The sequence below is a fragment of the Nansenia antarctica genome (genome assembly GCF_963989245.1).
Source record: "Nansenia antarctica genome assembly, chromosome: 3".
Classification (NCBI taxonomy): Eukaryota; Metazoa; Chordata; class Actinopteri; order Argentiniformes; family Microstomatidae; genus Nansenia; species Nansenia antarctica.
In genome coordinates, this window is record NC_137688.1 from 17,447,421 (window position 1) to 17,550,842 (window position 103,422).

Genomic DNA, 103,422 nt, shown 5'->3' on the forward strand with positions numbered 1-103,422 from the left:
ACGCAGCCCTGCGGGGAACCGGTGCTGATGGTCCTCAGCTCGGAGATGGACTTCCCGAGCTTCACCCGCTGGGTCCTGTTGGACAGAAAGTTCGTGATCCACCTGCAGGTGTAGTCAGGCACCTGCAGTGCAGAGAGCCTTCACTCCAGTATGGGTGGCAAGATGGTGTTGAACGCCGAACTGAAGTCCACGAACAGGATTCTGGCGTAGGTCCCGGCCGTGTCCAGATGTTCCAGGACATGGTGTAGAGCCATGATGACCGCGTCTTCCACGGACCTGTTGGCTCTATACGCGAACTGCAGGGGGTCTAGGAGAGGGTCTGTGATGGACTTCAGGTGGGCAAGGACGAGGCGTTCAAAGACCTTCATGACTACAGAGGTCAGGGCAACGGGTCTGTAGTCATTCAGGCCTGTGATCCTCGACTTTTTGGGGACAGGGATAATGGTGGAGGTCTTGAAGCAGGCTGGTACCTGACAGCACTCCAGGGAGGAGTTGAAGATGTTGCTGAACACAGGGGACAGCTGGTCAGCGCAGAACTTCAACATGGAGGGTGAGACAGCATCCGGACCGGCCGCCTTCCGGGGGTTCTGTCTCTCTGAGACAGAGAGGTATGGGCGGGCAAAGGGGGAGGGGCTCAGGGAAGGCAAGGGAGGAGGAGGGGAGGTTGGGGAGAGGGGGGGGGCAGTAGCAGAGGGGGCAGACTGTAGTTCGAATCTGCAGTAAAACTTGTTCAGTTCATTTGCAAGGAGAGTGCTTTCTGTGGTCTGAGGGGGTTTTGGTTTATAGTTGGTGATTTGTTTTAGACCCTTCCAGACAGAGGCAGCATTGCCATCTGAAAATTGTTGTTGCAGTTTCTCAGAGTAGCAATGTTTTGCTTGCTTAACAGCTGCCTGGAACTTGTACCTGGCGTCTCTAAACCTGTTCTTGTCACCCCTCCGCCAGGCATCCTCCTTCTCTAACCTCAGCCTTCTGAGCTGGGCTGTGAACCAGGGTTTGTCATTATTATAACTGACCCTGGTCCGAGTTGGAACACACGCTTCCTCGCAGTAGCTGACGAATGACGACACAGTGTCAGTGTACGCATCCAAGTCATTACCAGCCTCTGCCCCCGCCCACTCCATATAGCCCTCGTCACAGCCAGCCCGCTCTAACCAGAAGATATGCTTATTTGAATGTTGGTATCCCTCAAACCAAATACCGGAGAAGAACACTCTGAATCGTGTTTGCTACCATCACGTTGGTAGCTAGGTAGGAGCTAAGACATAACATCACGTTGGTAGCTAGGTAGGAGCTAAGACATAACATCGCTATGAACATCTAACTGCATTTTTAGCACATCACAACATGCTGAGAGAACATCAACATGCTAAAAACATAATTAGATGATCACACAGTCTTGCGTTTGACCTAAAATGTAAGTTTGTTTACAAGCCATGTATCACTCATCCAGTAGCGTAAGACACAGCGAATTCAATTCACAAATTAAAAGTATTTTGTGATCCTAAAACTGTTGTTTGTTATATTAAGTGGGCTCTTCAACACTTCAACTTTCATAATATGCCATAAAAAATAAAAAATAATTCTTTAAAAAAAATAAGCTTTTTGGTCATTTGCGCGACTTGAGAATTGCCATCATGTGGACCTTTTCACCAGACGCCTTATTCCAAAGCGACTTACAATCAATACATTTGACTAAGCAAGTAAATCAATCCACCAGTCGTAGCAGGAAGAATAATCCAGCTCAGGCCCGGGGCCATTGGCAGTCTCTGTGATAGAAGGAAAAACCTTCTTCTATCACCTTCATCTAAACCTAGACTTTTTTTATTATTTATTTTTTATTGACACTGGAGAAACAGAGAAACAGTACAAGGGGGGGCAATAGACGTTTTAGGGGACACAGTAAAGGGGAAAAGCGGGTGTCTTCAGGAGACGTAGTGCTGGGAGGCAGTAGATGTCTCAGGAGGAGCAGTTAAGGTGTAACCTGAAGAGATGGGTCTTCAGTCTCTGACGGAAGATGGGTAGTGACTCTGCAGTTCTGACAGCCGTGGGAAGCTCATTCCACCAGTGGGGAGCCAGTGTTGTGAAGAGATGTGATCGGGCAGCATGACTGCCGTGTTGGTGTAGAGGTGGTGGGGCCAGTCAGCCAGCAGAGGTGGAGGAGCGGAGTGAACGGGCTGGAGTTTGGGGGGTGACCATTTCCTTCAGGTAGGCAGGAGTTGTCCCTTTAGCTGCCTGGTATGCAAGCACCAGGGTCTTGAATCTGATGCGAGCAGCTATCGGGAGCCAGTGCAGGGTGCGAAGGAGTGGGGTGACATGAGAGAATTTGGGGAGATTGAACACCAGACGGGCAGCAGCATTCTGGATGAGCTGCAGAGGTCTGATGGCGGAGGCGGGGAGCCCAGCCAGGAGTATGTTGCAGTAATCAAGGCAGGATATTACCAGTGACTGGGTCAAGAGTCTCTGGTGAGGAATGGTCGTATCCTTCTGATGTTGTAAAAGGAAGAATCTGCAGGAGCGTGCCGTTGCTGCAATGTTCTCTGCACAGGATAGTCGGTTGTCCAGGATCACTCCAAGGTTCAAATTAACACCTATTTAGGCCACTGAAACTAGTGGTTTCACTAGAATTACTCAGTAGGCTTCTTTTTTTGTTTTTAACAAGACAGCTATCACACTATCAGTAACCCAAGCTTAAACTAGATCATCTTTAACTTACTCAGACTGGAGAGAGGTGAGTTCACTGCTAAGTCCACAAATGTATGAGCCAAGTGGCCCCTGGTCTAGGCAATATATAGCTGGAGAGATAAGTCTCCTCCCACTTGCACCTACACCTACATGCCACAGAAACTAGTGGTTTCACTAGAATTACTCAGTAGGCTTCTTTAAAAAAGTAACCCAAGCTTAAAGGTGAATGAATGGTCTTTATTGTCATTGCTACAGTACAGGTACCAAACAACGAAATTTAGGAGGGGTGGCTCCCCTGGTGCTAGGAAATAAAAACAAATAAAAATAAATAAATAATAATAATAATAATAAATAAATAAAAAACACAAGAAGGGAAGGAGCTGGTTTGCATAAATAAAGGCTATGTACACTATCCACTATACTATACTGTACAGATAGACGACTAGGGTTGTCATATTGCACATAGTGTTATTGCACATTCATTTGAAGTGTCGCAGTTTGCAGGCTAGAAATGTACATATTTGTGCCTCAGCACTACACCTGATTTTTTCAGTCCAGCAGCTGCCATCAATCCGTCCAGACTGTCCAGGGCCCAGAACCTAGGTCTTTGCTGTGTTCAGGGCCTGGATGGCCCTGGGGTAGAAGCTGTGCTTCAGTCTGTTTGTCCCTGTTTGTCCTTGCGGCCCTGGTCAAGGTGAGTTCACTGCTAAGTCCACAAATGGATGAGCTTAGATGTATGAGTTTAGATAACCTAGATAATCTCATAGATAATCAATGATAAGTTGTCAATCTTAAATGAACACCCATGCAACATTACTATTCCTGCCCATTATCCAAGGTGCAAGCCAACCTTGATTCTAACCTGACTCTACCTCGACCCACCCTCTCTCCTGGTTCCAGTCCCTTGGGGACCTGTTTTGACAAGCCAAGCTGGGCCTGATGGCCATCCAGTCCCAAAACCCTGGCTTCTACTACCAACAGGCAGCCTACTACGCCAAGGAGCACAAGCAGCAGGCAGCCCATCTGTGTAGCCGTGAGGTACTGCAATGCAATGCATTGTACTGTGTCGAGAGGGAGCCTATGAGATTAACTGTTGTAGCCATTGATATATATATATACGTTTTTAACACAGGGTATATCATGGTGTTTATCATGATGATATTTATCATCAATACAGCACCAATTTATTTCCTCTATGATTGTTATCACCATGTAATGATTATCATTGTCATCTTAATGAATCAACCAATCCTAATGAATGAATCAACTAATCCTATCAACCAATCAAAGAAAAAGGTTGATTTAAATGTATTTTTAATTAGGATACCACTTGTATTCTCTGTTCAGAAGTCTTGATGAAACTAAATTAATCCTGTATGTTTGGCCTCTGTCTGGTTGCGTCAACAACTCTGTAAAAATGAATGAATGAATGGTCTTTATTGTCATTGATATAGTACAGGTACCAAACAACGAAATTTGGGAGGGGGGGGCTCCCCTGGTGCTAGGAAAAAAAAAACTAAAAACAAGAAGGGAAAAGAGCTGGTTTACATAAATAAAGGCTATGTACACTATCCACTATACTATACTATACAAATAAAACACTGTGCTGTACTCTATGCTATGCTATACCTATTCTAACATTTCCTATCTCTGAACCTTATGTACCCGAGGGTTGTCATATTGCACATAGTGTTATTGCACATTCATTTAAAGTGTCGCAGTTTGCAGGTTTGAAATGTTCACAGTTGTGTTTCAGTGTTGCACTTGATTTCAATCTAGTAGCTGCCATCAAATTGTCTAGATTGTCCAGGGCCTAGAACCTAGGTCTTTCCTGTGTTCAGGGCCTGAATGGCCCTGGGGTAGAAGCTGAGCTTCAGTCTGTTTGTCCTTGCGAACATGGTCCTGAACCGCCTGTCCGAGGGCAGCCGAGCAAAGTGTTCGTACCCAGGGTGGGATGGGTCTCTGGAGATCTTGGAGGCCTTCCTGAGGCAGCGTGTGTTGTACAGCTCTTCCAGAGAGGGGAGGGGGGCGCCGGTGATCTTCTGGGCCGATCTCATGACTCTCTGTAGCGCATTCCTCTCTGCGGCTGTGCAGCTGGAGAACCACACGCAGATGCAGTAGGTGAGGATGCTCTCCACTGCGCAGCGGTAGAAGGTCACCAGCATCTCCTGTCCGATGTGGTCTTTCCTGAGGACTCTCAGGAAGTAGAGCCGCTGTTGTGCCTTCTTGATGATGGCTGCTGTGTTGATCTTCCAGGACAGGTCATCCTGTATGTGCACCCCCAGGAATCGGAGGGTTGAGACTCTCTCCACGCTCCCTCCATCATCATCGACGAGCAGGGGCTGGACCTCAGATTTTTTCCTCCTGAAGTCCACGATGATTTCCTGGGTCTTTGACTGGTTCAGCAGCAGGTTGTTAACCTTGCACAGCTTGCCCAGCTGCTCCACCTCATCCCTGTACGCCGCCTCGTCCCCCCCCGAGATGCAGCCCACCACGGTGGTGTCGTCTGCAAACTTTATGATGGAGTTGCTGGGGTGGACGGGGGTGAAGTCGTAGGTGTAGAGGTTGTAGAGGATGGGGCTTAGCACGCAGCCCTGGGGGGACCCAGTGCTGAGTCTGAGGGCTGTGGAGGTGTGGGAGCCCACCCGCACCCTCTGGGGACGGTCAGACAGGAAGTCCTTGATCCATGCACATATAGAGTGTGATAGTCCCAGGTCTAGTAGTTTGGTCACTAGCCTGTCTGGAAGGATGGTGTTGAAGGCAGAGCTGAAGTCCACAAAGAGCAGTCTCGCGTAGCTGTTTCCCCTCTCCAGGTGGGATAGAGTGGAGTGGAGAGTCGTCGCGATGGAGTCCTCTGTGGACCTGTGGGCTCTGTAGGCGAACTGGTATGGATCCAGGTTGGGCGGGAGGCGTGTGACTATGTGGGCCCGGACTAGTTTCTCGAAGCACTTCATGATGATTGGTGTGAGTGCCACCGGGCGGTAGTCGTTTAGGCAGCTCACCGTGCTTTTCTTCGGGACTGGGATGATAGTTGAGGTTTTCAGGCAGGGTGGGATGGTGGCCTGGGACAGGGACTGGTTGAAGATGTTGGTGAAAACCCCGGCCAGCTGGTAAGACAAGACACTCTGTGCATGTCAATCAGACGGACAGAAACGACCACTTAAAGAGCCAGTTTCGTTTTTTTCCCCCTATGAAAGCATTTATAGACATGCTTTTATGTTATTTATGTGTTATTATGCTTTGGGCCTCCGCGTTACCGAGGAGAGGTGCGTGCAGCGGCCGGGGAGAGTGCACTTTTTCCGGATAGACATTTATGCATGCTCTCGGGGTTCGAAACATAACTTCCCGGGGTGCCAACGGGGTGGTTGACGGCTTAAAATGACCGCATAGCGATGTTGGAGTGAGCTAAGTAGGCCTAGTATTGTGTTTTTACCACCTTCCTAGCCGGTGTTATTAACGGACAAAGACGGTGCCTGGGGCACACTCTTTGCGGGTTAATAACGTCGCTTTACCGGGGCTTACGGTGAAAATTAAAATGTGTCCGGACAGGGGAGAGGGGCGGAATCGTAAATCACTTTGAATGGAGTCGATTGGAGACCCCCATCGATGTCGGCACTGCTCGGAGTGAATTTAAGCACTTGACGCATGTTGAACTCCCGGTTCATTGAGTTTACGGTTTCCACTACCGACCCCTATATCAGCGGGGGAAAATGCGATAAGAATTATGTCAAAATGCAGCACTATCGTGCACAGATCAGCCTTACAACATGTAACGTTAAGTGCCTGTTACTTGCCGCTTTCAGTTCTAGTAGACTAGTTTAGATCTCGCAACCAGGGAAATGCCGACATGAAATGCCGACACGATTCTATTTTTATTTCTCCTGACACTTTGAGCACTGTGCTTTTTTTTGTTGGTGAACTACCGTAATAAGCCTAAAAAAGTTAAACTGTTCAAAAAGTGCAACTTCTCTGCTTTCAGAAACTGTTTGAATTTTTTAGATTGGGCATATAGTTCATGAATTACGATAGTTTGAAGGAACGCTGTAGAATCTGCTGTAGACAGCTCCGGTTTCGGAGCAAGACGCGAATCTATCGGCATTAGTCAAATACATGCTCACAACCAGTCATCCGCTCACTGCTCTCCATCAAAAATGGCACATCCATCAATAATATGACATAATAACAACTGCTTTGATTAGATTGCTTAGATTGTTTAATAAATCAACGGGGGGGAAAGCGAGATGAACTCGCAAGTATCATGCTTCCTCCATTGAACGGAAAGTCCTATCTATTCCATTCAAAGTGTTTTAGCCATCCCCCTTTCCACTGGTAATAAGGAATTGGCAAGAATAGATCGCATTTGACTGCCGCTGGACTGAGGAACAGCATAAGCACAGGACATCGCCATAATAGCGATTTTTTTTGTTATGCTTGTTGTAAATAAAAGTTCTATGATGCATTGAAATTACATTAAACTAAGATAATACGATGGTTATCATAATTTTTCTAATCTTTATTAATACGTTATTACAGAAACAGTAAGTGACATTTTCCGAGAGCGAAATCTGTTGAGAAATCTATGAACATGGGATGACGATTTCCATTAACCAATCAACGGTGTGCAGCGTCACACGTCACACGCAGCCTGGCCAAAAAGTACCTTTCGGCCATGTAGTTCCTGCTCGTGAAGGGTAGCTAAAGAACCGTGCCGTGCTGACCCGGGCCGACAAATGGAAAAGCGCCAAAGAACAGGGCCAGCCCGGGCTTCCTCCCCTTTAATAATACTGTAGCGAACGGAGTTAACTCCCTTGGTGGAGCTGTTAACGGGCCTCATACAGGATCGTTACACTATCCTCACCGTTCGGGAGAGCGTGCCCTCACGCTTCACTATGTCAAGTCCCTCACGTGGACACGCCTCTCCGATGGCCTTCCTTCCATCCCAACTTTCTGACACCAGTGTAGCGAACGGAGACTTGGTAGTGTAACTCGCCCCATGCGGGAGTCGAACCCCGACCTCCCACATAACCGCCGGCCGCGCTAACCATTAGACCAAGAGAGTTAACTCCCTTGGTGGAGCTATTAACGGGCCTCATACAGGATCGTTACAATACCAATTGGTATTGTATTTTATATCGTTGGAAAGCTGATTAGTCACCTTTACAACGAGGTACAACTTGAATACCAACAGAAGAATATTGCAGGGGACATTTTTTGGGCCGCTACCCACACGTTTAGCTGTGTTACTCATTCCACGAATTGTACCTCGTTGTAAAGGTGACTAATCAGGCTTTCCAACGATATAAAATACAATACCAATTGGTATTATTAAAGGGGAGGAAGAATCGACTGAAATAACGTTTCCAAACTTTTTTTGAGGAGTTTATATATATAGGGTTAGGTATATATACATACACAGATACATATACTACATACCTATGTATATACACAAACATACATACATACATACTTACATACATACATACATACATACATACATACATACATACATACATACATACATACATACACACGTTTACGTGTTGACAAATCATTCCCTTCGAGCATAAAGCTGTCTCCCATTCTAGTGAATCTGTGCTCCATACAGGTAAACTCTCAACAGTTCAACAAACTGTAATCCTAAATGAAGCAGGTCATCAGTAACCTAGCTGTGGGCTGGCAGACAAGAGAGAACTGCTTTGGTTGACACGTTTTGTAATGAAAGATGAGGGATGAAATTCGAGCAAAAAACTGATTTTGAACATGTAGGGTCTGTGGGTATCTCTGGGTAAGAGAGAACATAGAGAACATTAGTTATGAATGGATGAGTGAGTGTAAATGTTCAGCTTCCTACCCCCACCCACATTAGTTGTACAACAACAACATATCTGTTTACACCCACATGGATGTAAAGCTTTTGTCTCTGCTGCTGTGATCAGTTGCTTTGTAGAAAGCAGTTGTAAGGCTTGAATGCAGGCGGAGTGAAGGTACATTACATGGATAGTTATGATGTAATGTACCTGCCCATTTATGGCATCGTTTCTATCCTGTGTTTCGGAATCCCTGGATCAATGAAGAAGAAAAAGAGAGGATATGATGCCACTGGGTACTAGGCTCTATGCCAAAACACCCCCCCTCCCTCCTTCTCCTGCGCAAATATCTCGCAGTTTGAACCGCGTGAACAAGGCAGGAACAGTCACCATGAACAAACCAGTTTTTTTTTGTTTTTTTTAAATACAGACAGGAAATAATTTGGCGATAAATATTGTGGTCCGTGTTTTTAACAGAGCCAGTCTGGTCATGGTGACAGACGTTTTCGGGAGGAAAAGGAGACTGCTCACTCGCTAGCTAGTGCGAGGTAACATCATTTACCTAACATTAATCTAAGCTAATAGTAAATTAGCTAGCTACTTTTCCCCCCAAACGACAGAAAACACCCCCTTTGCAACGTTGATACGCTCCCCAACTTTCACACTTCTTTAGATGTTTCTTCCAGAAAAGGTGAGTCGTTAATCTATGGCGAATGAAGACATTGTTACCAAAGCTAGACATGATTATGTTCATAAAGGGTCAGCAAAATGTGCCCTAGCTTAGCTTGTCTGTAGAGGAGGTGCCACGATGTGCCTTTGGTTTGGGATGTTCTGGAAGGGATTAGCCTGTGGAAAGTTAGCCGGATCGAAATGTCCCCTTCCAAATCATTTAGTAGCTATCTTTAGACTCTCTCTCTCGTTTACCAGTCTGTTTCTGTACCGTTCTCTATCTAATATGTATTATTATTAGTAGTATTATTATCCTTCTGGCTTCACTCTGTCTCAGTGGCTGTTGTGTGAGGACTGTCTGTCTCCCACTTGTTGCGACACAGGTGATGGTCAGAGTGGCTTAGTTTGGCATGGATCTTCTCCTAGCCTCCTTCTACTTCTTCTTCTCTGTCACTAACCTGAGCTTTTGGGAACTAACTACTAGGTTTGTTGTTGGGAATCATTTAGATGAAGGTGTGTGATACTGATACATACAGAATACATGTATTCTTGTTAAGTAGGTTGAATATGTGGGCAGGCTTTCCTACATTGTGTGTGTGTGTGTGTGTGTGTGTGTGTGTGTGTGTGTGTGTGTGTGTGTGTGTGTGTGTGTGTGTGACGCATTTACAGTGAATCCACTGCACTGGGATCTTTTGACGACTATTTGAGTTGAATATGTTTTGTCTTTCCTTTGCTTCTACCAGTCCATGTCAATTCAGGAAGTGAAATGCCATCCTTGTTCTGCTCTGATTGATACTGTTCCCTTTGTTTGTTTGTTTACTTTCTGAACTGCAACATGCTTTCCTTGTTTGTTTGAGCATCTCCTTTTCTCTTGGTGTGTTAGACTGAAGAAAGATGACGCTGAAAGCCAAACTGTGCTCAGTGTTGCTGGGTGTGGAGGGCATGACTTGTGGCTCTTGCGTCCAGTCCATAGAACAGCGCATCGGGGGTCTGCCAGGAGTCATTCACATTAAGGTGAGTCAGATAAGAACACAACACAGGTGATCATATTGATTCTATTATCACTAGGCCTTACCTGGCTGTGTTTTGATCTTCAATTTCTTCAGTCAAATTGTAATATTTGTACTACAGCAAACTTCATATCAGATTTTAGGAAGTGGAATCAGTCGTCTAGCCTATGCCAGCATTTTGAAAACTAGATGTGAAACTAACGGAACATTGGAAGAATAGCCTAATAAAACTGGTCATGACATGTGTGACTTCACATGCATATGTCCTTTACAAAAGGCACTCAATGTCTCCTAGCTGTAAGGTTTGATTTGTCCCTGCCACTTCTTCCCTCAGGGGTAGTGGGTGTAATTGAGGGTAAACAGCTGTGAGACTCCTACTGCATCAGCCTAAATATGGCCTGCCCTTTGCCTTATTGTGTGTTTACCCCGCAGGCCAATGAGGAGATAATGTAATAGTGTGTAGTCCTGACAGAACAGTGGCCATTACCGGACTGTCACTGGAGGTCCATGACCAGCTTGCAGACATAGGAAATGTCATTAGTGTCTTAAAGGGCATTCAGTATCTGATACTAGTGAAGATTCAAGTGATTTTTGTTGTAAGGGTTGTCTTCTGCCCCTCCCTTATCTATCTCTCTCTCTCTCTCTCGCTCAACAAACTTAAGTATATACTCCCTCTCTCGCTCTCTCCCACATGTGAACGCAATTCCCTCCTGTGGTTTTAACTCGTGGCGGGGTCAGTGCTGAGTGGTCACGTGACACCATCAGGGAATCACAAGTTTGTTCTGTGTAAAAGAGCAGTGAGTTCATTGTGTTGCTGGGACAGGATTTAAGCCTCAAAGGGCAATGGGCTCATCTTCTACTGTATTGTGTTGTAAAATGTCATTGATGTCAGACAGTAAAGGTATTGTGCAAGCACAGGAATGTATGTCACTGCATGTCACCATAACAGCTTCCTGGTCATGTGCCATTGTATGAGGTTTATCTTTCCACTGGCAGTGTGATTATGTAGCCCAGCGGTTCCCAACCTTTTATGACTCACGGCCCACTTTACAGATATGTCCAGTATTCGCGGCCCACTCAGCAGCGCGCAACTTTTTTCCCGCATGCACGCGCATGAAACGCGCACGAGCGCTCAAAACAACGACGTAATTTGACCAAAAACTAGAGGGAGCGTGGCTAAAAAATAAAAGCGAGTCCCGCGAGTCCGGGATGGAATGTAGCCAATCAAGAAGCGAGCTGACTTCTTCTTTTCGGATGGAAATATCGGTGCACACCACACACAATACGATCAAGGCTGTTCAATCCAAGATTTTTTATCTTTTTAAAATTAAAACATTTTTGTAACAAAAAAACGTCAAAAAAAATGTTGCCCATGATTTGGCGGCCCACTTGCAGTACTCTCACGGACCACCAGTGGGCCGCGGCCCATAGGTTGGGAACCGCTGATGTAGCCTATATATTTGTCTATGTATCTAGTGCTCTACAAAAGCAATCACAGCAGTTTTATGACTGGGCATGACTCGGTATGGGAATTTTTATCACATCTACAGTGCCCTCCACAATTATGTATTAAGTAAAGATGAGTAAAAAGGGATATAAAATGTTAACCTTTTGGTGAATAAGCTTAATGTCACACAAATGAGAAACATCCATCCTTAAATTTAAGTACATTTTAAAAAATCTGTCATCAAGAAATAATTATTTCTAACAAAATCATGTGTGCCACAATTATTGGCATTTAATACTTTGTACAAACTCCCTTTGCCAATAAAACAGGACCTGTAACATCTAATAAGGTTGGAGAATAAGAGCAAGGCATCTGAGACCATTCCTCTTTCCAGAATCTTTCCAGATCATCCAGGGTCCTAGGTCCTCTCTTGTGCACTCTTCTCTTCAGCTCAGCCCACAAGTTTCAATGGGGTTGAGGTCAGGGGACTGACATGGCCATGGCAGAAGCTTAATTTTGTGTTCAGTGAACCATGTTTGTGTTCATTTGCATGTAGCCTATGTTTTTGATCATTGTCCTGCTGGAAGATCCAATGACGACCCAGTTTTAGTTTCTTGGCAGAGGCAGCCAGATTAGATTAAACATGTCTTGGTATTTCATGCTTGATGCCATGCACCCTAACAAGGTTCCCAGGGCCTTTGGAGGAAAAACAGCCCCACAACATCACAGAACTTCCACCATACTTAACAGTGGAGATCAGGTTATTTTCGGTATAGCCATCCTTCTTTTTACGCCAAACCCACCTTGAGTGTTTGTTGCCAAAAAGCACAATTTTAGTTTAATCTGATCATAGAACACGGGTCCAGTCAAAGTTCCAGTAGCGTTTATCATATTCCAGGCTCTTACGTTTGTGGTGAAATGAAAGGAAAGTTTTTTTTCTGGCATGCCTTCCAAATTATTTGTTGGCATGGAGGTGGTGTCTAATGGTAGTTTTGGAGACTTGAGCCGCTTTTCCATATGTCGGCCCGGGTCGGGTCAGGTCGGATCGGGTCGGGTCAGGTCGGGTCACTTTTGATCTGTTCTGGTTTCCATTATACACAAACCGACCCGGACTAGTAGGAGGAGTAGAGGATAGTAGGCGGAGTTACGCGTCACACGCAGCCTGGCAAAAAGCTTCCGGGTGTACACAGCAACAGCAGTGATTTTTTTGGAGAGAAAGAGAAAGAGAGAGAGGAAGCTATGTACACATAATAAAGTCATGTTTTTTGAACCCTTAAAACCACTGCCTTCACTTGTCTGCTTTATGAACTGTAGTATCATCATCGGGAAACAGCGACAAGACGCGAATCTACCGGAATTTGACACAGCCGGTGTTATTCACAGACAAACACGGTGCCGTTTGCGGGTTAATAACTTCGGTTTACCGGGGGTTAGGATAACAATTCAAACGTGTCCGGAAAGAGGAGAAGCCAGGGAATTCAAACGTTTTTGAATGGAGTCGATCCTCCACTCCTATCACCGTGGACACAGCGCGGAGCGAATTCCCTGTTAAAACCGGCATTTGACTCATGAGTGAATGGTGAAAATGGCTGGACGGCTGCGGGCGAACTCCCGGTTCATCGAGTTTACGGTTAAAGGCATAACTTCTCGGGGTGTCAGCGCGGTGGTTAAGGGCTCAAAATGACCGTAGACAGATGGTGAAGTTAGCAAAGGAGTATTGTGTTTTTTTACCACCTCCACAGCCGGTGTTATTCACGGACAAACACGGTGCATAATAGCGATTTTTGTGTTGTGCTTGTTGTAAATAAAAGTTATATGATTCATTGAAATGACATTAAACTAAGATAATACGATGGTCAGAATAATTTTCCGAATCTTTATTAATAAGCTATTACAGAAAATGTAGTGACATTTTCCTAGTGAATGTGGTATTTTCAAGATGGCGGTTGTGAAGAAATAATATGGGATGGGACATGGGATGACGATTGTCCATTGACCAATCAACGGTGTGCAGCGTCACACGTCACTGCGTGCGTCCCAGGTCCCAGGTCCCAGGTCCCTGCTCGGATGTGGTACCTGGGACCTAGGACTGAAGCGACCCGGACCGACGAATGGAAAAGGGGACCGAAGCGGGCTGACCTAGGTCAGCACCAGGTCTGCAACGTAGTGGAAAAGCACCACCCCAAGACGCTACTCTCCTCTATAATTCTCCAACAGTGATCCTTGGGGATTTTTTTTGCCTCTTTTGCCTCCTCACTGGGCGTGGGGGCAAAATAAACTTGGGTCCTCTTCCAGGCAAGTTTGTAACAGTTCCAGTTGCTTTGAACTTTTAAAGTATTGGCCTAACGATACTAGATATGGGCATTTTCATGTGAGTAGCTATTTCTTTTATAGCCATTCCCTGACTTATGAAGCTCAACACAATTTATACCCCAGTGAAACAGAAAGTCATGGATTACTGCTTGAAAGTTCCTAAACACTCTAATTAACTTTAAAACTTTTCACACAGCTTGTGTGGCGTTGATGAGGCGACTGGTTGGCTCGGGCTGGGGCGCCGGCGCAAGGACCTTGCGCACAGCAGCCCTAGCCCTCGTTTATTCAACTAGTGAATACTGCGCCCCAGTATGGTGTCGCAGTGCCCACACCCGCCTCATCGACTCGCCTATAAACGAAGCCTTGCGCATTGTGACAGGATGCCTGCGTCCTACCCCCATGGACAACCTTCCCATCCTAGCAGGCATCCAGCCCGCAGGCCTCCGCCGCATGGGAGCCACAGCACGTCTCGCCTGCCGGGCCATGGAGCTTAATAACCATCTGCTCCATGATAGGCTCACTATAACAGCGGAGCCCTCCCGGCGTCTCAAGTCGAGACACCCACTTGTGCCTGCCGCACAGGATCTCAGGCAGCAATGCAGAGATCTTAACATCAGTGCGGCAGGATGGGCGGATTATATGTGGCGCGTGGAGTGGGAGGCAAACACTAATTAAAACTCACCACTTTTATAGCATTACCCACTTTTAAACACTCACTTTCAGATGTTGTCTCGGATCACTGCACTTGCTTTTAAGATAACTTCCCCCTGCTGTAATGTATAGATATTTTTGATACTTGTGTATTGCACTCATGTTTTATATTGTATATATCGTGTTTTGTATCGTATATACTGTGTTGTGTTCTGTGTACTGACTTGCCTCTGTTCTGCCAATTGGCCAGATCGTCGTTGCAAATGAGAATTGGTTCTCAACCGACATATCTGGTTAAATAAAGGTTAAATAAAATAAAAAATAAATAAATAAAAACACCTCCAAACTCCGCGACCACATCCCAGTCGCCGGCCCTGAGCCCCTCGGGATGGACTTGCCAAGGCTATCCTGGGTGAGGCTCAATCGTCTCCGGACCGGCGTCGGGCGTTTCCGCTCATCAATGCACAGATGGGGCTTGGCCCCAAATGCGTCGTGCGAGTGTGGTGCAGAGGACCAAACCGCAGACCATGTTATCCTGGATTGCCCGGTGTACCACCCACCCAACGGGATGCATGGTCTGTCGGTATTAGATGACGAGACGATGACGTGGCTTCTGGAGGGGTGTCCAGAAATATAGCCCGGGTGAGCCCCTCAACCAGGTCTCGGGGTGGTAAAAGGGTAGCCCCTCGGCCCCGAGCCTGGTGGAGTGGAGAGGAAAACAACAACCCATACGCCGAAGAAGAACTTTAAAAAGTAAAATATAAATGTAAAAAATGCTTCAGTTACATTTTGTTCATCACAATTTCTAATAATTGAAAACCAATAATTGAATATAATAAATATATCATCTTGATGACAGTTTATTTTTTCTCTGAATAAATTTACTTCAATTAAAGGTTGGATGTTTCTCTTTTCTTTGACATTAAGCTAATTCACGAAAAGGTTCATTTTTTATAACCCTTTTTACTCATCTTTACCAGGTGTGCCAATAATTGTGGAGGGCACTGTATGTAGCCTACTACTGTTCAGTTTGTACAGACATTGATCTTGATGAAAGTTTTTTTTTTTTTTTTTAAGAATATATTTTAGTTTGAACTTTGTTTGTCTCCTCCCTCAGGTGTCCTTGGAGCTGAAGAATGCCACGGTCATATTTGACCACAGCTTTCAGAGCCCGGAGTCTCTGGCGGAATCCATCGAGGACATGGGCTTTGAGTCCCTCCTCTCCGAGTCCAGCACGGCCACGGCTGTCCCCACAGACACTCAGCTAGTCCTAACCTCGGGCCTGAGCCCTGGAGCCCAGCAGGAGGCACGGACCAGACTGTCCCAGGTCCAGGGGGTCCTGGAGGTCCAGGAGAGCCAGGACCAAAAGGGTCTCTCGGTCACCTTCATCCCCTCCCTGACTAGTGCCTTGCTGCTGGGGGAGGTGGTGAGCAGCCTGGCCCCTCTGGAGGTCCCCACACCCAACAGCCCTACAGAAAAGGCCCCACCCCCCCCAGGCTCAGCTCGCAGCCCAGGGGGAGGGGTGGAGCTGGTGAAGATGCGGGTGGAGGGGATGTCCTGCCTCTCCTGTACCACCACCATTGAAGGGAAGATCGGGAAACTCAAAGGGATTGAGAAGATCAAAGGTGAGTTTTTGAGTCACCCCAGGTTTTATGGAAAATGAATAGTGATGCAACAGATAGGGCTTTGTGTTACCATCTGCTGATGAATATGCTCTCTTTGATTATGACTCTGACCTAGTTAACTAACATGACATACTAGTGTAGAGATATGAGTGCGGTTGTAGTACTCACTGGATGGCATCTGGATAGAGTCCAGTATCAGGCTAAATAGTAAATAGACTGCTAAACATTTTGTATGTTTCCGTTGAAACGCTGAAATGAATCACAAGAATATCCCCCTTTCCTGACATGAGTGACCTAGATTTTTGTCTTCCTATTTGAAATGTATCTCCAGGGTCCAGTTGTTCAAACTTTTAATCTGGATTAGAATGATCCCGATTCTTTTCTTTGATCCAGGATCAGATCGAGCTGTCTGATTTCCCCTATACGACTCAAAATCAGCCAGATAGATCTGGTTCTGGATAGCAAAAAAGAATCGTGATCATTCTGATCCAGATGAAAAGTTTTTAACAACTGGACCCAGAACTTAGTGCCCCCCTCCTCTGTGTATGTCCCTGGCTGGCCTGTCCTGACTGCTGGTTGTGTTTGATTCCCTCCCAGTACTTTTAGACTCTCAGGAAGCCACAGTGGTCTACCTGCCTTACCTCATCACGCTCGACGACATCATCAGCCAAATTGCAGTGGCAGGCTTTAAGGCCTTTGTCAAGTCCAAGCCCCGCCCCTTACAGCTGTCCATCAGTGAGGTCGAGCGATTACTAGGCACCCCCACCAGGTCGACGCTCTTGCCCCCGGCGGATCCAGGAGAGACCAAGACATCACCAGTCTCAGCCCAGACCACCCTCAGGGTGACGGGCATGCACTGCCGCTCCTGTGTGGTGAACATCCAGGACAATGTGGCCAAGCTGCCCGGAGTGTCCTCGGTGGAAGTCTTCCTGGAAAAGGAGAGCGCGTCCATCCGTTACGACCCCCACAAGGTCACGGTCCCCCAGCTGCAGCAGGCCATCGAGGCCCTGCCACCGGGGACCTTCAAGACCCAGCCCTGGGGCTCTACTGGAGCCCATAGTCCAACATCCACAGCACCCAACCCCCCTCCTTTACTGTCACCACCACCGTCACAACCGGCAGCACCACCTCAGGCCCAGCTCACGGCCCCCCAGCCCTGCGTCAGCCAGCCCCTGTCGGCCGTAGCTCACATCCACATCGAGGGCATGACGTGCGGGTCCTGTGTGCAGTCCATCGAAGGGATGTTGTCTCAGAGGAAGGGGGTGAGGTCAGCCAAGGTGTCTCTGGCCAATCACAGAGGGGCGTTTGAGTACGACCCTCTACTAACCGCACCAGAGGAGTTGAGGGAAGCTATAGAGGACATGGGCTTTGATGCCTTCTTGCCTGGTGAGTCTAGACACATGTTCTCTTCTTGCCTGGTCAGTCTATACACATGTTCTCTCCTTGCCTGGTGAGTCTATACGCATGTTCTCTCCTTGCCTGGTGAGTCTATACACATGTTCTCTCCTTGCCTGGTCAGTCTATACGCATGTTCTCTCCATGAAGCAGGAAAACTGTATTTAATGAATGACTCGAGTTGCATAATCAAAACAGTCATAGAAAAATGATTGACCGCATTTGTTTACCATAGGTCTTAGTTCCCACAGATTGTAATTAATATCGATTAAACTTTTATCTTGTCTCTAACTTTTTATGTTTTTTTATATATACTTTATATATACTTTTACTGTAGCCGGGTATATTGACATAACATATTTTCTAATAAGCTGTTGTTGTCTTCAGAAACCAACTCCCTGGTGCCAGGTCTCAGCGCTCCCGCGTCCCCGAGCGTCCCCCCGGTGTCTGTCAGGGAGAAGGAGTCGGACAGCGACCCAGAGAGAGGCCCAGTGCCGGGGGCCAAAGGTGCCACCAACAGCCACGCCAAATGCTTCATCCAGATAGGGGGGATGACCTGCGCCTCCTGTGTGGCCAACATCGAGAGGAACCTGAAAACTGAACACGGTGAGACTAGAATCGCTAGCACTAATGGAGGTTGTTAGGATCCGCTTGGACTTGAATTTGATTACATTAGATTAGATTAGATTAGTCTTTATTGTCATTCCAGAGTACAAGTACCAGACAACAAAATGCAGTTTAGCATCTAACTAGAAGTGCAAATAGTGATATAAAACATGATAGTGATAGGTACAGTATGGCAAGCATGGTAGTTAGAGGTATATACAGGAGAGGATAGTAGTAAGCTATGTACAGTTAAGGAATTGAATACATAGAGCGTACCTTTCACAATAGCTTTTACGGTGTCAATGTAAGGTTCACAATGCAATAAAATACTCAGTGAACATTGTTTTACAACGTCATGGTTTTGGTCTGTAGGTATCTACTCTGTGCTGGTGGCTCTAATGGCTAGCAAAGCGGAGGTGCGCTATAACCCTGACGCCATCGACCCCCTGAAGGTGGCAGAGTGTGTGAGAGAGCTGGGGTTCACCGCCACCGTCATGGAGAACTATGAAGGCTCGGACGGAAGCCTGGAACTAGTGGTGAGCATTCTGATTCTGATCACCAGACCATGTGGTCCTGTTCATGTGGAGGACATTCGGTCTTCTATATAGAATATATATAAAGGCATATATATATATATTATTTATCTTGTCTTTTTTCTTGACGAGACAAATACACGACAGAAACACTACTGTTGTGCTACTGTAAATGCGTTGAGATGGTAAAACTCACTCCTCAAATTCAAATACCCGCACTGTTGAATTGCTAGTGCAGCAGGTTGTACAAAGGGTATTGTTGAGTTGGCAAGTCAGAGGTCACGAATTTGAGACTTGGTCGGAGCAATGAATAGCGGGGCTACTGTTTGCATCAACATGCCGTCTGTTTCACTACCGCACCGTTTGTGTTTGTCCTCCTCCACATCCCCTCCAGGTCAGAGGAATGACGTGTGCCTCCTGCGTTCACAAAATCGAATCAAGTCTCATGAAAGAGAAAGGCATCGTCTATGCCTCTGTCGCCCTGGCAACCAACAAAGCCCACATCAAGTATGATCCGGAGGTAACGGGACCGCGAGATGTCCTCAAGCTGATCAAGGTAGTCATCCATTCCCTCTTATGTCATGTGTTTGTTTGTTTGAGAGCAAGGTGATTCTATGCAGACACCACATTAAACACACATTGTCAAATATGCCAATTAAACACACATTGCCGAAGAGCAAGACCCCCTTACTTGTGATGTCTCTATCATCGACAGAATCTGGGGTTCGAAGCGTCTCTTGTAAAGAGGGACCGCTCTGGCAGTCACCTGGACCACAGCAGAGAGATACAACAGTAAGTCTGTCTGTCTGTGCATCTGTCCTGTTCTCACATATGTGTGTGCGCCTCAAGCCGACGCCCGCCCTCTTCTCTTTTCCAGATGGAGGAAGTCGTTCCTGGTCAGCCTGTTCTTCTGCGTGCCCGTGATGGGCATGATGATGTACATGATCGTGGTGGACCACCAGATCAGCATGTCCCACCACCACAACGCCACGGCGGAGGACCGGGAACACTACCACTCCACCATGTTCCTGGAGAGACAGCTGCTCCCAGGCCTCTCCATCATGAACCTGCTCTCCTTCCTCTTCTGTGTCCCCGTGCAGGTACAGAGGATCTGGTCATGTGGTTTAGTACAGTGCCTTCGGAAAGTATTCAGACCACTTTTCCCATAAGTTGTTGTTATAGACTCAATTTAAAATGGAATAAATTCATGGATTAAATGATGGTATTTCTGTATTTCAATTTCAATACATTTACTGAAACAGTTTGTGCTGTGTCATTCTGAGGTATTGTGTGTGGATTGATGGTAAAATTGTTTTAATTGAATCCATTTTAAATTGAGTCTACAACACAACAAGATGTGGAAAAAGTGAAGGAGTCTGAATACTTTCTGAAGGCACTGTATATGGAATATACGATACTGATGGTTGAGTCATGTGGCTTAACTCATTCAGTGCTGAGGGTGAATAAGTAAGTAGCCTTGAGAGCCAATGGTTCTCTCAAGCCTAACAGCCCTTAGGGCAGGAGCCTATCTCCTGTTTACATAGCGTGTGGCAGCTTTGATGTACAAGTACACCCCCTGGACATGACGCTGATATGTCGCAGGGTCTTACCCCCAATCCAACCCTTAATGCTGAGTGCCAAGCAGGGAGGCATCGGGTACCATTTTTATAATCTTTGGTATGACTCGGCCGGGGATCGAACCCACGACCTCCCAATCCCAGGGCGGACACTCTAACCGCAAGGCCAATGAGCTGGTAAGGGTGAATAAGGTCACCCAAATTGTCAACATTCTAGAGTGCAGTGTTTCCTCCAGGATTTTTCACATTAGTGGCGGAGCGCTCATTCTTCGCGCGCAGAACGTGCACGCGCATAAAACGCGCACTGGCGCTCAAAACAAAGACGTAAATTCACCAAAAACTAGAGGGTGGCAACAATTATAATTTCTTAAATAGCGGTTAAGTCATTATAGCCGAGCAGGTGATTTTATATAGAAGGTGATCAAATACCAATATATCCTACAGCTGCAGCGGAACATGCGGAACGCGCATTACACACACACACACACACACAGAAAGATTAATACGAAGTAGGCCTACATGAGAGTACACGCACAAAACCGGCTAACGTTACTCATTAACTGTTTACACAAGTAAAATCACAGTGTGACAGTCAGATGGAGCATTCGGTAAACAACAACAGCAAGGTAATGCTATCAGTTGAGTTAAAGAAAACCAACTCTTACCTTTGAGGACACCAACATGAGCCCTGCTTACCCGTACCTCCGCCGTTCTGTTCGTGGTGATTTTAGAGGCAATAGATTATTTTTGCCCCGCGCATATTGCTATGAATAGTTCGAAGCTAGGTGCTTGCACGTTAGGTGCGAGAATGCTCGGTTAACCCATTAGCGGGAACATTATTTGTTTCACAAAATAGGCTGATTTAATTGACCATGAACATCAGAGACATACATTACGAAAGTTCATTTAAAATACTCTATACTGAGCACTGGTATAAGAACATGAACCAGAGAACAGCAGTAAATGCAATAACCCACAGTCGTCGCTGATGATGTTGCATTTTCGATTAGGATACGTTTACGGGATTAAACCCACTAAATTCGGACCAATCACAAAACTGTTTTGAAAGCGTGTCGCCGCGCGCCTGTTGAGAGCGATTCAGTCTCGATTGCAGTGCGAACACAAACGACGAGGTTAATTGCAACATTGTAACATATTGTAACTAACTACGCCCTAAATCGTAACGAAATGTTGGTCTGGAAGCGGCCTAAATCTAGCTTCAATCTGCTTTTTTTCTGTTCTCCGGTCATAATAACTCGCTGCCTTTCTGGGCAGCCTGAATCAAAGTGGACTGTCTGAATCAATTAGTGGCGGAGGAAATTCATTCGTGGCGGCCCGCCTCGAATAAATGCATATAGAGGAAACACTGAGAGTGCCATGGGGTGACTTTATTCACCAAAAATGCATAAATGATGATACTTCATTTTGTAGCCAATCACAGTATTGTTGCTAGGTAAATACCAAATAAAACACTCTGCATTCCAGAGCAGTGAGTGTTCTGGAATTCTTTGGCAGTTATTGACTTAACAATCCTTATCGATATGATGATTATATCGTCGCCCACAACGATACCATAAACTCTCTTGGCCCAGATATGAATGCCAAGCTCAAATCAAATGAGAGAAGCATCTTGTGGGGGAGCATGCGGCATATGGCCTGTAGAGGGAGCTAAAGGACTGTGGTGGAGAGTGGATGATTGGGATGATTGAAGACCGGCTGGCTTGAAAGACCGGCCAGACAGCGCATGCTCCCGACACACCTATTCCCCCCTGTCATAACATTGAACAGTCTGTTGTTCCTCTCCTCAGTTCATCGGAGGTCGCTACTTCTACGTCCAGGCCTACAAGGCCGTCAAGCATCGCACGGCGAACATGGACGTGCTGATCGTGCTGGCCACCTCCATCGCCTTCACCTACTCCGTGGTGGTCCTCCTGGTGGGGATGTTGGAGAAGGCCAAGGTCAACCCCATCACTTTCTTCGACACGCCACCCATGCTCTTTGTCTTCATCTCCCTGGGGAGGTGGCTGGAGCAGATCGCTAAGGTACGTCAACCCCAGGCTCTAGAACCGGTGGCTATGTCCCTGTCGCTAAGGGAAATGTGTGTTACCCCAAGAGGTCTGTCTGTCGCTAAGTGAAATAGAGGTCGGGTTGTTGAAAAACAGTTCAAGTCGCTCCGAACATGACCCGCGGTCTCCTCCAATACCCGATGTTAATCAGCGACTCTCTCGGAAAAAAAGCTAGAAATTCAACAGTGCTGATGGGTGGGGGTATTTGAACTGAGTTTATCCGGAGTGACTTTACCATCTCAACTCTGTGATATAAGGTATGACACTGTTGTGTAGAAACAGTGCAGAGATGTGGAGATGTTGCTAAAAATAGGCCATCATCACTGAATCTTGAATGCCTCGGTTGCAGCCATTTGAATGTCTTTCCTTGTGTGTCTTCCGTCCAGAGTAAGACCTCGGAGGCCCTGTCGAAGCTGATGTCCCTGCAGGCCACGGAGGCCACAGTGGTCACTCTGAACAGCGACATGTCTGTGCTCAGGTACTCCTCAGATACAACAGGCTCTCCTGTGGAGGTTGGAAGTACCCGACTGTGGGGAGCACGCAGCGTCTGGCCTGTAGATGGAGCTACAGGACTGTGGTGGAGCATGGGTGGTGGGATTAATTGGACACCGGGCTCCCTCACGCTGCATGCTCTCCACACCGACATACGACAGACTCTGGTGTAGATGTTTGTCAGTCAACAATATTGACTCAAAACTGACCTCAAGCCTGATCTTGAACAACTGATACTACATGAAATAAACACAATAGAAAACCTTATTCCACACAAGAACTTCTATGTCAATCAAGACCAGTGACATTGAAATCGAATGTGTGTGTGTGGATAGTGTGACGGAGCTAGGTATGAAAAATCATCTCTGAAAGAAATAGGAAAGAGGAGACACTGGTAACTAACAACGTTTGCAGGAAAAGTGCTATACAAATAAAGGTTATTATTATTATTATTATTATTATTAACTGTGTATCGGTCCCCCCCCCCCCCACTAGTGAGGAGCAGGTGGACGTAGAACTGGTCCAGAGGGGGGACGTGGTCCGTGTGGTCCCCGGGGGGAAGTTCCCTGTGGACGGGAGGGTCATCGAGGGACACTCCATGGCTGACGAGTCACTGATCACAGGTGGGGGGTCACAGTGGAACAACAGTCAGGGCCCAGTTGGATCAGATCTATCTGGCTGATTTTGAGTCTTATAAGGGAAAATCAGCCAGCTTGATCTGATCCTGGATCAGAGAAAATAATCCAGATTCAAAGTTTTGAGCAACTGGGTCCAGGGCTCACTCAGACTTGACCAGTCTGAAATCCAACAGCGAGCTCTGTTCGTGTACACAGTTCTGAAAGGATTGCTATTAGGCGATATGCTATGAACATCATAAATTGCAGCATGTAAACATAACCGTAGCAACACTCGTCATTTTTCTTGCTTAATGTGTGTGTTAACCTAGGGGGTGAAACAGCCACCGTCCTGTTTTACGGTTTCCAATGATTTACCGATCTCCAAAATAGTGCTTCTCCAGTTATGTTTACATGCTGGCAATTTATGAGGTATGGACTTAAGCGTATTGGTAACAGTAAAGTGGGGTTTCCACCATATTAAGTCATAACCGTTGAGCTGTTTCCGTATTCCATACATCATCCACCCGTTCCTGTGTCCCAGGCGAGGCCATGCCCGTGACGAAGAAGACGGGCAGCATCGTCATCGCCGGCTCCATCAACCAGAACGGCTCCCTGCTGGTCAGCGCCACCCACGTGGGCCTGGACACCACCCTGTCGCAGATCGTCAAACTGGTGGAGGAGGCGCAGACGTCCAAGGTGAGGGTGGAGGAGGTGACGATGACGACGATGACGACGATGATGATGATGATGATGATGATGATGATGATGATTCATTGAAAAATAAGAGAACACACACCGCAGAAAACGTAGGCGAGGTGCTGGCGACGGAGCAGCATACTATTGAATGAAGTAGAAGCCTCTGGAACTAGAGTGTGCAGCTTCTACTTCATTCAATGATGATGATGATAACATGTTTCCTTTCCTGTTCCCTGGAGGAGAAACGGGTTTAACCTGGGCTGACATTTGCTGTGAATAATGGTTAATCCAATTCAGATCTAAGACTTGACTTTTTTAAAAGACAGGTAAGGTGATCCTTGCATGTCAAGAAAGAACCACAGTATGAGTAAGTCTGTGGGAGGTTGTGTGTGAATGCCATCTGTGTTTTATGTAAACAGCCCCACATAATAGGCCTACCTTCTGACCACGGTAGTGTTGCATTTGTTTCCAATGTTGAGGAACCAAAGCCAAAGAATCTTACTCTTGTGTACTTGTAAGTAAGATGTAATAAAAAGCGATTCTGATTCTCTGACCTCTCTTGACCTTTCACCCCCTCCTGCAGGCCCCCATCCAGCAGTTTGCTGATCAGATCAGTGGCTACTTTGTCCCCTTCATCGTGGGCATCTCCCTCCTCACCCTGTTCGCCTGGATCCTGATTGGCTTCATGGACTTCCCTCTGGTGGAGAAGTACTTCCCAGTGAGTGTCCTCTCTCCCATACCATTTAACTTACACATCCTTCTCAATCATTCATCTGCACTGCCCTTAAAACACCAGGCAGGTGTGAGATAAGACCAGTACAGAAGGAGCCTACACAGGAGTTTTCTTTCATCGTTTTCATGTCAATTGGAAATCAGAGGAGATGGACGAACTGAAGGATGCAGGATAATTAAATCGTGTTTAATTAACGTCTCTTGTCTTTCCGTGCCAGGGCTATGATAAGAGCATCTCCAAGGCGGAGGCCGTGGTCCGCTTCGCCTTCCAGGCCTCCATCACAGTGCTGTGTATCGCCTGCCCCTGCTCCCTGGGCCTGGCCACCCCGACAGCTGTCATGGTGGGCACAGGGGTGGGCGCTCAGAACGGCATCCTCATCAAGGGAGGGGAGCCTCTGGAGATGGCACACAAGGTGAGGGGAGACTGGAGTGAATGGTTTATATGGTTTCACCGTTAACTAGTCATCTGTAAGCCCTCATCATCCATTTAGCCTAAGTAATGTCAGTCATGACAATAGGTACTGTAGATTTAGCAGATTTACAATATGTACTGTAGATTTAGCTGTAGATTGACCCTGTCCCTGTGTAGATCCAGACTGTGTTGTCATGGTGACCCTGTCCCTGTGTCGATCCAGACTGTGTTGTCATGGTAACACTGTCCCTGTGTAGATCCAGACTGTGTTGTCATGGTGACCCTGTCCCTGTGTAGATCCAGACGGTGGTGTTCGACAAGACGGGCACCATCACGTACGGGGCCCCCGAGGTGGTCCAGGTGAAGATCGTGGTGGAGGGGAACAGGATGCCTCGCTCCCGCCTGCTGGCCATCGTGGGAACTGCGGAGAACAACAGCGAACACCCTCTGGGCGCCGCCATCACCAAGTACTGCAAACAGGTCAGTCACTTCCTACTAGCACTTAAAAACTGTCCTCAACTGACTCGCAATTGTCTGTTTGAAATGAACGTTGCAATCCCAGATGAAATATGTGTGTGTGTGTCGTGTGTGTCGTGTGTGTGTGTGTGTGTGTGTGTGTGTGTGTGTGTGTGTGTATAGGAGCTGGGCACGGAGTCTTTGGGTGCGTGTGCAGACTTCCAGGCCGTACCGGGCTGCGGCCTACGCTGCCAGGTCAGTAACACAGAGAACCTCCCGAGGCAGCAGGAGGACAGCGACGGAGAGGACCCCCACCAGCAACACAACGGCCTCCTGGTCCAGATCGGAGACTCCAGGACCTCGGCAGGCTCCCATCCCCTCCTCATGGACCCACAGCCTCTCAGTACGTATGGAAATGTAGTCCACTTAGAGTTTAGCGTTCCCTGTGAGTCCATAAAACCCAGAAATATACAGATACAGGATCCTACGGAACATCAGGAACTTGGATCCGAAAGGAACCGATAGACATTTTTTCCCCAGATCTTCAGGGTTTTTTGCTGACTGTTTTTCTAGAGGACACTCTCACTGGGAGTAAAGTTGTGTGTGTGTGTGTGTGTGTGTGCAGCCCTGGTGCAGTCAGCGTCGTACACCGTGCTGATCGGGAACAGGGAGTGGATGAGGAGGAACGGGCTGCAGATCGAAGCGGACGTGGATGAGGCCATGACGGAGCACGAACGCAGGGGGCGCACCGCCGTGCTGGTGGCCGTGGACAGTGAGTACCAGGGGGGGGGTCTTGGGGGGGGCACACAAGGATATACAATCCAGCTGTTCAGTCCTTCTCTTTTTTTACTATGTACGAGAAGAAGTGAAAACCCATGTGTGTGTTTTGAATGAATGAATGAATGAATGAATGAATGGTCCCGCCGTTCACTTCTTGAGTGGGAAACACTGAGCTAAAATCAGTCAACTGAAAAAACATTGCTCCTCATCTCACTCATGTTGACTGATTTTAGCTCAATGTTTCCCACAGGATTTTGTGAGACTGTGGTGGGTGGACCACGGACCCTCTAAAGGGGGAGGTGGGGGATGCTAGCGGGGAATGTTTTCAGCACTAAATCGTATGGCGATTATCGATAGCACTACATTATATGGACCTGGATCAGTGCGAATCCCAAAAACCGAGTCGCTCACATGTAAAAACATTTTCTTATGACACTATGGCGGGACTAATTACACTATGGGAAACACTTCAACAAACACTGCGTCTGTCTACACAACACTGTGTAGACAGATGCAGGCAGGCAGGTAGATAGATCACTGGTCTCATAGGTCTCACCTGTGTGTGTGTGTGTGTGCGTGCGTGTGCGTGTGCATAGGTCTGCTGTGTGCCATGATCGCCATAGCAGACACGGTGAAGCCAGAGGCGGAGCTGGCGGTCGCCACACTGCAGGCCATGGGGCTGGAGGTGGTGCTGATGACAGGGGACAACAGCAAGACGGCGCGGGCCATCGCTGCTCAGGTACGGACACGGATCGGACTCCACAGCCATGCTAGAAGAGACCATCATACACTATCAAACACAAGTTTAATGGTCATTTACACAATATACATGAATGTAATGAATGACATGCTTTAGGGTAAGCAACTCCTCAACAACTCAATGATCAAGTAATATCAATATCAATTTGCAGTGCAATGTAATCATAATAATAACAAAAGGTAGCAATATATAATGGAACAATGTTCTCTGAGTGGTGTGTCCACACACGTATAGCTGATTCCCTCACAGTGGCTCCTGGGCCATATTCCACTAAAGGTGGCTTAATATAGCGGCGCTATAATTAAATGCGGCGCTCAGGGACCTCGAGATTGGTATTCAAGCCTCAGGTGATTCCTCGAATGAGGATCAGCCTTGTGTCATCAGTGTTCACAGAAGACAGGCTTACAAATCTTCGATATGGGCGCGTGCACGCAGACATACGCAGCCCAGAAGAGTCGATCTGTCGAAATGAAGATACTCTGCAGGGGTACTCTGCAGGGGTACTACATTTGCGCAGCATTCCGAATTATTGATTTTTTATGAAAACGGAAAAATAAGATGTAAAATAGTGCAATACTGCCGCAATTAACAAGGCGAGGGAAATGGTTTGGCAAGAAATTGCTGACCGATTAAATGCGTAGGTCATACTAGCCCCAGTTATTGTTATATGTTCATATTTTAATAAATGAATATTTACTACTGTGGTGATATCAGCAGCAGGCTACAAACCGTCATATCGCCACAATGGCCTAGTGGTATCAACCGCTGCCATAGGATTTATTCGTCATTTTATATCGGTGGTTCAAATCCCTCTTCAGGCGCACTTTTTACTGCATTTCGTTGTCTGAATCTAATCTAAAATCTCATCTAAAAAAGTATGTAGGCTATAAAATTATGGTGCAGGCTAATTTACAAGAACTGACACGATTACAATGGTGTTTGAAACCTTTGCATGAAATCTTCGGTTAAATGTAAAAAAAAAAAAAAATGAATGACTTAGTCAAGTCTCGAACTCGCAACCTTTGGAACTCGAGTCCGCAGCCTTAACCACTACGCCAGCTAGACCGCTGTGATGACGGCAATGCAAGTTGAGACAATCACTTCTTTTCTTTTTTTTACCGATCTATCTATCACACTTTCAAAATATCAAGTTATCTATCACACAATCAAACTATCGATCGATCACACTTTCAAAATATCAAATTATCTATCTATCACACAGTCAAACTATCTAATCAAACTATCTAATCTATCTATCTCATGTGAAGTGGGAACTAATATTTCCTAAAAGACACATGAGGAACTTTCGTTCAGGGTTTAGTTTCCGCCTGTGAGCCTTTTTTGACGCACGGATGACTATAGCCTGTGTTTTAGCCTGGTCGGGACCAGGCTAATTATATCTGACTCAGAAGGAGCTCAACCAAGCAGCGAATTATTTGAGCCACATTGATGGCACCGAACGCAAGCTAACATTTTCGAGGCTTAGAACTTTATCGAGGCTTAGAACTTTATCGAGCTTTGTGGAATAGGGCCCTGGTCTGTCCTAGTACCCTCTGGCGCTACTACTGTTTACAAATACTACCTTTGCACATACCATATTTTTGATATAGCCTCTATTTATACATCTGTATAGACAATGCTGTACATAGCTACCTTAACTGTACATATCTTACTACTATCCTCTCCTGTACATACCTGTGTATACTTGCCATACTGTACCTATCACTATCATGTTTTTATATCACTATTTGCACTTCTGGTTAGATGCTAAACTGAATTTTGTTGTCTGGTACTCAATAAAGGTTTAACAATAAAGTTTAATCTAATCTCTCTCTCTCTCTCTCTCTGCCAGGTGGGCATCAGGAAGGTGTTTGCGGAGGTGCTGCCCTCCCACAAGGTGGCCAAGGTGGAGCAGCTGCAGGCGTCGGGGAGGCGGGTGGCCATGGTGGGGGACGGGGTCAACGACTCGCCTGCCCTGGCCATGGCAGACGTGGGCATCGCCATCGGGACGGGCACGGACGTTGCCATAGAGGCAGCCGACGTGGTGCTGATCAGGGTGAGAGGAGCTGAGAGGGCCGGCGTGTCTGGCTGCCTGTGTCTGTCCGTGTGTCCGTCCGCCTGTCTGGTTTGTGTGGTCTGGTTTGTCTGTTTGTCCGTCCAGCCGTCCATGGCTTTTAACAGTCCCCCCCCCACTGTCCTCAGAATGATCTCATGGATGTGGTGGCGAGCATCGACCTGTCCAAGAAGACTGTGAGAAGGATCAGGATTAACTTTGTCTTTGCCCTCATCTATAACATCGTTGGGATTCCCATCGCTGCTGGTAGGTGTCACCCCAAAATGGCAACGGATTATGCAGAGAGGGGTGTGGTGTAGGTGACATGTCTCCTTTCTGATGATGATGGGTGGTGGTGGTGGTGGTGGTGGTGGTGGTGATGGTGATGGTGGTGATGGTGATGGTGGTGATGGTGATGGTGGTGGTGGTGGTGGTGATGGTGATGATGGTGGTGGTGGTGGTGGTGATGATGATGATGGTGGTGGTGATGATGATGATGATGATGATGGTGGTGGTGATGATGATGATGATGATGATAGTGATGATGGTGGTGGTTGTGATGATGATGATGATGATGATAATGATGGTGGTGGTGGTGCTTGTTTCCAGGTGTCTTCCTCCCGGTGGGTCTGGTGCTCCAGCCGTGGATGGGCTCTGCTGCTATGGCCCTGTCTTCAGTCTCCGTGGTGCTGTCCTCCCTCCTGCTCAAATGGTGAGTCTTCCCTCAGGAGAAGGTGGAGCTCCAGGGCCCAGTTGTTCAAAATTATTAATCTGGATCAGAATGATGATCCTGATAGTTTTTTTGCTATCCAGGATCAGATCGAGCTGGCTGATTTCCCCTCCTATAAGACTCAAAATCAGCTAGATAAGATCTGATCCTGGATAGCGAAAAAAAGAATCAGGATCATCATTCTGATCCAGATTAAAGGTTTTGAACAACTGGGAATCTCCCAGAATGCAGAGCGTGGTGCAGTATCAGAGTCCTATGTCTAAGTGAGGCGTGATGATGAAACACGATGACCACAGTTTGTGGTTTCAGGGCCCGGCTTGTGTGTATGTGGCTTCACTCTCCTCCTCTCCCTCCCTCCCAGTTACACTAAGCCCAGCGCAGAGAAGCTAGAGGCGAAGCTGGGCGACTACAAGAGGCCGTCCGGCAGCCTGTCTGACGTCAGCGTCCACATCGGCATGGGAGACCTGCGGCGGCCCTCCCCCAAACTCAGCCTCCTCGACCGCATCGTCAACTACAGCCGTGCCTCCATCAACTCCCTCCGCTCCGACAAGCACTCCCTCAACAGCATGGCCCTCAGCGAGCCCGACAAACACTCCCTGTTGGTGGGAGAGTCCCTGTGCGAGGAGGAGTTTGTGTGAAGCCTTGTGTGACCCTATGCTAACACTAGGCTAGCTTTTAGCTCTTTGATGCCCTTTGATGAATGAACCAGAGAGGCTAACCCATGCCAAGCTAAAGGCGGGCTGCGTGGGTGTGAATGGTCCAACCGTTAGACTCTAGGTGTCCCCAGGGTGTCTCACCATTGTGGTGAAAAGTAGGGGTGGGCATCGACGATCGATAATTGATCGATAAGGATCTTGGTCGATCACAAAATAAAACATTTGGTCGATCACAAAAAAATAAAAAATAATTTTTTTGGGTGATCGACCAAATGTTTTCTTTTGTGATCGACCAAGATCCTTATCGATCAATTATCGATCGTCGATGCCCACCCCTAAAAGCCTGCACTTCCTCCTCTCTGTTGTCCCTCCGACTGACAACTCCACTTCAAAGACTGTGTTCGGGGAGCGTCCACTCTCAAACCGCCCACAGTGTCTAGTCTCTGGCCAGTCCTATTCTCAGGAGGACAGTAGAGCTTAGGAGCCTCACACTCCTTGCCCCAGGGGTGTGAGAGTCTGCAGAGTGATGAAGCCGGTGTCCGTCATTAGGAATAATCAGTGTTCAATGTGCACATGGAGGTTGCAGAGACAATCTTTGACATCTATCCAAAGACATTTTAAAATTGTGCCCCCCGTGCAAAAGTGGACATGTGTGAAGTTTTTATCATTATTCTTTTTCTTTCAAAAGATGATATTGCTGTTGTATATTATGATTATATTACAAAGAGTATTTATATTAGCCTTATTTAAAGATATAATCACAGCGTGAAGTACTTCATCATATATTTTCTTTGGAAAATGAAGGAATGTTGAGGAATAATGTCATTGTTCTTCTGTGTTTCCAACATAAACAACTCATTCCCAAATCAGGAAGAGAACAACTCGTTCCCAAATCAGGAAGGGATCTATAAATGAAAACTCTCATCTAAGAGCTTTGAGCCCTTTTCCCCTACAGACCACTCATGGGGGCAATTTGTTCCTATTAATGTTACTGAAGTGCCAATTCCAAATAAACCCAGAAAAGTCCAACACATTCCAAAGATAGCCCTGTGCTGAGAAGGGGGCGGTTACTTTGAACAGAATGTGCTGAGTAATGGTGAAGAGGTCAGTGATTCACAGATGAGATGTTACTATATCAAAGTGGACAAGATGTAGCTAAGCCAAGCCTCCTATACCAGAATCCACTGACTCCCCCGTTGGTTTAGGCCTCACTAACAATGGTGGGAGCAGAAACACTATGGTTACAATACCCATGACAACAGACGTTCGATCTGTACTCTTATCACTAAGTTCTATTATTAATTTCTTACATGAACAGACATGTTTTACAGGTCATGGACTAGTTATTCAAGACTATTAGGTAACCACACACAGTCAAAGCCAATAGACGGTTATTGATGTGAATGTTATTCACTGAATTAAACTACACATGTTACATGATAATGAAATAAACTGTGATGGTGTTTGTGTCTTGGTCAAATGATGTCTTCTTGTGGTAAGTAAGAATGTGTGTTGTCATAAAAAAAAATGTGTGCTATTGAAAAGTGAAGTTGAAGATGTCAATGTTTGCAACTGGGTAAGGTGGAAAGTAAAGATATTTTCTGTAACATAACTTTTTTTTTTTTTTTTCTCTTCATTTCTATGTATGGTTCATATCTTTGATGTCATTGCACTTTAGTGAATTGTGGTCCCTGGGAGACTATGCTTAGTCTAGAAGTTAGGCAGATGCCACCAAACAAGGATTACTGAAATAATATGGAAGGTAATGAGCACGTACAAATACCTTGTAGAATTGTGTAGGTTTGGCATATAGTTACATACGATTTGAAGTGGAAGTGGAACCTCAGAGGTCTAAATTGAGATGATGGACTTTCTGTTTCACTTTGAGTTGTCCAGATATTGCTGGAGCGTTGCTCTTGTGCTCTTTTCCCAAAAATCTAAACCCATTTATAAAAAAATAATAAAAAAGCCAGGTTTCATCTTATGCATAACCCGAAAGACCTCCCGATGTACACCTTCATACAGTTGTTTGTCTGATCATGTCAAGTATTTGGACTTCATGTTTTCTCTCATTTGTCTTTGTGCTCATGAAATACAACTGTCATCTTGGTTATTGTGAGTACTGAGGTTCAAACACTGCATACAGGTGAGATGCCAGTTCTGCTGCATGAGTACTCTACCATGCTGTGTCAACTTGAATGTACCTATCAGGTCAGGTATCAGACTGTTTGTTTCATAAGTGCTGTACCTTGGAATAAACCGCTTCTGCATCGCTCCTTTGTGTGTTCTCCATTGGGAATTACAAAGTAGTAGACCTTTTTGTGATCGAATTATGTTGTTAATTATGGAAATGAAAAAAAACGAATAAAAGTCCTAGCAATGGTAATTTCAGATTCCACAACCTCTTTAAAAAGACTTATTGAGACTATATCAATGGTACATTTGATATATTGAAGAATAGCATTACTGGATCATTCCCCACCACACAATATTTCAACAGGCAGGATCAATCCGATGCTATTAAGGAACAGCTTTGATTAATAAATGATGAGCATTATTCTTATTAGGGTAAAATTAAATGTGAGTAAAAGCTATTATGAAAGCACAAGGAGTGGACATGGCCATGTTGTGACCAACTCTAACCAGGAGATGGCGGTAGACAACTGTCTGTCTATGTTTGAAGGAGACCAACGAAAACAACTCTTTCCAAGGACTCATGTATTATTTCGTTTCTGATCATTTTGTATACATCTGCTCCATCCCCAGTGGATAACTTTATCAGCACGTTCACAGAAACAACAGACCCTCCTTGGAGACTTCATTATCTTTATTTCATCCAGTTAAGTCTAGACATTACAACATCCCAATGTACTGCAAAACAATTAAATACCATTTTCATAATACCTTTCTGAAAAATACCCATTTAATTTCAATTAATGTAAATTGCAATGACTTATTCCTCTTGAGTAGATTTGTATCACTTTGGCTAGAATGACGTTGTGGTTGATTTGGCAGATTGAAGGCCAGGGAAACATTTGTTGTTTAACTCAGTTTTACTAGTTTTACTCAATAATTCAGCTTTGTTCAGGCAGGTTTATGTAGCATTTATTTGGGTTAGATGGGTTGGAGACTACGGATAAGAGACATGTATACATAGGTCTACTGGGTACCAACGGGTCAGTCAGAAGAATCCATTGTGCTTTTCTCTCACTAGGTGCTGCTTTTCAAAGTTACATCTTTTTTATGTATATGCATACATACATAATGTAATGGATTTGAAGTTTGAAATATTGAGATTAAGAAATATGCAGCAAGTCATGTCACAATATTGTCACAATATTGTGCTTTCATTGGTGTACACAGTCTCAAATACATTGTAGTACTTTCAATCATAGCATTTTCACAGTTGTATGTCAGAATAACAATTTACAAATGTTCATTTTAATCCTGATTGCAAATGCTACATTCAATCACCAAATAGACTGGAATAACATTAGTTGATCAAATCCTCATTTTATGCCGACTGTAAGGAACAGCTCCAACAGACAGATTCTCTCTGAAGACATAGACCTGAAAACATAATTACTTATACAACAATATAAGTAAATAGATATATTTTCATACTTAAACACTAAACACCTTACAAAAATCACATCATGTGATGAGAAAGATACTATCATCAACCAAACAGAATGTTCACGATTAAAACATTTGAAAAATTATACTTTGATTTTACTTACATAAACTTTGAATAAACAGTAATGAAACTTTTATATTTCTATCATCTCTTGGAATAAGTCACTTTTAAGGTAATTGTGATGCAAATATGCAAAGTTAGTTTTGTCTGATAATACTAACAGAGTACTTTTCACACATTGATGTTTCTTGGCCTCTAGTTTAACACTGACCATGAATTTGAGTGAATCTCTCATGTCAGAATGATTCTGATAGGCTGGCCATGATCAAAGCAAAGAGTAGTCTTCAAGCTGTTTAGGATAAAATATCACCAATTGATCCACCTGCAATAATGACCTACATGTAAATAAAGCATTAGTATTGGCTGGTTCTATGTAGCTTTAGAACCATCCGGAAATTCATTCACTAATCCTCAAATTCATTGTCAGATTTTAAATTAGGGATCCACAAAACCATGTAGGAGATTCTCTCTAACTAAACCCCAAAACGTGTTTATGTCTAGCCTGAGAGCGAAATAACTGAGCACATCAGCTCTTTGGCACACGGCCCTAAAGGTCTGTAAGAGTAGTGACAGGGTCAATGATCTCTCTGAAGAGTACAGTACTGGACATAACACTTTCAAACAAAATATTTACTTTTACTTCAAGGCAAGGAGGTATGGTGGTGTCTGGTGTGAATGGAGATGAGGTGACCTCAAAGTCAATCCGTCCTAGTAAAAGGATTACTGACTTTGAAACATACCTGTAACCATTATGCCATATTAAGACAATTATGAGGTGTAGTTTGTTCATGCATGTTTGGCAAGCAGAATAAATAGTATGGATAAACATCAATTATATCAATTATATATAAGATATTGCATCAAAAGCACCAATATAATACCAATGGTTGTCACCATTATAAGATCACATTATTCGAGGGAGAAACCCTAGACGTTAAACCAATTTCATTCTCAATCTAATTAGACAAAAATAGACAAAGAAATATTATCAGTAGTCAAGAAGTGGTTCAAGTGAGCTTCACTCGTTTGGCAAAATGAACTAATTGAAGACACAAGTCATTATTTTGTATGGCACAACCGTTGGAATTGTGGAGAGGTCTCAAATCACTGTTGAGATTTGACATTTTCGAGTAGGCATTGCTTATAGTTTAATAGTGATTACTGTACTTCTATACAGGAATAGAACATCTGACAGCTTGATCCCCATTGAACACAACATTGTGTTGAATATGAAAATGTTTGGCAGCAAAACACAAGTCACTTACTGAAATAAAATACTGCATCGGAATAAAAACACAGCTCACCTCTGGGCCACTACAACCATCATCATCACAAGTCAGGAATGAGAAAAGATTTTCGCGATTAAAATTAAATCAATAATCACAGCGATGAATCAAAGTGAACATCTCATTACAAAATGACTGAGGGAGGGGGATGGAGGGATGTCCGCCTGAGGAGGGGGTTAGGGGGAAGAGAAGCAAACTTAACTTTGGCACACTGAATGAGGAGGAGGTGGGCTGGGCGCTGGGTGGTGCTGCCGCTGTGTGGCTATAATGGCAGTGCAGGAGACGAGGGAGGAGGAGGAGGAGGAGGAGGGCTGGACTCTCATAGTCCTTTGTTGAAGTAGACCCTCTCCACTCCCGGGTGGCTCGCACGGATCATCTCCTGCAGCTCCGGCTCCAAGCGGCTGACTGACATGGAGCTGATCCGTCCATGGAGAGAGGGAGACAGGGATGGGGGGGGGGGGGGGGGGGGGGGGAAGGGAGGGATGGAGAGAGACAGATAGAGAGAGAAAGATTTGAAAGGGGGGGGGGGGTTAAGAAAAATAGGTTACATTTAGGTATTGCACCATTCCAACTCAGTCAGAGAAATCCAAACTGCATTCAAACATTGTTATATTCACAATGGTAAAAGGAAGGGTTCGGTTTCGCAGGAAGGCCTCAACTTTCGGTTCTTGGAGGCTGATTGTCATTGGTACAGTTGACCAATGGCACTGTCAGGAAACAGGTCAGTAGGAGCTTCCCCTTGCCTGCACAGACAGGGCCAATGGAGATGTCTCTCTCTCTGTGACTCACCTCTTTTGTGGGAACAACGCACAGCACAGTGGAGTGGCGAACACCAAGCTAAGAGAAAACAACCACACAGTGAGTCAGTCAGCAGCCCATCCATAGGTTGCAGGCAGCACATCCCTATCTGACAGTCGTCCCTCCCTGCTGCTGTCTTGGACCAGGTCTCTCTTGTAAAAGAGACGTTATCTCATAAAATAAATTAAACGAAAAGATATCATGTGAATGATTCATGTATTATAGTGTGGCTGTTTTTACATGATGTGTCATAGGTGGTTCATAGGAATTTAATAAACGCAATATATGACTTGGCTTGTCAGCAGTCCATCTTTGGCGCCACTCACCAGAATCCCACTAAGCCCACTTGAATGGGTGCACTCATCCATGGGAACTTCTGAAAAGACCAGAAAGCAATGAGGAACACAAAAGCAGGGGATACATTCTGACACTGTGAAGTGGCCTCCTCTCCTCTGTCCTCTGACTTCCTCTCCTCCTCGTCAGAGATCACCGGAATGAATGGAGAGGTACAAACAGTACAGCTGCAGGGTACTGCTTTTAAGTGTCCACCATTTTGTTTTCACCAATCCAGTTCTTATTTCAGATAAGTGAGGATGAGGACATAGGACGTAGGAAAGGAGGCAACGGTAGAGTACTTGTACTGTGTCATTTCATCTACAAGAAGAACAGTGTGAATATTGAAGCCTCTACCACAATGGATGTGTGTGAGCGTGAGTAATGTGAGTAAGTGAAAATACACACATCATAAACAAATTCATTTCCAGGATATTTGAATACTACCTTCAGAAAAGCTTTCTTTTCCAAGGCGTTCATCAAGAATGGTGGGATAGCTGAAATAAAAGACATTGAAATAGAATCGGTATACGTTTTAGTCTTCATAGTAATGGTCACATAAATAGCACTATATCTCATAAGAGGAATGATTTTAAGCATACATCATTCTAACATTTAAATCAAATCAGCACCTTTTTGTTTTGTTGTTGTTTTCGCTACAAATCAAATCTAATTGACAAAGCAGGTTGCCAGATTGGCAGGTTGCCAGATTGGAGCGATGAAAGTCAGCAACATACCCATTCCAGGAGAGGCCATGAGGATTCTAGAGACCACCACCTGAGTGATCGCCTGCTGGGCGGCATTTGTGGACTCCCCTAACCTGTTGTCATTCTCGTCTGTTATGGGAATGCCTTGTTTCAGCTCCCTGAAAAGGTTTCAAAAGTAAACCTGCAGTGAAGTTACAACATTGAGGACTTGAGAAATGCTATACGCACATACAGTTCATCCAAGTCATGCTCTTTAACGACAGGACAGTATAATTATGTCCATCTTACCTCTGCCTCATCAGTGGGATGTTGATACAGTTGGCAGCAGCAACAGCAGCGAATGGCACCAAGCGCCCTATCAGTGGTGAGACATGCTAAGCAAAGAAAACAAAGACTTTAAAAAAGTGAAGAAACTGAATAGACACATTAGGGGTGAAGCCATGTATGATGATATGTTAGACATTAGGGCTGCACAATATTGGGAAAAACTGACAATGAAATATAGGAATTTTCACCAGATTACTTGAATATCGTCCTGCCCTATTAGACATAATACACATTTGAGTACCCTTTCACTTCCGAGTGGTTATGATTGACATTATGAAAAAGTCCTGCTTTCCACAACTGAATACTGTGCCTCAAACTATGTCTCTTGTATCAGACTCTGGGTCACTATCAGAGCTGGCAGGCAAACTATGGACAGAGGTTTACCTCTACATGACTCTCTCCCTAGATCAGGAGACCACATTCAGGACAATGACATTACTCGTGCGTGGCTAAGTTTGTGTCAAGTATGTGGATCATGTCAATAGATTAATAAGAAGGACAAGGAGGTTACATTCGACCAATACCTTTGTTAGTGCGTTTAGTCCGAGAGCAGTGGCGACTGCCCCTGTGGTAGCAGACACATAGGCTGTGCCAAGCTGACTGCAACACAAAAATAATTAATCAATTAGCACATCCACACAAAACATATTCATTAAAGGGTTAATAAGTACCATATATATTAATTATTCTTTTTATTTATATATTTTTTTCAATGACAACGAAGCGAACACCCTCTTACCCGACTGTGATGGGAGCGTCCCCACTCCTGTTGGTGTAGTTGACTATTGCATTGAAGGACTGATTGATCCACTGCCATAACACGACTGCTGGAGTTGTCCTACAGAGAAAGCATCATTCATTTGCTCTACATTCATTGACTCTGTTATACCCCAGGAAACCCCCAGGAAACCTCACAGTTGTTTTCTCTGAAAAAAAGGAAGCCACAGATGTCTGCATTCCTCGTGACCAGAGATGGTTCTCCGTTTAGGCCAACTTGCCAGGCCAGTGACACATGTGTCTCAACTGAACAGTCAAAGTTTTGTAGCTGTACATTAATGCAACAATAATAATTGTGTAGTATAAATAGTCATATTTTCAATATCCAAATGTTCAGACTTTTGTTCAGAAACATTTAAATACATTTCAAAGTTATTGAAAATCAATGATACACTCGATAGTCAAGCCAAAATATTGCATATATCTCCACTACTACTACTACAATGTAAAGTAGTGCCATAGCTAACTAGGTAGTAGTGGGGATTATTCACAGAATCCATTGCATTGCAATATTTTGGCTTGATTACCACGTGTGTCATTGATTTTCAACAACGTTGACATTTATTAACATTTTTCAGAATAAAAGTCCGAACATTTTCATTGGTTGCCAACTTGTTCCCTATTCACAAGCTGCCATCACATATCAAAGCACCGGGAAACAGCGGTGGCACACAACCCTAGATCTGCATATCACCTCAGTGAACTAACACACTGATGATACGTTCTGATTCTCCTGAATCAGTGGATCTATGCCGTGCCGACGTGACTTCTGTTCCAAAGCTGTCAGTGACATGTCCTAACCTGCTTTCCTGTGTCACACCCTGGGAACTAGAATGCCACGGTTTCTATCTATGAGAACAGAAACAGGTTTCTTACTTGTAGAACGTCATCATGCACCCGGTGATGGTCATGTTCATGGGCACCTGCGCCGACATGCGCCCTATCAGGATCATCTTCTCCCCGGTGTCCGGGTGGAACGCAGAGTCAAAGACGTACTTGGCTTTCCATAGCTCGTCCTCCGTCAGGCCTGGGGACACCACACCTTGCCTGGAGGTTTAAGAACAACGATAACAAGCCATCAAAACTCAAGTCTCACACTTTCTACGAACGAGTCAGCCAATCCAGTCTCCCTGTTGACTGCCTCAGCAAATGATCTTTGAATCTACAGCACAGTGCTCGTTGACCTGTAGTCCGTGACGATCTTGTGCGCGTTCTCTAGTTGTTCATTGGTGAGGAGGATGTTCCGGGGGTCTGTGACAGTGAAGAAGTGTTTGGCCCGGCCCACAAATGTGCCCTGATCCCAGCGAGGCTCCTTGATGTTGATGGAGGAGGAGAGTTCTTTCGTCATGGTTATCTGAGGGTAATACAAAATCGATCATATGAACATTGTACTGCTTACCAAAGGTGGACAGAATTCTTGTCTGGTGGGACAATATTCATGAAGCAGCCCACTGATAGTGAATACAAGCTTGGTGTTTTACCACATAAGGTTGCACAAGTTCTGTCTCCTACTACTACTGGGACTCACACAGCTCTAAACTGCATCCAGTCAATGGCATCACAGTCAGTCAGAGATACCAGCCTCTATCACAGACCATTTCCTCAGAATTTCCTTTGATACTACATTTCTACAAATCTCATGGCCACATTAATTCCCACATACACAGATAACAGATTTTTAATAATATGTTTTTTGTAATATGTCATTTTTGTCATGTGGTATTTGAGGATAATATTCCCTTATGGACCATCTACTGTACATGAATGGTCATTCCTGTTGCAACTGAGGCTTAAGAGAAAAAATTATTCTCTGGATTACTGTGTTGCTGATTCAGCATCATGTGTCTATGGAGACGCTTGACCTGACACAAGGGTTTTGAAGCGTTGCCCTTTCATGAACTGACTAACCCCCCACACCAGTAGCTGGGAAACATCTCTTCAAAAGCCTAAAGCTCTTTAGAACAAATGAATGGATGGATAAATATGCCTATAGTCATTTTATTTAGTCATTTTATTGTTTCTTTTTTTATTTGGTCTTATTCATTAATATGGCTATAGCTATATTACTAGCTATAGCCAATTTGACTACGTTTTAAAAAAAAAAAAAATGTATTCCTTTGTTTTGATTTAATCTATATAGCCTGCAAACATATTTTTCAACATGATAGTGTATTTCTTTGTGAAAATCACCATGATTTGATGTCATATATGTCATATATGCTGTATCTCAGCCTGATACATGGAGCTGACTTGTGTGCCCAGATGTAATCAGATGAAGTTATGTGTGGTTCTTATGCATGGATCTTGCGCGTGATAAAATGCCCCCTGAAACTGCACCAAAGATGGCTGCAGGAGGAGCCACAGTAAAACAGAGGCATTCCATCTGAGGCTGGCCGACGACGAGACGTGAGGCAGTGGGACTGGCTCTTTAAATTGAATCAAGGCCCATGGGTTACTCACGAGATATTATATCTCGTTTGAACGACTACTGCTCTCCGTGTCACCACAACATCTGTGACACAATGACACTTCAAGTTAGAAATCACAGACTTTCCACTGGCAACATGTCAATGTGCTGCAAGAGCAGTCCTATGCAAATGGTAGGCTACATTGTAACTAATAATTATCATTTGATTTATCACTCCTGAACTTTGCCCAGCGGTGCATGGCTTCTGATCTACAGACCTCTGGTCCTGCCTCGCTCTGAACCAATCGTTCGCCAGCATGGCTACATATTAACCAAGAACATGGTTTCTTCTATGGTCACAGTGAACCTCGTTGATTTGTCATATTTCAACAGCGTTACATCATAAACGCTGTTCACTAGTGTGCAAAATGATAAATCCAACAGGGGCCTCGGTGGTGAGACACACATTTTCTCGTCATCTCGTCAGATGAACGTGCGATGGTCGAACACAATCAGCTGCCATTGGCTGGCCAGTACAGTTCATTGTTAAACCCGACGCAGACCAGCTGGATCTGGCGCAAATCGCTGAAACTGGATGCTGTTTTGACCAAGTCTACGTGACTACGTCCGACACGCTGCAACATGTAACACCCAAAGAAAAGTCACGTCTCTGTTAATAAGCCTGTTATACTGAGCATCTGTCCAGCCAGCTGCCCAGCTGCGCGTCCCTGCTTCAACTACGCTCGCTGCCACATCCACACATCCACTTGTCCGCTGGCAGATGCTTTCTAGCCTACCCCCTGTCTGAAAGAGTGGTACCTAATCCAACATGTGAACACATGGATCACAGACATGCACGTCCACTTACTGCACTCTGGTCCACGTCCACACGGTCTCAGCAGTCTGCCAGATAGTCCCTGAATGGCTCAACGACTAATGTGACATGTATGCAGCGTCCACGTCCACTCAGCGATAACAGGCACCGCGCTAAACGTCTCTCTGGGACGAGTCTTCATTTCACATTAAAAGTTGCAGTATGCAATCTGATGGTTAAATCACACTGCACTGCACCGAGATCATGATTTGAAATGAAAAGATGAAACGATTCAATCAAAAAAAATGAATCAATCAATACTGAATGTCACTAAAATGGTGTACAGAACACTAATTGGGAACTCTCAATTCTGGCAGAGATGATCACATCGCTACAAATGTGAGAGTCTAAATTAGTTTAATGCAATCATTTATTATAGCCCTGTTATATATCAAGCCTAAAACATGTGTATCTTATAGGCCTGTATAGTCACCAGCGATCTTTCCTCGCATGAGGACTTTTATTTTCAAATGATGTGGCATATCCAATGGGCATTTACTTTAGTTGTAGTTCATTATATCCTGTGCTACAATACCATTTTGCAGAAAGGATGAATAATTGATGACAAAACACAACTCTGAAATTTCATTCAATCAATGTCATTCATTTTTCCTTTTTCAGTTTAGGTCCTGAAAACGCTTAGTCAGAGCACCCATGCACAGCTACTCATATAATTATAGAAGCAATGTCAATATCTTATATAATCAATATCATTTGAGGGAAATATTAAACACAAAAAAGACCTCATAGCCAACTACAATGAAAACATTGTCAGTGACATTTCCATGAACCGTGGTTTCACCTCTGCATCAGATAATGGGGTGTCATAATGTTCAAGGGCAGTGGAAGGAACTAGTTTTCCAATAGTCTGCTACCTTAACACAGCATCCCTCCTGGATTCAGATTCAAACAGTTGTAGGCTGACTGTACAGTACACGAACTAGGAGCGCTTTCCCAGACACAGATTAATCCTAATCCAGGACTATATGTACATACTATCAATGGAAAATCTCTATTGATGTTTTTTAGTGTAGGATTAGGCCTAATCTGTGTCCAGAAAACCACCCTCATGTTACAACTGGAATTTAAAGAAACAATCAAAGAGGTGTTCCCCTAAAACCATGTCAATTACCAAATGTAACCTCATCTCAAATCCCACTCAACATTAGGCATTCCCAACAGTAGACCCATACTTTGAGCGAAAGGTTGGCAAGAAGAAAAGGTATGAGTTTATTTTGACATTTTCTCCCATCTAGTGGACACTACCAGCCAACCATTCCAAATGGAAGGGACAGTCTGGCCCAGATTCAGTTTATGCCAATGCTGATGTTGTCCTACATTTCTTGGCCATCTGCATATCATCTAAACAACTCCAATTACCCTGTGCCATATCCAATATAACTGTTTCATCACATTTTCCTCTGACTTTTCCATGCGAAATCTCCAGGGCTACATTATTAAATTCACTGGCATTCCAAATCAATAAACCCAGCAATAATGAAGCAGCAACCAACCTTTATTGTGTAGCTGAGGCTGAGTTACATAACAAAGGATGTCATTTGTGTACCAGTATTCTCTACTCAACTGAAATAAATGTACTCGCATAAAGAACAGTTGTGTGACAAAAAATGTTGGTTACCTCTATCAGGGTGGAATATAAAAACAATGCAGTAGTTGGTCAGTGCCTTGTGATACAAATTAAATACAAAAGTGCAAAGAGAAAGAATTCAACTTCATTGTCTAACTGAAAACAATTTCAGTTCGCACAAAATAATCCATAGTTTCTGTTAGAAAAAAAAATCACACCCTAAATTTACTGTAACCTTCGATTTGAGCCCATGCCAAGTAAAGATGCAGCTATACAGTATGTGGCAATACTTTCTATTTATTATTACATCCTAACACAAAGGTTACTTAACTTATTTAAGCATTAATCTCATAATTAATATTATAATTCATAATTCATAATAATTCATAATTCATAATTCAGAGCAGAGATTTCATCCTGACAAAACCAGCAGGTACCGTGACTGTAATCTTCACAATGACAATCATTTCAGAATAAAAACACAACATCATGCACAACAATGAACTGGTTTCAAGGAGGGTGATGTGATCTTCTTAGATGGATGCAACATTTTCCACTGCATTATGGATTATGGCACACATTTTTGTCTATGGACTGATGGATGCTTTATTTCTCACACCTCTATACAGCTGCCCTTCTCCCCAGGTTTTTCAAGTTGACTAGCAATACTTTACAGGCATTAAGCTTTTTACAAGAAGTAGTCAGGCGTGCGGCGGGTGACGTGTGGCTCTCCTCTACGTGGGGCGGGATCAAACTGTAGGCTGAAATAGACCAAAGACAAACAGTCATACATAGGCCTTTCATGCCGGGAAGGCTCCTTGGAACCTTGGTGCTTTCTGGCGAACCATCCCGCATTCATACCCGTTTAAGAGGAACCATCAACGTCATCAACATTGGGTGACGAATGGGCGGGATAAACAAAAATGTCACAACAAGATGGCGGCTACTTCTCTGGTTCCAGCTGAGAACCACTATTTTTTGGTTCCAGCTGAGAGCCAACTTTTCAGGTTCCGAACCAATTTATTTTCGATCTGAACCGCGTGGCCGGTTCAAAATTAGGTTCGGGAACCAGAACCGGTGTGAAAGGCCTAACATAGGGCTTTCACACCGGCAGTTCCGAACACCGGTTCGCGTTCGCGTTCGGAAACCTCCGAACGTTGGCGCTGTCTGGCGAACGATACACTGGTATGAACGATACACTGGTATGAACGATACACTGGTATGAACGCGGACTCGTTCGCCAGACAGCGCCAACGTTCGGAGGTTTCCGAACGCGAACGCGAACCGGCGTTCGGAACTGCCGGTGTGAAAGTCCTAACAGTGAGCTGAAACAGTCGGTTCAAATGGGGGGTGGGGGGGGTATCATACATTAGGAGTGTATAATGAGTCTGTTTCTTACTATAGCCAACTGTTAGAGTGAATTTCAATACAGGCTGTTGAAGGTTCAGCATGACCTTCAACTTTATTCTGAGGAAACACTTACAAGGAGTACTTCAAGGTGTCATCTAGCTCCATGATGGCCGCCTGGTTTCCGCAGCGATAACAATAGTTTGGTGCACTGAAGATCGTCACCACATTACGGTCATGGCACCAGTTGTAACCCTGGAAAGCAGATCATTACAGAGCATTTACAGCAGGGTTCCCACACCTTCTGAAACATCAAATTCAAGCACCTTTCAAGGACTTTCAAGACTCAATTCCCTCAAATTCAAGGACCCAACACAGCATAGTTTGAGACAGATCTAGATGAGAACTTATATAATAGGAACAACAATTAAAAAGAGAGGCTTGAATGTGTGAACACTACATGGTCTCTTGCCTTCTCTACCACAGCACAGCAAAACAATATATTGTGAAATATGTGTAAAGTTAAGCAATACAGAGACGTATTTACTAGTTGACGAGCTAAGTAAAACATTTTTGAATATATATTTTTTTTTGAGAGAGAGAGGGGGGAATTCAAGCACTTTCAAAGACCCATGTCTATTTTCAAAAACGTTTAAGACAGTGATTTTTTGTTTTTCTCAAATTCACAAACTTTCAAGGACCCGTGGGAACCCTGGTGACAGTATGGCAACTGGATTTTCAAAACAATTTTCTCATTTTAAAAACAAAAAGGAGCATACTCAAATTCTTATGTTGGATATTTAAAAAGACAATACAACACATAAAAGTTTCTCCCAGTGTGTAAATGTAGCAATGTTGCAGGTCTTCATCAGGCTAGCTATCCTACACAGTATTTAAAAAAGCAGCTGAGAAGATCACTCGTGCCTCCTCCGTACCTCCATCACCAGCTGATGAGCTCTGGAGACCAGCGTCAGCCCGTTGGCATGGTTGAAGGTCTCCGAGATGTCCTGTCCGAACGTGTAGCCAGCACCGCGGGGGGAGATGCCCCAGCCTCCACGGTCGTCTGGGTCAGACCACAGCAGGTCACACATAGGGCCCTGAGGAGAGGGAAGACATGGTCACTGAGGTCAGAACCACCCAAATACTCAACAAAAAAACATGGCTGCTCAATTGGTTCAGTACTAATGTGCCCAGAACTGTATGACAATTACAACGTGGTACGATCCATCAAATATCTTGGCACAGAAATATAAAATATGTGAGCACACAAAACTCAAAGATCAAAAAGGTAGGAAATTATTCAAGTAATCTTATTTCCTACCTTTCTGAATGTATCTGATATTTATATATAAGATATTTTGATTAGGGATGCTCCGATTTATCGGCCACCGATTTAAATCGGCCGATTTCACTCCAAATGACTCGATCGGTGATCGGCAAAAATGGCCGATCGCAAAAACCGATCTTTCTTTTTTTTTTTTTTTTTTTTTTTCTGGGGAAGACAGATAACTGAACAGAAAACATAGGAGGACGTAACAGTATGTAAACCATGAAGGCCACGTTTATGATGTCTTTTATACAGCCATATCGACTGACTTGGGCTTCAGGCCCTAACTGGGTGATAGGCCAGACTTTTACTATGCCATAAAAATGGGTCTGCGTTTGCTTGGTGCCTAATGGATCAAAACTTTTGTCTAAAAAGCAAAAAATATGTAGGCTATCCAGTCAGTAGGCCTACAGTTATGTATTTTTTTTAAAATCGGTATCGGTATCGGTATCGGTTGATCTTGAGGAAAAAAATCGGTGATCGGTATCGGCCCCAAAAATCCAGATCGGAGCATCCCTAATTTTGATGGGTCATACCAAATCATAGTTGTAATTAGGGGTGTAACGGAACACCTAACTCACGGAATGGATCACGGTTTTTGAGTCACAGATCAGATAATTTTTCGGATCAACACATTTAAAAAAAATAAAAACTGCTTTTTCCTTGAATTCTGTAAAAACACCACTTTTATTATGTGAAAAAAAAACAACAACATTCAAGATGTAAAAACTGGTAATTATATATATAACATATTATACACTCAAACATTACATATTATACTGAAATACACATTCAACTTAAATTATAGTGCAATATGAGAGAGGGAGGTGCCTGGTTGCAGCAATTAATCACTGGGCTCTTTAAAGCAGACGAATAAACATGTTTTATGCCACTTTTAACGAAATAATAAAGTGAACCATTCCTTTGAACATGGTATGAAAAAAATGCCTACATTATCAGAAGTCGTCGAGCTACCTTTTTCGTGCCTCCCGTCATAATTGACAGAGAAGCCAAAGTGCTCCCATACATGCGATTTATATGACGAGGGAGCCATTTCAAGTTCTTCTCCGCCGTTAACGTTACTAGCACTCGCCATGATACACTTGGGCCGCGTTCGTAAATTTGCTTTGAGAGCGCCGGAGCGCACACTCATAAAGGGACCAAGTAATTTGAATGGACAAGAGGCGTTCCTTGAATGCTGATCAATTTACAGAGCTAATTTACGAACGCAGCCTTGTTGTTGTGGATTCCCAGCTTCACATGTAGTGAGTAAACAACGTTTTTTTTTTTTTTGCGCATTACGAACCTATCATTGCGCTTTAGTAAAACAAGGCACGCAACTGTCGCGTCTATCTTTTCATGGCAACTCTACATTGTGATTTACAAGAGATATTAACTAATATTAAGTAATATTATTACTTGTTTACATTTTGCAATTGATCCGCAGTACACATGCGTGCCGAACCGTGGGGGGCGATCCGTATGGATCACGGATCATCCGTGATCCGTTACACCCCTAGTTGTAATCATTGGGAACTTGAATATGGATCCACGTCAGAATCAGGCAGATGAACGGCATTGTTTAATATTCCATTTCTCAGTAGCAGGCAGCATGCAGGAAGGTGGGTTTAAACATACCTCATGAGGAACCTCCTGTAAGCGATCCAGCGCTCGGATGTGTTCCAGTGTGTCTATGGAGGGTGACAACCCGCCATGGAGGCAGAAGATCTGAAACATAAAAACACAAATTTTACAGTTAACATGCTTATGTATGTGTTATCGTCAATGAGACTAATTAATATACTATACACAGATCACAAATTAACATCATGTTGAAGTTGTTCATTTGGTTTGTTAAATCGAAATCAATGCTGTGGAGATCTGGGAGGTATTCCATAAGGCAGGATTCATGAGTCAGTGAGCTAACTTTAGTCAGCCTCCTCCTCTAATCAACTCTGTTCCGAAAAGAGCGCTCACAGAAAAGCTGGACCAGAAACAATGGTATCCCTAATCCTAAATCTAGCCCTTGCAGGTTAGGTCAACTCTATCCTGAATCTGAGGATAAATTCACATGCTCTCGACCAGTGAAATCGGATTCCCTCCCTTCTGCAAGGATTGTCTGCAAGATCCACGTCAATGAAGACATTACAACATCCAAGAATGAATGGAATATCAAATGACAAATGTCTTTTTCATCATAGATTCAGATCATTTTAGGGCATTTAATATCAGCAACATGCAGTGATATTGCAATGAAAACCTACCACTGAATTCTTGTGTGCGTGTGTGTATGTGTGGTTGCAACGTCCGGCATTACTCCAACTGAGCTATGGCATCTCTTGTGCCGTTCAGTGCATCATGAGACCAAGTTAACATAACTCAGCTGTGATTAAGCAGCTTCAATGGACTCAGTCAGCCTCCCTGGAAATGAACTATCCTGACTTTCGAACCTCAGGTTAGCTGAATCCGGATATCTTTAGAAAACTCCAACTTTTCTAAGCTCTTCTTCTGGAATACCCCCCCCTGTAATACACATTGTTGTACCAATACATTACATCTTGCTATACAATTACGATGCATTAACAGTCGAGATATCTCACCTGGTTATCTACTAGTGCAGTAAGGGGTAGATAATCAAAGAGGTCTGTGAAGTATTTCCAAACATTGGCATTTCCATATTTCCTTAGGCACTCGTCATAGAAGCCATACACTTGTGTGATCTGTCTGCTCTCATGGTTCCCTCGAAGAATTGTAATTCGTTCACGATACCTTACCTGGAAAAACAACACATAGTGATCAACCTATGTAGGATAAGATGTATAACACACAAAAAAACTCTCTCTGCAACTCAAAGACATGATGGATCACATGGATATTTGCGCGGTAACTGTAGAAACTAACTCTACCTTCAAAGATACCAAGAGCGTGACTGTCTCCACAGAGTAATACCCCCTGTCCACATAGTCACCCATAAACAGGTAGTTGGTGTCGGGTGATTTCCCCCCAATCTTAAAAAGCTCCATTAGGTCATGGAACTGTCCGTGGACATCTCCGCACACTGTCACCGGACATCGCACCTCCTGCACGTTGGACTCCTTCGTTAGGATCTCCTTAGCCTGGAGAAAAGTAGACAGTGTTATTGTTACATTGTGGAGATAATGATAGACAGCTCAAATGTAAAGGGGGTGATATGAGGGTTCTGTATAAAACGAAGGCTTATAAAATAAAGGCTTAGGTAAGCAGTAGCCATGTGTGTGTGTATGCCTGGGTGCGCTGCTCTATCTCATGATTATATTTTAAAATGTATACATGTCGATGTGATTCCACCAAGCTGCATGATGAATGAATGAATGAAAGCTTTATTTCGAACATGTGAAAAAAGAAATAGTTATAACAAAAAACAAAACAAAAACAAAACAAAAAACACTACTTAACATGTCCAAAAAGGAGTAGGAAGAAGCATAAACTTATTTAATCCTACCCCTTCTCCAATACTCAGAGATTAATAATCTGCAGTTTCAATATTAATATAATATTTTTTAAATTAAATCAAATTCATTTACGTATTTACATATTTACCAACAATAGAAAACAGATAATGTAAATAAACAATGATAAAATGATAAAGTTATGGAGGGGCGCATCCCACACCCGGTGCACTTGACTTGGGTCAAATGTGTCCCCAAGCAAGATGCTCAAATATCCATGACAAACATTCCTTGTCCATGCCTTACTCCGCTTTCAGTGATACTTTATGAGCCATAACTAATATAATACGACCAATACAACCGCAATATAGCTACAGCTAGTCGCTGGGCTCGGCCGGCGCCATCTTCGGAACAGAACTAGTCAAGTCAAGTCACGCAGTCCAGTTAACCCAACGCGTTGTCCAGCAAGCTCTTTACCTTTTCACAGAGAGCTTTCACTTGGTTTTCCGAGAGCTGCTTGCACTCGTTGATTTGTTCAATCCATCCGTCCAATTCCTTGGTGAACGACTTGTCATCCATGGCTGTTCAGATTTCAGCTAGCAAGCTATGCTAGCGAATAGCGATGCCCTATGAAAACTACTTAACTAGGTAGCTGGCTAACGCGTTCTCGTCATTCGCACACTAGCTTTACCTATCGGTATCGATAATGAATATACGGAAATACACTAATACTGATAACGATACTTCGTTCAGACTCCCACCCCAAGCACATTGACATATAACGTTATGTGCTGCATGTGTCTAGTTCCCGGAAATATGAAATGGCTAAATAAATGCGTGGTAATAATAAGGCGTAAGCACAGCAAAACTGCCTGACTGAATCTGCTTGAAATCCTGTGGACCCAGCCCTGCTTGCTTACTGCGGTTACGTCATCTTCACCAGATATAAGTCGTTAGTTTCTCCAGCCTCATCGATCTGGCAGACTTTGCTGCCACCTACTGGGTAAACAGAGACACATAGTAGGCTCGCCTGTCCGCTTGATGACTTATATAATCCATCAAAATGAAAGACATATGAATGTTTTTTCTGTACACCGTCGTTAAAATATATGTCTAGTTCATTACCGTACTCGTATTGTGGACCGTTTTTATATTATGATTGAGGGTCAGACTAAACAACAAGACTACAACATAAACTACATTACCCATACTAAACGGGTTCCTAGTCAACCAGACACACATGCGCATTGGGTTTCACTAGACCGCTGTAGGAGAGCATGTAAAACCGGTTACACAGACAAGGCTTTAAAACACGCCCTGGACTAAAATCACACATTCAATGTAACATCTCCATTGAAGATGCTTTTTAGTCTAGGATTTAGGTTTAAACCTTGTCTGTGAAGCCGGCCCTGAATGTTTCTACATAATACTTGGATAATAATAATAATAATAATATAATAATATTCCTCTACCATCTGTCAGATGCAAATATGTGATAAGATTGAGTCTTGTGTACACAGAATTCCACCGCATCTAATTGCATGTCATACATGTTTCTCCCTCTTTTAGCCTCCCACTCAGGTCTATGGAGTGGACTGGGCCGCTGTGCCACTGCTGTTTTCAGCTGCCAGCAAACAGAAGAAGCTGGACCTAGTGGAGCAGGAACTGGGCAAAGTGTCTGTTACATCCACCATCCATACACACAGGAGGAATAGCCTACTTGATGCTGTTACGAAATGGTTAGTCCATTTTTAATTAAAAAATATATGTTATAAGAATAAATAATATATAATTATAATGAAAATGTAGTGCCATTTAGTTTCCTCCAGGATGTTTCCATCCACCTCCTGGATTGACTGAGCCTAAAAGCAATTGACTATAAACCTTGATGGGAGTTTATTAGTAAGCCTTGACCAACCCTGTGTCTATGATGATTCATGATTCATTAATGTGTCTGGTTTCCCTCAGAGTCTGATCAGAGACCCTAAGCTGTCAAGCCTTGTGATGAACCCCAGTGCATCAAACAGAAGACCTTCAATGATGCCCTTACCACGACGGAGGTCTCCCCAATCACCATCAGCCTCATCATTGAGTAAACAGAGAGATAAAGCCACGCTCCCTGTGCATGGGGCTCTGGATCACCTCAAAACATATAACCTTATTAACAATCAGTGTCCCAATAAGAGTGATGGAGATGGTTATAACCTAAACAAATACTTTTTCTGTGTTTCACAGATGTTATAGCTGACAACAGTCGTGACTGATGCTGATGTCATCTCTGCCTTCAAGATGATGAGCGCCGACCGCGGAGAAGTCATCTGCTATGTCACCACAGCTCAGGTAGGGCCAAATAACACACACACACACACACACATACACACACACACACACACACACACACACACATCATAAACCTACTTCATCAATTGTCCACATCAACCTGTTTTTATTCAGATTTACTTTGATTAATAATAATTTTTGCATTTTGATTTGATGTACAGTTTCTGTCCTGCTTGTCTTTCACATACTCTAGATGAGGCAAACCTTGCAGAGCTGAAAGTTGCTCTTAATGGCTTCCTGCAAAAGGGAGAGACACTGAAGCTGGAGACTGAGGTAGGAACTAGGGGAGGAGAGGGCAGTCATCCGCTATTCCAGGATAGAGTTTGTCAGCAGGTTTGCACAGGCTGCAAGTCTGAAATTCTTCTCTGTTCTTCCTCTTTTCACAGTCTGAGCTCACCGTCCTGGGTGGAATGATTGTCAGCATCGGAGACAAGTATGTGGATCCATAAGATCCATAAACTGACCAAGATTATCAGGGAGACATACATCCTATGGACTGAATGGGGAATACTGTTGTGATACTGTTGTGAGGAATACTTATGAATATTGCTGTCAGGCTTCTTAACAGTGCAATTTGCTATAACAATATACTACCGGTCAAAATGTTTAGAACATTTCATTTTTTAGTCCATCTTAATGCAAGGATAATAGTTTATAAGGATAATAGTACATTTTGGAATGAATATTATAGTTTTTTATAGGGTCTCTGATTTGCCTAAGAATCAATTACACACTGTAGATTAGTACTCAAATTTCACATTTCCAGCCACTTTCTTTGCTGTATCACTCGAATTCATTGTTGCAAACACAATTGTGAATATGAGATTATTTTCCAATAAGGTATTCTTTTTGGCCACTTGGTTATAGACCAATTTTGTAGAATGACTGAGATTATTATTATTATTATTATTATTATTATTATTATTATTATGATGTTTTCCCATCGACTGTGCTTTTTCCTCTTCACCATTCAACTTTGTGGTCTACCCAAGCTGCAGGGTCGCAGTCCTGAACAGTTTTGTTCCTCTCCATTTGCTTAGTTTGTAATGACAACCTGATCCACACAGTGTGTGATTGATCCTATGCAAAGCAGAGACCGTATAAAAAACAAAGACATTCATTCCCAAATAATTTTAGATTTTTTTCAGTATTCTATATAGCCTACTGTATGCAGGGCTGGCCCTAAGCAAGATTTTTAATGTGCCCCCCCCCCCCCACACACACACACACACACACACACACGTTTTGTCGGGGGGTTGGAGTTTTCGACTGACAGTTGTTTAATCGACATGGGGGGGGGGGGGGGGGGGGCTAGATGGACATACACACACACACACACACACACACACACACACACACACACACACGCACACGCACACACACACACACACACACACACACACACACACACACACACACACACACACACACACACACTCAATAAAGACACACACTCAATAGAAATAAATAAAAGAACATATATATTGACATTTGAGAAGTTATTTTTTTTTTATTAAAGCAACAAACTTATTTTATTTTAACAAATAAATAGCAATTAACAACCAATATAAAAGTGCTAAATATTCTAAATAAATAAAGTGAACACTACAAAATTGTTAACTATGTTAACTACAAAACAACAGCTATCCATCCTTTCACCAACATCAATCCTCCAAAACAAAAACGTTATTATTTTTATTTTTATTTTCTTTAATGTAGCCTCCTCTAGTGGTTGTAAGCCCTAAGCGACCGCTTTTGTCTGTTTATGCCTTGGGCCGGCCCTGTATGTCATGTTCAAATTATAGATGCAAATCTCTCACTTTCTTTGTTGCTTTATTTTGCATCAGAATAAGGAATCACAAACATGCTATAAAAGATCAATACAACATACATTGTATATGTTTAAATGTTTATGAAATACGCAGAAATATAACAGACGGTTTTATAATTTAATAATGATCAAATCAAGGTTTGGTAAGCCATGCAAAACCCTAAAGAATGTTAGGCTACATTGACGAGCTAACCGAACAGATGTGATATCTGCCCAATTTGTGCCAACTGCCCGAAAATTCAAAAGCTGGACTGTAATACGACCAAAAGCCTGCATCTTATATAATATCATACATGCACATGTGTAATATACCTCATAATAATTGTAATGCCTTTAAATTCTAAATGCAGCGTTTCCTTGAAGTCTCGCGCGCATGCGCCTTCCATCCACCTATTTTATGATTTTTTTGGGGAGGAAAATGGCTGCCTTTCTCATTGAAACCTCTGTGCAGGAATAATAAAAAGGCATGAAATAATCAACACCCCATGTAATCCTGGCTCAAAACAACATTCATGGACTTCAGAATACAGAATGCAGGCGTAAATATCAAGATGTCGTGGCTGTCAAGGATGGAAAATGTATCTGTTTGATAGTTAACCCTTTGCAGTCCATGATCTTACAAATGAGGTAGCTATCTGATTGTCTAATTTTCCTGTTTTCAAAATGTGCTAGTTTGTGGATGTATTAATGGAATACATTTTAGTCGCGCGTATTCTTCACTGTTATTTTCGTGGGCAATACATAACTGCCTAGTCGTGTAAGTTGCGTATTGCTTTAGTAAGACGAGATAGCCTATGGTGTTGCAGCACACGTCTATTAAAATAGGTCAGTGTAAATGTATTGTTGTTAAGTACTTATGGTGTGTGTGTGACAGATGTATACCCGTTTTTAATTTAATTTGTATCCCAACAGAAAATGATGCACCAAGTTACCAGCAGCAGCAATGACTATTGTATGAGTGGACTGGCTGAGGACTGTCAGCATTCTACCAGCCACTTTGACTTATGCAGCTCACAGTCCAACAAGTTTTACCCCTCACCTCCTCCACTAGCCCTCCCCAGCCTGCCCCCTCTGCCACAGGGCATGCATAAACCAACCATGGCCTGTCAAATACAAGAGACCCAAAGTGAGTTCCACCCCCAGACAGTGCGGATCAGAGGCGGTGACCCTCCAGGGCCTGACGGCTCCAAGAAAAAGAAAGGCATTGTGAAGTCCGGCAGAAGAGGGAGGCCCTCCGGGACCACAAAGTTAGCTGGTTACCGCACCAGCACCGGACGTCCGCTTGGGACCACGAAAGCTGCTGGGTTCAAAACCAGTCCGGGGCGGCCGCTGGGCACCACCAAGGCAGCGGGATATAAGGTCAGCCCAGGTAGGCCTCCTGGAAGCATCAAGACTCTGGCTCGGCTCAAGAAATTGGAGTACGGCCACTGCGATGGCACCAAGAAACTAGACTTCAGCAACTGCGGTGGTGCCAAGAAACTTGACTATGCCAGCTGCGATGTTGCACCTTTCCCATACACTATGATACAGAAAAGAGGCCTGTGTGAGCCTAGTGGCAAAGTGGAAGACACCAATGAGTAATTCTGCATCTCTACATGGCGTGTAAGGAAGACATTTGAGTGCATGTCCAAAAGTAGAGGGGGTTTGTGCACCAATGGTGGACTTTTGATACTGAATTGCCCCTCCTTAATGTACTGTGCTCGTCATGACCTCTCCGTATCCAAAGACTGAAATCAATCTCTTTCTTTGAGAAGTATGTTTATCTTGTTTTACAGAGACGCATGAGGCATAGTAATACATTCACTATATATGAATTGGAATGAAAGTAATATTGTTAATCATAATGTACTTCACAGGGTATGGTTGTTTTTCCAAACTTTTGAATATCTGACTTCCATTTGTTTGTTTATGCTCTGATATAACGTGCTATTATTACTACCTTTCAAAGTGTCAACCTGATATTTTCCACATCGAAAGAGCATTTGAGTAGAGATCACACTAGCATCTTAATATTTTCCCTGAGTGTATGTCGCAATGTGGTTGTCTTTTTGTGTTGTCCAGTATGACATGTATTTATTTTTGTATTTATATACAGCAACAGACATGGAATGGATTCAATGTGAAAATACCATTGAGAACGTTTTTGTCCTTAGCTTGAATTGACAAACACAATGCATACAAAACTATCGTAATTACTTTGACAACATAGGAATCATTAATTCTAACACTTTGAATGTTAATCTTTTGTCTATGTACTGTGTTATCCTTTATTCTTTGTCATCACATGGTTACCCATCACTTGATAGGCAAACCCAGAATGAAATGTCTGTTGTTATGCTGTTGATTAGGGGAAAAAACAAAACAACAGTGAAATGCTACATGGAGTATGTATGTGTAAAGCTGATGTATGTATAACCAAAAATAAAAAAAATGAAAGGTTCATTCCAAAATGATATGATTGATGAAATTATTCTGCGTTTAACCTTTAACCACAGGTACTAATGTGTCGGGCTGTCAATTTAATTTGTAATGTGCAGAGAACTCAAATAGGCTAGGTGCACGATCTCACTACTTTCTGAAAGGCAACTGGTATGAACATATCCTGTCTCACTCTATTGGTTTAATTTATTAATCAGCTGTGCACTGTGTGTTCCAACGGTTTACCGCACAGCTGATTAATCAATTAAACCAATAGAGTGAGACAGGATATGTTCATACCAGTTGCCTTTCAGGAAGTAGTGAGATCGTGCACCTAGCCTATTAAGGATTTGGAGCAATAGGCCCCCACTCAGAGTTTAGACCTATATTCGCACTATCCAAAGTAAAGATAACAAAAGTCTGATAAAGACTCATGAGCTTTGAAGTAGCTGAAGTACACCTATGTCAGGTGTGCATGACATAGTGTCAATTTAGTCAACATCAAATTATTAACATAAATACATAGCAAAATGTAGACTACCATTTGGTACCCTTTAAAAAAACAATTGAAAACAGCAAATTGAAGCTTGCTCTGTCCTGTTCTGGGTACAGCGCGACCTTCTTGAAACGGCCTCTGGAGTTTAAAAATATCTGCATTGATCAGTGAAGAGCAGCTCAGGAAAATAAATGTTTGTCAGGTAATATACAATTATTTTATCAGGGTAAATGGGGTAGGCCGATAACAAACAACAGTCAACTCAATGTCGCAATGTGCGTTTGATGACAATTGTGCAACACGAACGGTTGATTATAGTAGGCCACGGTGTGCGCCTTTTGTGTAGTCGCCTTAGATACAATTAGATGCCTGCATTTATGTTTTTGATTTCAAAACGTGGTGTATGTAAATAGCATAGTATTGCATGACTATTGAGAGTGTGCTGTCTATGGATGACGGTAAGGCGTTTGTTTTTTTTTTTTACCCTAATGACATGTTTATTGCCGCCGATGTTTTGATGCGCTGGGGCCTATTTTCTCCCCTGTCAATATGTCGCATATAACTACAAAGTAACTACAGTTCGGCTGGTTGAACCCACGCGCTTTTCTCGATGAGCACATCAGCATTTGTGGACACATTCGTGTTCACTTTTACTGCTATCCAAAATGGAGGAAGTTACGCCTTTGTTGGGATAAGGAAACAAATGGCGAAATGCTTTATCAATTATAGGCCCACTATACTCATTCCCTCACAAAACCCAATGTATAGTAGACTATAGCCTAACACATGTTAATGTTTACTAACACACACGGGATAACACTGGAAAATCATATCCCTGCCGCTCTTTCATTTCTACACCTCTATCTGAGAGGAGCTGTGTGTGTGTGTGTGTGTGGAGGGTGAGTGCCCCGGCCCAGTGTGCAGTGTGTGCTGCAGACGGGGGGTTGGGTGGCTGTGCCGATTGGTTGCTCACCAACATAGTCAGTCGGTCTGGGCTTGTTTTAACATAACCAAGGGGCATTTCGACAGCACGCAAACAATCATGTAGTAAATAATATGATATTGTTATTGTTAGGGACTAAGGTGGGGGGGGTATTGGCTTCTGCAGCACTAGATGCCAAGTAAATGGAAGGCTTTCATTTTATTTAGTCAATTGGTGACTTGTGTTTTTTTGAAGGGCCGCCGCTGATGAGGCGATGAAGTGGAGAGAATGAGAGAGTCTTGGCCTAGTGCAGATCCGGATTGTGCAGATCCGCTTTCACAAATCGAAAAAAACACACGCTTCATGCCCAAAACTAAAGGACCCGCTGTTGGTTTCATTGTAACCGACCTCCAAATGGTAAGATTGTAGCGTTTCTTTCCGTTCGAAGTCGTATTGATACATGTTTCGAACAGTCCTATTGTGAGTTAATGATCGCTTCCTATGTCGGGTTATAGCTGGCTACAGGCTATTTGTGTCTGAGTTCTGTCGCTTTTCTGATGATGGCATTACTGTATTGCCCTCTCTAGTTTAGACAGTGCGAATAATGCACACAGGCTATTATTTCATTGTCGGCGTTTTTTTTTTACATCAACAAAACGGTGTAGGCTGGATTGTATTAAACTGTGAATGGAACATGAGGGAGCAGCCAGGTCATTAGCCAGATCTTTTTGTCTTCTGTCACTACGGACGGCCTCAGAAGCCAGCAATGTCGGCTTATTACGTGTGTGTGGTGCATGGCTGTACGGTCCTTTGTATTGTCGCATAGATTTTAGGTAGCAACAATGTATCGACTACTACACTGAGGTTTACATTCATTCATGTGTGGTTAACCATTTTTTCTTAAATATTGTATTCCAAACAGTGCAAGTCACAATATCAATCCTTCTGTTTTTGTATTGGAAAAACAACTTTAGGCCTAATTCACTTATTATAAAGATACGAAGTAACCAGTATCTTTGTTTTATATGACAGGAAGGAGCCATGACAACATGAATCAGTCATACAGACGGGCTGTTAGAGGTGGCTCAGCGTATGGCTCAGGCCAGCCAGAGCTGAGGTCCCCCAATGGCCTCACAACTACTTCCTATGGAAACCAGTGCAGCAGCTCCAAGCGTGGCTCGGACCAACCACCGGCCATGGCAACCTCCACCCTCAAACAGGCGCCTACCTATGGGTACAATCAGCCAGAGAGATCTCACTGCTACAGCCCCCTAAGAAGACTCCAGGACCTCACCACTATGGTCCACAGGCCGGAGCCGGGGGGGCAGCAGAAGGACCTCCATGGCAGGAATCATTTGCACGCTCAGAGTCCCAGTGGAGGCACTAATTTCGGGTCTCCCCAAGTACAACTACCCCCATCTCCAGGTAATGATGAAACAGAACCCTATGAGTCCATCCGGGATGTGGATAAGAACGGCTTCTCTCCCCACAGTCCTGACAGCATGGAACGCTGCTCTCCCATCCCTAACGGCTACCTGCATTTCGAGTCGACCTTGTTTGACAGTGGAGACATCAAGGAGGAGGGGGATTTGGTACCGTTTCAACGCTCCCCAAAGCTAGGCCGAGAGAGGACTGCTCCAGACTCTAACACCACCTCCAGTTCAGGGGGGAACCATAGCTCCTACAAACCTGCTGACCTGATGGCTAAGACTATATCTGAACTAGACCCCACGCTAAGCCCCAGCGCCCTGCCTGATATCTCTATGGGAGACGGTTGGAGTATGGATGAGGATTCAGACAGCGATAGTGAACTGACTGCTACACCTGACCACCTCGTCTCACCTGTTGGCACCAACTCAAATGTGAGTTGTTGTTTTTTTATTATTTTTTTCTCTCTCATTGATGTCTAACCACACATCCATTACGGGTGGCTTGCAAAAGCTATCTGATTTTATCTAAAGTTACACTGTGCACTTCACTGTTTTACTATGCATAATACTGTTTGCTGATAAGCTAGATCATTTTTTAAAAATATTTATTTTAGACCAGCCTATTGTTTCCTTTTATTTGAACTTTGGATCCTTAAAGTGAATTTAAAATAGTGATTATTTTGATTGCAAACAATGCTCTATCATATTATAGTTAGCAAGGGTTTGAATTAAGGGATTATCCTATGATAATCTATTTGCCTTTGTGTTATTTAGCCCAACAGTCCAAAGAAGAAGCCTCATCCAGCAGTGAAGTACGTAGAGGGAGACCTGGTGTGGGCCAAGTTCAACCGGAGGCCCTGGTGGCCATGCAGGGTCATCTGTGACCCACAGGAGGGAACCCACACGCGTATGAAAGGTGGGAAGGCTTTTATTCTGGTTCAGGAGGGCACCCACACACTTATGAAAGGTGGGAAGGGCTTTTATCCTGGTTCAGGAGGGCACCCACACACGTATGAAAGGTGGGAAGGGCTTTTATCCTGGTTCAGGAGGGCACCCACACACGTATGAAAGGTGGGAAGGGCTTTTATCCTGGTTCAGGAGGGCACCCACACACGTATGAAAGGTGGGAAGGCCTTTTATCCTGGTTCAGGAGGGCACCCACACATGTATGAAAGGTGGGAAGGGGTTTCATCATGGTTGTCTGGAGGATTCTGACACCTACAGCAGACAGCTTAAATATAATTGGTTGTGGTATTTGGCTGTATGTTGTGGGGGCATCCAGTCACCAACACCTATCACCTTGAATCCATTGCATGATGTGTACATTTCCACTAATTTCGAAGCTTTTTAGATTTGCTCACTATCTCATAGTGGACCTGGTGGTGCCTTTACCAATGTTTGTTGTCGCAGTTCCCAGTCGCCGGCCATGCCGTATGTATTTCCTGGAGACTGTGGGAGAGATAGCAGACTATGCCTGGGTTCCTGGGAAAGCTACTTTCCTTTTCGTCGGAGGCCATCAGTTCGAGAACCTGCCAGTGCTGAGACGGAGAGGGAAGCAGAGAGAAAAAGACTACAAATACACGGTAACTACAGATATCTTTCAACGTGTCTCACTGGATGTTTTAATAATTTATCTAACAATGTCTCATTATACACTTAGTATACGTATACGAGTACATCTAGGAAATGACAATTATCTTCCTTGCAGATACCCAAGCGTCTATTGGAGTCATGGAAAGTGAGCGTGCTTGAAGCAGAGTTCCTACTTCCTGATCTACGGCGGAACACTGATGTCTCCTCCATCACCGCTGCCTCCAACATCGAAGAGCGGGTGCCCACCCCACTGCCTGATGAAAAGCCATCAGAGGCCCCTTCCTGCTCCTCTGACCTCACTGCAACACGCACAACACTTAGTCCTCCCCCCAATGGAAACAAGGATCCCCCCATCATGAACTTACCTGCAGTCAACCAAGGCAGCAAAAAGAAACCTTGTAAGAAGAAGAAGAGCCTGTCGGAAATATTTGGCAATATAGTTGGAGGACTCAATGAATCACCTAGCATCATAGAGGTAGTCAGACAAATGCCAGCACCAGCTGATTCACAAAAAGAAGAGCCTAAGGAGTCCCCATATTCAGACCTTGAGTCTGTACCAAGGATCCTGTGCCCTAAACGGTCAGAGAAACCTTCAAAACCGGACACAGAAAAACCTTCAAAACCAGACACAGAGAAACCTTCAAAACCAGACACAGAGAAATCTTCCAAACCGCACACAGAGAAACCTTCCACACCGCACACAGAGAAACCTTCCACACCGCACACAGAGAAACCTTCAAAACCGCACACAGAGAAACCTGCCAAACCAGACACAGAGAAACGGGGCAAGAGGGAGTGTGCTCCCAGAAAGGCCAAAGACAAGTGTCTCGATCAGTGTTTGGCTCTGGCTCCTAAGAGTGCTCACTCTGGCTCCCCAAGCCTTTCAGCAAACAAATCAAATTCGAATTCTCTTAATTCTCACTCTCTGCGTCTCCCTGCCAGTAGTCGTCTGATGACAAGAGCCCTGAAAGCTGAGGAAGAAACAGAGCTGAAGGAGGCTCTGGCCTCAAGCCAAAACTCAACAGATGATGATGTGCATTTTGAAGATGATATGCATAGTAATGCTCAGGTCAAAACAGAGTTGTCTCCTACCAGATATTCACAAAACAAGGCATTATCCTCTGGAAGCCACAGCTCTCCAAAAACACACCTCAAGTTAACCAGTAGCAAGACTGATAAAAAGCATGTGCATAATGGCTCATTCATAAACTCTGAGGCTGTGACACCGGGGTCCAGTGATTCCAAAATATGCCCTATTAGAATTAAGAAGGAGAACATAGTGTCAGACATGTCCTCCTGCTCTTCCCCATCCTTATCCCTCTCTCCCATCGACCCGTTCCTGGATGTCAAGGAGCTGTCCTTCAAATCCCTAGTGAAGGAAGAAAGTGACTCCAGTGAGTCGAGCACTTTTCAACCTGATGTCAATTACAAGTTCAGTACCTTCTTAATGCTTCTTAAGGACATGCATGATACCAGGGAGAAGGAGGGCAAGCCCCTGACATTACCCCCCTCACCTGCCCTGATCAAGGAGGAGCCCATGGTTATCCCTAGCCCCCCCCCACCAGGGGACGACAGCCTGAGAGACTGGACAGCAGGGACCAAATTGCAAAACGGCCAGCACGGGAAATCCCTGACAACCAAGAGCACACAGACTAATTCCAAGGCAAGGACTAAAGCCATCATGAAAAACGACACTTACAAATGTGAAACGAAACCGGTTCTCTCCTCTCTCGCGATGAACGCCGACAAGCATCGTAGAAAGCAGCGGCCACCAGCCAAGTTGAAAACCAGTGTTGGTGGCCTGTGTTCTGAGCTGGCGGATCTGGCCTACGGGAGAGAGTTTGTCAGTGGTCATGCTGATCTGGCCGAACCTGGGTTCAGTGGTCCTCCTCCCCCTCTCGCTCCGACTGACCCCTCAGCCTCCTACCTCGATAAGAGCACTGCTGGTACCAAAGCGGCGCCAAAGAAGCGCTGGCAGGCGTTTGAGGAGAGCCCTGGTCAGGCAGGGAAGCCCAAGGTCGGCGAGGCCCTGGGGGGCTTGTCCTCACCAACGGTGCCTGCAGAGCTGCACAACGGGCTCTACAGTGACGGCCTGGGAGGAACGTCAGACCCAGTCAGTTCATCTGATCTGAATCTGGGGGTGGAGAAAGGAGGACAGGAGGACGGGAGCTGCACACACGCCTCTGAGAAGAACGACACGGGTAAGGTTCTAATTGGTTTTGTTACCGGCAGCATGTGAAAAATCGCATAATGCCTTAATTTTTTTATGACGCATGTTTTTTGGGGTTCCATAGCACATTCTGAAAACAAAAGGCTTCGGAAACCCAGTAAAAGACTCCTGGAATCATCAGAGGAGTATGAACAAATTTTCTCAAAGAAAAAGGTGAAGAAAACTCTGGATGCCCCCAAGGAGGTAACATATGGAACTTTCATTTTTCAATCCCATATCACTGAGTTGTCATGCCCCAAAAGCCCTTCATTGTGTGAAATTCCCAACCTTGTGATTCCACTCATGATTCTTAATCTAATTATAAGGTTACCACCTGTGACTCACCTGTCCCTCAGATCTATGGACCAAACGATTATACAACTCTAACCTCGACTTCTGGGGAGTCAACCATGTCTCCAGCAGCCCTGGAACAGAGTGTGTCTCAAGATGGCCTCCCTGACTCCTTCACCCCAACCACAGCAGAACCCGAGTCTTCAGACGAGACAAAACCTCTTCTGCAATCTGGTAGGCTGTGAATGATTTTTCTAAATCTACTATTTTGTAAACTACCGCACCTTTCTAACAGCAATTGTGATGTAAAGGAAGGTGGCTGGTATGTTGCACCGGAACTCAATTTTATTTTTATAATGATTTATTATAATAGACAATGTGATAATATACAAAGTTTTATTGTTCGGTTATTGCTCAGCTCCAGTATGCCAGGAGAGGAAGAGACCAAGGAAGCCATCTCACAAAGTCCTCGAGTGCACCATAGAGGAAGTGTCTGCCAGTCCCCCAAAGAAGAAGGTATGACAGGACCGAGAAATGCAGTTTAAGATAACATACAAAACATCCAAAAACTGGATGTTAGGTGTTTTTGTTGGCTGTTTTTCTTATTGTTGAGGTACGGTAATCTGTAATATTTTTTTTACGAGTGCAGGACAACATGAGCTCATGAGCTCAATGAATGATCACTTGCTATTCTGTTGCTCTCTCTTACTCAATTTATATCTCAACCAAATGTTCTGCTCTTAAACCAGGACTCAAAGAAACAGGGTGGATGGACTACAGAGAAGTCAGAAGTCAAGGACTCTCAGGTATGGCTGAATTAAATGTTTTCAATCATTTAGATTTGCCATTTTCCATTACAAATTCATCCTTCCACTTTGAGAGAGACCTAATGAAAGATTTCTATGACAGGTCGAATCTGTGAAGAAAGAAGTGCCTGTCACCAGCTCATCAAACACCTCTTCCCTCTCAGGTGAACGAATCTGTCCCCTAATCCCTCCTGAACCTTACCAAGCTGCTTATTCCTATGTCTGTGTGTTCAACCTTGGTTGCTTCTGTACTAGTCCAACATCCCTGTTGTGCCCCTGCATTGGTCCACAGATGCTACGCTGCCCTCAAAGAGCCCTGCTCCTCTGCGAGTGGCCTCCCCTGTCAGCCCCCCTGGTCCCACAACGCTCCAGGTCCCTAAGGAGGAGGAGGAGGCTGAGACGGAGGGCTGCAGTCCGGGGAAGCTCAGCGCCGGGGAGGGAGAGAGCCCGACCACCGGAGAGGCGACAGTCAAGTCTGAGGTCTGCTAAAGAGCCTTTTTCTTTTTTTGGTCATTCTGCTTGTGTGAATTGAACACAATGATGTTCGTCATAACCTGAGGTACCAGTAGCCTGTACAGGGGGGTTTTACTGGAGTAAAAAAACATCACTCCTTTATCTTCCAGGTTTTCTCCCCTGGGCTGAATGACAGTTTCTCCTCCGTTGGGGAGAGTCAGCTCCCTAGCATTAAGAGGCACACTACTGGAGGAGGAGGAAGTGGCGGCGGAGGAGGAGGAGGAGCTGCCTCATTGAAGGAGAATGTGTGTCAGGTGTGACAACCAATCAGGCCTCAGTATTGAGTGGTGTTTCCTTTGTTCTCTCCTCCGTGTTACAGTTAGAGCTCTCATATTGTCCTCTTGACGTGTGCAAGATAGTGTTCTCTGTACACTATCTCTAACGCTAACTCTTCTCTATACACTATCTCTAATGCTAATGTATACCACAAAATTGAGTGAAACCAAAGTTGTGTGTGTGTGCGTGCCTGTGTGTGCTTGCTTCTGCAGGTGTGCGAGAGGACGGGGGAGCTGCTACTGTGTGAGGGTCAGTGCTGTGCGGCGTTCCACCTGCAGTGTATCGGCCTATCAGAGAGCCCCAGGGGAAGGTTCACCTGCCGGGAGTGCGCTACCGGTTAGTACCTGACCCACACACCTGGGCCAACACACACCTGTGTGTGCAGACGCTCTGGTGTCTGTAAATGCTAAGTATTATTGTTATATCACGTTACACAAGTGAAGAGAGTAAAATTCTTAGGCTTCGGTTCCTGACATTGCAGCACGAGACAATAAGACAATAGGCGTAATTCAAGATAATAAAAAAGTGACAGTAGCAGTAGGAATGAGTAGAATAAGTGACAAATAAGACAACAATTAGCAATTAGTACAAATAGTAAATAAAATAGAGAGTTAAAGTAGAATGTCATGCAATGAGTATTGCACTCGGTGGCAGTGGTGTGAGAGGAAGTATTGAGTAAAGTGACTTTGAGCTTAAGGTTAGGTAGTCCGTATACATGGGGTGTGCTTGGGGATGATAGTCAGTTGTCTAAAGTAGGCTTGTTCATCAGCCTGATCGCCTGGGGGAAGTAGCTGTTGGTTAGCCTCTGAGTTTTGGCCCTGAGGCTCCGGAAGAGGCTTCGTCTTTTGGACGGCATCGGTTCAAACAGACTGTGGTTGGGGTGGCTGGGATCTTTGATGATCCTCTGGGCTTTGCTGACACACCATTTGTTATATATGTCCTGCTAACTGTTTTGTCTCCATTTCAGGGGTCCACACATGTTTTATGTGTAAGAAGTCCGGGGGTGACGTGAAGCGCTGTATGATCCCCATGTGTGGGAAGTTCTACCACACGGAGTGCACCATGACACACACCACTCAGATCCCGGGCAAAGGCTTCCGCTGCTCCCTGCACGTCTGCCTGTCCTGCCACATCACCAACCCCCTCAACCCCTGTAGCTCCAAAGGTAGGTTCTGTACGGCCTTCATAGAATCATAGAGTAGAAACAAAGCAGAGAAGCTAGTTGTTTCTGCTGCTTTGATGGAATATAAATAGATGGATATACAATAGATGGCAGTTTTTTTTTTCCTGGCTCAAGATAAGGCTTAGGTGGCAGAAGTTAGAAAGTGGAAGCTACGCACGCGTGTCCGAAAACCACTTTTGTGCTTGTTCTTATAATCGTCGTGCTGACATTTGAGATGTGAAAAAAAAAACTGAAATGCGTAACAAACATTTGAACATTTGAACATTTTAAATATTTATTGAAGGATTTGTAAACAACTAAAACGCCCGCTCAGTCGGGGAGGTGGAGCGTGCGTCATTCATGTGTGATTTTAACCTTTCCCCCCCCCTGTGTGTTGTGTAGGTCGTCTGACACGCTGTGTACGCTGCCCTGTTGCCTACCACGCAAATGACTACTGTTTAGCGGCAGGGAGTGTGGTTCTGGCCAACAGCAGCATCCTGTGTCCCAACCACTTCTCTGCCCGCAAGGGGGTCCGCAACCACGAACACATCAACGTCAGCTGGTGCTTCGTCTGCTCTGAAGGTCAGCCCCCTGGTTGGATTGGTTTCAATGGCTGTTTCTGTTGAATGTTGATTGATTTTATTTCATTGCCAGTGCCTCAGGCAAGGTAGGACTTCTGTGCACCCATATTGTTGTTAGTTATAAAGTAGTGACTGTGGTTATGAATCAGCCGTCACTCTCCCACTCAGTTGGGGGGTATGAATGCGTGTGTCATCTTTTTATTAGCTCTTGTCATCACAGCTCTAAGCTTTGAGAGGTCATTGAGTGGTCATGTGGTTTGCTGTGGCCAGCTGAATTTCCTGCTGTCTCCCTGTAGGGGGCAGTCTGCTGTGCTGTGAGTCTTGTCCCGCTGCCTTCCACCGAGAGTGTCTGAACATCGACATGCCTGTAGGCAGCTGGTTCTGTAATGACTGCCGGGCTGGGAAGAAGCCCCACTTCAAGGATATTTTGTGGGTCAAAGTGGGCAGATACAGGTCAGAACCACAACCCATGATGGTGTCCATATCTTGTTCAGATATGTTGTGTTTAAATTGCAAAAAACGTTTAGCAACAGCAACTGGAGAAGTGAACTGAACAGGTATTTATTGATCTGTGTTTGTTTCTCTGAATCCCGTCTGTTCAGATGGTGGCCCGCTGAAGTCCTGCTTCCCAAGAACACCCCAGAGAGTGTCCTGCGTATGAAACACGAGGTGGGCGAGTTCCCTGTGCAGTTCTTTGGCTCTAAGGACTACGTGTGGACCTACCAGGCCCGGGTCTTCCCATACATGGATGGAGATGCCAACAACAAGGAGAAGATGGGGAAGGGGGCTGACGCCATCTACAAGAAAGGTACCTGGTCTATCTCTAGAGCCCCTTGATCTATCTCACCACCAGGCAGCGATTCTGTTTGAGTCTATCCAAGAGTTTCTGATACCTTTTGACGGCTATCTCGGGCGGACTGTATGAGGGGTTGCCTTCTAGTTGTTACTTTGTTGAAAAGTGACCATGACATGTGTCCCGTTTAGCTCTGAATGAAGCTGCAGAGAGGTTCCGAGAGCTACAGGCAGAGAAAGAGATGAGACAGCTCCAGGAGGACAGGAGGAACGACAAGAAACCCCCTCCGTACAGACACATAAAGGTACTACCCAGGGGGCCCTGGGTGGCGTAACTCACTAAGGCGCGTGCCACGTAATCGCAGGGTAATCGACCTATCCTGCATGTCATCTCTTACCCATCCTTCCTATCAATCTCTACGGTTTCTCTCCCTATAAAGCAGAAATGGCCAAAGAAAAAAGACATAAAGGTGTTACCCTAACCCCTGCACCCACGTCGTCTGCCAGTCTCTCGCTGCCACGCCCTCGCTCTGATCCCCCCTTCCCTTCCAGGTGAATCGGCCAATCGGGAAGGTGCAGATCATCACGGCCGACCTATCGGAGGTGCCGCGCTGCAACTGCAAGGCCACGGACGAGAGCCCGTGCGGCGTGGACTCCGAGTGCATCAACCGCATGCTGATGTACGAGTGCAACCCCTCCGTGTGCGTGGCCGGGGAGCGCTGCCAGAACCAGGCCTTCACCAAGCGCCTGTACACCCAGGTGGAGATCTTCAGGACACTCTCCCGAGGCTGGGGCCTGCGGGCCGTCACCGACATGAAGAAGGTAAGCGAGCAGGTGTCCAGGAGGACAGTCAGTGTCCAGTCGGTTAGTCCTGTTGTTTTGTCCACACCTTACTTTTCTTTTATGACATGTTTAGGTTTTGGAGATGGCGAGAATGTTCTAAAACCGTACCGTTACATCTGTTTCATTGTATGCTGGACCGTAAGCGGAGCCCTGGTTGTCTTTTTTTCCCCTCAGGGGGCGTTTGTGAATGAGTACGTGGGGGAGGTGATCGACGAAGAGGAGTGCCGAGCTAGGATCCGACATGCCCAGGAGAACGACATCTGTAATTTCTACATGCTCACACTGGACAAGGTAGGGTCACGTCCATCCGTATGTACCGGGGGTTTGTTTGGCCTTAGATGAGCCAGAGACCACTGATCCAGGCATCACTTTCACAGCGTCTTTAACCACAGACAGCGGTGCTGGACAAACACTCCTATGGAGTTTATTATATATAGCAATTTAGGACGGTTTCATGACAGTATTGACAAATACTGTTGCTATTTTCAAAATCCGTGGTTATACCGTATAACCGCCCAACCCTAGTGCTAAACCAGGTTTGTGTGTCTGGTGTTGTCAGGACCGGCTCATCGACGCCGGGCCCAAGGGGAACCAGGCCCGCTTCATGAACCACTGCTGCCAGCCTAACTGTGAGACCCAGAAGTGGACGGTGAACGGGGACACCAGGGTGGGCCTCTTTGCCCTGGAGGACATCCCTAAAGGTGGGGAAAAGCACCAGAAACTGGCCAGTGTGTCTGAAGCTTTGTCTTAATCAAAACATAAAAACATAGCAGAATAGAGCTCATATAACACCACAACATGTGTTCTATGTATGTATATCATGTTTGTTTGTTTTTGCTGTAGGTGTGGAACTCACCTTCAACTACAACCTGGAGTGTCTAGGCAACGGGAAGACAGTGTGTAAATGTGGGGCGCCTAACTGCAGTGGCTTCCTTGGTGTCAGACCAAAGGTAAGACCCATAATGCAGAGCAAGGAACATACTGCTTTTTATTGTTGATGGTCGAATAAAGAAATAAAATATAGCAACAAAATAAGTAGAGTATCACTTAGAGAAGGCAGACTGATGACGTTCAGCCTCTAAAGGATCCACCTCTGTGTTTCTAGAACCAGCCGTCGGCTGAGAAGCTGAAGCTGAAGGAGGGAAAGAAGAAGGTCCAGGTGAAACGCAAGACCAAGCTGGAGGTGACCAAGGAGAGGGAGGACGAGTGCTTCAGCTGTGGTGACGGGGGACAGATTGTGTCCTGCAAGAAGCCTGGCTGCCCCAAGGTCTATCATGCAGACTGCCTCAACCTGTCTAAGAGACCTGCAGGTGAGTGAGGGGGAGAGGAACCACCTCCACAAGACCTTAAATTTGACCCTAACCCCCCAAAAAATTCCTACCTGTATCTGTTCCTCAGTTGTAACAGTTGATTCTGTGCCTGTTTCAGGGCGTTGGGAATGCCCTTGGCATCAGTGTGACATCTGTGGACAAGAAGCCGCCTCCTTCTGTGAGATGTGCCCCAGCTCCTTCTGCAAGCAGCACCGTGAGGCCATGCTCTTTATCTCCAAGCTGGACGGGCGGCTCTCCTGCAGCGAGCATGATCCCTGTGGGCCTGACCCGCTGGAGCCAGGGGAGATCCGAGAGTATGTGCCTGACATGACCTCCATGAGGCCTGGGGGCATGGCTCTGCCTCTCCCCCTGTCCATGGTTCCCCCCAGACCTCTGTCCACCACTTCCATCCCCTCTGCTGCTGACCTTTCCCAGCCAGCCCCACCGCCCCCCTCTGAAAGCCACGTCCTCAACGTCTCTAAGACCTCTACCTCCTTCAGGCCTCCCAGCAGCCCCTACCTGTCAGACAGCGCAGATGGAACGCTGCACTCCCCTCACTCCTCCTACAAGGATGAGAAAGAGGAGGAGGAGGAGGAGGAGGACGATCCTGGGGAGGAAGGAGATCTGGAAGATGGGGAGGTGGATGGGTTGGAAGACGAGGAGGTTGAGGAGGAGGAGGAGGAGGAGGAAGAAGATGAACAAGAAGAGGAGGATGAGGAAGGGGAAGAGATGGAGGTAGTTGAGGATGAGGAGGAAGAAGAACTGTATGAGGGAGTACTGGAGGAGGAGGAGGAGGAGGAGGAGGAAGGTGGGGATGTGTATGACACCTGGGGGGACTATATGGAGGAGGACCCTGATGATGAGGGGGAGGTAGAGGGGGAAGACATGGAGGAGTGGGGGAGAGTGGAGGATGAGGAGAAGTGAACTCTTTTACATCCCTACTCTGACGCTTTGTGGAGAGACTTCCTCTCCAGACCAGAGGGACATTCAGAGAGACTGTCTTGGTGGTACCAAGCCAAATGCAGAGAGGGACCTTTGTGTTGGTACTGCATTGCCTTTCCATCCCCTGTGCTGTGGACTAACGTAAGGGGTGAGAACTGGTGCTAAAGGGGTGTGGGCTGACCCGTTCAGTCTGTAGTCCTTCTGTTGATATGTTTATTAGTGTCTGGTGCTGTTTGGTTCTTTTCCTCCTCTCAAAGTTGTTTACATTTTTGCTTTTTTTTTACGTTTGGAAAACAAAGGATGAGCACTCTCACCTGGCCACAGATGTGACATCATTGTTGTAATCCTCAGTCATGATTTAGGAACTAGACCGGTTATCATGAATCAAATATATAATATTTCCACAGATAACCTACTGGTTAAGGCTATTTAGAAGCTATGAATTATATCATCTAAATCTAAAATGTATTATAAAAAAAAAAGTCATCGGTCTTGTCTGGAGAATGATATCATTATTTTCATCCAACCTCCCAACCCTGTGTCACATCCAACCTCCCTACCCTGTGTCACATCCAACCTCCCTACCCTGTGTCACATCCAACCTCCCTACCCTGTGTCACATCCAACCTCCCTACCCTGTGTCACATCCAACCTCCCTACCGTGTGTCACATCTGAATCTGATTACTAATTATTCATGACATGAAAACTGTATGACACGACGAGAAGTAACATTCCATTCTCCCATCACTCACTGTCAGTAGTGCACACGGCACCGTTGTTCCATAGAATTAGAGTGAAATGTAACCAATTCTCATGCCATGGTTCCATTACTGTGTGTTCCCTTATAAGGTAATTCAAAGGTCACATCCGGAATGAGTGTCAGTTGTCTGTTGGTCAGAGAGAGAGAGATGAGCTGTCACAGTTGATCCTGCGTTGTTGTATTCAGTTGAACTGCATATGACTGAGTGATGAAGGTGTATGTTTGAGTGAACACTCGTGTCTGCTGTTATTAAAACAAGCAATACAAGTCATGGATAAACGAATGGCCTAAAGAACAATGCGTATTAGAGTTTTATGAACCTAGAGTTTTATACATCCGAATTGCGTGTTGTGGTGTGTAACCCTTTTTAACACATGACCCTTAGTTTAGACTCGGCATTGTCTGGAATGCTGTTTTGGTTGCATCGTTACAACTAGTTGTTGGTGACTGATATGTCGAGCGGGATGTCTCATGTTCTCATAATTATCATGGGTGCAGCTTTTTCACCTGTGGGTGGCTGTCACTCTGAAGCTTTGGAAAATGCTGCCGTTCTCCATGTGTATGTTCCAGAACTTGTACTTCAGTTCATAACGTTTGTGTAATGGTGTGTGCACTGTGCACATACTGTACATGAAACTACAATACTACTCCCAACACACACAAGGCACACTGGTCTGTTTTGATGTTAAATCTTCACAACTGTTTCTTATGCTTTTTGTCTAGTATGAATATAGATGGATCGTGCCTCCGTTCAACCATTTTTTTTAATGTCAAAGATGTCAGATGGTCAGGTAGTAATCATGAGTACTTTTACATTTTCACCCAAATTGCTTTGAATTCAAAGGGCATAGTTCACTCCAACATCAAAAGTAACTACAATCTGTTTGTCTGCCTAAAACAAAATATCAAACTACAGGCCTGCCTTTCTGATCAGTGAGGAAGCACCTCGCTGCTGGTGATATTTGTACCGTCATTCACGCTCAGCTAGAACAAGTCAAGTATGGAAGTGGAATTGGTCAACATGCAACCCTATGAAAAAGCATTATGAATCCCCATATGTTCCATGCCATAGTTTTAAAATGAAATGACAACACTTGGCTGTATGTTTGAGAGTTGAAGAGCAATGTCAACTATGTAAAGTGTGCGCAGTTGACCTTACAGTCCCCAATATTCTGCTTTTTAAAACAATCAATCAGGTCCCAACACATATTGAGACGTAAATATGTAAACTAATCATGAACTGTATTCCCAAACGTTTAAAGCACTACCATTCTACTTTATCTGCCCATCAATGTGTCAACAAGTCCTGCATCACACACATAAGGACAGAAGAATAGATGTACTTTTTCTGCCTAGTTTTGTATTTATCAAACCTATATTATGATCTTTTGCTGATGTTATTTTTTATTCTTATTTCTTTTATGTGTTTGTGATTATGCCAACCGGTCTAAGTCAGAGTTCTCTGGCCCCTCCTGTGTTCTACAGATGAAACTCAGAAATAGATTTTCTGATTAAATGGGGAATAATATGTTTGCTGCCATGAGAAGACTCATGAACTGAACTTGTACTGTACTCCTTTGTGTATAATAAATATTATAAGTAAAGTTTTACAATAGACACATCTTGCCCCTCTCATTTTGTATCCACTCTCACTCAATTCATATCCGTTCTCAACAGTTGTGGAAGAAAATCATCAACATTGGTCAACAAGATTTTCTACACTGGCAATCAAATTAAATCAGTGTATTAGTGTAAACATGCACCGCCGTGTCACTAGGTGGCGCACTGACATAGTGACCGGATGCTCTGTGCGATATGTTTGTTTAGATCGTAGTAGAAGAAGAACATGTTGTGACGTACGAGCCTGTTTGCGAAATGGCGACGTGCGTGTTGTAAACAGACAGCTAGCCAAACGTCTTGTCCGAGTTGCAGGAGTTTACGTTGTTTTTCTTTCATCGCGACAAGGTAAGAACAATATATTTGATTTAGTTTGATTTCCGTATTGGTTTTCTCATGTTACTGTAGTTCCATATCCATTAGGAGCTGTAGGCCTGTGTAAAGTCAGCTGAGCTGCCTCGCATGGAAAAGCCTCCGTTGGTTTGCCACTGTCGTAGCTAGCTAGTCTTGCTAGGTTGCTTTTTGGGATATATTTGTACATGTGTATGTGTATATAATACATTTCTGACATCGTAACATTTTCAAGAAATACAACCAACAACATTGATTGTTGCCATAGATCAAGGGCCACAGCAGGGCCGTGTTATCCAGCTGGCTAATAATAATATGAAATCACTGGCTAAATCACACGCAGAGTGAATTGCGTTCAGTTGTGATAACGTGTGTGATGAACTATTGCAGCTTTTTGACCGGCGGTAGTCATGCCTGAGGAAGGTGAGATCGGGGTCGCGACTCAGGCCGACTCTGAGGGGGTGGTCAGTCTGGAGGAACCCAAGAAGATGACGAGGGAGGACTGGAGGAAGAAGAAGGAGCTGGAGGAGCAGAGGAAGCTAGGAAACGCGCCAGCTGAGGTGGATGAAGAGGGAAAGTAAGTTGACATGAATGTGTATGTATGGAGCCAGTCAGATCATAGAAATAGCCCTGCTGAGGCAGAACACTGCACAGACACACAGTCCAATACATTACTCATGACCTTCTGATCACCTGTCCAACTCACTATCCAGTATCCAGTGTCCAACCAGTGTCCAGTTTTGAAACACAGAGGGAATGTGAGAGTGCCTCGTAGTTCCGTTTGAAACGTTTCTGATTGGCTGCTGCTGACAATTGACAGGGTTCCTCTTCCTCTTTGTTTTCAGAGACATCAACCCTCACATTCCACAGTATATCTCTTCAGTACCCTGGTATATAGATCCCTCCAAGAGACCCACCCTAAAGCATCAGAGACCCCAGGAGGAAAACCAGCAACAATACTCCAACATCGGGGAGTGGTACAAGAGAGGAGTACAGGAGGTGAGCTTCCTCACTCGCACTCATGGAACAAGACGCAAGCAAAACCACAAACATGATACAGAGTTCCCTTCAACTTGTCTTCTTCTCTCATGGTGCAGAAATCCGTCAGTACAAAATTCCGGAAGGGGTCATGTGAGAACTGCGGTGCAATAACACATAAGAAGAAGGACTGCTTGGAGGTATTTTTTTCTATTTTTCATTCATGTTCATGTTTGGTTATAAAATTAGATGTATAGACACCCTTCGAGCTGCTGTTAAACATTAGATTTGAAACATCAAATTCTTACTGCTTTTGATAATGACATGCGTCCCCTTCCCCTGCCCAGCGGCCCAGAAAGGTGGGGGCAAAGTTCACTGGCAACGGCATGGCCCCCGACGAGCACAGTCAGATCAGTCTGGATTTGGACTACGACGGGAAGAGGGACCGCTGGAACGGGTATGACCCGGAAGATCACATGCGCATTGTGGAGGAGTATGCCAAAGTAGACCAAGTGAGTGATGGGAGCAGAATGCTATAATAATGTCTCTGCATTTCACAAGATTGGACATAAGATTGGACATGTTCATATGTTTATATTTAATAAAAGTACATAGTCACATGCTAACACCCCCTGACTATATACCCCCTTGTGAATAGGCCATATAGTGTATATATACGTTTACATAATAGATACATTCTCAGATTCCTAACGATTACTTATCCCCCTATTTATGTCTATTTATGTCTCATTCTTTTTTTTAAATTATCTTAGGACTGTGTTTTATTATCTTAGGATGGTGTTGATTGTTAGCACCTAGGGTTTGCATTTCAATTTTGTTGTACAAGTCTTTCTTTCTCTTAATCTCAGGCCAAACGAACACTGAAGGCTCAGAAACTCCAGGATGAGCTGGCCACAGGGAAACTCATGGACCAAGCTGTAAGTGGCTCTCATTCTCTAATCATTGAATAGCCCTGACTACTTTATTTGATTTAATTTGACATAATGAGCTAATGTTAGCATGCTTTTTATAATGTCTAAATGTAAAAAAATAAATAATAAGAATAATTTTTCCAGCTGCTGTCACTTCTCTGGTGATGTGAGTGTTTGTGTGTGTGTATGAATGTGTGTGTTGACGTGCTCTGCTCTGTCCTCAACAGGGCTCCTCAAGAAAGCAGTGGGGAGACGATGAACACACTCAAGTACGACAATTAGGAACATTTGTGACTCCAATGTTTTTGTTCGCTAAGTCCATGGCGCAGATAAACAGTCGTCTTTCATGTGATCTTACTGTGGATTCAATGTCAATACAACTGAGGGCCCAACTTTGGCCTGATCATTTCCATAGTGTGATGAGGTTAGGATAATATATGGATGATTTTGTATAACCGCAACAGTCCCCTAAACCACCCTTCCTCTTTCCAAAGGAGCACAACAGTGAGGATGAGGATGAAGACAAGTACGCCGACGATATTGACATGCCCGGTCAGAACTTTGACTCCAAGAGACGCATCACAGTCAGGAACTTGCGTATCAGAGAAGACATTGCTAAGGTGAGAAACTGCGGCGCTGTTGTCTTGTTTAGTTGTCTAGTGAGGATGTATGGACTTGGATGGTTAGGATATTTGGTCTGTTAAACATAAGCATAAACTGTACTGGTAGTTAGTGTTGTGTGTTAATGCAGAGTTGTGCGGTCATTTCACTTTGCTCCCTTTAGTACCTGAGAAATCTGGATCCAAACTCTGCGTACTACGACCCCAAGACTCGAGCCATGAGAGAGAACCCTTACTCCAACACTGGCATGAACCCAGACGAGTAGGTCACAGTTTGAATTCTGTAAATACTAGGGGTGGGCATCGACGATCGATAATTGATCGATAAGGATATTGGTCGATCACAAAATAAAACATTTGGTCGATCACAAAAAAAAAAAAAAATTTGTGATCGACCAAATGTTTTATTTTGTGATCGACCAAGATCCTTATCGATCAATTATCGATCGTCGATGCCCACCCCTAGACAAGTAATGTTTAATTAATTACCTGTTAGACATACCCAATACGCTGCCATGTCGTTACCATGTCTCTGGAAAGCGTCTGAAACAATGCTGTCCATTGTTAACTCCATTTTCTAATTTCTGTTTGTTTTCTGGCAGAGTGGGGTATGCGGGAGACAACTTTGTGCGCTATTCTGGGGACACCATCACTATGGCCACAACACAGTGTAAGTTTCTCAGCCTCTCTTCCCGTCCTCTCTCCAACAATTCAACAATGTTTATCTCTCAGATTTCAAATTGTGTTCCCCCTGTGGAAAAATGTGAAAATGTGTTCAAACAACTCAAACAACAACAGTTCAAACAACTCTGAGAGAGAATTAGAAAATATGTTTAACCATTGGCATGGGACCCAAATATCTTTATTCATCCCCCTTGGGATGTGAAAATTGATTTCTGCATTCATAATCTAATCTAATAACCGTGGTCATGGTCTGCCCTCGATCTCTCAGTGTTTGCCTGGGAGGCTTACGACAAAGGCTCAGAGGTGCACCTACAGGCCGACCCCACCAAGCTGGAGCTGCTGCACCAGTCCTTCAAAGTCAAGAAAGAGGACTTCAAGGACAAGCAGAAGGAGACCATCCTAGAGAGGGTAACAGGCCACCATCATCTACCATTAAGCTGAAATGTGTCCCGTGCCACAGGATTTGAATTCATCCTTTTTGATGTTAAAAAAAACTGCACAGAGCAAAGTTTGTTAGCCATGTTAAATGCAACCACCTATTACTAAAGCAGTATGGTTCTTCTAGTACAGTGGTAAATGTGGTTCTCCTAGTACAGTGGTGGATGTGGTTCTCCTAGTACAGTGGTGGATGTGGTTCTCCTAGTACAGTGGTTGATGGTGGTTTTCTGTGTGCTTGGTGTGTTTCCAGTATGGAGGAGAGGAGCACCTGGACGCGCCCCCCCGGGAGCTGCTGCTGGCCCAGACGGAGGACTACGTGGAGTACTCGCGCCACGGGGCCGTGCTGAAGGGGCAGGAGAAGGCCGTGGCCCGCTCCAAATATGAGGAGGGCGTGCTGACCAGCAACCACTCGGTGAGGGGTTCCAGAACAGCCCGTGTTCTAGAATAACCTCCAGACAGAACAGCCTGTGTTCTAGAATAACCTCCAGACAGAACAGCCCGACTGAATTTACAAAAAAGAGAGTGAGAATGAGAGTGAGAACAAGAGTGTGTGTGTGTGTGTGTGTGTGTGTGTGTGTGTGTGTGTGTGTGTGAGTGTGCGAGTGCGAGAGAGACTAACCAGAGATGTGTTTTTTTTGTATTTTCATTCCAGTGTATCTGGGGGTCGTTCTGGCGAGAGGGCTCCTGGGGCTACAAGTGCTGCCACTCCATGGTCAAGCAGAGCTACTGCACCGGCGAGGCGGGGATCCAGACAGCAGTACGTACACTGATGCATGTCCAATAGTGTTTAAAGTACAATACCTTTTAAAGAGTGGAATCCTATTGTCAAGGACGAACGCTGAGGGTATTAGATTGCAGAGTCTGGTGATTGACAGATTTCTCTGCCTATAGAGCAACTCGGCCTGTGTTCCATTTGAGGAGGGGCTAGAGGAGCCGGAGGAGGAGGAGGAGCCAAAGACTCTGGTGCAGGTAAGAGACGTTGTGGAGATTCAGTGTCTCCCATAGACATTCATGCTTGTGTATATCAATGCAGAGATGATGTGTATGATCATATGCATGCTATAATTGACACCAATTACTTTATTAACATAATATTTGTTATGAAGAGACCTCAGACGATTTGGGTTGTCTTAAACTGTCAGTTGATGTTTTGCATTAAAACTCATTCCACAGTTGCACCAAGAGAAGATGAGAGAGAAGAAAAAGAAGAAGAAGAGCAAGAAGAATAAGAAGAAGCATGACTCGGATAGCAGTGACTCCGAGGACGAGGAGAAGAAGAAAGAGAAACTGAAGAAGGTAAACCGTGACTGTTTATGCAATTAGATTTGGCTTTCATCCATGAGGATGCGTTTGTGTACAAACATTGTACTGTTTAAACTTCGAATTCCTCTGTGTGGTGATATGTGCGTGATGTATTGATGGTCTGTGACGTGTGTGTGTGTGTGTGTGTGTGTGTGTGTGTGTGTGTGTTGTCTCCCAGGCTCTGAGTGCGGAGGACAAGCGCCTGAAGACGGTGGAGGCCTTGCTGAAGGTGGATGAGAGGAAGCGGCCCTACAACAGCCTGGGGGATGTGAAGGAGCCGACCGAGGAGGAGATGGAGGCCTTCCGCATGAAACGCTGCCGAGAAGACGACCCCATGTTCGCCTTCCTGGCGAAGGGAGAGTGACCCCCACCCCCCCTTCCACAGCACCTTCAGTGCATCACCTCTCCATACCCACATTATTATAGCCTTCCCTCTAATCAGAAGCTATATTTTATACAGGGGACCCCAACCGCATACCTGCATGCCGGTCTTCTAACATAAACATGGACTACCCTACCCATAACCCACTTCTCTCCAAACATGAGCAGGAACACCTCCCTCTAATTCCCCCCAGAGTCTCATATCCCATATCGCTGTGACCACCACCACCACGGTGGACAGAGGTTTTATGATTTAAATGGCCGCCTCTCTCAATTCGTTTTTTCTTGATTCCCTCTGTCTGCCGTTCCTTGTATCGAGTCACGTGTTATTTTGGTGGTCAGTTTCCTGTTTGTAAATATAGAATGCATTTCGTACTACAGTGTGTCTGCTACGAGGAACCATCTCCCTCTCTGTTAGCTCTGGAACAGACATTTTTGGTGGAATAAAGACATTTTTTAATAGAAAACCTTTTTTGTATTTCATTTTTTCTTTATGAACTGTTTCCATGGGGTGTAAATGTAAACACTATCATAGATGAATAATAAGTGGGGGTGTATAGAGAAAAGACACATTCTGTTACTCTATACTGTTGGTGTTCAATACTGACTGGTTACAAATTGTTACTCTTCAAACCTGCTAAAACATTTCTTGGCCCATGGCTAGTATGGGATTGTGCTGATTACAATCAATGAAACTCAAACAGGAGAATGAAGAAAGATACTCCACTGCATCAATCTCTTCCATCCTCTGATTATTGTACTATAATGAATCTGTCCGTAATCTCTCTGTGAACTAGATGATAAAAGATTACCCTCTCATCTACAGGTCCACTGCAAAGGCTTAATCAGAGCTTTATAATGTTTTGGGTTTTTTGTAATCTTAGCATATCAGCCCAATATAGCTCTCTCTGTGTACCACATGTACAAAAGAGGAGATTTGGTGAGGCTGCATTCTTATTTTATGCACCCAAATTGTGGAATGCACTGCCAGTTTACATTAGGGATGCAACCTCAGCAAATATGTTCAAGTCAAGACTAAAAACCGTCTTTTTAATATGAATAATAATATATACAATTATGATTATATAGCACTTTGAGCTGTAACGTTTGCAGGAAAAGCGCTATACAAATAAAAGTTATTATTTAATTTTTTACATTTAAGTCACAATACATTTTGCAGCACTACCCAGCGAACAGAGGCCTCATCCGTCGACTGGGAGGTGTTTTATGGGGTCTCTCCATTCTTGGCACTGGGTCTGAACACAGAGGAGAAACATCTGGTCGTCCTCATAGCAGAGAGTTTCCATTTATTCAACTATGAGGCCGCATCAGCCGTCAGTCACGCAAACCCTCGTTGCCTCGGGGAGAATTAGTGACTTCATCATGAAAGTATTTGTAGACAGGGAGCGCTGTTGCTGAAACAGGGTGAGTGTTATGCGTTTGGGGTTTAAGTTAACATGTGTGCACATGAGTAAGTGTATGTGAGCATGATAAATTGACCGTGCATTGGAGTATGTAAGCAGCAAGATATTACGCATTTGCTCTTGTGGAAACGTCAGCTTAGCCAGTCCTTAGAAATGTTGCTGTTGATGAAGTTGAACTCTTCTGTTGGTGAGTAGCCTACATGTTCTCTGTTGTAATTTTTGTTGAACAGGTTCTTTTAACCAAGGGCATGCATTCACCATGTTACGGATGATTCATTACGTTGAGTCATAGGGGCAATGCTGTATTCATCAGAGAAGATATACAGCTGCCTGTCCTACAGACTGTAATTGAATGGAATCTCTAAACAACATTTATTACAGGTTTTTTTCATTTTCAGATTTTGCGGACAGCATATGCATGAAGCTTTAGACCCATGTCAATGCAACCAATATTATTACCAATATTGGCAATTACCCCTGATTAGGCTATAACTGACTAAAACCTAAACTACAACGCATTATTGCTGAGCTGTGTACTAGAGTACCATGACTCTCCAACTGATCTTTTGCTTGTATTCCTTTATTTTCAGCTGTCACCATGCTCCAACCGTCCCTGATGCTCTGCTTGCTGGCTCTCTCGACCTCCCAGACCACATATCCCTTCTTCAAGAAAGGCCGCAATATCACCATCCACTCCTCCCAGCTGGTGTGCAGTCTACCAGGCCCCCAAGGGCCCGCAGGTAGCCCAGGGTACCCGGGGTCTCCGGGGACGGTCGGTCCCATGGGCTCCCCAGGGAAGGATGGACCGGATGGGAAGGATGCAGGAAAGGGGGAGAAGGGTGATCCAGGTAGGCATGGGACCTGTTGGAACACATTGAAACTGCCTCCTTCCTTGACCAACCGCTGATCAAACAGAATCGGATCAGTGAAAGCAGTCTCAACAGAGCTTACGTCCTGTCCAATCAGATGAGTTATCAGGAAGGACGTGTGTTCTACTTGAATGTATCATTTAAACAAGGCTATAGTCTGTGATGTCACCTCCTATATTTTGTCCGCAGCAATACATTTACAAACTGTGCATGATGTATCAGATACAGTGTGTGGGTGTGGGTGTGTGTGTGCGTGCGCATGCGTGCATGCGGTAATGTGTGTCATCCTCAGGTGAGATGGGGAAGACTGGGAACCCTGGTAAACTGAGTGTGAAGGGGCAGCAGGGCGTGGTGGGCCAGGCAGGGCCCAGAGGGCTGAAGGGGGCGCGCGGAGGCCCAGGCCTGGCCGGGCTCGGGGGTATGAAGGGGGAGACTGGAGACGTGGGTGAGACAGGGGCTCAGGGGGGCTGTAACTGTGGCACCAGCACCCGCTCGGCCTTTACCGTGGCCATGACCAAGAGTTACCCCAAAGAGCGTCTCCCGATCCGCTTCGGCCGTGTCCTGCTGAACGAGGGGAACCACTACAACACCAGCAGCGGCAAGTACGTCTGCGCCATCCCCGGCGTCTACTACTTCTCCTACGACATCACCTTGGCCAACAAGCACCTGGCGATCGGTCTGGTTCACAACGGCCAGTACAAGGTGAAAACGTTCGACGCCAACACAGGGAACTATGATGTGGCGTCCGGGTCCACGGTTCTGAAACTGCAGCGTTCAGACCAGGTCTGGCTACAGATCTTCTACTCAGAGCAAAACGGGCTGTTCTTTGACCCGTTCTGGACTGACAGTCTTTTTACCGGGTTCCTTATCTACGCAGACCAGGAATATCTGGATGATGAGGATAGGAAGGCCAATGAAGAAGTGGCGTTGTGATACATTGAACCAGATGTATTGCCTGTTCTGGTTCTGTTCATTGGATCATTGGAGTAAGTGTGTTTGCCATCCTATGTTTTGCATGTAGGGTTTATTTATACTCATGTCTGGTCAATAATGTAATACATTCTGTTAAATTACTGTAATATGATAAACAACCGTCTTTGAAAATGTAAAAAAAGAATATATATATATATATATATATAAAACTGAAAGATTTGTAAAATGTAATTAATAGAAATGCAATTTTCTTGTGAGGAAAGCTTTAGGACACATTTATTAAAATTAGAATCAAGTACACCACATCATGTGCAAATGATTAGGAGATCGTTAGAGAGGATTTTGGAGGAGCCTGTCTTATTTAAACCTCAGACATTTAGTTTGTCTTAATTGTTCAAGTGAGTGGTATCACCATGGTGAGATCAAAAGAATGAAGTGAAGTGAAACTTTATTTATATAACGCCTTTCGTACATGAATGCAACTCAAAGTGCTCTCTAAGGCCTTCAGAAAGAAGGTTGTAGATGTGTCTCTGTGTCTCTGGGAAGGGATTTAAAAAGACAATTTACAAACAATTAGAAATCAGCCATTCCACTGTCCAGAAAATAATTTACAAGTGGATTTTTTTTTTTTTTAACTCACAACATGGCCAGGTCAAGCCGTCCTAACAAGTTCAGCTCAAGAACAGACTGCAAAATGCTTAAAGAAGTCTTCAACAATCCTACCTACAAGTAGCTCTTGCCACAGTGGATGTCAAAGTACATGCATCTACCATCAGATCGAGACTACCGATACACAAGTTTGATTTTCATGGGAGGTGTGCAAGCAGGACACCCTTGCTGTAAAAAAACAAACATCAGAGCAATACTGAAATTTGCCAGAGAACACCTAGACAAAGACCAGGACGTCTGGAACAATGTGCTTTGGACAGATACATCCAAAGTTGAATTATTTGGCCACAGTAACAGAAGACATGTTTGTCGCAAACCAAAGACAGCATTTGAGCACAGGGGTGTAAATGTCATGGGGGCTGCTTTGCTGCAGCAGCACCAGCTCACCATCCCAGAATCCACTATGAATTATTTATTGTACCAGAGGGTTCTTGAGGAAAATGTGAGACCATCTGTCCAAAAACTGAAGCTGAAGCAGATGTGGACCGTGCAACATTACAATGACCTAAAACATTACAGTAAATCCACCAAGGAATGGCAAAAAAAAAAGAAATTAAGAGTTCTGGAATAGCCAACTCAAAGCCCGGATCTTCATCCTATTGAGATGCTGTGGGGTGATTTGAAATGGGCTGTGCATGCAGGACACCCCTCAAACATCACACAGCTGAAAGAATTCTGCATGGAGGAGTGGGAAAAACGTTCTCCCAGTCGATGTCAGTGACTAGTAGACAGTTATAGGAAACGTCTAATTGAGGTTATTTCAGCCAAAGGGGGAAATACCAGCTATTAGGGCATAGGGTGTCCTAACATTTTCCTCAGTAGGAATTGGCATATTTGTTCATTTTTTGTTAAATAAATAGTAACAAAGTGAAATTGTTTTTGGTTCATCTTTATCTATAGATAATGTTCAAATTAATAACAAAAAACAATTCAATATTTCATGGGATGTCCTAATTTTTTGACATGACTATATACACATCTGACACCAGGTGGCATCTGCTGCAACGTTTCTAGGTTAATCAATAGGCATATCCATAGCTTTATATTTATCTGTTTAAGTAATTACCTCTGCATTCATTTATTGTTGATTGTAATGGTGGAGGGGAAAGTATGACTGTATGGGGGAACTGTATTTGCACAATAGGGTTAGGGTTAGACTTTTTTATGCTGTATTGACTTAATAAAATCATGCAGTGCACACACATATTAACCAAGGGTAATGGATTAATAGTTAGGCCTAGCCTATGGCCAATGTGAAATATTGCTTAGGCTATAATTAATGTTACAATAAATTATTAAATAATTGATTTTGGAATATGTATAAGGTTCATAACTGCCTACTAATATAATAGCCTACTTTGCAATAAAATTGTAGCATCACCGGATTGGTTCTTTTTCATTCACATGTAAATCAATTTGAGATCAATTAACGTTATTGATGGAAAAGGGGATATGTGGGGTAATCCTGTTATAGGAGTCTAATAGTGGATTGGACTACAAATCCCAGATCCCACGCGGTCTTCACGTCTGCAGGTTCGCGAGCTCCTCGCCGCAGCTGGGGCAGCAGAATCACTTTGTTGAAGCTGAGCGTCGGCGAGCACGTTGGAGGAAAACATCGGTGGAAAAGTGTAAACAGACGCAAAACAACGGAATAAAACACCGGTGACCGGCTCCTGAAGTCGTACTACTTTACCAACCGGGATAAGATATCACATTGCTGGTTTTACCCGACCAAGAGGAGAAAACCAAACTTCGAGAAGCAGAATTGTCCCATTGAGGATGTCGGAGTGAAACAAAGGGCTCTGGGTCATTCCCGTCGGAGCGGCGAGGTGAGTGGCACAGGCGAGGGAAATGTTGCTCATGGAAAAGTTACTAAGGTCCTTGTATCAAATAATAACCTAGTCACCGACGAACCGGGTGGGTTTTATGTTTTGTAGACTACATTCATAAGCAAGATAGCAAGTGTAAGAATGGTTCACATTCTGTTTAACAACACTGTCATTTCGCTGACTCGTGGTGGAGAAGGACGAATGAATGAGAAACTATGGGACATAATGGTTCTATCGCCAATATCTCTCTCTACTGACAGTCTGACAATGTAGCCATTTAGAGAAGTTACATTGGAACACCAGAGATATTATTCTCACAATAATCATTCCTGTTCCTGTTGCCTACTTCAAAAGCGCCCTTTAAAGAACATTTCAAACACACGCCCACATGCATTGTAACGATGTTGTAAAAGATCATTGCCAGATACATGTTTACTGTAAGCGTTGCTCAAATAGCCTAGTCATTGCGGTATGGTTTCTTTCTTGAGATGTTTTTAAAGAACCTGGTTTGCCAACGTTTCGCATTACATTTTGTTTATGAATTATGAACATCTTATTTTCTTCATAGCCCTCTAAACTATGCCTATAGCGCAATGTATTAGTCAGTGGTAAGGGTGCAATTATTCCCTCAAGACACTATTTCTTTCTGCATGATCACTTAGTCAAGTTACATTTTATTGTTAATATGTCACTTATATTTCATTACTTGAGCCTTTCTATATAAAACACAGAGTTGGTGTTGGTGTCCCTTTGGTGATCAGTCAGCATAGGAAACATATAGTTGATGTGTCTTGACATTGCACACATTGCGGTGTGTTTGCAGAGTTGAACTTCATCCTTGTCGGCATCTCTGGATGGGAAGGATGGAGAGGGAGGTGCAATGGTGGAAAGGACAGCTAGCCGCGGATATCCATCAGTCCCTCCGCATCAAGGTGAGTTTCTCCAGCCCACTGGCCTAGTTCTAGGAGTTTCCCCCCCCTTGGACCGTTTCCTAGCTTGGATGAGATGAATGATTGTTTTTGGGAATGTTGGCTAATGGAGAATTTTGTTTTGTTACTTGAATGAATGAACGAATGAATGGTCTTTATTGTCATTAATACAGTACAGGTACCATACAACCAAATTTAGGAGGGGGGGCTCCCCTGGTGCTTGGAAAAAAGACTAAAAACAAGAGGGCCACGGGTAAAATAAAAAAGGGAAAAAGAGCTGGTTTACATAAATAAAGGCTATGTACACTATCTACTATACTATACTACTATACTATACAATAAAACACTGTGCTGTACTCTATGCTATTTTATAAATATCCTAACTTTTTCCTATATCTGAACCTTATGTACACAAGGGTTGTCATTATTGCACATAGTATTGTTGCACATTCATTAAAGTGTCGCAGTTAGCAGGTTTGAAATGTTCATGTCAATGTACTTTTCCAATACCTGAGGTTCGCCTTTGCTTATGCAGCTTAAGCCTTTCTATTTAAAACCAATCATTTATTTGTTGACGTTGTGCGACTGATTAGGCCTATAAGTAGTGATAATTTAGCAACAGTGAGCGGCCTACGGATGGAAATGATAGAGTAAACACTAACACTAGCTCCTCTGCATATTGCATGTAATGCAGTGAATAACATAATGTGAAGATATGATTCCACTGACACTGCCGTCTATTTAAACATGATCTCATTTAGATTACTCAGAGGGGTTAAGGCTCATTAATTGGCAAATGCCTTAATTAACCTCCAGCTTGATCATATATTCTTCCTGTGTGGCGGTTTAATGGAAACATCTGTCACTTGACTGGCGTCTTCATATTTGAAGCCAGGATTTTCAAGCTAATTTGATTCCCTAAGCAGTGGAATAGCGGTGATGCGGAGCTGGGGGCGGGCTGGGCTGGAGCAGCTGCCCCCACCCTTTAAGAATGTACTCATGCTATTTCCCTCAAGTCTGCCTGTGTGAGGCTCAGTATGAGATGTCAGAGTCTAGTCTGTGACCAGGGGAGTGTTGATTTCTACATTCCAGCCACACCAGAACAGATCCAAACCCAGTATTAATCCATTTGAAAAAAGGATGATCTTGGTGTAATTCTATTTAAGAACAAAAAGAAAGAGAGAACCCCCCCCCCCCACACACACACACACACACACACAGCAGTCACAAGACAGCAATAATACCCTGATATGGGTGATACCACTGGTGTGTAGCATGTGGTAAATTATCAGACATGCAAATCAGGAGGCAGCTGTGGAATCCTTAATTATGTTTCAGTTTCCCCACAAAGGCCACCCCTCAGCAGTCTAGCATCCCCCCCCCCCACACACACACAGTGCTGCACCCCCAGATAGACAGATGGACCAGAGGCAGAGGGGTGGGGGGGGAGGTTGGTAGTAGTTGGTCTAGTTTTTGGTGAGAGGTGTTAGTGGTGGTGGTGGTGGGGGCAGGGGGGGGGGCGCTTTAAATATCTATTTGGATTCAATTTAACTGTCACCTCAACAGACACCATTGTTCCTGTATAATCCTCAGCAAGCAGTTGATCAGCACGTGTGGGGAGATGTGTTATGGTAGTCCTGCTGGAAGGTACAGCGCTAAGCAAGCCATGCATATGTCTGTCAGTGTCCAGTGTTCTTTAGCACTGTGTTCACCAAAGGCGAGACTTTAAACATGGGACGGAGCTATTTGGATAACCCAGTGGGTGGGGATGTTTTCCAGGACAACAGTTTTAACTTGTTTATATTTTGTGGGTGTTTTCTTTTTTGTTGCGTGCCTCTGTCTAAATGGAGCACCCAAAACTGGTTGTACTTAAGAGATTTAATCCGGCCCTCAATCTGCCAATAAATCCACACCATAAAGCCCTTGTTTTTATATTCAATATTATTTTATGTCAAACTAAAACAACTGATCTTTTTAGTAACGCAAAGCCTGTATTGGGATTCACACAGATGATGTTTGGGAGAACAGTTTGTTTTTTCTTTGTCAGACTCATCTCTGCAGCCTCGTGTTCCCCTCTTCTCTCTGCTTGACTAGGAGGACACAGGCCCTGATTCAATGCTAATGCCCTCAAGTGTCTTCCTCTCTGCTTTGAAACACCGGCAGCTAATTGAACATGAATAGGAGATATGCTAGGGGTGAAACCTAATCCAATCTGCTGCTGAACCTCCATGGGGGAACCGTATCCTCCTCCCCTCCTTCTTCCCCTGAGCAACACCCCCCCCCCCCCCCCCCCCGACCACAGACTCCCACACTAACATTTCATCCCTGTCGATAGACACCAATTTAGGACAAAGTGGGTTCAGTGGTTCTTTTGGTCTAACAATGGTTTCATCAGCAGGAGGCATAACAGTCTGCTATGATTGGGAGTCTCTGGCATCTCACTAGAGTCAGTAGCCTCCTCTCTTAAGGGGAGGTACACATGGCGGATGCCTCAAGAATTTCCTTTCGACAGTTCTTTCATATCAGCATATGAAGGACTTTGGACAACGTGTCACCTTGTATAACCTCTCTCTCTCGCCCTCTTCTGTAGGAGTTGAAGTTGCCCACCTACCACGCCCACTCTCCTCAGATCGGCATGCGCCGCTACTTTGCCGACCTGCTGGCCATCCTGAGCAACCGCTACCAGCTGTGTCCCACGGCACGCCACCTGGCCGTCTACCTGCTGGACCTGTTCATGGACCACTATGACGTGGCCGTCAAGCAGCTCTACGTGATCGGCCTCTCCTGCCTGCTCCTCGCCAGTGAGTGCCCCCGCCTCTCTCCCTGTGTCTCTCAGGCTCACCACCGCGCATGCGCTTTGTTTGGTTTATTTTCCTTAGGGTCCCGGAACTATGCGAGCTGCAACTGAAAGTTAATTTGCATCTGCTCAGCTCCCAGAACAGTTGATTTGAGATAAGCACACACACCCGAGGGTCAGTAAATAGAACGTATAGGGAGTGTATTTGTTTTTTTTGGGGGCTTATTTCTTTGTGAGATGTCAAAGCTCATTACATCCCTGTAGGCTTGGTGTTCAGGTTTTGAGAATGAAAGGAAAACATGTTGAATTGTAAAACTTGTTTGGGGTCTGGCTGTGACTCAGGACACTACAGTTTCCTATGCACTCTCATAACCGGCTAACACTTGGGTCGAGAGGCGTTTCTTGGTAGAGTAAGAACATGGACCAGGAGCAAGGCATGGGGAGAGCTCGTCGTCACAGGAAACCGTCACGCAGACAGACAGCCTGCCCCCTCAGTTCCGATACAGCCTCTTGAAGTCTCTGTAATGACAGTTTATACCATGAGCACGAGCTGAGGCCTGGAAAACAAGATGGCCGTTGTGGTGCCATGACTGTCTCATTGTTTTGATAGCAACCTCGTCTGTCTGTGGGGATTATGGTCATCTCTCCGCATAACTTCAAGCACGTGTCTGTGATGCTATCTCTCGTCACACGTCTCAGGGTTTTTGGCTCCACGCTTCGAGACACTCTTCTAGGATCCCCATCACAACTGTCAAGGTCAAAATCTCCCTCAGTAAAACACGTGTTTGGTCTGCAAGTTACTTACATTCTTACGTCTTTACCATTTAGCAGACGTGTTTATCCAAAGCAATTTACAATTAGAGATTACAGGGACAGTCTCCCTGGAGTAACTTAGGGCTAAGTGCCTTACTCAAGGGCACACTAGTAGTGGTGTTTCCAGGTGGGATTTGAACTCAGGACGTTCTGATCACCAGTCCAACTCACTCACTATCCACTAGGCCACCACTACCCCTGTGTGTCTGAGTGGGAAATGCCCAAAGCTCTCCTAAACAGTCATTTTGACCCTGTGCTTGTGTAGGAGAAAGGCCCTAGTTGTTACTGTGATACTACTGTATGTGCATCAAGGTTTCTGTCACCATGCTGCGGCCATGTGTGTTGCTAGTAATTTGTGTGTCATCGATGTGTGCCAGTGTGTGTCTGGAGATTAACTGGCCGTGGGGCTCTGTATATTAGCACAGCACACGGCATCGTGGATAATTAGACTAATGATGCCATCAAACTGAGAGTCTGGGACAGAGCCTACTCACTAGGGAGGTGTGTGTGTATGTGTGTGAATGTGTGTCTGTGTGAGTTTTACGGCGATATCATGAGACTTTAAAGGAGAATTCATTTGAATAGTAATGGAAAAAATTAAAATGTATGGGCCCAAACCCTGTCAGAGGGTCCTTTATGAGATGAATGAATCCTTTTATTTGATCTTTTGATTGCTCCTTTCAGAGAGAGCAGAGTCAGAATCTCCTCTGTCAATGCTGCTGCTCCTGCCTCCTGCCATACTCCGGGGAGTCGCTGGTGCGATTGATGAAGGCTTGAAAGGGCGTTTGATTCAAAGTTGTCCCGTGTTTCGAGCCGTCCTAAGGTGCTTTGGAATCTGGCCTAGTTATTGAACTGCCTCCCCCAGGTCTCAGTGGGCTGGGTTCACTTCAGATGCTCCCTCTTTGACAGACACACATTGTCTTTGTTAAAATTCCACTGGCTTCCACACTCTGTTAATTAATCCCTACCTCCATTGTGCCTCTCAACAGTCACTGCTTAATCCTGTTAGCCTATGTTGTGTGCGTGTGTGTCTGTGTATGTGTGTGTGTGTGTGTGACAGTAGTCTATTTGCAGGAGGAAGGAAGTGGTAGGACTGCTTCATAGCCACAGGGATAGTCTGATAGTCTGAGAGCCATTGTTAGTCCCCTCCACACAGTGAGCCTCATTTCAGCAAAAAAAACAAAATGTGTCCCTTTAGGAATCAATGTCCTTACATTGTCAGCTGATTTCAATGGCGTTTGTTTGATGCGGAAAAAAAACAAGGACGCGGTTTCAGTCGCAAGGTTGTCCCTTTCCCAGCTCACTCTGTTCCCACTCTGACCCAGTGGCTACATCAGTCACCCTGGCTGGCGTCCTCTCGTCCCTGAAGCCAGAGCACTCTGCATCACAGCTATTTGTCACATCTAATGACATCATGGATGTGTGACTCATTGTGTGTCATTCTTTCTGCTGTGACTTTGTGCGACAGTGTATCTCTCTCTCCACAGATTAGACTTTGTTTTCTTTCTCTCCAGCTAAGATCTGAGATGCTGTCGTTTCGTACTGCACCCTCCCGGTACAGCACACACTGTATTTTTCCTGTACTTCAAGCCCAGAAGCTGACCCGTGCTGATTTTGAGTCGTTGTTTGAACGGGGGGGGGGCTGAGTGTCATAGGTTTCTCTGGATGTTGCGTGTGTGTGTGTGTGTGTGTGTGTGTGAATAATGTTTTCCATTATGTTTAATGTGTGGTGGGTGACTTGGGTGGTTGCTGGGTTTGATTTGGAAACAGGGCTTTTAAAAGAGCATCCCCCCTCCTCACACACCCACACTCGCACACACTATAGACAGACACAGACACTGAGGCCTGGGGGCCGGGGGTAGGGAGCGACTGTGTGCAGGGGGGCACCTGCCATATGCTCCCCGAGTCAGGCCCAAACAAAAGCCCCTCAACACGAGCAGACCGGCCAGCCAGCCAGCCCCTTCCCAGAGTGGGGGAGGGGACGTGGGTATGGGTGTGTGTGTCAGAGTGGCTGCCACGATGAGGCACTCGTACTAAATGGCTGTTTGTACCGTACCTAAACGCAACTTCAAGGGGATGACTAATAGATTCTAATTAAAAAAGGCATTCTTTTGTAACCATAACTTGAGTAAAACACCCCTTTATATGGTAATACCATATTACCTTTATATGGTAATACCGCCATCCTAAATAAAAGAGTATGATTGTGGTGGTGTGCCAGAGAGAGTTTTCCCTCTACTGCTCCACTGCTGGTGTGTCCTCCCTCCCTCCCTCCCTCCCCCTCACCTAGTCCTGAGACAGTTCTCCCTCCCTCTCCCTCACCTAGTCCTGCGACAGGGGCCCGTAAAAGCAGCCCCCCGCCCCCCAGGGGGGGTTGGGAAACGAGTGGAGCGGCGCTTCAAAGGCAGGTCGGGCGGCTGATGTTAAACAGGGTGGAAATGGAAGGGGGAGGACGGGGGTGCATGCAAAGCGGGGCGTGTATGAACTGAAACCCTCAGCGGGGCGCCCCGATATGTAGATTAACGGAGAGCCATGGTCACCCCCCTCTCAGGGGCTTGATGATCATTCTGAAGGAATTAATCTGCGCCCCATAATTAAAGAAATTATCTAGAGATGTAAAGATGGATCTAGGACAGGGATTTTCTTTTAAGAGGGGTTTGGAAATCATTATACTATGAGAAATCAGCTATTGTTTTATGCCATCTAGTCTATACTCCAGACTCTCAATTACGAAAGGCTTTGTTTACCAAACAATTGTTAGATACAAAGCTGTGGCATAAATGGCATAAATGTCAGATTTGACTGGTTTATTAGTGTTTGGGTTTGAGAGTGTTAGGTTGGCAGGATGAGGGGGTCATCTTTGCCTCCCCCCCCTTCACTTCCTCCCTCCCTCCCTCCTCAACCCCTAAAGCGTTCACTGCCCCAGTCGGGAGACCCCTGTCCATCCCAGAGACGTGCGAGGACTGTTGGATTCTCCCTGGTCACCCAAGCGTTAGCACATCAGGGGTCAGAGGGCAGGGCGGGCCTACATTGTGTGAGCCGTTGAAGCTCGGGGTAGCTGCCCAGGCAGAGCCTGTGGTCGAGCTGTGACCAATGTCACACTCCCAATGAAAGACGAGAAGGCAAATTAAAAAAGTTTAAAGAGCAGAGAGGAAATTCCTGCAGAGCTGTCGAGAGGGAGGGAGAGTGAGAGGGAGTGGGCATAAGTGTGTTCTTTATTACTTCTGAAAAGAGGGGATGTAATTGGTTGAGTGTTTGTCATTTGATTAGTAAAACTGTAAAAGTGTGCTCCGAATATCTGTTCCGAATATCGGTTCGGCTGGGCATATGCTACATGGCTTTGGCCCTATTTTAGCGGTCCCAGACTTATTTTAGCTCTCTGAGACCTTTTTACATTCCATCTTTGAGCTGCCCCAGACGTCCCAATATTTTCAAACACATTAGATTTTTAATCGGCACAAAATCAGCAACACTCTTGTCGTATGAGATGTGCAACGACAACTTTTGAAAACGGTTGATCGGGAATACCCAATGAGAGCGCACGAGGCACTGTCTGTCAAAGTCTTGTTTTGTTTTTCGTGAGACAGCGCGGTATCGAGACTCCTATCTCTGACCAAGTGAAAGGAAAGACGCCGGTTTAACGAGAGGCTCAGTGATGCAGTGCTGTGTCCAACCAGCACAATTTGCTTTCCCCTTCGCGTGAGCTGATATGTGAGGGGTTTGTTGATGAGGCGATCCGTTCAGTGAAGGGTAGCAGATTGAAGTGGTCCTAGATATGATCTCCGGGTGGCCATGGTAGAGACAAACGGTAACAGTAGCCTCTCCTCCTCCGCCCTCTGGTCTAGCAGTGCAGCCTGCTCTCAGGTTTCTAACAGTTCTTTATCTCCATAATCCCTTGCAGCACACCTGGAAGGAGGACACACATCCTGTCCTTACCTCTACCTGACCCCCTCACCTTTCACCTTCCCCCCCCCCCCCGTCTCTGAGCGCTCACTCGACCTCTCTCATCACTCACCGACACACACCTCCACTGGTACGACCCACCGGTCCGACCTGCCGCCCCTCCTCAGGGCTCTATCTTGATGAGACCTAAAGGAGCCCTGTCGATTTAGTGCTTGGCTCAGCAGAGCTAGCTCTCTCCAGCTCCACAGCTTCAGATAGGATCGTTTAGCAACCAGCATTCCAGGTAGGCTGCTGAACTCACAGCAGAGGAATGCGCCCGCACCCGCACTCTCACAGACGCAGACAGTCAAGACGTACACAGCTCACAGGGGTCGGAATCTTTTTTTCAGCTGTGGAGACTTTGGTCACTGTTTAATCCACGAGACAGCTAGGTTCTAATCCCTGTGGTGAGCTCTTGTGTAGTAATGAACACTTAAGGAAGACTAGTACTCCCCTTTCGTATCTCTTCCTTCCACTTCTTTTCAGCCATGTTGTTTAGTTTGAAGTAGCCGTTTGTGTTCTTTGTGTGACACGTACGCCCTGTCAATGTCGTTGTAAAACTAAGAGCAATCACCCAGCACAATGAGAAGACTAACACACACTGTCCCTACAAATCCCCTATTGAGAGTACCAAAAGGGGGGTGGAGGGTTGGAGATGGAAGGGGCATTAATGACTGTTTACGGCTGCATCTGTGGACACAAGCAGTCCAGCAGACAGACGAACGCAGGAGGATATGAGGATGAGTGGGCAGGTGTGGACGGAGCTGTGAGATTGGCCTGGGCCCGCAGTAAAGACTGCAGCCAGCCGCTCGGGGAGGGGGGAAGAGAACAGCAGTGCTGTTGGCAGTGTTTCCTGTTCTGGTGTGTTTTGTCATTACTGTCTGAGTGCTAATTGCCCTCCTGGCCTCCTGGGCAGCTCTCTCTCTCCCCCCCTCTCTCTCTTACTATGGTTTATGGCAGGAGCCTCTATGCTCTCACTCACTCTGCTTCTGAGGTAGAAATGGAGAGATGGAAATAGTGAAGAGGGGAAAGCACAGCCCAGGGGAGGGACAAATGACGCCGGTCTGTCAAGGCTGAGACACCAGCCAGGCAGGCCTGTTCAGTGGTGCAAGTGTTGACAATACAAGGTGGATTACACACAGCTCCCCATCTCTCCCCCGCCTTGTTGTCATGACGTTCGTACTGTGGTCGCCGCAGGATATCACGATATCGCGTCATCTTAACCAATAGCCTGATTTCGTTCCATACTTTCGTAGAGATGATAAAATGTTGTGTTTTAATCACGACCATCATATCTGTTTAAGCAGTCGTATGTGCCAATATTTACCAACCACCCCCTTCCCCAGTTTTCCCGCTCAAGTTTATAGCAGAACAGAGGGGTTTATTGGGTGTTTTGGGGAAACATGTGCAAGTGTAATTGGACTCCTCATTGAGAGAGAGAGGGAGAGAGCCTGCGGCACTCCTGGATTACAGGCAAAGTGAGTCCTGTTCATTGGTCACATGGGCACATGAGGCCTAGGGGCTGTTGCTATGGAGAGGAGAATGTTGGTTGAGTGGGAAGGGCTTTGAAGGCTCGTGGTAATGATATTGCTGTGGAGTTTCAGAGTGGATGATTGGGCTTGAGTGAGGGGGGGCTTTGTCTTGAAATATTAAGCTTGTTATCCTCCAGCGCCCACTCCTGTAGCCTCCACCCACTCCCTCCAAACCTTCTATGGATGGACGTGACGAGGGCAGCTTCTAGCGTGTCCTAACAGCTCACACGGACTGTGGCGGGGGCGGCTGTGCCTCAGGAGGTAGAGCTGCCGTCTAATGATCGCATGGATGGCAGATCGCCGGTTCAAGCCCCGGCTGGCCACATGTCGAAGTGTCCTTGGGCAAGACACTGAACCCCAAAATTGCTCCCTCTGAGCGGGCCGGCGCCCTGCATGGTAGCTTGCCGCCATTGGTGTGTGAATGGGTGAATGAGAGGCCGTTGTAAAGCGCTTTGGATAAAGGCAGTGGTTCCCATACGTTTCCCCGATGTCCTCTACAGCCTCTCGTGACCCGCTAAATAGACAAAACCATGTTTCTACACACGTCTTTACCCTGACTGACTGTTTTGGAGTCACTCCTTTTGAAAGCTTTTGAATTATTCAGTTTCACCGCCCTCTAAAACATGTCAGCGGTATCCTTTGTGTAAGCCCTACCTCTTAACCCCCTCCTCCCCTCCCTCTCCCCTGTAGGCAAGTTTGAGGAGAAGGAGGACCGCGTCCCCAAGCTGGAGCAGCTCAACTCGCTGGGCTTCATGTGCAGTCTGAACCTGGTGCTCAACAAGCGCGACCTCATCAAGATGGAGCTGCTGCTGCTGGAGACGTTCGGCTGGAACCTGTGCATGCCCACGCCGGCCCACTTCATCGACTACTACCTCCACGCCGCGGTCCAGGACGGCGACCTCTACAACGGCTGGCCCCTGTCCTCCCTCTCCAAGACCAAGGCCTTCATGGACAAGTACACACACTACTTCCTCGAGGTGTCGTTGCAAGGTGAGGGAGGAGGAATGGAAGGAGGGAAGGGTTGGTGAATGGTGGGATAGAGAGAAAGGATAGAGAGGGAAAGAAAGAAAGAGACCTCTAACAGTTTTTTCTTATTCTTGACTGTATATTACTTTTTATTTTCTTTCTATTTGTGTCTGCATCTTTTCCCCATATGACACTACAACATTCTTGGATGAAATTGTTTTATTTGCCCCATGGTGGACTTGAGTTTGAGAGCTCTGGGCAGTTGTTTGATGATTTGTCTGTCTCTGTGTGCGTGTGTGTGTGTGTGTGTGTGTGTGTGTGTGTGTGTGTGTGTGTGTGCACCAGACCACGCCTTCCTCAGTTTCCGGCCGTCTCAGGTTGCAGCGGCGTGCGTGGCGGCGTCCCGTATCTGTCTCCAGATCTCCCCTAGCTGGACCACCGCCCTCCACCTGCTCACCGGCTACACCTGGGACCACCTCACCCAGTGCATTGAACTCATGCTGCTGTAAGAGATGCACACACACACACACACACACACACACACACACACATCTGATGCTTGCAGGCGAGATGACACACAAACTCTTGTGTGTGTTTTGAAGGTTATAATAAGGACATTGTTCTCTCTCCCTCTCTCTCTCTCTCTCTCTCTCTTTTCGCAGTGCCCATGACAATGACGTGAAAGAGGCTAACAAAACCAAATCCACCCCTCCGTCTCACTCCTCGCTGCAGTCCCAGCTCCAGCCCTCCCACCTCTCCCCGATATCAGCCATCCAGAGACCTGCCTCCTCCTCCTCCACCTCCTCCACCCCACAGCAGCTACTGTTCCAGCCGGGGGGCTTCCCACACCTCTCCCAGCACTCCTCCCCCTCCCTGTCCCACTTGCACGTGCTAGCCGACTCCCAGGCTCTGGTGGGGCCCGTGGTGTCCCAGGACTTCCTACAGAGCCACAGGATGGGTCTTCTGGTGGGGGCGGGGGCCGGGGCTATGACCATGACCTCCGGAGGAGGAGGGGGGGCCTTCCCCTCGTATCCCAGCCTGACCTCTGGGCTCCAGCCCGGGCCTCGGCCGCTGCCCCTCCAGGGCCCCATCTCCATGCAGGTGGCCCTGGCCGCCGAGCCGCGCCACTGCCTGAGCGTGGCCTACGGCGGGGGCTACCTGGGCGCCGCCCACCACCACCCCTTCGCCGCGGGCTGCTTCGACAGGTGACGCCAGGGGACGGAGAGGGAAATCAACATCAACCCCCCCCCACAGCCGGAGTTCACTATTCCTCTTCCATCCCTCCTTCCCCCTCCTCTACGCTCCCTCGCAGACCTCCTCTCTCTCTCCGTCAGCACGCCGCCCTCCTCCACCCTCCGCTCCGCGGCACCCCCCTCCCTCAGACAGAGACAACGCCTCAAACGCAAACAGAGGTTAAGGGTCAGCTTGGACCCGTCGGAGGTCATCACTCTGACATGACCCCCCCCCGGCCCCCAGCCTGCCGGCCCCGGCGTTGAAACACTGTGTCAAATCAAATCACAAGGACAGAATACCGCAACTTTCACGTTGCCATGTTGTCGAACGCTTGTATAGTCGGTGATGATGCTGTCGTGCCTGTTGTGATCACTATGAACCTCGGGAGGCACTGCAGCACGGTCCCAGCGTGCTCCTCGCTGCCTCGCCGCACGGGGGCATCCAGCTGCCGGTTCACCCGGTGGAGGAGGATGGACGAACATGTCTCTGTTGTTGTCTCACGACGCTGCTTGGTCTCTCTCACTGTAACCTTAAAATTATGAACCTATTTGAACGGGACAGACACCTGGGAAGCTCCCTCCCTCCCTCCAGAGAGAGAGAGTGTGTGTGCGTGTGTGCGAGTGTGTGTATGTGCGGGTGTGTGTGTTTGCACGAGTGTGCGAGCGAGCTTGTGAGTGTGTGAATGAGTGAGCAAGTGTGCATAGGTTCCTGAGTGTGTGTGTGTGTGTGTTTGTGAGTGAGTGATGCCAATCCAACTCCAGGCCTCAAGTGAAAAAAAAGCTTTGTTTCCAACTTGTCCTCGACCACTCAAAGACTTGTACTGGACCTGACATGATGGAATGCATGTGGTGTGAGGAGGACTTGGACATCGTTAGTGTACATATGATATGCTGCTGCCTTTATAAACTGATGGTTCTGTGTCTGTGACGATGACTAGAATTGTTTACAAAAACCACGATGTATCAGGGACTTGAACAGATTACTTGAATACGATGCCATTGAAACATGCCAGAGTCTTTATTTATGACTTTTTTTGTTTGTTTGTTTGTTTAATATGTTTTGTATTCCTCTGTTAACTTAGTTTAGTTTTTTGGGTTTATGTCAGCATATGTTAATTCTCTATAAACATAGCTTTTGAAAAATGAACTCTCTGTACCCTTGTATAGCAACTGTATATTCAGGCTCAGGGTCTCAGGCTAAAGAATACTCCACCAGCCTCTTCCCTTCTGTTCTATTGAGTGTGCTTTAAGTGGATGCAAATACAACACCCAAGATATCTCTCTCTCTCTCTCTCTCTCTCTCTCTCTCTCTCTCTCTCTCTTTCTCTCTCTCTCTCTCTCTCTCTCTCTTCTCTCTCTCTCTCTCTCTCTCTCTCTCTCTCTCTCTCTCTCTCTCTCTCTCTCTCTCTCTCTCTCTCTCTCTCATATTTAGAGGGCAAGGGACTGCTTCAAAAGTCAATGACTGCTGAGCCAGTCTCTAGATAGAACACAATAACAAACCCCATTTGCATCCTGGTGGAATGACCTTGCTGTGAAATGCACGGACATCTGTAGCTTGTCATCTGTAATTGCGTCCCATGTTTCCAGCTCTGCATTTCCAAATCTTCAACTTCCTGTTGGAGTATAAACACATCCAGATTCCCAGACCCAGTCACAGGGGGGTGTCCGCTGGTTACCGTGGCAATGACTGAAAATCAGGCTTCTGGACCTTGTGTGGGGGGCAGGGATTATCATTGGCTGATTTTTAACCCAATGAGACCTCTGTTTACCGCGGAGTGGAGGCCTGTCATTGGTTTAGATGAGTGTAATGATTGACAGTGTATGATAATCCCGCAAGTCAGAGGTTTGATTTTCTCCAAATACCAGACATCCTGTGTGCTGGACCAGGTTATTCTGTGGCTGTGTACCATGACTGTACAGATAAAGGTTGTCGAGGATCTTACCATATTTGTGCCTCATCCCCCAGCGGTTGTCAGAGACTTGAGCAAAGCTGTGATTCTTTGTGCTGGGGCTATGTGAAAGTTCACCATGTTAATCTCAGATCTTTGATCCCAATGGTTAGGCTCAGATATCAGCCTGCTGAAGCAAAGGTCAGTCTGTCAAGCATCAGAAACGACACATAAGCACATGTGACTGTTATCTTGTTTGTCACGGTTTTCGTTTGTCTGCAGATTGAAGGGCTAACTAGGCTTATGTGTTGTCTTCAGTAACCAAAATTGTATCCCTGACTGACCCCATACCTGTCAATCTACCCACTCAGTGTACAAAGGGTATTTATGCACCGTATATCACTACTTAAAAATGATAGTCTGCCTTCTTTTTGGTAACTTTGTACAGTTTCTTTTAGGTTCTTTCTTTTTTTACATTCCTATTTTTGTCATTTTAGTTACTCTTCTTGTGTTGTTTCTAAAGATGGATGCAGTTGGTGTAGAATACTGTTTAGAAGACGACTCGCTCTTCCCTCACAACCTGTATAAGAGTAGCTTCTCACTAAAAGGTCTCAAAGTGCAATATGTTTTGTTTTTTGTTGCTAGAAATCTCACAGCCATCACTGTCTTGTGTGTACACCACTGGTTCATCTTATATAACTTATTCTTGCATTTGTGTGATTTGACTTACTGTCGCTTGATTCTGCTGCCAGAGAGCAGTGAGTTGTGAACACGATGAAATTGTTGCATATTGCAGCCTCCTCCATTGACTGATATACTGTACATGTTGCTATAGTGATACTGTGCATCTTCCTATAACCCTGAAAGTGCTGTTAACACTCACACCAAACAATGACACCTCTATTTTTGTAATGATGCTTTCGTATGTTTGGTTGATGTGACACTGAATGATACGGTTTCTTTTTTATCAGATGAGCCATTGAAATAAAAAATAAAAACATAAATGAACTGAATGTCTTTGACAAGTTGTCATTGTTCTTGAAGAAAACATCAAGTAAGTGCTCACAACTCGCATAAAATGAACAGGTCTGTCCAGTAGAAAAGTCCAGTAGAAAAGGTACTATTAAAACAGCCTAATAGTAACATGTTAGCCTACAATACACAGGTTTCCCCATCAGTGACTTAATGTTGTCAACGCTAAAGTGTGCGTGTCATTCATTAAACGTTTTTCTACTCAATATCCACATGAATAACAAGAGATGGAATGACCAAAGCATTGGAACATCAGGACCCCAACCGAGCCTGCAAGAAGCAGGCCCCTGAGTTCAGATTCTGCCTGCTTAGTTGACTTATAGTGTGGGGGCAGACAACTGCCCTACAGACATTTCTCCACAAATGAGTTCCTCCTCTCCTCAGCCCTCTCACTCCACCCCCTCCTTCCGTTCAGTGCATGCTATGTTCTGTGACATTTTGTCATAGAGCCCTATTCATCACTCACTCTCAATGGCAGTGTGTTCACACACATTAACACGCTTTCTCAATGAGATTTTAAGAGACGTACACTGCCTTATATTATAGAACACTTCTTTATACTCTACTAGCCATGTGATGAAACTTTCACGTCCCACAGTTTCTCTCCCCCGGGGTCTTCAGTTGATGGCCTTCAGCAGCCATGCAGTCAATATTCCAGAGAGGATTACATTCACTCTTAACAAAGGAGCGCTGAATGAGGGATTGAACGTTTCTCTGGCAAAATATTTATTCTCATTTGAATTGGTTATGAGGTTGAAAATGTGCAAATTGAAAATGAAAAACAAGCTCCCAGCTCTGTGGGTCAATGCTGGGACAGGATTAAAAGTGAAACCACATACTTAACTCAACCTGTAATCTTTGCCAGATATATCTTTTAGCCAAGTTGATCTCTGTCACAGATGCAGAAGTATTGTAGCCTTCCATAATGATGTACATTGACCATCACCATGTCATTTCTTCCCAAGAGACCATTGGAGGATGAGTTAGGGGATGAGTTAGGTCAGGTAACAGGATGAAGAAGTAGCGTCTGTGGAGAGTGTGGTGGGGGTCAGAGGGGGGAGCAGCGGCCGGGCGGCTGGGTAATGGATCATTCTCACATTCTCTCCTGCCTTTGTTTGTGGGAGCTAAGAGGGAGGCTGCCAGCTTCCTTTTCATTTGTCTGTGGAAGGAGAGGAGGGTGGGGGGTGTTCACGGTGGGACTCCTTCACCCTGCTATTGTCTTCATGTGGTGGGTGTCTGTGCGCACGTGCTGAGGAATTTACTGGGGGCTCCAATCAGCATTGGCTTGGGGACACACAATGGCACATGTCTCGGAGGACAAGCTGGACAGGATCATATTGATGAAATGGGCCATGGGGCCCTGGAGAATTTGTTCATGGGAATATTTTTTTTATATCAAACCATGAATTACTGTTCAGACTACTATTCACTTAAAATGCAATGTGGTTTGTAAAATGGATACTGCTATATGTTACGGTACATGTGGGAAAAGATGTTAACGCTACAGAGAGTTGTGAGAACAGCACAGAAGATCACCGGCGCCCCCCTCCCCTCTCTGGAAGAGCTGTACAACACACGCTGTCTCAGGAAGGCCTCCAAGATCTCCAGGGACCCGACCCACCCTGGGTACGAACACTTTACCAGGCTGCCCTCGAAAAGGCGGTTCAGGACCCTGGCCGCAAGGACAAACAGACTGAAGAACAGCTTCTACCACAGGGCCGTCCAGGCCCTGAACACAGCAAAGACCTAGGTTCTGGGCCCTGGACAGTCTGGACGGATTGATGGCAGCTGCTGGACTGAAAAAATCAGGTGTAGTGCTGAGGCACAAACATGTACATTTCAAGCCTGCAAACTGCGACACTTTAAATAAATGTGAAAGAATACTATTGTGCAATATGACAACCCTAGTCGTCTATCTGTACAGTATAGTACAGTGGATAGTGTACATAGCCTTTATTTCTGTAAACCAGCTCCTTCCCTTCTTGAGATTTTTTTTTTTTTTCCCCTTTCCTAACACCAGGGGAGCCACCCCTCCTAAATTTCGTTGTTTGGTACCTGTACTGTAGCAATGACAATAAAGTCCATTCATTCATTCATTCATTCATTCATTCATTCATTCAATACGGTACATGTGGGAAACCTAGGGTTAGGGTTAGGTGCTACGTCCACTTGGTACATGTGGCATGTCTAACCCTAACCCTAACCCTACCCCTAACCCTAGCACCTAACCCTAACCCTAACCCTAGCACCTAACCCTAACCCTAGCACCCTAGCACCTAACCCTAACCCTAGTTTTCCCACATGTACCGTATGTGGGAATACATACAGCAGTGTTTTACAAATTATTTTGTAAAACACTGCCAACTAAAAAGCTGGATTTCTATGTGATACTGTTCTGCGTATCATGTATGACTGAAGTCCTCTTTGACTTGACATTATGTGTACAACATACTGTGGTACATCCTTGTGGCAAGATCACATCACTGCACCAACATCCAAAAGTACTCTGTCTTATGAAAATTAAGTCAATGAAATAGGAGCAGGAATCCCCATGCTTTATAAGATGACATTACAAATCTGCAGGAGACAAGATTGATTGAAAGTAGGTTTTCTTGTATTTTAACTACTGAGCTCAATATTGCAGTAGAGGTACGTTCGCAGGTGGTGCTCCCTCTAGTGGTTGTTAGGAGACAGTTACAGCAGTCTCCAGTCAGTGGCTCAGTGAGGAGACAGTTTACACTCTCTTGTAGCTGTGCTTCATGGTCGCTGTGCCATTTACTCCGCGGGCCGAGGCGGTCTGGGGTGCAGAAGGTAGAGAGCTTCAAGTTGCTGGGCCGAATTTTACATCACAAATAGAATAGAATAGAAAACTTTGCCAGGGTCTCACTCTCTTTGATCTTCAGGCCTGCCAGGGTCTCCCTCACTCTCTTTGCCAATGGTGAATTTGTTGGTCCAGGACTTGAGGAGAATAACCTTGGTCTAGGTGAAATCATTGCCATTCAGATGAACACTAATTTTCTATCAGAATAAATGTGTGTACATACCTTTTTTTCTTAAAATCCTAAAATTTCAGATGTGAACCTGAATCCATGTCTGAAATAACAGAGGTATTGTTTCTTACCTAGATGTCTTATGGACTCATCATATTTCTCCTGACTAATGTTATTTAAATTATTACGATTTTTGGCTTGCTCCAATGCATAATTAGCGTTCCTTTGTGTGAGTGTGTGTGTGTGTGTGTGTGTGTGTGTGTCTCACTCACCTCATTGTCATCATTCATAACTCTTCTCTGCTTCTTGCCACCTTCCTCCCATGGCCTTTACTGGGAGATTTGAGGTGGAGAGTCCAGAGAACTACGCTCCTCAAGTCCATTGGTGAGTCTTTGATTACATGTTGTTCAACCTTACCTGTATTTTCCCAGGTACATTGAGAGTGAACGTCCTACTCTCTTGCCCTATGGGTTTGTCAATACAAAGCTGGACGTCAAGGTGGTGACAGAGATGGTGCAGGATGGCAACATTATCACCTGGTCTCAGGTCAACCCCACCTGGAAATGGAACAACAAATTCATCATTGGGGAGGAGTGTGAGCTGGAGACCATGACAGGTTCCACTGTCAAGGTGAGCCTCCCTTACAGGATGTCCTCTGTCACTCTGTTCAGAACCATAATTCAGACATGCTCAGTTACAGTTTGTTAGTTTGGAACGATTTGCCGGGGGACATTCATGTACCACATACACCCATATTTCACAATAAAAAAAAGAAAAAAGAAAACTTGAGGGTGGCAGAGAGTGTGGATATTTTTCTTTTATTAAAAGAAAACTTAAAACACACCTTTTTAACACCTTTACCTAGTGTCTTTGTCAACTTGCACTTTTATCCCTATTTCTTATCTCCTAATATTTTGTTTTTGTTTTTGTTCTTCGTTTTAATCCTGGTTTTATTACTATGTCTATTTGTCTTATCTCCTACTTCTTGCTTTATTATATTGTGGTTTATTTACTATTGTTCAGCACTTGGAGTTGCATTTCAATGCATGACTTGTGCTATATAAATAAAGTTTGATTGTTCTTTAGTTTTGTATCA

At 45.0% G+C, this 103,422-nt stretch overlaps 8 protein-coding genes and 1 pseudogene across 9 annotated transcripts; 7 read left to right on the forward strand and 2 right to left on the reverse strand.

The window, feature by feature from the left end:
- Positions 1–10,052: 10,052 nt before the first annotated feature.
- Positions 10,053–30,865, forward strand: atp7a (ATPase copper transporting alpha; the record flags this gene model as incomplete). The annotated part of the gene is made up of 22 exons (XM_080525377.1): positions 10,053–10,172; positions 15,697–16,204; positions 16,802–17,590; positions 17,987–18,205; positions 18,578–18,741; positions 19,133–19,294; positions 19,454–19,530; positions 19,616–19,838; positions 22,124–22,357; positions 22,768–22,859; positions 23,369–23,496; positions 24,032–24,186; positions 24,770–24,904; positions 25,137–25,331; positions 25,628–25,810; positions 25,970–26,189; positions 26,412–26,558; positions 27,163–27,305; positions 29,179–29,382; positions 29,529–29,646; positions 29,989–30,091; positions 30,471–30,865. The coding sequence occupies 22 exons, from the start codon at positions 10,053–10,055 to the stop codon at positions 30,745–30,747; spliced, it is 4,596 nt and encodes a 1,531-aa protein (XP_080381503.1). The 3' UTR covers positions 30,748–30,865.
- Positions 30,866–33,583: 2,718 nt separating this feature from the next.
- Positions 33,584–42,058, reverse strand: sfxn1 (sideroflexin 1). Its single transcript, XM_080525345.1, has 11 exons — positions 41,966–42,058; positions 39,875–40,044; positions 39,567–39,737; positions 38,653–38,751; positions 38,438–38,513; positions 37,875–37,960; positions 37,617–37,744; positions 37,327–37,376; positions 36,873–36,922; positions 36,538–36,585; positions 33,584–36,164 (listed from the first exon to the last, which is right to left on the reverse strand). Exons 2-11 carry the CDS (start codon positions 40,036–40,038, stop codon positions 36,068–36,070), a joined length of 969 nt encoding a protein of 322 aa, XP_080381471.1. The 5' UTR covers positions 40,039–40,044; positions 41,966–42,058; the 3' UTR covers positions 33,584–36,067.
- Positions 42,059–43,486: 1,428 nt separating this feature from the next.
- LOC308153624 (serine/threonine-protein phosphatase 2A catalytic subunit alpha isoform-like) lies at positions 43,487–50,550 on the reverse strand. Its single transcript, XM_080526810.1, has 7 exons — positions 50,139–50,550; positions 49,140–49,349; positions 48,834–49,007; positions 47,872–47,961; positions 45,842–46,003; positions 45,043–45,161; positions 43,487–44,320 (listed from the first exon to the last, which is right to left on the reverse strand). The coding sequence occupies exons 1-7, from the start codon at positions 50,238–50,240 to the stop codon at positions 44,248–44,250; spliced, it is 930 nt and encodes a 309-aa protein (XP_080382936.1). The 5' UTR covers positions 50,241–50,550; the 3' UTR covers positions 43,487–44,247.
- Positions 50,551–50,735: 185 nt separating this feature from the next.
- Positions 50,736–52,520, forward strand: LOC308153796 (ATP synthase subunit O, mitochondrial-like; annotated as a pseudogene). The gene is made up of 6 exons: positions 50,736–50,750; positions 51,231–51,341; positions 51,630–51,753; positions 51,897–52,001; positions 52,188–52,274; positions 52,388–52,520. The product of its transcript is annotated as an ATP synthase subunit O, mitochondrial-like (transcript).
- Positions 52,521–54,250: 1,730 nt separating this feature from the next.
- LOC308152971 (uncharacterized protein) lies at positions 54,251–56,231 on the forward strand. Its single transcript, XM_080526042.1, has 2 exons — positions 54,251–54,459; positions 54,745–56,231. The coding sequence occupies exon 2, from the start codon at positions 54,748–54,750 to the stop codon at positions 55,411–55,413; it is 666 nt and encodes a 221-aa protein (XP_080382168.1). The 5' UTR covers positions 54,251–54,459; positions 54,745–54,747; the 3' UTR covers positions 55,414–56,231.
- A 2,486-nt stretch (positions 56,232–58,717) lies between these two features.
- On the forward strand, positions 58,718–70,398 carry nsd1a (nuclear receptor binding SET domain protein 1a; the record flags this gene model as incomplete). The annotated part of the gene is made up of 24 exons (XM_080526987.1): positions 58,718–59,530; positions 59,873–60,014; positions 60,509–60,681; positions 60,807–62,892; positions 62,986–63,104; positions 63,257–63,425; positions 63,616–63,707; positions 63,941–63,997; positions 64,101–64,161; positions 64,290–64,477; positions 64,621–64,764; positions 64,999–65,122; positions 65,754–65,951; positions 66,351–66,530; positions 66,826–66,982; positions 67,132–67,337; positions 67,514–67,626; positions 67,874–68,143; positions 68,339–68,455; positions 68,724–68,865; positions 69,008–69,114; positions 69,270–69,474; positions 69,593–70,137; positions 70,174–70,398. 24 exons carry the CDS (start codon positions 58,718–58,720, stop codon positions 70,396–70,398), a joined length of 6,633 nt encoding a protein of 2,210 aa, XP_080383113.1.
- Positions 70,399–73,053: 2,655 nt separating this feature from the next.
- Positions 73,054–78,882, forward strand: slu7 (SLU7 homolog, splicing factor). Its single transcript, XM_080525449.1, has 16 exons — positions 73,054–73,142; positions 73,536–73,722; positions 73,991–74,144; positions 74,243–74,323; positions 74,471–74,635; positions 74,993–75,061; positions 75,283–75,324; positions 75,550–75,675; positions 75,840–75,937; positions 76,278–76,345; positions 76,628–76,767; positions 77,048–77,209; positions 77,450–77,554; positions 77,689–77,766; positions 77,971–78,093; positions 78,278–78,882. Exons 2-16 carry the CDS (start codon positions 73,556–73,558, stop codon positions 78,461–78,463), a joined length of 1,764 nt encoding a protein of 587 aa, XP_080381575.1. The 5' UTR covers positions 73,054–73,142; positions 73,536–73,555; the 3' UTR covers positions 78,464–78,882.
- A 1,620-nt stretch (positions 78,883–80,502) lies between these two features.
- c1qtnf2 (C1q and TNF related 2) lies at positions 80,503–81,706 on the forward strand (the record flags this gene model as incomplete). Its single annotated transcript, XM_080526988.1, has 2 exons — positions 80,503–80,752; positions 81,066–81,706. The coding sequence occupies 2 exons, from the start codon at positions 80,503–80,505 to the stop codon at positions 81,704–81,706; spliced, it is 891 nt and encodes a 296-aa protein (XP_080383114.1).
- Positions 81,707–85,058: 3,352 nt separating this feature from the next.
- LOC308154600 (cyclin-J-like) lies at positions 85,059–96,392 on the forward strand (the record flags this gene model as incomplete). The annotated part of the gene is made up of 5 exons (XM_080527764.1): positions 85,059–85,136; positions 87,724–87,934; positions 94,908–95,207; positions 95,529–95,688; positions 95,846–96,392. The coding sequence occupies 5 exons, from the start codon at positions 85,059–85,061 to the stop codon at positions 96,390–96,392; spliced, it is 1,296 nt and encodes a 431-aa protein (XP_080383890.1).
- Between the last annotated feature and the right edge of the window lie 7,030 nt (positions 96,393–103,422).

Coding starts and splice junctions, on each gene's coding strand:
- sfxn1 (XM_080525345.1), bottom strand. CDS start 40,038: ATGACGAAAGAACTCTCCTCCTCCATCAACATCAAGGAGCCTCGCTGG. Junction 37,961..38,437: donor GACTAAACGCACTAACAAAG/GTATTGGTCGAA, acceptor TTCTTTGCTTAG/CATGTCTCACCACTGATAGG. Junction 37,377..37,616: donor CATGGCCTCTCCTGGAATGG/GTATGTTGCTGA, acceptor CTTTTATTTCAG/CTATCCCACCATTCTTGATG.
- LOC308153624 (XM_080526810.1), bottom strand. CDS start 50,240: ATGGATGACAAGTCGTTCACCAAGGAATTGGACGGATGGATTGAACAA. Junction 46,004..47,871: donor TACAGGAGGTTCCTCATGAG/GTATGTTTAAAC, acceptor CCCTCTCCTCAG/GGCCCTATGTGTGACCTGCT. Junction 45,162..45,841: donor CTCATCAGCTGGTGATGGAG/GTACGGAGGAGG, acceptor TCTGCTTTCCAG/GGTTACAACTGGTGCCATGA.
- LOC308152971 (XM_080526042.1), top strand. CDS start 54,748: ATGATGCACCAAGTTACCAGCAGCAGCAATGACTATTGTATGAGTGGA.
- slu7 (XM_080525449.1), top strand. CDS start 73,556: ATGCCTGAGGAAGGTGAGATCGGGGTCGCGACTCAGGCCGACTCTGAG. Junction 75,676..75,839: donor TCAGAGAAGACATTGCTAAG/GTGAGAAACTGC, acceptor TGCTCCCTTTAG/TACCTGAGAAATCTGGATCC. Junction 75,938..76,277: donor ACTGGCATGAACCCAGACGA/GTAGGTCACAGT, acceptor GTTTTCTGGCAG/AGTGGGGTATGCGGGAGACA.